This window comes from Dermacentor variabilis, chromosome 9 (genome assembly GCF_050947875.1).
Source record: "Dermacentor variabilis isolate Ectoservices chromosome 9, ASM5094787v1, whole genome shotgun sequence".
NCBI classification, from domain to species: Eukaryota; Metazoa; Arthropoda; class Arachnida; order Ixodida; family Ixodidae; genus Dermacentor; species Dermacentor variabilis.
In genome coordinates this window covers 54,558,833-54,694,400 of record NC_134576.1, presented here as the reverse complement: position 1 = coordinate 54,694,400, position 135,568 = coordinate 54,558,833, and the positions used below count along the sequence as shown (strand labels likewise).

The following is a 135,568-nucleotide window of genomic DNA, read 5'->3' as shown; positions in this document are numbered from 1 at the left end:
CTGACGTACGTGCACTGTTATTAGATACAAGTAATACGCCCACAAGCCTACATGTTATCGCTCGTAACCACCGCAGTTACTCTGGCAATCTATTGTAATGGTCTGACAAATACTTTGTCATTGCATGGTTAACGAGAAGATCAGAAGAGTATTCGCGCACCGCTTCGCTAGCAGCGAAAGTCTTTTAGCAGTATCTTCCATGCAATACCATTAAAGAGCACAAACGGGATGTTGAAGGTCACATATATTTTGCAAGAACGCGCCTTTTTGAGAGTCGGAAAAAAAATTTGGATAATACCTCTTTCATAGGAATCAGTAGAACACGAAAGTGAAACGTGTCTTCACAGAAGCTGTTCCAAATGATTGCTTCGTGAACTCACGGACAGCTGCAGCGAAAGTCGCACGATCTGCGCGTCGGCGACCGCGTTGCAGGTTTGCTTGGAGAGCGGCGTCGAGTCGCTTCGGCGACGGTGCGAGCATTTTCGTCCGACGCTGTCAAAGAGCCCACGATGCGGCGGTTGTGCTCGGCCTACCGGTCCCCACGTGGGAGCGACCCGCAGCTCTGCCCTAGGGCAAAGCTACTCAGGACCTCGTAATTAAAGTGCTTTGTCTGTCTGTCTATCTGTCTGTCTGTCTGTCTGTCTGTCTGTCTGTCTGTCTGTCTGTCTGTCTGTCTGTCTGTCTGTCTGTCTGTCTGTCTGTCCGTCCGTCCGTCCGTCCGCCCGTAGTGTCTTGGACTGTCAGGCGCTCCGCTTCTGGAATGCGAGTGGCAAAGTTCGCAGCATGCGCCGCGAACGCGCGAAGGCCTTCTGCTTCACGCGTGCTTGTATCTCGCCGGACCAAAGCGAGATCTGCCCGTTGACGCTGTTGCCTTTCTGCGCCGCTGCAGAGCGTCAGTTTTCTTTGTTCGTGCCACCGCGAGCGAAGAAGTCGGCGGCGTGTAAGCACTGCTGATGCGTGTTGAAGCTGCCCTCCATAAGCGACGAGGCGCGGCAGGCTAATCCGACGCGAAAGAAAAACCATGCGCGATAAGTGCCAGCACTACAGACTATACTGCGTTGGAGCCTTCACTGCGCTGTAACTACCGAAGTGCTGCCTGCCGGCGCTCGTTAGTGTCACGACGCTGTAGTTCGCTTCACCGCTCCTATCTACATCTCACAAGCTGGTTGCAGCACTGCCGAAGGTACAAGGTGTACGCAAGTAATATCCTTCCGCAGCGGTATATAGTTCGAGGCGTAAGTGGCTGATTATTGAGTTTGCACTAAAGAGTTTTATTTTTGATCACTACATGATACGGCACTGCGATACCTGTCATGTGTGGACGTTTGCGCGTGCACGTTGTATGGCGAGAATTGCTGCCGCAGTTACCGCCGGTAGCCGTAATAGCCACCCCAACCGTGGTCATCTAGAGCAACATGGCAGCGGCCATACAGTGCCGACCACCCACTCCAATCCGGATTCGAGCGTGTCACTGGCTCTCCACCCTGTCAGCAAGAAACAAGCCTCAATATCTGTAATTGATAACTCTACTCTCAAGCTGAGGTCAAATTATTAGGTACGTTTCGTCGTAATCGTTAAAATCGGCTGTTTTCACGCTGCTAGGAGTACAGCCACGGCTCCGAGCCGTAAAACTGGTTTGATTTCAAGTTAGCAGATGGCGGCACAGCATTAGCATTGGTGATGCGTTGACGATGCGGTACGTTATAAAAGCCTAATTGTCCGCTGCATCATTAATTTACTACCCCGCTCTAGCATGGTACGTGATGATTGTAGCGAGCGAACGCCAAGTAGACGCCGAGCAGACGTTGTGGCGCAGCTGGTGAACATGTGTAAGGCCATTCTCCCTTACAACTTGCTAAGGAGGCTGCAAGGTAACTTCAGGGAAAGCGTACAGGTAATGCGAAGCCCTTGTATCGCATGCATGTAAACGCAGCTTACGGTTACGGCGTCAAAACATATTTTGCGTCAATCCAGCAGCCATGGAACATGTAACAGGTTGGCAAGCAGACGCTGAGAAGACGACGCGGCGCGGATGAGCAAATCTCGACGAGCGTTCGGCCTTCCTATTGGCTAAGAATTTGTGTAGCTTCCACAGTGTTGCAACCAGCCAGCTATTTTACTCCTCGGCGCCGACGTCACATCCGTTACAGGAAGTCAAGTGTGGACCCCGGCATAAAACACTTTCGCGTTGAAAACCACAACGACTACGCCGACCCTCATTTGCAAGAAAAATCACATTACGTGAACGTCGCCGTGTACGTGTGATGTTGTGATACTTGCAGTGACCCAAGTTGACGTCAAAAAAGGTTCATGTTTTTTTTTTTTTTGATGAGCGGCAGGTGGTAGGTTGCTTCTGGGGCACATACACACCGAATGGCCCCATCATACATACCCAATGGTATGCATTTTATATATTTTTCATACTTCGTCGGTAATTTTGTTGCGTTCTTCCCCTATTTACGTGATTAAGTACGCGACTATGCTAACGTGCACAGCAAATAACATCTTGAATATGTGTGCTGGTGCTCCACGTGTTAGGTTACAGCGGTGAGCTTGGCTGTTGGCGGCGTGCATTTGCAAGGCAATTTGCACTACTTTTCTGCTTTATATAGTACCTGCTGCCATGAATGTGGCCTGCCTCGTACGAGTGGCGACCTTTCTCAAAAGGAGACGCACGAAAATGCGTTTTCCGGTACGTAAAACCTTAAAACCTGCGAGTCCTATCGCCTGCTTCACATGCCAGTGCTCTGACATGCCAGTGCCATCCGCGGCGCTGTTCACCAGCACGTCGCTGGCGCCTTACTTACCACGGCCACCCGGTGCCTATTCTACGGCCACCTATGTGCTCGGCCCATCGTCTTCTGCCCTCGGCAATATGGCCGCCGGTGGCTTTACTCGCTCCCGCAAGCGGTCGCAGCGACTGCCACTCCAGAAGTTTTAGTATATAATTTCTTTGGTGCTGACACCTGGCCTAGCAAAAGGAAAGCTAAGAGACCACCCAATACTGGGGTGCCTCGATGTGAAGGTGAAGGTTTATTTTGCTTTTGTTTCAGAAACCGGAGCGGGAGCAAAAGGCTACAAAGGCCGGACATATGGCTCCCGCTCATATTATAAGAAGTCAACAAACACTGACACCAAGGACAACATAAGGGAAATTACTTGTGCTTAATAAAAGAAATAAAGAAACGATAAATTAAATGAACTTGCCGCAGTTGGGAACGATCCCACAATTTTCGCGTTGCCGCAGGTGGGATCGTTCCCCACCTGCGCCAAGTTGTTTTTTCATCCACTTTCATTTCCATTAATTTATCGTATCTTTATTTTATTTCTTAAGCACAAGTAATTTCTCCTATGTTGTCTTTGGTGTCTGTGTTTGTTGACTTCTTATGACTAATAAAAATCGGGCCCCTCGGTTAACTCCCCTTTCTTATCGTTTATTCCCGCTCATATTCGGCACAGTGGTACGTAATATGGAATACATTGGTGACATTATAACAAATCAATCTTACTTTTGCTGTACGGAGGTAAACATATCATCCAAATAAAATTGCGGATTAGTAGTGCGAAATATACAAAAGAAATACGTACATTATACAAAAGTAATACAGATTGACTATGAATCTGTAGATACAACTTCCCGAGTCTGGGAAATAAGTAACACGGTAAACATAAATGAATGCTATAATTGAAATCCACACAAAAAACCATACCAATGTGTTACAACGTAAAATGCTAAAATATAATATCTATATATTGCATTTCATGTGCTATAATGTGCATTTTCACGGATTTCTTAGATAATTTACTGTAATCAGGTAAATTTAGGTGATTTAATAATTGAGGGACCTGGTGATTCAAAAGCTGTCTGCCATAAATTCTTGGGGACTTTGGAATTTCCATAGTTTCCTTGCGTAGGCAATAGTCAGATTCTGATTGAGATAATTTTGATGCATACGGTTTGTTAGCTTTTATATGTTGCAATAACCTATTATAGTATATCTGGTTGGCTTTGAGCATAGTGTGTTTAATGAATAGAGTATGAGTTCTCAAATCTTGAGGCTACCATTGTAGTTTTCGAAATATCTAAGGACTCTTTTTTGTAAGACCATCAGTTGTCGATAATTTTGTGAATATGTTGTGCCCCATACTAGTAAACACTATGTAAGTAGTGAATAAAACATGGTGTAATAACCAAAGTGGAATCAGAGTGGAATCAGATCCCCGATTTTGTTAAAACATCCCCTGATTTTGGTAAGTTCGGCAGATACTTTTTCTACGTATGTCTCCCAGGACATATGACCTTTAAACCAGATATCCAGAAACTTACGAGCGTCCGCTCGTTCTATTTGTACATCTCGAAACCACGTTAATAACTTAAATTTCATCGGTTTCTTAATTATTGCAAATATTATATATTTAGTTTTATTGACAATTTGTTGGTCTGTAAATGTGAAAACACAAGATTCAATTAACTACTGAAATGTGCAACCTTTGCAATGACTTGTTGGTGAAAAACACATTTGTTTCATCAGCATACATGACTAAACTTTGAGCATTTGGTATCCAAAAGAAAGACCAAGCGCTGCCACCGAAGAAGTGTGGCCTCCAGGCATCCTATCCAATACTACACACGGCCGCACTGGACTCACTCGCTCCTCTGCAGGGAGCGCGGAGGAGATAGTCGAGTCCCGCCGCGATACTACCATAGAATGCACTGCTTTTCTTCTGTCAATAAAGCCGCACGTCCTGTTCACTCACTTGTGGCTTGTTTGTATGGGCGTCAGTAGAGGCTCTTTAGTCTCCTGGCAATTAAAACGCGGCAGCTGAGGCATGCCGCAACGCCAGCAAGGCGAGCACGGCGCGTACCCAGCGTACGCCACCGGAATAAAGCGGCCATATTGGATATTGCACTAAAAAAAAAAGACATTTCCGCTTCCTGGTTAAGCAGCGCCATCTGTCGGGCCCCGCGCTAAGTTCCATGCGCTGCCGCTTCTTATTTTCGAACCCCTGTGGAAGGTACAGTTTCCCTTCTCTAAAGTTGTTTCTTTATTCTATGAAGCTGCCGCGAAGCGGAGATTGCGGCGAAGCGACGCAGGTACCACGCCATTAAATATTGGACGAACACCAGGTATCGTAGGCGAAACTTCAGAGGGGACTTTCTGGACAGACGTATGTGCGATGTGGCATCAGACTGTGGTTCGAGAGTGATTCGGTGGCGATCGGTAACGTTCGAGACGTCGCGAAGCGCGAACGTAATGCGGTTTTGACAGCTACCCCAGCTCCTGACTTAGCCAGCTGCTCGGTTGGCTGCACTCAGGGACAGCTAATGGTCGTAGCGCGCATCGATCATTTAGTGTGACAGGCGGTGGGAAACGAGCCATCTGCTGCATTTCCGCGCCTGCGTAAAGAACCGAATGGGCAGGTAGTCTGATGCGTGCGCTGGTATGCGGGGGCCGCCTGCAGTGCGTACTGCCGAAGAACAGCTCCGCTGGTAGCCCGTTCACAGAGTCGAATGGCTGCGATTTTTTTCACTAGAGGCAGCTACTGCACTCTCACCATTCGCAAGAAACAAAACAAAATAACAACCACAACAAAAAACTATCATTTTAGGAACGTCTTGGTAACTTACACCGTCGATCGCCGAAGGCGCTTTGTTTCCCGCGAGAAACTTTTCTCGTATGTAGTAGGCACAGTGCAAAGACGGAGTAGCAGCTCAAGGGGACAAACGCAGCGCACGTGAAGGTCACCAACTGGCTGACGTGTGAACCTTGCTGTGACTCTTGTGCGTCTTAAGTTAAAATATCGCCTCTTATCTCAGTGTTTCCGATCCCTTCACTCAGACCCCACGCTGGTGTTCCTATCTTTGTTTGGGAGTGGGTGGGGCGAAGAGGATTCAGCTAAAGCTGACCGACATGCCGGCGTTTTGTTAGGGTTTAAATCGATTATTTTACAAAGAATCGCCTGTGATGGATAGCGCCGTTCCACCTATCTAGGTGACAGATGGTAGAGGTGCATAATATCTGCATAATAAATTTCTCCTTGCTAATTTAAAAATTCTCTTTATTACTTCTTGAATGATTCTCTTAAAATTGTAAAATTGTAAAGTGAAGATGTGCTTGCTTAGAAGCAATTCTTAGTCTAACACCACTTTCGAGATATCCGCTTTAAATTGCGCTACAAAATACTTTGGCGTTGCAGCTAACAGTTTCTCAAAAATTGATCAAACAGCACGGGGCATTTTAGCTGTAACGCCAATCCATTTTTTTGCAGTATTTAGGACGGATATCTCGAAAGTGACGCTAGACTCAAGATTTTTGTTAAACAGACATAATTCCACTACTGTACGGTTTACATTTCGCTAATAGAACATCACCTCTGAATAATAAAAGAAAATTATTTTTAATTAGCCACATGGACATCGCGGTTTCTCACTTAAGTAATGTCCGCCTCATAATATTGACACGTGTACTTATCTTTATCGGGCAACCACGTTTCGCCGCCTAACAAATGTAATCGCACAGCATGGGATGCGCCTGCATGTATCCGAAGGTTCTTGAAAGTTATCGATGCTTCTATCCGCTCTCTGTTGTCGCCGAGACTTATGTTATCTGATTTCATCACCTGACGCGAATGGTGTAGAACTTTGTGGAAGGCACGCGGGTCCGAACGATTAGTCTGGAACATTCGACGACTGCTCTATAAAAGCCGACGCGCTTGACCCGCAGATCAGATTTCCGACGATCGCCGACTCTGTTCGCCGCTTTCGTTGTGCTATAAGTGTAGCCTGTTTTGTGGGCACAGGTTCGCCCAATAAAATCTAGTTTTGCCTTTCACAGTATTGCTACTGTGTTCTTAACGTCACCACCACGTGACATCTGGTGGAGGTGCTTGTGCGTTCATGTACCGAACGCCCCCGCAAAGCCGCGATCCAAGCCCGAAGCCCGAGGACAGAACCAACATCGCCCAAGACCAGCGTGCTAGCCGCAGACTGCAAGGACTGCCCCCAGAGCACGGACTTCTACCTGAGACGACAAAGAAGATCGTGGTCAAGACAACCCCAATGGCTGCCCCAGCGTCCCCCGTTATCCTACAACAACCTCGGGACCCACCAACCTTCCATGGAGCAGCGACTGAAGACCCGGAATCATGGCTGGAGACCTGCGAACGAATCGCAACATTCAACAACTGGGACTCCGACGAGAAGCTGCGGCATGTCAACTTCGCCTTAGAAGACACCGCCAGAACTTGGTTTGAGAACAGGGAATCGACCTCGACAACATGGAACCTGTTCCGTACTGGCTTCCTACGCACCTTTACAAGCGTCGTGCGCAAGGAAAGGGCTGAAGCTATGCTGGACGCCCGAGTGCAGCTGCCAAACGAGAACGTCGCCATCTTTACGGAAGAAATGAGCCGTTTGTTCCGCCACGCCGACCCGGATATGGCCGAGGAGAAGAAAGTCCGCTTACTTATGCGTGGTGTAAAAGAGGAACTTTTCGCCGGGATGGTAAGAAGCCCACCGAAGACCGTCGAAGAGTTTCTTCGTGAGGCGACGAACATTGAGAAGACACTCGAGATCCGGAACCGGCAATTCGATCGCCGCACGAACTATACAAACTACGCCGGGGTTCAATCACTGGCCACCGACGACCTACGCGAAACTATCCGAGCTGTCGTGCGGGAGGAGCTACAAAAGCTGTTCCCATCATCACAGCCTCAAGTGGCTTCGATTGCCGACGCCGTGCGTGAGGAGCTCCAACAACAGCTTGGAGTAGCCCCTGAATCGCCGCAGCCTGAGCCGCAAGCGATGACCTAGGCCGCCGTCGCGCGCCGTCAAGGTCCCCCTCCGCGACCGCGCCAGGGCCCTGTCACGCCGCAATTCCGTCGTTCACCGCCGCCGCCGCCAGCACGCCCACCCGTCGCCCAGCGCACCTACGCGAGGAAGACTGACGTTTGGCGCACCCCCGACCACCGCATGCAGCTGCCGAACGAGAACATCGCAATCTTTGCGGAGGATCATCTCTTCCGCCACGCCGACCCCGACATGTCTGAAGAAAAGAAAGTTCGGTTCTTGATGCGGGGGTGTTAAAGAACGACTATTCGCCGCGTTGATACGCAGCCTGCCCAAGACTGTCGTTGAATTTGTTTCCGTGGCCACAACAATCCCGGAGATGCTTGAAACGCGCACAAGCGAATACAACCGCCGTGCGCTGACAACAAACTGCGCCGAAGCTCAAGCGCTGGGCGCCGATGACCTGCGCGAGACGATAAGAGTGGTCGTACGGGAAGAGCTGCAGAACCACGCCAGGGCCCCGTAACGCCGCAGTTCCGTCGTCCATACCCGCATCCACCAGCACACCCGCCCGTCGCCCAGCACAGCTACCCGAGGAAGACTGACGTTTGGCGCACCCCCGACCACCGCCCGCTTTGCTATCACTGCGGAGAAGCCGGGCACATCTACCGCCGATGCCCATACCGGGAGATGGGACTCCGAGGGTTCGCCGTTAACGCGCCGCGACCACAGATTGGTGAACGACCTCGCGATATCGCCGACTACCTCGCCGCCACACAGTGGAACCCTCGACGACCGTCCCGTTCGCCGTCACCAGGCCGCTACCTGTCACCGCAGCGCCGACCATACACTGGCCCAGCCCGGGGCCGGTCAGCGAGCCCATATCCGGAAAACTAAAAGCAGCAACCGATGGAGGTGCGGTTGCTGTTCGTCGAACTGACGAAGATCCTCCGCCGCCGACGAAGACGACGAAGAGACCATCTCGACGACATAATAACGACACGCCGCCGTCCCGACGAAGTCAGGAAGCCAAGACTACACCGACGAAAGACGACTTGACGACGCGACGTTCCAACTTCAGTTCAACACGACGCAGCCGTGATACAACGCCAAGACCTAACTGCAATGCCAGACAAAGAACAACCGACCTCGACGTGCTTCTCGACGGCCACGCAGTCACTGCCTTAGTCGACACAGGGGCCGATTACTCCGTAATGAGTGGACACATCGCCGCCCAGTTGAAGAAGGTTAAGACTGCATGGGAGGGCCCCCAAATTCGGACCACTGGAGGACACCTCATCACGCCGACTGGGATCTGCACGGCAAGAATAACCATTCATGACCGGACTTACCCTGCCACCTTCGTTATCCTCCAACAGTGTTCACGAGACGTCATTCTCGGTATGGACTTCCTGGACCAACACGGCGCAATCATCAACCTGAAGTCGAAGTCAATAACGCTGTCGGAAGATAAATCAATGCCGCCGGAGAGCCCTCGTAGTCACCACGCCTTGAGTGTGCTCAAAGATCAAGTGAGCATCCCGCCTCGCTGCAGCATTGTTATTTCGGTCAGCACCGAAACACCCGCTGACGTAGAAGGCGTCATCGAAGGCGACCAACGTCTACTGCTAGACCGTGAAATTTGCGTCGCAAGAGGGATCGCTCGACTGCATGGAGGGAAAACTGAAGTGTTGCTGACAAACTTCAGCCAGGAGTTCAAGCACATCAACAAGGGCACGACGATCGCGTACATCGAGGAAATTCTGGAAACAAGTAATGCGTTTGTCTTCTCGGATTCCGCCGCATCTACCCCGACGACCATGGTTCCCGAACCAGACTACGACATTAATCCAAATCTCCCTATGATTAAGCAACAGCAGCTCAGAAGTCTGCTCCAACGATACAAAGGCTGCTTTTCGAAGTCATCGAGGATTCGACAAACACCAGTCGCCAAGCATCGCATAATCACCGAGGAATGCTCTCGACCACTCCGTCAGAGCCCTTACCGAGTTTCGGCGCGAGAACGTGAAGCTATAAGAGAACAAGTCGACGAAATGCTGCGCGACGACATCATCCAGCCGTCGAAAAGTCCGTGGGCATCCCCTGTTGTCTTGGTGAAGAAAAAGGACGGAACCCTACGTTTCTGCGTCGATTATCGTCGTCTGAACAAGATCACGAAGAAGGACGTATACCCCCTCCCACGGATAGACGACGCATTGGATCGGCTCTGCAACGCTAAATACTTCTCGTCCATGGACCTCAAGTCTGGCTATTGGCAAATAGAAGTCGACGAAAGGGATCGCGAAAAGACCGCCTTCATCACCCCAGACGGCCTCTACGAGTTCAAGGTTATGCCATTCGGACTGTGCTCGGCGCCTGCAACGTTCCAGCGCGTGATGGACACGGTTTTAACAGGATTGAAGTGGCAGACCTGTCTCGTATACTTGGATGATGTCGTCGTCTTCGCCGGAAATTTCGACGTTCACCTTAGGCGGCTTGCAACAGTACTAGAGGCCATCAGGTCATCAGGACTTACTCTGAAGCCGGAAAAGTGCCGCTTCGCTTATGAGGCGCTTCTATTTTTAGGCCACGTCATCAGCAAATCTGGAGTCCGCCTCGACCCGCAGAAGACAGCTGCCATAGCAAAGTTCCCACAGCCCATCGACAAGAAGGCAGTGCGTAGATTTCTTGGCATGTGTGCCTACTACAGGCGATTTGTCAAGAACTTTTCACGCATCGCTGAGCCGCTGACACAGCTAACTAAATGTGACGTCGAGTTCAAGTGGGAAACGCCGCAGGCCGACGCATTTCAAGAACTCAAACGACGCATGCAGTCGCCGCCCGTACTTGCGCACTTCGACGAGCACGCCGATACCGAAATCCACACTGACGCCAGTAGCCTAGGCCTTGGTGCCGTCCTAGTCCAGAGAAAAGATGGACATGAACACGTGATAGCTTACGCTAGCCGGTCGTTGTCAAAAGCGGAAGGCAATTATTCTACAACCGAAAAGGAATGCCTCGCCATCGTTTGGGCTACAGTGAAATTTCGCCCTTACCTATATGGCAGGCCATTCAAAGTCGTCAGCGACCATCACGCCTTGTGTTGGCTAGCGAATTTAAAGGATCCCTCAGGACGGCTGGCACGGTGGAGCCTCAGACTACAAGAATACGACATCACTGTAACATACAAGTCCGGACGAAAACACTCAGACGCCGATTGCCTATCACGCGCCCCCATTGACCCGCCGCCGCAAGATGACGAGGATGACGACGCCTTCCTTGGAATAATAAGCGCGGAAGACTTCGCCGAACAACAACGAGCGGACCCGGAGCTTAAAGGCCTCGTCGATTATTTGGAAGGGCACACCGACGTTGTCCCCAGGGCATTTAAGCGCGGATTATCTTCCTTCACGCTTCAAGACAGTCTACTCGTGAAGAAGAACTTCTCACCAGTCCGCGCCAATTACCTTCTTGTTGTCCCGTCAGGACTTCGTCCAGAAGTATTGCACGCCCTACATGACGATCCGACCGCGGAACACCTCGGATTTTCCCGGACACTATCGAGGATATAAGAAAAGTATTATTGGCCGCGCCTGACCGCCGACGTCGCCCGTTATGTCAGAACATGCCGAGACTGTCAGCGACGCAAGACACCGCCGACAAGGCCAGCCGGATTACTACAGCCAATCGAGCCTCCTTGCCGACCATTCCAGCAGGTCGGGATGGACTTGCTGGGACCCTTTCCGACGTCAATAACCGGAAATAAGTGGATCGTCGTGGCGACGGACTACCACACCCGCTTCGCTGAAACAAAAGCACTGCCGAAAGCTAGCGCAGCCGAAGTGGCGAAATTCTTTGTCGAAAACATCCTGCTGCGACATGGCGCCCCAGAAGTCCTCATCACCGACCGAGGAACGGCCTTTACAGCGGAGCTCACCCAAGATATTCTGAAATACAGTCAGACAAGGCACAGGAGGACAACGGCCTACCACCCACAGACGAATGGTCTTACGGAGCGGCTGAATAAGACCCTCGCCGACATGCTAGCGATGTACGTCGACGTCGAACACAAGACCTGGGATGCCGTCCTGCCGTACGTAACATTCGCTTATAACACGGCGGTACAAGAAACAACACATATCACGCCGTTCAAGCTGGTCTACGGCAGGAACCCGACGACGACGCTCGACGCCATGCTGCCGCACGTCACTGACGAGGAGAACCCTGACGTCCGTACCTACCTCTAGCGCGCCGAAGAAGCCCGACAGCTCGCCCGCCTGCGGATCAAGAACCAGCAGAGGACCGACAGCCGACACTACAACCTCCGACGACGCTTCGTGGAGTACCAGCCCGGTGACCGTGTTTGGGTTTGGACCCCTATACGCCGACGAGGACTGAGCGAGAAGCTTTTACGCCGCTATTTCGGACCGTACAAGATCATCCGACGTATTGGCGCACTGGACTATGAGGTCATGCCAGACGGTATTTCGCTATCACAGCGGCGCCGCTCACGACCTGAAATAGTCCACGTTGTGCGACTAAAGCCCTACTACCAGCGTTAATGAACTTTCGGGCTTCGCGTAACTGACCTTTGGACCTTGTTTCTTTTTGTTGTTACTTATGTTTAATAAGTGTCCTTTTGTGTTTCGCTCTCTTATATTTGTAGCATCGGGACGATGCTTTCTAAGAGGGGGGTATTGACACGTGTACTTATCTTTATCGGGCAACCACGTTTCGCCGCCTAACAAATGTAATCGCACAGCATGGGATGCGCCTGCATGTATCCGAAGGTTCTTGAAAGTTATCGATGCTTCTATCCGCTCTCTGTTGTCGCCGAGACTTATGTTATCTGATTTCATCACCTGACGCGAATGGTGTAGAACTTTGTGGAAGGCACGCGGGTCCGAACGATTAGTCTGGAACATTCGACGACTGCTCTATAAAAGCCGACGCGCTTGACCCGCAGATCAGATTTCCGACGATCGCCGACTCTGTTCGCCGCTTTCGTTGTGCTATAAGTGTAGCCTGTTTTGTGGGCACAGGTTCGCCCAATAAAATCTAGTTTTGCCTTTCACAGTATTGCTACTGTGTTCTTAACGTCACCACCACGTGACAATATAATCCACTTGAAGATGTCGAATCGAGCTATATGCTCCCTGGGATTAAAAAAGAAATTGTTCGAACTGAACAATGAAAATCCGAGGACACGTAAGCACTTTGATCAACCGTGAATGCGAAATCAATAACGTCGAAGTGAACGCTAGTGAGCGGTTTTTGTAGTGATGAACTCTTTGGGGAAAGCGGGAGAGAGAGAGAAACCATTTATTAGGACCATCGAGGTCGTTGCTCGTCAGGTCGAGTGGGTGGTGTGCCCACGTGCTAGGCGTGCTAGGCGTCTTTAGGTGTTGAGGTTGGCCCCCGCACCCCCACTAGATGTGAGTGTAAGGCGTGTGTGGCCGCACCAGGGGCAGATGCCGCGATATGTATGTGGGAACATATATTGCGGCAGCATTTATATCGATATGTTGTCTCTGTACCTGTATCTGTGCAGCCTTGGGCCTAAAATCTGAGCCGCCAGCAGTAGGGAAAGCGAGCGCATTGAGACGCTTGGCGCGTTTTTATTTCACTTAACGGAGACGCAGTTAGAACGCAGGCGAGAGCTTGCGCTGATAAGAAACGCGCGGATAACACAGGCTTCCGAAAGCAAAAGCGAAGGTGACGGGGCGTCGCGGCGATGCCCTTTCCCTTCAGGCAGCACCTAGCAGGCTATTGCGGCAGCAGGTTTTCCGTTTCGCATGCTTTGCTCAGTCGAGGCGCGGTCGTGACGTGGCGTCGCACCCAGTGGGGTTTTACCTGTCGATTCACTACTACCGACGACACACACCGGCTTTTTGGCTCAATGGGCCGTTTGACGCTTTCGCATAAACAAAAGACGGCATAGGAAGGTCATTGAGCCCACCAGATGACCCTTCTACCACTCAGAGATGCAGTGACCATTCAGCATGGAAATTAATTTTATGTTTTGCTGCAGTCGTTTATTATTCAACCTAGGTGTCAATGACAGTACCGTTAGGTATAACGAAACAGGCTGATTCGCGGGCGAAAAGGCTGAGCGAGGGCGCGCAGAGGGCCACAGGAACAAGTGAATTATCGCAGTTTGTTCGAAAGTGAAAAATTATGAGCGCTCGAAGTAATGGCGAATGCGGCGTCCAAGACTACGTCCAGTTACTGCACAGAAATGCAAGTACGATGCTTAGATCACTCGGTGGAAATCATGTCCGCAAAGTATCAAGTTGCTTCACGGCGATAAAACAGCTGAAATTTCAAACACAACAACTTTTCCCGCCCTTCCCCTTGAGGCACCTCCGCTTCCAGCCAGATAGTCGATGTCACAGGCACTGACGCCTTTATGTAGGGCGCACTGCCTGCCACATTACCGATTGTATAGCGCATGACCTGGGTAAATCGGCCATTCGAGAACGTGCAATATGCAGTACCATCACTCGGAGTTCGCCGAACATCAACGAGAGAGAGGGAGACAGAATAAACTGTTATTCTGAGCAAGCCCAGTCTGCGCCCCAGGTGGCCGACCTCCTTATTCCAGGTAGCCGCTAGCCATGGCGATATCCCCTGCCCGTTCAATGAGGCTGCTCTGTCTCTTTGGGTCCGGGTCTGATAGCTTGGCCTCCAACTGCTCTTCGGTTAGTGTTTGGGTACAGTGCCATTCTTTTTCGGCACATCCCCATACCATATGGCACAAGGTGTGTGTGACATTACAGTACGTGCAGAAGTATGAACGCTGAGTAAGGTGAGATTCGGTGCAATAGGATACCGTGGACGTGGCTGTTGGTTCGCAATTTCCTGAGGGTTAATTACTACGTCTTTCTTAGTTAGGCTGGGGTGAGGTGGCGGGTAGGTTCTTCTGTATAGCCCGTGGTATTGCAGAATATAGGTGTACTTTTTCGGGACTTCATCCGTTCTCCTGGGCGCTTCCTGTGAGAAAGCCCGGTGAACATGAGCTTGGGCGGAGGCATCGGCTGCTCCACTGTCCAGGAGGGAATCCTGAGGATTTGCAGGACTTGCCTGAAGATTCTCCCTTTCTCAAAATTCCGGCAAGCCCCTTGTGAATCTGTGAATATTATTGCCACTTCCCCACAGGCTCAGATGGCCAAGGCTATGGCTACTTCTGCCGTATCTATCTCTTGTTAAGATGTTAGCTGCCTTTCTCCCTTTACCCTTGCTGTCGACGACGCTGATTGAAAGGCCGGAGTTCCCGTATATTTCGTTGTATCGGTGTATCGTGTATCCGCATTTTGGCCATAGGTTTTTCGGAGAGTCTCAATTCCGGCTTTTCTTCTTCCTTCATGATGGTTTGGATGCATGTTTCTTGGAAGGGGGGCTACAGCGATGTACTGTAGAATTGTCTTTCGGATTATCTTTTTCTCGTCGTGCATTTGCATAGCGTCAGCATATCCGAATCTTCTGAGTGTTGCCCTTCCTGTTTCAGCAAGTTTGAGACGTTCGAGTTAACTTTGTGTCTCTCGACTAGCTCCTCCAAGGTGTTGTGTAAACTTCAGCGGAATAGTCGTGTGGAGAAGCGTTCGGAGATCCCAATGGTAACCTGGATGGCCTTCTGGATGAGGGTGTTCAGTTTTTCGATTTTTGCATTTTAGGTCCAGGTAGGTGATTGTGCTGATGATGAGGGCTTGGATAATTCTGACGGCCTCTTGTATTTTCAAGTCGTATCCTCCGTTTCCTATTCGTCGTACCAAACGTGCTGCTTGCGTGACGGCTTCTTGCAGCTTGGGTAAGGTGGCGGCGTTTGATCCGTCCTTGTGTACATGTAGGCCGAGGATTTTGAGCGACTCTACTTTATTGATTTGCACTTCATTAACACAATGTTCTGGTTCTGGGATTTCACCTTTTGGCAGCCTTCGTCTGGTTCTCGCTTTTACTATGAGAAGCTCCGCTTTTTCCGCTGCGCACGCGAGCCCGCAACCCTTGAGGTAATTTTCTCTACGATGCTCCGCTTCTTGCAGTGCATCCTGTTGCGTTCCTGGGGACCCACCTGTTGTCCACATGGTTATGTCATCAGCGTGGATGGCATGTCTTATCCATATATATATATATATATATATGTCTCTCTATGCCGTTCAATACATTTGGTAGTTTCAGCATGACTATGTTAAAAAGGCGATGCGAGATGGCAGAGCCCTGTGGAATTCCTTTGTTCGCCATCTCAAACTTGTCCGATTTCAGGCTGCCCAAGGCTACTGTCGCTGTTCTGATGGTCAGGAAGTTATGTACGTAGTGGTATGTTCTTCGGCCACAGTGCATTTACTGGAGTTTCTTCAACACTACCTCGTGAGAAACGTTGTCGAAGGCTCTTTTCACATTCATGGCCAGGATTGAGCTCTTGCTATGTTTGACTGGATGGTCGATGACGTCCTCCTTCAATTGTATTAAGACGTCTTAAATCAATAAGTGCGGACAGAATCCATACACGGTGTCGGGCATGTAACCGTTTCCTTCTATCTACGGAGTTAGTCTGTTAAGGACCACATGCTCGTTCAGCTTTCCTGCGCATGATGTCACACTCTTAAAGAAATTACGCGGGTTTGGGGCTTATCTTCTCCCACAACAATAATCGTCGTCTGTCTTGCCCGCATTTCCTTTCTTCAACGCTGCGAGCCCGGTACTTCCAAGTCACGAGCGGCTTGCGCGTTATCAACGTGACATAGCATTCTCGAGAGGAAAGTACCGAACGCCGAGTTTTAAGAAAGGGAACATAAGCAAGGTGGACGACGATTATTGTTGTGGGGCAAGATGAGGCTCAAAGCGTGTAAATTTTGTTCGTTAAGAGAGTGACATCATGGACAGGCAAGCTGTACGAGCATATGGTCCCTAACATACAAGCTGCAGTCCGCTTCCATTCCGCCCTGTGAAAGCGGTTGCAGAACGAAGCTGCTGCCGACGCTAGGCAAGCAGAACCGACGTTAGACGACGTTGCACAAGCACCACCACCATAAGCGTGGTACGTCACGCGCACATCCACGTACGCGCATGTGCAGCATACAGTATTATTATTCTAGCCACTCTGCCAAGCGCAAGTACATTATTGAACTAAATGAAAGTTTAATAACAAATTCCATCAGAAAATGCGCAAGGTACAACTTGCACACTAGCTACAGACATGATAACTTCTGATCTTTATTTAAATATACGAGAAAACGTTCATTCTGTTACGCGGAAACTAAAAACAAAACACTTTCCAGCTGCGATTAGAGATCCGTCGTCACTCTTGTAGGCCCTCCGCCTGGCGCAAGTGTGTTGTTGAGCTAATCTAGTTTCTCAAAGTAAACTGTGCCACAACTTTCGCCACGTACCACTTACACGCAACATGCAGACATGATAGCAACTGATTTGTCATTTGGATAAGCGAGAATACGTAATTCTGTTGCGCGGAAGCTGAAAACAAACCTCTTTTTCAGCCTCCAGTTTTTTGGGTGAGCACGCCACGACAAAATCCCAACTAGAGAGTAACAGCCTCGCTGTAACGAATGAAATGCGTTTGGCGGCGGGACACGAACCTCGACCTCTCAGCGCAGAAGTCCGATGCCCTAACCATTAAGCCTCAACCGCACGTACAGCTCCCTTTTGCTAACTCCAACTAGCCTTTTCCGATGATTGCCACATGTTGATTATGATGATCATTTTCATGCTATGATACATATCCGCAAAGGAAGATTGGCCAAGAAGCGGGCGATGCGCGTGGTGCCGACGCCAACTGGCAAGTTGAGACGATCGCCGTGTGTTGATGGTGATTATGATTTCCGTACTGTGGCATATACCCACAAGAGGGAATCGCCAAGAAGCGGCCCGTACATCTAAAGTAAATATTAAACGGAAAAATGCTAGCCAGTATAAGAGTTGTCCCATTCTGTAGCGTCTGCACGCGAGGGGACATGCGCGTGCGAGATTCCTTTACGTTAAAGACGCAGGAACGAAATGGGCACATTTATAGCATTTCATTAACAGCTTCGAGAAAGCTTTGCTCCATATAGACTTCAAGATGTGCGTTGAGTATGCATAACTTCTTTTCGCTATTGTTGTGAAGAAGCGCTTATTTGGTCGGCGAGAACTCGACCAGTGACCAATGGGCTAGCAAAAAAGAAAAATAATCGTAGGATGGCTGGCAAGAAGGCGCCCCCCCCCCCCAGGGGGCACCAGATCCTAAAGTAACATTAAATGAATTCCACAACCAAAAGCTCAATACATTTCGTATCCTTGGATTAGTCTTCTAGAAGGATGGAGCGGGGCTTGCCACAGTACACCAATTTCAAGAACCGATCACGCAGGCTACACACCTGGTGAACAGGGTCACAAATAAAATATACGGATTAAAGGAACAAGACGCCCTAAATTTCATACAAGCACTGGTCATCGGTAGGATCACCTACGGCACAACATACTTAGGAAGAATAGTGAAAGAGACAAGTCGAACACGCTGATGAGAAAGACATACAAATTGGCAATAGGACTACCACCCACCACGTCAACAGAAAAACTGCTGAAACTGGGAGCACCTAATACCTGCGAAGAATTCGTGGGTGCTCACAAGACGAACCCAATCGAAAGACTAAAACTTAGCACTGCCGGTCGAGCTCTCGTCAGAAGACTTGGATGCCCTGTCGAAGAAAAACACAAGAGTCCACATAGTATAGCTCCGAACCTGAGAGCAAACATATACGTAGCACCCATACCAAGAAATATGCACCCCAAGAAACATGCACCCGGAATACAAGAGAGAATACAAACGAGAGCCACCACGTTACAGAAGATGCCAGATAAGGAAAGCAACAAGGCAGAAACAAGGTACACGGACGCCGCCGGATGCAAAGCCGGCAGGCATATTGCGTAACCAACAACCAGAACGAGGAGATAGCAGCTGCATCAGTAGTTGCTAGGGCCATCGAGGTAGCCGAACAGGTCGTCATAGGCCATACGAACCTGCCGATGTGACGCGCCGGTCATCGCCGTCGCAGGCTCGCAGGCAGCCTGTCGCCATTTTTGGGCAGGAAGATTTAGCAAGAACGCACTCAACATATTTAAGAACTAAGACATCTCTGAAACGCACATTGTATGGACTCCGGGACACGAATCCTTGGTGGGAAACCAAGCTGCTGATGCCACCGCCCGAGAACACATACGCCTGGCAACCACACCAGGAAACTATCTGCCGTTAGACCAAGACGAAATGATACAAAGAAAATACTGCAACATTCTAGAACCTTTCAAGAAAAAAAAAGAGGGAATATCCGCCGCCCCACATCAAGCTTAAGAAAGATGAAGCCGTCATACTAACACGGAATTCAGATGGGCAATTACCTCCACGGCACTCTGCTACATGCAATGTGCGCCTCAACATCTACAAGAGACCGCCAATTCTGGAATACACCTAACGCCCTTTACTACATGGTCTCGGAATGCAAAACGAACCCGCGCACAGCGCGTATCCAAGCAGCTACAGAAGACCAGTGGGAGGCACAGCTGACAAGCCCAAAACCTGAGGACCAACTTCGGCTGGTGAACATACCCAGGCTATCAGCGCAGAGCGATGGCTACCTGGAAAAGGTTGGCTGCCCTCCTTCGGGCATCAACAGCATGGTCTCAGGAATAAAGTTTATTCACTCACTCTCTTATTGGCGCTAGCCTACGCAGGAAGGGACAAAAAGGAATAAAAAGTAGAGGGAGTGGAAGGTGGTCTAGACGACGACGACGACGACGACGACAACAACAACAACAACAACAACAACAACAACCTTTTTATTTCGATTCCCACTATACACTGCAGAGCGAGGGAGATTGGGCTAAATATGTTTCGCGACACCTGACAAAGGCCCAGTCTCCCTTCTGTAGTTCAAGCACATGCAGTTGCAGCATAATATTTAAAAAAATTACTCCGTGTTTACAAAGCGCAATTCAAGCATTTCCCATATTACGCACAATAATAACAGCAAATACAAAAGTAACATGAACAAAGCTAACATACATTTCAGAAATGCAAGTCATTAAGTAACGTGCAAAACATTAGTTTAAAAAATCAGTCTTTGGTATTTGCTAAGCGTTAATTATAGATATAGAAATCATAACAAGGTCACTGAAGAAGAAAACAAGAAAAGGGTGCGATACTGGTTTACATCTCTCGTAATAGCAAACTGTTTAAGAAAGAAGCTTACCGTTGGAATGTTCCTAATTAGAAAATTGATTTCTGGATGAGCGTTTAAGGTACGATGTATAACAACTGAAAGTTTTTCAAGGCCATAATTTGTTCGTGTTGTCTAAATGTTTATGTCGAAAATCGCAGGATGTCTTAACACCTAAACAGTTTTGGTGAAAAGTTTGTTTATGATTTGTGACTAGCTAATGTATATTCATTGATAAATTCTTTAGACATGTTTGTGGAATGTTCAGCAGGCTGTGCTTTAAAAATGAACGTTGCGTTGTTTTACGAAGTGATAGATTTTGAATAGCACGTACAGCTCTTTTTCGGAGTATGGAAAGCTTCATTACGTTAGCTTGCGTAGTCGTTCCCCATAATATATTGGAATAGTAGAAATGATAGTAAACAAGCGAGTAATAGAATAGCAGCTTTACTCGAACGGGAAATGCGTAAAGATATTTATTTATTATGCCAATAGACCGACTTACTTTAACAGATAAATATTGATGTGTTCTAACCGTAAAATATCCTCTTGAAGTACAACACTAAGAAATTTGATTTTTGATTCACGCGCAAGGTAGTTCGCCCGATATTTCAAGGAGAAATCATTGTGCAATATTTTTTTGTTTGGTCCGAACACTGCATACTTTCTTTGTTAACATGTAATTGCAAGTGATTTTCCTTTATCGATATTTCGAGCTCAGGTAATCGTGCATTTCCTATATACTGTGATTCTCGACAACCTTGTGCGGCAAAAAAATACATTCGTGTCATCAGCATAAATCAGAATATCATTAGTAGCTTGTACGTTAATTACGTCGTTGATTTATAGCAAAAATAGGACGGGACATAATATAAAACCTAGAGGTGCGCCTGTTGGAATCATTCCTGTATTCGACTTGATATGATTTACAGTTGTAAATTGTTGGTGATTACTTTCAGATAGATACTGAGTAAGTCTGATGCTACTCCTCTTATACCATAATAACTCAACTTTCTTTTTATTATGTCGTGTGATACCGAATCAAAAGCTTTACGCAGGTCTAGGAACATTACGCCCGGTATTAACTTGCGCTCAAAGTTGTTAAGATTTTTTTTCCTTTATACCAAGTAAGGCGGATTCTGAACTCGTAATCTTTTTCTAAACGCGAATCGTCGATCTACAACCATGTTGTTAACTGAAATATAACTATATAGGCGATTGTTAATTACATATTCAGCAACTCTTGAGAAAACTGACAGCACGGAGATAGGACTGTAGTTATTTAGGCGGCCACCGTTGCAGATCACACTGACTCGAGCTAATTTCATGTCATCAGGAAAACAACCAGAGATGAGCATGACGTTACATGACCTTACGATCTCGTTTACTGTCTGTTGTATATCCGCCAGACACGTGCAGAGCGGCCTTCAGCCCAAGTCGGCACAACTACGTTAGCCGAACGAAACCCGTTTATTAAAGGCGAAAGCCTTGAGTGGCTCGTTGCAATGGCTCAGACCCGCAAAAATGCGGCGTCTAGTCGAGGGGTTCAAAAATATCACCAAGTCGAATGGTTCAAGATAGTTGACGAGTAGTACAAAAATTTCATCATCAGCAATGGCTCATACACGAAACAAATAACATGATCTGGAATGGCTCACACAGCCGTAAGCAAGCAAAAATGCAATGCCTGAATATGAATGAAGGCATATATGAAAGGAGAAAAGAACGGAGGAGAGAAAGAAACGAAACATCAACATCGAGAGTGGCTCATACCCCCGAAACAAGCAAAGATGCAATGGCTGAATATGAAAGAAGAAACGAAAAAAGAAAGAACAGAAAAGAACGAAATAACGAACGAATCAACGAAAGAACACCGAAAGAGAGAAGGAAGAAAGAGTGAAAGAAGGAAAGAAAGAAACGACGCAAAGAAAGAAAGAAGAAAGAACCTTTAGGTAGTGCATTAGGTGCTCGCGTGCGTCTTTGAGGAAAGCGACCTACAGGGCAATACGTTTACTTCACAGTGCAGCTCGTTATGCCACGCAAGAAATCCGACCCCTCCGATCGGATAACTTAATGCATTACCACATGTGCAGTAGGCTTTCGCCTACACGTGTCACAGGAGTGTAACATGCTGCCAATTTTTTTCAATTAGTGGCGGAATATATATATATATATATATATATATATATATATATATATATATATATATATATATATATATATATATATATATATATATATATATATATATATATATATATACACACAACTAAGGGTCACCCGTGGCGCCATCCAGTACCATGCAACATAACTACAACACTGTCTGTGCAGACGCTGATGGAACACCGAAAGCACCGACCTAAGAGCCAGATGGAAGTCACGAGACTTTTGTTCCTTGTGAGAAGGACTTCGCATTTGTAGAACACCTTTGACTGCGTAAGGAGTGTTCGGGATACCTAAATATGGCGTTCAGGAAGACCCTCGACTATGACTGTAGAATAAGAAATGGGAAAGCGGGAGTGCAATAGCAATATTTGTAAAGAGCAACAGGGAAAAGCGTGCTAGACCTTAAATCAGAGGCGCAGAGGCCCGTATCCTAGAGAGGCATGATGGTGAAGAAGCCAGCTAGGGAACTTCATCGAGAGGTAAACCAATCACGAATTCAGAATAAGCTCTTCAGAAAGTATGAGGGAAGTACTTTACGTTGCTCTCGACACTTTGTTTCGGTATACAGCGCCAGAATTTGCTTCACCCGCCCAATATGTCATTTTACATACACAATAGTCAGCACATCGCGGCCATTCCGTCCTTGCAGGAATTCAGGCAACCGGTCGCATTCAGAAGGCGTCGCGTGGCGTTGTATGGAGTCGGTGCTGGTAGCGCCATCTCCTGGCGCGTCGCAATGTAACCGCTGTAAACGGTCAAAAAAAAAAAAGCGCTGCACGTTGCTCGGGCTTCTAACCAGTACAGCGCCTACCCGTCGCTTCGGCATTGCAGCGGTGTCTATCGGCCCGCCTAGCACGGCTAGGGTCTAACCGCCAAACTCATAAGCTGCCTTGCCCTTTGCTCCCAGCTCGGTAACTCTGAAGAGTAGGCCATCCTCGGCCCTAGTGGCGTCCGGGCGAAAACTGGCTGTCGTGACGTAGAGCACGTCGTAGTTCTCGCCTCCGAAGCAGCACGACGTGGTGTACTTGGCAGGAAAGCTTATCTTGGTCAGGATCTTGGCTGCCGAGAAAAAAAAAAGATATGAGTAAGCGTGAGCTGTACAGCGACGTCGAAGAAGGGTTACCGGCACTAGTGTCACCTTGTATATACTTTTGCGACAAGCCTACAACCATATATTGATAGATCTATAGAATGGCTACAGACGATTCCCGCTGACCACTACAGTTCGCAAACTTCCTACAGATTATGAGACTGCTGACCAATGTTTTCGCACTTTCAATCAAACTAACTGGTTGTTCCTGGTGGAAACGTTGGAAAGCTTGCTTCCTTTGTTTGCTACAAAACGTGTGTGTGTCCATCAACGCAAAACACAGGCTATATCGGCAGGAGAAGTGGCCTATATGAAGCTTATGAGCACTGGAAAGACGCAAGCGCGCGATGCCTTAGTAGGAGCCGAGCTACCTCTGGATCTCAAAACACGTAGTCCCTACCGACGTAATCCCAGATATGTATACACTTTTTTTACCTTAGAAGCGGTTTGTGATCAGATCTCCACCGATTTCAGGAACCAGGATGAAACAGAAACGTAATGTACCTACATGGTTGTGCTCTGATACCCCACGTCACGCCAACACGTGGTTGCGTTTACATCGCTGGTGTCTTTCACGGAAAGTGAATGCTGTTTCATATTTTTGCTTGTGTTTATTTCACCTCGAGAGCAAAGTTCAACCCTCGTTTCGGCGGTCTTCTTTAGATTGGCTCTCGATATCCAGGAACGCGCACGTAGTCAATAACGCAGACTAGTCCCTATAGTAACGCTTAGACGGTTCGCCACGTCATTGGCATGGATCGGCATGCATGGAATGGCATGCCTACAAGCAGCATACGCTCTCCTTCCCTCTCAGCATCTCTCATCTTGAAACAATTAAGTCAGAGGGGTAAGCATCGAACGTACGAACGATTCTCGTCTTTTCAGCTTCCGGTCGTTTTTGGGAGCGCAGACACTCAGACGACCTAAACACTCATTTACGTTTAGAAAGGCACGAACGCATAAAAGTGCTTTTAGCGCTGTTTCAGAACAACACGGCACGGACAGTTTGTGAGACAACGCTGCACTGATGGCGAAAGGAGCTTAACGGAGCCAGTGAGGTACCCCGGCCAAAGGAAGAGTCAAACTTCCTTTGTCAAAGAATCAAACAAAGGAAGAGTCAAAAGCTTCCTGGTCCTAGTTTGAATACATAACTGACCACCACACCCAATAAGATAATGGCCTCGAGTACTTTACATAATATTTTGCCAATCTGGGAGTACCGCTAGGATCAATACTAGATCAACCACAGGTCATTTAATGCTGTTTGTAAATGATGTAGGCGAAATTGGTCTCTGCAGATGCTAAAAAAATTAAGCTTTATACGGAGGCCTTTTCTTTCTAGAGAGCCGCAGATGTGTCTGACCAAATATCATTGAAGAATAACCACGACGAAAGCGCCAACTCGTGCCACGGTTGGATCATGATTCTAAATTTCTCAAAATGCAAGCATGTTTCGACTGCAGGTAATTATTTCCAACTGAATCGAATTGAATTCCAAGTACAATCAAGAATTCGCAGACACTAGTGTGTGCCTACCGTGTTGCGCCGTTCACACGAACTTTCGCTGTTCATTTAACAAGGGCCCTCCCCTATTGTATACTTGTATTTTCCGTGCGGCAAATCTCAAGGTGGGCACATGGGCCCCGTAAATTGTGGCGCTCCGCGAAGGAGGAAAGCCCCACCGGTCTCTGGGTCAATCTGGACCACCGCGCTGCCTTCGAAGCACGCCATCCAGATCTTGTCGTTGACGTCGATGGTCATGCCGTCCGGAAGGCCCAGGTCCTCGTAGCCGGACGTCGTGCGGAAGTCGGCCAGCACGCGCCGGTTGCCTGTACGGACACGGGCCAGTTCATTTCTTTTTTTTTTTTTGAAGCGAGAGTCTCGAATTTGCTAGTCTTCATACCAATAGGTATACAACGCGAGAGTTTGCTAGCCCTTTGCTTGCTCTTAGGCTTACGTACCACTACATGAACGACTGTGCTTAGTAGGGCGTTCCTTGTCCGCCAACTAGGCGGCCAACGGCACTAACACCCTCAGGGATAGCGTTGTGAACAAATACGCAAGAAAGAGGTCGGAAGGACAGTCGCCTCTGTAGTTTATTGGTATAAACTTGCACGCACAGTGAGCTAGAGTGCATCGTTTTAAAGCTCGGAGGTTAGGGAACTGGGTAGGAGCCTTGTGCACACTCCGCTAGATGATTGGCGCCCTGAAACCACAAGTTTCGGATATTTTGCTCCTCTAACAAAACGTTTAAGATGTAACACACACACACACGCACACACACACACAAACACACACACACACACACACGCACACACACACACACACACGCACGCACGCACACACACACGCACACGCACGCACACACGCACACGCACACACAAACACACAAACGCACACACAAACACAAACACACACACAAACACACACGCAAACACAAACACACCCACACGCACACGCACAGACACAGACACACACACACACACTAAATGTTAATATTTTCTGGTGCTACGTTTAAGAGGCTCATTCGAACACTATTGCCAGGCATTTGCCACGTATAAGAAAAAGGTTATAACAGAACTATATTCACGGACTATGCAATACAGTTGTGAAGATGCGGTGGAGAACCCGCACAGCTAAAGAACGGTTCTTGTTTCCTATGATGACAAGAATGTATTTTTTATTTACGTTAAGCGTGAGCATTACGAACCGAAAACAACGCAATCGGGAGTACTGCATCTTCAGCCTTGAACTTTTGGTGATATTACGCTTTCTTTTCCTTGTAGCGCAGCGCTACAGCGCTCTAGATAACCGTGTCAGAGGCTTTGCACAGACTGAATTAATTTGTCCGAGCAGTAGTGTCCGGACGAAGATCGTAGGCTGCTGCAAGGTGTTGCTTATGCTGTGTTGTTAAGTTGCGTGCCTTCGGAGTAGTTGTTCATGACTCGCGCACCTGACACGCCAGAACAATTTGGATTTCACGAAGTCGCCGATAACCCGAACCTGTAGTTCCGGCGGAACACACAGAACACGAGGTTGCGTGATGACAGAGCGATAGCCGGGTTCCGAGCCTATAACTACTTGCGCTATCCCTGTTGACTAATTACGTGAGGAAACAACCAAAGCTACCCAAATAGCCTGACTGTAAAAAAAAAAAGAATGCGCCATCAAGCGCATCGTTCCTTTAATAAAGAGAATAGCTTTCTAGAAGCGTTTGGCCATTTGCTTACATTGGCAATCGTCGTGTATGGTTTCTGCACAACTATATAACAATAATTATAAGCGAATTAAGATTAGGTCGTAAGGACTAGTCGACAAAAGCCGGAGGTGGGCGTTACAACTGTTGCGATGTTATCAGTCGGTTTGCGTCCCTGCCTCAAAGACTCAGTTGATCGCACTCGCCAGTGTTTCGCTGAACGACACGAGGTCAACTAATGTCGTTCGTTTGCACAGCCTTTGTTTATTTGCACTTCGCGTAGAGGGAAAACTGAGTGGCTGTGCCTTCGATGCAGCTACAAAGAATTACCTAAACCCATCACAAAACACTAGGTAAGGGTTTACGACTCCGCAGGCGGGCGAATGAGCTGCAGCTTGCAAGCTAAAGATTGGTATTTTGTATTCAAAGTGAAGGGGATATAACTGCGTTAGCACCACTTCCTTCGATACGTAAATGATATGAACTGTATTGTAAGATGCGTGAACTACACGCACTGTATGACGTTTGGGTGTTGTGGGTATTGTCTACTGTGGCGCAGCGTCGAGTAAATGCGTGAGCAATAGTGCAGCATCTGCAGTCTCTGTTCCTAATTCTCCTGTCGTGAATAAATGCGACCGTATCGTGTTTAACCGGAAATTCATCCCTTCAAGTGAATGTAGCTGTACAAGCACTGTACTGTACTTGTGTGACCTTCCTTTTGTGGCCGAAAAAAAAAAAAAACTGGCCAGCACAGATTTCGTGGCCGCCCTTCTATTGCTGTCAGTATTTGTTTTGCGCACGTCGATTGAAAGGCATACTTCCAATGGAACTTCCCCAAAAGGCTGGTACCCACAAGAGTGACAACTGCTTACCTGACACCCCTCACTCTACTTACTTTGGCCTTTCGACAAACGACCTCTCCGTAGTCATACCAACGACGACACTTTAGCAACAGTAAACATCATTACTCTTGGAGGTATTAAATGGATTGATGACACAAGAGATTTTGTATATTACCCCAGCTTATGCTGGCCCAAGTCTTTAGCAAGTGTCTCTCTCATAAGCTGCCATGAAGGGAGCAGATCGCGAGTGGCACGACCAGCACACTCACTGATCTCGCCCGCGGCAACGTCGAAATCGAAGGCGTAGATCAGTCCAGGCACCGAGTCGCCGTAGAACATGACCCTGTTGTCCGTCGTCCACGTGACGCCGTTGGATAAGGTCACCCCGTTCAACTTGTGCTTCAGCGTTCCCTTCGAGTAAGACCAGAAGTTGTTCTTCTCTGGTATCAGGTTCTGCACCCCTGTGGAGGGCATCGACCCTGCAATTGAAAATATTTTAGTTCTGGAGCTTTACGTGCCAAAATGACTATATGATCATGAGCCACGCGCCGTAGTCGGGGGCTCCGGATCTGTTTGGATCAGCCAGGGTTCTTCAACTTGCACCTAAATCTAAGTATAGACAATCGAACTCTTGCATTTCGCCCCGAACGATATGCGGCCGCCTTGGTCCGGGATCGAATGCGCAGCGCCATATCCATTGGGCTGTCACGGCGCATGCGTGGCACGGTGACGTAGATACTGTATCGCGGCGGAGACAGAAGGCGAATCATACGAAAGGCAAACAATGGTATACTGTGCACGCGCGGGGCTGACCATTACGTTTTCAATCGGTCACTGAGGGTAGCCGATTTCAAAAGCTCCAGCAATCCCTGCGCAATGCTACTAGCTGCTACTGCGCCAGCTTCCCCGTGGCTCTAAGGCGAGAACCTAATGCGACTGGTGGAGTGAGCATGACGTTAGGCAGCTAGCCTCGATGAGGAAACCTATGCAGCCCTCTCTACTCCGTTTGTAGCTTACCTGCACTTCGGCTCTTGAGAACTAAACCTTCCAAAGTTCGCGTATCTTTCGAGGCATTGCTTGGTTCGTGGTAGCTTTTAGTGACGCCATAGTCTCGATTGACCTTCGCCACTTCATCACTGTCGCTTCTACTCTCCCGCATAGACTCCGCAATCACAGTGCGCTCGGCGCTATGTTGATGGTGAATGAACGTCAATTGAAACAGTGACCTGTCATTCGAGCTGGGAGAGTCCCTTATTCCAGGAACCTTCTGGCCTGCACGGCCCGCCGGGCCAGGGCATCAAATGGGCGCTGGTCGACCAGGTCCGGCTTGGAGGCCACAGCCAACCAACCAGCGAGACAAATAGCAGCAGACGCAGACTTCCTCGGCACTAGAAATTTAGTCTGCCTATCGCACGGTGTGGGCGTATGTCCTGCGAGCGATTCCTTTATATTATCTTGTGAATAGACTTCAAGACCATCACGCGACGGTCATTCTTAGCCTTGTGTCATCCTCCATGATTGCTAAGGAGAGGAGGCGCAGGAAAAGCGGCGCGCTGAGAAGGCGAGGCAGGGCGAGGCGTACAGGCCTTCGCCGATGCTAGAAGCACATCGAGAACGCGTCGCGGACACATGTGGCAACGAGACACATAACCTGGTTCCAACAAGAGTTGGGTGCACTTGTCAGCTGGTTGGTTATATTAACATGGTGGAGAAAGTGCGCTAAGATAGAATGAGAAGTAGCGCTGTATATACTCTGTGTCCGTTAAAAAATAATTCTGCAATTTTACGTGGGAAACCCCATGATTAAGATGCACGCAGCAATGGGAGGCTACGTATCAATGTCGACCACGTGAGGTACATTACCTTGGGCCTAATGAGCATATTTGCATTTCGGCTCCGTAGGTCACCGCAGGCGGGATTCGAACTCGCGACCTCGTGTCTAGCGCGCAACGCCATAGGCACTAAGCCACCACGGCGGTTGCGGGGGTGGCTTAGCTGGTCATTTCAGGTGGTCATTTCATTATTGCGCTGTTTCTTCAACAGGGGTTGTATTTACGCGATTATTTTAAACCGAAGCTTTCGAGGTTCACTCTCACGGATTTTGCTGGCGGCGAGTTATAAACGGCGGTCATTTGCCTTTGCATCAAAACTTGCATTTTAATCCGTTCCTGTCCTCCCCCCTCTTCCCTACTTTTTTGTCTATTTGGGTATGGGCCCTAATTTTGAAGGCGCGAACAACAACGAAAACCAAGAACTGCGTTTCTGACCTCATAACAGTACAATCACCGTAAATTCTATTTAACGCTCATCAGAACCAAAAGCAACCCGTTGGAAATGACCTGATTAGATGTAGCGAAACGCACAACAGCGTGTCGCGAGCCAACTCAAGGACAGCGATAGCCTTTCCTCACCAGTCCAGAGGCGTCCCATGGCGTCACACTTGCCGTCATTGAGCCGTGACTTCACCGTCGATTTGGGGTCGAGCATTTCGACCAGAAGCTCCCTCTGGTGCGTGTCCAGGTCGAGCCGGTACAGGCCGTGCTCCATGCAGAGCGCCAGCTGGCGGTTGTCTTGCGCGAAAGGGATGACGTTGCCCAGGTCACCTTCTGCGAGACGATGCGGGACGATGCGAGACGCGTGCCGTTCAGAAAGAATCGTCCTTGGTGAGTCGGCGGCTCAGGAGCTTCACTTAATGATCAGGCAGGTTGCGGGTTGGATTACAGGAGGAAAGCGGGATCACGCAAACAGCTCCGACTATGGCGGAAGAAAAATTCCATATTGCCATTTTCTGAAAGCAAAATACGCTAAATAATGCAAATTCAGAGATTTAGAGTAGCAGCGTCAATAGGCTTCACGCTCGCAGCGCCCCTGTGGCCAGACAGTGTACAAGAGCAACAAATTGCAAAACAATACACCCAATTGCCTAATATCCTTGTACGCGTTGCATTCCTTATGAAGTTTTTCAGTTTTAATTGATAGACGAAAATATACGCTGATTAGGACATATTGGCTTCGGGAATGGATACAGTTTCCTAAAGCTTAAAAAAAAACAGCTTTATCCCATGCCATATGTTGAAACGCCTGCGACTAAGAGTTATTTTCGTTCATGAACGCCTACTTATTCCTGATTGCAATGGCAGATAGTGTCAATTGCCACACATGTGGTGTAGAAGAAACGATCAAACATATGTTTAGCGACTGTTTAACATACGAAGATGAGAGGATTGCCCTTCGAGCAGCTTTAGGGCACTCAGACGACAGGCCTTTCACAGAAGAGAAGACCTTGGGACCCTGGCCTCGTGTGTCTGCGATGTACAAAGCCACAAAAGCACTGCTACTTTTCTTCAAATGCACCGGCCTCTTTGACCACTGCGATTGATGCAATGATGAACGCTTGATTGAGTACGTACCAGTGTAAAGCGGGAACTTCTCTCTTCCTGATCATCCTTCAGTCCCCTTCCCCCTCTCCTAGGTGCAGGGTAACCTACCGGCCAGTTTGGGCTGCTTAGCCTTCCTTTCTTTTTCTTTATTTCTTCTTTCTCTCTCTGTGCTGCTATTTCCAAAACGCTTGGCTTTCTGGGCAGCAGTCTAATTACCTCCCCTATTATGCTCTTCCAGGCTGCAACCATCACCCCCAAGGCCAACTCGCCACATTTTTGTGTTCGTTTCCCTTTCATGGCAATGATCTGTGTGCGTCGCTTCCTCACGCACATCTTGGCCAACAATGACGCCTCTGTGCGAAAGCTCATAACGCAATCGAAATTAATTCGCAGGTTATGCCGTGAACGGTGACGCGAGTGACAGCTTTTCAGGGAACACCAAAAGAGAGACAGGGGAGCTATCTGATGTTTTTCTCTCGACCGACGGTGATGACGTAACGTGGCGCTGCTCCTAGTTTTGGTCGCCGCTCGAGCGATCACCTTCAAATTGATCGCGACTGTACGCCACCAAGGCCGGCCGCGTCGGGATGCGGTTAGACGTGTCCATGTCACAAAAACACAAAAAGCATGCGCTGTCGGTGTTTTGCTTCATGACCTTTGTTTATGAGCTGTCGTTCTCAAAATTCTGAGGAATAACTTGGTAAAGGACGTAAGACAAGATATGCGCCACGTGGAGGGCCTGCGCGGCTGCGGTTCAGAGTGATTATTCGCCAAGCGACGCCCGCGGCGTGGACACCGAATTTTCTGCGACACGGGGCCGTTAACGCTATCACTTTAGTAGACGACAAGAGTGTGGCAAAAAGGAAGGACGACCAGAGGAGTTCGTGTCAAGATTTACGCCGCGTCACATCTGCACAATGCCCTCTGGACGCCTAACCAGGCGTGACCCCTCACAAATATTGTGCACAATCTGCCGCCGCTTCGCTCTGTGCTCACCCGTAACAGCAACGACAGTAGAGGGAATAGAGAGAGTGAGGGAGAGAGAGAGAGAAGGCAATTTTGTGATCTACAACGCTACAACCCAGAATGGCGCCGAAGCGTGCACTTCTGTGCCGACGAGACGAAGGCTCGCATAAAGCATCGAGCGGGGCAAGAACAACCACAAGAGCAGCAGGCAAGGTAACATTTCAGATCCCGTCACGACTGTCGTATGCCGTCGATATATCACCGCCAAATAACGTCAACGAACGCAAACAGCAGACAAAGCTTCGCTTACATCGATTCCCACAGGGCGTGGGATGTGCAATTTTTTTTTTCAGTTATTCCAACACGAGATGTGACGTTCGCCAGTAACGAGGAGCAACGCTTTCTGAGCACAGTGCCGTTTTCATCACGCCATGTCAGTGGCATGCTGTCATACGGGTACTCCTTGACTTATATAACCCCGATTTTTATGGTGTCGGTGTACCTTTCAGCTCAGCGCAGCCGGCGTTGGGCTTTCAATCTGATGACGGGGTAGCTGATGGAAAAGCCATGGCGAGCAAACACTGGCGTCTAGCGTGTGCGATAAGATCAGTGTGATCATTATCGCAACTGTTCTCTAACAGTTAATGTATCAGCATTCTTAGGATACTTCACACACTTTCCGGGGGCTATCAATGTATGTATGTATGTATGTATGTATGTATGTATGTATGTATGTATGTATGTATGTATGTATGTATGTATGTATGTATGTATGTATGTATGTATGTATGTATGTATGTATGTATGTATGTATGTATGTATGTATGTAACCGTTTTCCCGCCTACCTAGGTGACGGGGTAGTCCATGGTCACTTGGGCAGCGCAAAGGACTGCCTGTACTGACGTAAGCCAACCATCGCACTGACTTAGGTGGCAAATAAGTGCCGCGCTTGCACGAACCTCTCTCACGCCAACATCGGTCACTGTAGACGCGGGGTTGCGTTGGTACCGCTGTTCTATGAAACCCTCGGTTGCAAATTTAGAGTACAGGTTACGTGCCGCTTGGTCTGTGCTGCTCTGAAATGCACCACTTTTGATGCCAACTTTGGTCACTGAATATGTGCAAGTATGTTTGTGCCGTTCTTCAATGCACATCTTTGACGCCAACTTGCGTAACTAGGTATGTGTCACTCGGGAACGTGCCACTCTACAATCACTAAAAAGATGCCTTAAATTTATCCGATAGCGAGCAGAATCGAACAGACTTCACGTGGCTTCCTCGAGGACAGCAACACGACGCATTATCAGGCTGCGTCACAGACGCCCTGGGTATCTCCCGCTTTTTAATGAACGCCTTTCACGCCAGCGCTTCAGTGAGCTTGCCTATGAATATATTAAGTACGTGGCGCTCTTCAATGAACCTCTCGGCAAGATGGATTACTGAGTGTGCGGTAGGCGAGAGAAAAATTCGCAGGTTTCGGAAGCACCAGCGGGCCTGACTTCTCGTCTCCGAGGCCATGCGCAGACTTCGCGGCAATGCCACTAGATCGCGCAACATGTCCAAAAATTAACGTGAGAGCCAGGTTGCCACATGGTGCGTTTCTCAGCGTTCGCACGCACCGGCGTGCCATGAATTTCGGAGGCCACATGCAGGCTTCGCGACGGTGGCGCGAGATGATGCCGAGTGTTCTTAGGGAAGCCCGAAAGAGAAATCCCGCTGCCCCCTACCTGCCCCAGTTCACGCTTTATACATCCCTCGTTTCGACGGTACGTTGTTTCCCTAGATATATCCAATGCTCACGCATTACCATCGACTGTTACCGTGAGATGGCTTCTGCCGCATTTTTTTCCCCGCGAGCTGCCGCAGTCCCCGACAAAAGATGGATGCCCCATAGAAGCCCTGAAAGTTCTGGTTTATAGGCCAGATGGTGTGCACAGTGCGACTTAGACAAAGAACGAAAAAAGCAAAGGACAAAAGACGCACTGTGCACCTCCCCATGTATTACAAAAGCCTTGTCGCACACCTTGTTTCAGTACAGACCAGAATTTGCAGCGCTTCTGAGGGACAGCCATCTTTTTCGCTCACCGTCGCTCTGTAGGCAGCTGCCCCATCATCAAATTTACAGAGTAGCGCGGGCTGTGCCGTCAGCTGAAGACTGGTGAAACCCTTACATTGACTGAAGTGACGAGAGTGGGTCGAGACGGCTTGCCGGGCTTGAATCGGCCTGTCGAGTTCAAGTAAAGGCTGGAGCCAGTCGAGCTGAGTCAGCCCGACAGTATGTGGCGGGTTTACCCAGCGTGACCCGTTTGTAACGTGCAAGTAAATGTGGACAGGTAGGACCAGCAGCACTAAGACTTGCACAGGAACACTTTGACGTCGCGATTTATTCCAAGTCAGCGGGAAGTGGTGTCAGGAAAAGGTAAGACAAGCACTGTCCAATGCCACGTCACCGTAACGATCATCATCATCATCATCAGCCTGGTTACGCCACTGCAGGGCAAAGGCCTCTCCCATACTTCTCCAACAACCCCGGTCATGTACTAATTGTGGCCATGCCATGCCTGCAAACTTCTTAATCTCACCCGCCCACCTAACTTTCTGCCGCCCCCTGCTACGCTTCCCTTCCCTTGGGATCCAGACCGTAACCCTTAATGACCATCGGTTATCTTCCCTCCTCATTACATGTCCTGCCCATGCCCATTTCTTTTTCTTGATTTCAACTAAGATGTCATTAACTCGCGTTTGTTCCCTCACCCAATCTGCTCTTTTCTTATCCCTTAACGTTACACCTATCATTCTTCTTTCCATAGCTCGTTGCGTCGTCCTCAATTTGAGTAGAACCCTTTTCGTAAGCCTCCAGGTTTCTGCCCCGTAGGTGATTACTGGTAAGACACAGCTATTATATACTTTTCTTTTGAGGGATAATGGCAACCTGCTGTTCATGATCTGAGAATGCCTGCCAAACGCACCCCAGCCCATTCTTATTCTTCTGATTATTTCAGTCTCATGTTCCGGATCCGTGGTCACTACCTGTCCTAAGTAGATATATTCCCTTACCACTTCCAGTGCCTCGCTACCTATCGTAAACTGCTGTTCTCTTCTGAGACTGTTAAACATTACTTTAGTTATCTGCAGATTAATAATTAGACCCACCCTTCTGCTTTGCCTCCCCAGGTCAGTGAGCATGCATGGTAATTGGTCCCCTGAGTTACTAAGCAAGGTAATATCATCAGCGAATCGCAAGTTACTAAGGTATTCTTCATTGACTCTTATTTGCAATTCTTCTCAATCCAGGTCTCTAGATATCTCCTGTAAACACGCTGTGAATAGCATTGGAGACATCGTATCTCCCTGCCTGACGCATTTCTTTATTGGGATTTTGTTGCTTGCTCTATGGAGGACTACGGTGGCTGTGGAGCCGCTATAGATATCTTTCAGTATTTTTACATACGGCTCGTCTACACCCTGATTCCGTAATGCCTCTATGACTGCTGAGGTTCCGACAGAATCAAACGCTTTCTCGTAATCAATGAAAGCTATATATAAGGGTTGGTTATATTCCGCACATTTCTCTATCACCTGATTGATAGTGTGAATATGATCTATTGTTGAGTAGCCTTTACGGAATCCTGCCTGGTCCTTTGCTTGACAGAAGTCTAAGGTGTTCCTGATTCTATTTGCGATTACCTTAGTAAATAGTTTGTAGGCAACGGACAGTAAGCTGATCGGTCTATAATTTTTCAAGTCTTTTGCGTCCCCTTTCTTATGAATTAGGATTATGTTAGCGTTCTTCCAAGATTCCGGTACGCTCGAGGTCATGAGGCATTGCGTATACAGGGTGGCCAGTTTCTCTAGAACAATCTATCCACCATCCTTCAACAAATCTGTTGTTACCTGATCCTCCCCAGCTGCCTTCCCCCTTTGCATATCTCCCAAGGCTTTTTTTACTTCTTCCGGCGTTACCTTTGGGATTTCGAATTCCTCTGGACTAATTTCTCTTCCATTATCGTCGAGGGTGCCACTGGTACTGTATAAATCTCTATAGAAATCCTCAGCCACTTGAACTATCTCATCCATATTAGTAATGATATTGCCGGCTTTGTCTTTTAAGGCATACATCTGATTCTTGCCAATTCCTAGTTTCTTCTTCACTGTTTTTAGGCTTCCTCCGTTCCTGAGAGCATGTTCAATTCTATCCATATTATACTTCCTTATGTCAGCTGTCTTATGCTTGTTGATTAACTTCGAAAGTTCTGCCAGTTCTGTTCTAGCTGTTGGGTTAGATGCTTTCATACATTGGCGTTTCTTGATCAGATCTTTCGTCTCCTGCGATAGTTTGCTGGTACCAGCAAACTACCAGCAAACCGTAACGATGAAACCCATGAAATTAAGCTATTTGCAGGCGGCTACGGGAACTGGAAGCCCAGTTCTAACGCGCTGATGTCTTGGCTCGACGCTGCGTGCTATCTTTGTTCGGACTCGTCAGAAGCGAGTTGATGTAAATGCGATCACGTGGGGCTCAGTCAGTCCGATATCTGACTCGACCCGCTCGTGTCCGGTTTGCGTAAATGTAGCCAATGTTCACATGAAGTTATATCTAAATTCCCTAAAATCTATACACTTACTTCCCATTGATCAAGTCAGTGAGAGCCTTCCGTTTGCTGTGCAGATTTCACTTCCATTCCCACGAGGCACGTTCATCAGCATACTGGTGGAATCGCCAAAGATGTCCAGATTGAAAAGCATGCGCAGTGTCATGTGAGCGAACAATCTATCGGTTTAAGCAGCAGTTAGCTTTTCTAGATAACGCCAAGCTACACGCTTCCCATGTGACCGCTGAATTAGTCATCCCTTCTTTTGAATGTTATCTAGTTTCTTTTTTGATTCTTTATATTTCATCGGCTCATGTTTGCAATAAATAAAGAAGGAGAGCGCTGGTGTGCCATGCGCGTTTATTAAAGCGGAAGCCTTCGATGGCTGATGGGTCGGAAAATACGTTGTCAGGCGTTATGGCACCAACATTCAATTTGCAAGTTGGCTCCAAGCTCCAAGACATGGGCGAACCCGCTATGTCCTCATGTTGGATTCCAATCAACATCGCGCAGGTCGAGAGTGAAACCCACGACCTTTGATGGCAGTCAGTCGAAACTCCGATATTTGCCGTTAATTAGGGCGAAGTTAATCAAGGCACTCGAATACACGAGCCGACATGCAGGTGTGGGCGAACCAGCCATATCTCCAAGTTGGATTCCCCGTTGACATCGTGAAGGTCGAGAGTCAAACCCACTACCTTTGGTTTAATTAAGACGATGTTAATTGAGACACAGTTAATTAGGATATCGATAATTAACGCACTCAAACGTACGACATTTGGTGTTAATTAGGACGATGTTAATTAAATTAGAGTTAATTAGGACACTTGCCCCGACCTTTCGTGGGAAAAAAAACAGTTACAGGAAGTATCAACGCATTCGAATGAAAATAATTCGTGAGCACGCGGGGTTTCGCCTTCATGATCTTTAGCGTATGTTAAAGAGATCGTTGTCTATTTGCAGATATCCCAATGCGTTCTATTTTCTCCATGTTTTGAAATGTATTGTTGCAATTCATTTTCTTATGGTTCATATCCACGACCATACAAACACTCCGACATTCTCTTCTTTTTCTTTTTTGTACGAATTTAGGCTGCTACTTATGTTCCCGTTTTGTAGGCTTGTTTCCGTTGTTAAATTTTTTGTACTTATCAGAGGAATGTCCCATTACTCAATGTGAGGACCGGTAAGGAGTTAAGCTGCAGCAAGGGGGCTTCTATATAAATACATGTGAAAAGAGAAATAGCTTTACGGCGAAGCTTTTATCCTCTCATTGGTCGGTATTTTTCCTGTCCATGCCCGTGGGCAAAAAATGTGAGCCGATGCCGGAGGTAGCTCAATACCGGGCCGAACCGTTGCAGAAGTGAAGCAGGGCTCAAGCACTCACCAAAGTGAAGAAAAAATTGCATGCATTCTTTGGAATCCCGCGTACAACACGCACAACAGCATTTGCCTCAATGAAGAACAAGCACGAAAGAAGCATCCGGACTACACAATTGATGGTAAGGCGCTGCTGATATCAATGCGAAGCACGTAGCGCTCCCCGCCTGCGTTGAACTGTAAAAATTACGCTTGCGCAAGCTGCGGAATGTCGTCACTATAGGCTTTCGTGTATAAAGGAAGCAGCCTAGCAACCGATTTAATGGTTGTTGCCGAACCGCTACGGGTGGGCAACGCACGGTTAGAACTCCCGAGGAGCAACGCAAACACGAACAGCAGCAAAGAGAAAAAGAAAGGACAAGACGATCAGCGGCGGCGTGCTGGCAAAGTTACCATTGCTCTTAATACTACAATTACACTAAATTGCCATTACTACCATTACTCCAAAGCAATAAGGCCTTGTATACAATCATTTTATTCATTTTATTGCGATAGCGATTATGTGGGCACTCCCAGCGCATTTCGACCATCGGCGTCGCCGTGAGGTTCCACAATAAGTCCAAGGGCCACAATATCATCGCCGCGCGCCGTATACTGTGCGTGAGAGTGAAAACATGTGAGCGTGAGCCGGCGATCGCGGCTAAATCTCGCACACACAACGTAGCAAAGCGGGCAGGAACAGCGCCGCCTTCCGTCGCGCTCAAAGTTTCGGGAGAAAGTTCTATCTAGGGAGGGGTGGCGCGTTCTACTCCGAGCGGCCCGAGCCGCTGTATGTTAGAAGCCATTTGCGACGGGTACAGAGTCCGCGCTGCGCTGTGTTTTCGTGGCGAAGTTCGCGTTGGGGGGGGGGGGGGATGCGGGCGGCAGCACGAAGGTCCATTCGCTCGCTGCCGCTACCGCGTTTCCTCACTGCAGCGCTCTGACTGCGAGCTTCCGCGGTCATCGAGTGATATGTGTTGAGGTTTTCTTGTGCGCGCCTGACACCGCGATTGTGAATTTAGTTATGCCTATGCTCACAAGTTTACGCGGCCGATAAAACTACTAACCTCACTTCGTATAGCTGTCCACTAATTTGCTATCGTTAATGACGCTTCACCTTCCGGGCGGAACTGCGACTTTTTTTCAAGGCTCACCAGTTTCACAGACTATATTTGAAAAAAAAAATTAGTTCTAAATCAAACTTCTGTTTCACTGAGTGACTAGCATTTGACTTTCTCTCTAAAAGACAGCAAATGGCATTGAATTTGGTCCAGCCTTCGACAGATGAAAGCATTTTGGCGTTTAACACGCATTTGAATCGGGAGATCGGTGTCCGTTTCGAGCCAAAGCGTGCTCTTGCGCTCAGCATTTGGTGCTTACACTTTGCGCCTGCGTTCTATCTGTCCTTATCTGGAGCCTCCTAACAAGAATAACAAAAAACGAAGAAAATAAAAATAAAGGTGCGTTGGTCGGGATTCAGGCGAAGGTCCCCCACCGCAATTTCCGGATGTTCGACTTATATATTTAGGCCGCAAGTGGGGGCATGCCTGCAATGAGAGAACAACGGGTAAGCACACGCGTCGGAGCTTTTCTCCCGAGCTAACTGGGTCGTAGTAGCGCGACATGTGAAGCTGCAAATGGCGCGGCTTTCATGCAGCAGCAGGATTTCATGCGTGAGCAGTCGCGACTGCGCTACAGACGCATTCACCTTGGCGCAAATTCTCCTCCTACGTGCACGGCAGATTAGTCGTACCATATTCCACGTTATCCCTACTATGCATTTCGGCGTCGCTTCTGCTATCCTAGTGCAATTTTTTATCGCGTTGCTTACATTGGTGTGTGAGAGTCACTGGTTGGGATATTCCTGCAAACGACGAGCTCGGGAGAGAAGTTGGGGAAATGAAAGCAAAATTCAGCGAGGACATTTGATCGCTTGGATCACGAAGCCTTCTGCAAGGTTTTGTTAAGGATGCAGTCCTCAGGAATTGACGTTAAGGAATAAAGAAAAAGAGGTTGAGAATTTAAAACAGGGTACGAAAATCGAGTGGTGTTATCGAAACACTACGCTCTGAAAAATGCTGTGCTCGCCGCCAACAAAAAAAGCAATAAAAAATAAACTTAAAAGTGACAACTGCGCACTCTCAAAGAAGCGTGGATAACCTGAGGAGTACTCGAGAATGAGTAACGTAGGAATCAAGGGCATTTCCAGCACACGGGACTAGGGAGGGGGGGAGGGGGGAGGGGACTGTATAGCAGTGTTGCAAGAAGACGGAGAAAAAAATTTGGTGGCCCTCTTACGCAAGCCGAACTTCACACTGTACCTCGCGTTTCGATGAGAATAGTTGGCATCAAGAACGTCATTTCTCGCGTTCACAGAAAAATGAATTCATTGGTAAGACGCGTGAAACTAAGCTTTGTCTTGGCGATATTGGCATCACAGCCGCAAGCAGCAACCCAGTCTACGTGACTGACTACTTGACGCCGCAATACGAGCAGCTATTCACCAAGGTTTTGGCCCTAGAAAAAGCCAGGAAATGGAAGTTCCTGTTCACTGGAAAATTGTCCAATCAAGGCCAGCAAAACTACCGATAGCCACGTCTACCGCATTTCCAGCGAATCCGAACTCGCTTTAATTATCTGTACACGAGTCTTTTTCTTCGTTTGTTACTGCTTTTTAAGCAGTACGTCCTCGCACCTAACAACTGGTTTAGAACGATTTATTTCCAAGAGCTCACGGCCGCTTATTCATTTCAATGCAAATAGTACGCGAAAACCATTTTTATAATATTCAGAATCTTCTTTCTACGACCACCAAATCATTTTTATCATTTGTGTCATAGAAACGTGGTTCTATGACGATGACAAAGATCTATACTGCTTCCCCAATCACACATCAGAATACACACATAAACAATCAAGTAACCCTGGTATCAATGGTTCGGTTCAGACGACGACACGATCTCGTACTAAACTAAACTAATCTAACTGCGAAACCGTCTGGGTAGAATTCGACCATTTGTTCCTTAAAACTGAGTGCAAAAACACTATTTTGGACAACGCTCATCCTTCACCTTCCACTTCATTCAGTGATCTCTGTAGTGCCTTAGATGATATGTTAGAATCATTATCATCTGGAAACAAGAACGTGATGTTTATGGGCGACATGAACGTAAATTTAATTGACACAACGCCCCTTAACTGCACGCCCAATTGCAGTTGTTAACGTAGTTTCGGGTATGAATGCTTAATTACTCAACCAACACGATACTCTCACGATGGTGGAAGCTAATTGTTTGATCACACATTGTCTAACATTTTAGTATTGCTCAAAGCGCGAATTCTTACCGTGACATCACAGATAATTATCTAATCTTGCGAAAAGTTAACTCGATTCCTTTTTCTCTCACCGTATTCTACTACAAAATTGTTCTTGATGAATATTTTTTTCGAAGCTAAAACTAATGCAGACTGGATTACAGTAAAAGAAACTAACGACCCTCAACATGCTTTCTCGCGCTTTTTGTCTATACTATTACAAAACTTCCCTTTCCATTCCCACAAGAAAAAAATTCAAGAAAGTACTATAGCGTCACCGCCAAATTCTCCGCTTAATGATAGATTACGCAAGGCAATGCGCAGACGTGAGAATCTTTATATAAAACAACAACAAATAAAATATCCATTAACTGTTACACTGTTAGCCGGGTGCAAGAAAAACTGCAAGTACCTATGCGCGCAGCAAAGGAAGAAGAAGCTCCTTTGAACAGAAAATATTGGAGTGTGGCATCAACACTGATAAAAAACGAAAAAAATTGTAAATCTTTCCTAAATAGAAACAACCAGGAAGTCGTAACTGGAAAAGCCACAATGGCAATGAATATTCAAACTCTCGTGACATTGCATACGTCTTCAGTGACTTGTTTTTCTCTATCGACTTGGTTTTGGACAAGCTTCGTGATCGCCAATTGACACGCCTCCCACATCCGTTTTACATGTTTGCTACTACTCCTGATGAAGCGATCTCGCTGATTAATATTCTGAAAATCACAAGTGCCGGCCTCGACGATATTAAGGCATGCCATATAATATAATTGTGTGTTAATTCCTTATTCTTGCGGATATTAATAACTTTTTTTGAAACGGGAATGTTTTCTCGAGAACTGAAGTGTGCCAAAGTTACCCGTTTCTAAAAAGGGAGATCAGTCATTACTGACGAACTACCGATGCATCTGTGTCCTACCATACTTAGTAATATAATCCAGAAATTAACTGAGAAACGCCTAAAAAATACTTCAGAAAATTTAATATTACTACGCGTTATGAGTTGGGTTTTCTATCAGGATATTATCATATGATCTCGCTGTAGTATTTCTCACAGATTACTTAAAGAAAAGAAAAAAAAAAGCTATTGATGATGGTAGGTTTTCCGGCTCTATTTTTGGCGACCAAATTAAAGCCTTAGACGCTAACTAAGCAACAGATGCACTTTCTAAAACCAAAAGGCATGGGAATACCTGGTCCTACCTTGCTACTACTGTGAAGTTACCGCCATAATAAAAACCAAGTTAGCGTCCAAGGCAGGTGGTAAAACTCAACGTCCCGTTCTAGCGTCGTGCGTTTGGGGCAGACAGCGCAGTGTTTCCCGAAGCCATTTATCTTGCAAGAAGGGTGACCGCCCGTATTCTAGATGATAAGTCCGCAACCCTTCTTTACCATGTGCGCCCTGCTCGAAGAATTTCTCATGGATGTCCAGCGAAGCTTGCCGGCGTGCTAGAACTATTAGTTACAAGCGCAATAAGCGCTCTTCGAATGTGCACGTTGATGTCGTGCATTGCTTGTGCTAACTTCCGCCGCATCTTGGTTGTCCGTGGTTCGGGTGGCGCCCAAGATGTCTCGCCGTCGGCACCACGTGCAGACACGTATTACGCCACGCAACTTGGAACCGGACGACCGCTCACCCAAGCAGTTCGGCGCAAGCCCGCGTGTCTCAGACCACTGCGCACTTACGGCGCACTTACCCGTGCGGATGACCCGAGTCTCCGTGCCACAGGCGGGATCGTAGCGCGCCACCTCGCGCCCGAGACAGTCGACGAAGAGCAGCGTCGAGCTCCGCTCGTCCCAGTGCGGCCCTTCGCCCAGGAGGTGTCTGCGCGTGCTAGCTGCCTCCACTTTCATCTTGGCGATCTGGAGAGAGAGAGAGAGAGAACGAAAGAGGGAAGAACAAAAGCCGCAGCCTTCAGTGATGCTCCATTGTCTTGGCTCAGCTACAACGGACCGCAGTTATGAGCCCCCGCTACGCTTCGGCAGATATTTAGCGGCTCTAACATCGATGATAACGATGGCACTAAAATGGTTTACCATACCATATACATGACGTCGAAAGAGCCGTAATAAAAAGCTGACAAAGAGATCCACAGCTTGAGAGGAGCACAAAAGAACGAACATGATAGGACACTGCGCAGCGCTCGGAAATGTTGCGGTAGCATAAGTAATAAACAAACATATGCGCAATTACACAAGAATTCACCATCTCTTACTAATTCTGAAAAGAAGAAGCTGGGAAGCAAAAAAGTGCACCTCCCAGTGTCCTCAAAAAACAGAGCCTTTCAGCGTGGCCTGAAGGACCCCTTGAAAGCTGGGGTAAACACTAAAATGATTTTTTACTGTATCCCATATACACGCTGTTATTCATGGCACCAGAAATCTTGCACACCCTAAACGTTTTCTGGTATGGCGAGACAATTCAACCCGAGGGCGACCTAAGTGTTGCACTACGGTACATGGATGAGGTCGGCGACTGGAACAGCGGGCTGCGACAGGGTCATCCTGGACTCGCTGTTGGCTTTCGCCGAGGACACGATGCTCCAAGGATGCCTCCGAGTACGTCGCAAATTTCCCAAGCCCCTCTACAGGCCTTCGAGCTAATCTTTAAAAACATCATCATCTTACGTTCAATTGCGTACAGAACCATAGCGTGGGGATCTGAACAATCGGCTCAAAACTGTAATTGTTTGCCCGATTTCAGGCACACTCGCTTGGATATCTAGTTTTGGATTACAGGCGGCGCTTGAGCCAAGGAACGGCAAACTAACGCAGTATGGTGTTTCCGAGTCTACATAGTTGCTGTTCGCGGTAGAATACAATAGCTGGTAACAATAGCTTCCGATTCGCCTAACCAAAGCTGTAGGAAATGGGCTCGTATGCTTCGATCGAGGATGTTCCTCTTTTTAAAGCAAGCAAAACTGGAGAACGACGACTTGCGCGTGAGACCTGAAACATAAAACTAGTAATTAGTAGTACATAATTAGTACATAAATTAGTAATTATTAGTAAGACCTTCCTAAGATCTTACGAATAAAATTTGAAACTTTGGTACACCGGCTGCGTCTCGGTACTGCATTTACGAAACACTTCTTGTACAGAATAAAGCGTGTCTCTTGTCAGCAGTGTTCTTGTGGCCATCCAGACGAAGATGTGCATCAGCTTCTTCTCGAGTGCTCGAAATACGTTACACAAAGAACGGCACTGCAAGCTAATTTGTTTATATTAGACAGAAGACAATTCACTCTAAAAAAGATACTTAGCCCATGGCCAACTGCGAGCCTTCAAAAAAGAGCGCTTCTTGCTCTGAAAAAGTTTTTAGAGGACACCAACATTTTGGGAAAAAATTAAGTATTGGATGATCCGAATACGCTAAATGAGTTACATAAACGTTGTTCGTGTTTCATAGTTGGTTTATGTGGTGATCGCAACTTTTACTCAATATGTATGATTCTGTCCTGTACTTGGAGTGTATTACAAGTGTTGTGTGTTTTGGCTGTTCAAAGCATCGGACTTTATATATGCGTACGTGGACTGAACTAATGCACAGAACTTTGCGACTCATGTACTGTTGGACTGTATATTTTTTATTGATCCAGTGTTCTACTGAGTGTTATATTTAGTGTTGCTATTCTCCCTTTTTGCGCAAATTTGTTTCGTCTGCCAAGTGACAACGAGTAGCCGGTGCCACCACATAAATGCGCCAACCTCTCCTAACATTCACTTCAATAAAAAAAATGACCATGTCGTGAACGCGAGGTGCATACGTAGAACCTCCGATAAAGATTTAGAAGCAACTTCCCTTATTCTTTCCTTGGCTTTGTTACCTCTTGGCAAAGCATGGCTGTGATTAAATAAAATCCGGTCTATATATATATATATATATATATATATATATATATATATATATATATATATATATATATATATATATATATATATATGTGTGTGTGTGTGTGTGTGTGTGTGTGTGTGTGTGTGTGTGTGTGTGTGTGTGTGTGTGTGTGTGTGTGTGTGTGTGTGTGTGTGTGTGTGTGTGTGTGTGTGTGTAAGTATCGGTGGACTAATATTCGAACTTTCGAATACGAATCGCCTATTACTCACAAATTATTCATATTCATATTGTAAGGTGACCTACTTCAAAACTAACCAATTATTTCGCAGCAACCGACAGTTCGTCAGGTTACTGTTCTACGTATTACTGAATAAAATATCGAAAATTATCTGAAGAGATACGACAGAAGTTTTAGAAAGAATGTAGAAATGAAATGGGTCATGCGAGCTTTGTTTTCGCTTTAGCGGTGGAAGTCTACATGACAACCTGTGACTTTCGCTTCTAGTCTGTAATTTAGTGTTCTTTGCAGCCTATTAGCGTAGCAACTCGGTGTTTTACGCTGAAACCACTGATGTTTTCGATTCGACGTGTCCTCGTTCATATGCCTACGGCACACAAGTCCATTCAACAGCATTATAGTTTCTTTTACTTTTTTTCTCAACAACTTCTGATTGTTTCTTCAACAACAATTTAGTTAGCGTATTGGAAAGCTAGTAATATAGCAGCCGTTCATTCTTGCAAAGCGTGTTTATAACCAGGCTTCAAAGATGTTGAGACGGCATTCGTGAAATTAATGACAGATAGTGATCTTTTGTTTGCAATTGATACTAATTGTCCATGATAGTTGGCCATCTTGTTCGCCTAGGCAATCTACGTGTGGCAGCTGATTGTACCGAAATAACTATGGCTGCTGTAAATATGTGCGTCTGCATTTGGCTATTCGATATTCGATTCGTATTCAAAGAACTTTATAGCAGTCGCATATTTGCTGTAATATCTGCAGCAGCAGGAGGTGAGCAACCGCAGTTCGAACTTTTCGCGACTGTGATCGGGAAAACTTTACGATAAAGAAAAGCGTCATAAATTGAAATAAGCACACGCTTCCTGCCAATAAGAGCTCCTCAGCCGCTGTGGACTTTTTTTTTCAGCCAAAAGAAGAAAGTTATGTTGGGGAATGCGGGTATAAAAATTGCAAGCAAACGGATGTCGTTGAGGAATGTCAGCGTGAATTACGCGACGACAAATTTTAACGGACAGTGAAAAAATGGAAAAAAATTGAGGCCGTCGAAGAATGAGGCCACCTGAAAGCCAAAAACCGCTGCATAGTTCATACAAAACGCACGGGAATAAAAGCGTGAAGCCACGCCAGATGATGCGCAAGCCCACGAAGATCTGTTCACATCCAGAATCCTACGCAACTACGCCACAAACAATAGCTTATCAGACGCCAGATAGAAGGATCCCGCATGTTTCCTGGATTGCAGTGGCTGTCCTATGGACTGGATCACAGGATAAATTTCTTTCCGTTCACCAAACCCCGATACAAGCCTCAAACTCATCCCGTGAACCACACCCAGAGCCCTTATAGTAAGTTCTTGTAAAAACCAACCTGCCGCTCATATTTCGTGGCAATGTGACACAATAAAAGAGCGTCTTTAAAGTCAACGAAACCGTGTTCAATATTTCCAGGCCCGGTACAAAGGCAGTGTCTATTGGCGCAAGGAAAACAATTTTTTTTTTCAAAACCATGTTCGAACTGGCAAGTTCACAACGCGCAATATGTTAGAGAAAGTTTGTGTGGTAGGGTGCACTGGTATTTTGCGCACAGAATGGACACACGAAAGGCATGTTTGCAGTGCCTCTGCGGCTTTGGCCATAGTTTTGTGTCGTCTGCCCACTCGCTCCTCACCGTGGTGGCCTAAATAGCGGCTGTCTGCAGCCGCCGTGTCCACCGTGAACAAGTGAGCAGACTCCGAGCAGACGCCGATCAGAAGACGCTCAATGGCGGGCGCTATCACATGACCAAATATAGCGGCGCCCATCTCTGTGGCGCTCTAAGCGGCATATATGCGTTGCCAGTCCGGCCTGTACCGCCTAGATTGATGGACAAACTGGAACGGGCTGCCATCCGAGTTGTGCGCGGCTTATCTCGTGAAACGCAGTCTGCTTCGCAAGTTACTGAAGCACATCAGTTTCCACTGAGGCTGCAAGCAGACCAGAGCATCACATCGTCACATCGAGCATCCACAACGCGTATCGAATGGCGAAAGGCTTCTTAGTCGGCTTATTCAGCGTCCATTCTCTCGCGCAGGGCTTTGTTTAAAACTATTGCAAGCAACTCTGAACGTGTAACTTCGGTTAAACCAGAGAAACTGTTCAAGAAATGTGTATTCCCAATTTATCTTTCAATTCCTCGAATACACAAAAAAGTATGAACTGCGCCTGCTCCGGCGATATACCAATTGGCCCAGTCACACTTATTCAAAACGTTGGGAGATTCGCTCAAGGTATTCACGAAAGCATGTGTACATAACGACGGTCCAGGAACTTGTGCGTCTTTACAGAAATGCAACGGGCGTTTCTCATACCGCTTTCGGCCTCATCCACAACTGCGGAGCTGGCAGCGATTAGTGTTGCTGCGAAGTATGTCCAAGAAGAGCCAAGCACATCGCAGGTTATAATTTTGACGGACTCCGCGGTGCCCTGAGCAGACTACGGACAAGTGACGATGATCGCATGGTTGTGCGTAGCATCACTGAGTCTGTCAAGCATAATTATGTCTCGTGGGGCATCGCTCGTTTGGCAATGGATGTCTTCGCGCGTGGGTGCTGCAGGAAATGAAGAGGCCGGTCGACCCGCTACCATTCGGGCTCACAGCGAATTCTGACGGACCGGAAATTTGGCGAATGCCTGACGATGCACGTCCGTTAATTCGTCGACGCCTCCTCAAGCAGCACCCGGACCAGCGTGCAGCAAATGGATCCTTTACCCCCCCCCCCCCATTCGTGGTCGAGGCGGCCCTCGTCGCTTAAAGCACCACCGCTTGAAGGGACACTAAAGAGAAAAATGATTTCTTCTGCATCAGTAAATTACCTTTCTACGACGCCAAAAAACACCATTCTTACCCCGACAAGACGCTTGGTAAGCCAGAGAAAGCGCAAGAACGAAAGACGGGTTGCGACGGCTCCTTAAAGTTACCGCACCTGCTCGATTTGACGTCATGGATTTTGATGGCACCTTCCAGGGCCTATTTAATTATATGACGTTACAGACTGACTACATTGTGTTCTAGAGGAATCGAATGTTAAACATGGCAAGTTTCCGGAACCTTTACCTTGGGATACTTTGGGATCCTGACGTCAAACATACTTTGGGATCCCTGACGTCAGACTGACGTGCCGGCATCGGGGTTTCGGCGCGAAATTCAAATACTGATACTTCAACCTTCATTTTCTCATCTAATAGTCAAACTATCTTCTTGAAATGACTGCCTGAATGGTTCTCAAACAAAGCTTTATTAGCCTAAACTAATTTATCGTTTCGCTTTAACGTCCCTTTAAGTGTACGGGTTGGCCCTGTACTGGGTGTTCTAACGTTTATACCGGTAAGGATGAGTGGACAGTCCGTCGTGTGCGTTTTGTGGCACCTGCGAGACACTTCGGCGCCTTATGTTAAAGTGTCCCGTCTTCCTTGCACTGCGCACGTCGCTACTAGTGGACTATAGCTTACGCGGCCTGCAGTTTACTACCCTCGATCATTGCCTGTATCCGAGTAATTGTGCTTGTCGATGCGCCCAGGGTCAACGCGCGCTCTTTAGTTCTCTACAAGAAACTGGCTTGGCTTCGCGTTTGTGAGGGACTGTGCGAGAGACGAAACTTTTTTTTTGCAATTTTGGTGCTGAATTTTTTTACGTGCTTTCGTAATTAGTGCGACCGCGTGTCTTCCTTTTTTTTTTAACTGTTAGAGCGTGCTTGTTTTCTTCCTACTGGCAAACTATAATATTTGTCGTTTCATTACGTTATAGCATTTGTGGCGTGTCATCTTGCGGTGTAGTTTCTGTTTATATTTCTTACCCTTATCGTCAACCCACCTTTATGTGCCACCATTCCTAAACAGTAGACAGGCTTTGTGCCGCTCTCGTTTGAAGTTTGCAGCAGACTCTCTCCCTATATCCCTCTCTGTCCGTTGTATATATATGTATGCTTTTATGCGAAATAATAATAGTAATTATTATTATTATTATTATTATTATTATTATTATTATTATTATTATTATTATTATTGCCACAAAATACAAAAAACAACACAAGCAGGCTGGTCTAAGCCTCAGTTGGCTTGTAGGACCGTGCCTATGAATATAATAGACAAGGCAAAAAAATTTAAAAGAACAAGATAACATTTGGTAATCTACTTACAACAACAACAAGAACAACAACAACAACAACAATTAAGTGTGTTTGAAAGTGCCCAGGAAGAACCTCGAGAGTCCTGGTGCTCTCGCACTCGTCAAAACAGTGCATAGGAAGAACAATACACACACACACACACACACACACACACACACACACACACACACACACACACACACACACACACACACACACACACACACACACGTGCGCACATAAAAAAGAATAAAAATTTCGTGAATACAGATTTTAACAGCGCATAAGATGTGTACACGAAGAGAATACAAAGCAAAAGTGGAGAAACCGAAGAAAGGATTCCAGAATGACGGAACGCACAACAGATGTGCGAGTTCTTGTTCAGTTACTGAAATTCCTCTGCGACTCCTTTCAGGAAAATATTAAAATTAGGCATGAAGATATCCAGGCACTCTGAATGGGCGTTATATGTCGCCTGCACTCTAGACAGAAGGTCACAAAAATCTGAAGGCTGATCGGCGCGCTGTTTCCTTGTGCCTTTCTGCGGAATGTAAAAGCGCACATTAGAAAGCAAGTACGAGCAGTAGATCTTTCCACGCATTAATTCGTGAAGAGAAAGAACATCCGATTTATTTCGTCTACAGGTAAGAGTAGGTAACTTGAGTGTCTGTGTTAGCAATATGGAGATGGAAGGCTTTTGACAGAATCGGTGTTTAAATATAGATGTGAATTTTTCTTGCACATCTTCTGGAAGTTCACAATTTGAACTACAAGGGCAAACCACGGAGGCGTACTCAAGAACTGGAAGGCATCTGCTCTTATATAAAGTTACAAATGGCCCAGGTTGTTTGAAGCCTCTCGTCAGCCGACATGCTGTGCCGAGCGTTCAAAGTGCGCGCTGCCTCGCCTGTTGAGCGCGGGGCGAGAAGCCCAGAGAGCTATCGAAGTACACTCCGAGGTGCTTCGTTCCCTGAGCGCTTGGCAGGAGAACGTCTTTAACGCTATAGGGAAATAAAGTCCTGTTAGTCATACGCGTAAAGTTTACCACTTTCGTTTTTGATTTATTTATGACGAGCTTGTTTTCAGCGCGCCATGACGCAATATTTGCAATTTCCTTCTGAAGAGCGGCGCAATCATTAACATCTAATATCGCTTTGAAAGGTGTCGCGTCATCAGCATATAACAAAATTGAAGAGTTTTGAATGACTGTCGAAATGTCGTTAATAAATAGCGAGAAAAAAAAGGAGGGCCCAAGACAGACCCTTGAGGAACTCCACTTGTAACCGCATAAGGTTCTGACGATTGACCACTTACGCTAAGGTAGCAGTACCAGTCGCGTAGGTAGCTCCTTATGAGCGCTGTGACAGAGTGCTGCAGATCAAGTTGTGTCAACTTTTGGAGGAGTATATTGTGGCATACGAGCTCAAACGCCTTACTGTAGTCCAAATCAATGACGTCAAGTTGTCCTGTCTTATGCACTGCTTGAGAGGCGTGCATCACGAAGCTAACGAGCTTGGTAGTTGTGGAGCGTCCCGATATGAATCCATGCTGCTGAGGAATGGTAGCATTGTTAACAGAGGCTGAAATCACTGAGCGCAGAGTTGCCTCGAATAATTTAGATGCTGCGCATAGGAGAGAAATAGGCCTGTAGTTAGTCGCAGCAGCTTCTACCTCTGATTTAAAGACGGAAACGACCCGCGCTGTTTTCCAAGCCTTTGGGAATGTGCTCGTCTTCAAAGCAGAATTAAAACTACAAGTGAGCTCTGGAACAAGCAAGGACCCGTACGTCTTAATCAAAGCAGTAAGAATCTCATCAGGACCACACCAAAAAGACGGTTTTAAGCGTTTGATGCTCTTAAAGACAAGATCATCTGAGACCGATAGACTTGCATCCAGGGAACGGTGTTTGGAAAGCTAACTCCGTCACTGTACCCTTCACCGTACACAGACCCGAAGTGTAGGGCGAAGGCGCCCGCGACATCTGGGACAGGTTGGCCGCCGCCACTAAGTAGAGAGATATCTTGTTTCGTATTGTTTGATGTCTGTTCCCGAACGTGCCTCGAAAAAGACTTTGAATTTTTGGAAGTACTAGCTTCCCCATGTGCTATATACGGATGGAATGATCAAACTTGTAAAGACGCTTAGAGAGTGACCAGTACATATTAAAATCTACATTCCAGTGTTCCTGATTTGTACGCTGTACCTTCCTGCGAGCACGGTCTTTTGGCTTCATAGTTGTTTTCAGTGCAGCGGGAAACCAGTGGGGAAATTTAGAGCATTTAGCACGTTTTAGTGGTATAAAGTTCTTCATTCCATCGTGAATAATATTCGTGAATACCGTGACTTGGCCATTAACATCTCTTAGTTCTGCTACTGAATACCAGTCAGCATTATTAAGATAGCGGTGAAGACCCACGTAATCTCCGCTTGGAAAATTAAAAGACCGAGGTGTTGCTGCATGCTTTAATCTCCTGCTACTAGGTATCGTAAATTGTAATGAAATATGAAGCGGGGGATGATACTAATCTGGCTTAACAAGGGGAAAGTCATCACAGGACACATTCACGGCTTCTGCGTTACTACGGCATAGTTCTATCACATTGCCACAAGAGTTCAGAATATTGTTAAATTGACGCCGATATCTAAAAGATATAAGATCAAGTAACGAGCTGCACTTGGCAGATAACTAAAAAGAATAGGTTGAAATTTCACCAGTTTCACCAGATGCCAAGCGTATTAAAATCACCACTTATGAGTATATTATGGTTAGCATGGGCCGATATAACATTTTCAATAGTGGCTAAAGTAGTCATGTACATCTCTATAATGACATCAGGCGCAACTTAAAACTTCCCTAATAATATCCTATTACTACCAGCATCATAAGTTTCCGCCCAGATACATTCCGTAGCGCATTCTAAATCAGGGTGCCGAACGGATCTGAAAGATTAATTGATCGCAATCGAGACCCCACCGCCCTTTAATGTCGGTGAAAAAGGATCGCGGTCTAATAAATATAATATTAAGAATAACAATAATAATTACAATAATCTCTTGCGCTATTAAGACACACTTGCATGCCTGCAAACTCGTCCAAATTTAAGGTCTTAATTTTTTTTTCTCTGTCAAGTGAATGTTCATGTAGAAGAAAGAAAATGTTGAAAGCACTGCGCCTTAATGATAACGTCGGTACGAACGCTTTACACTGACAGCAGTTTATTACGGTGCGGTAGGCCACTGGAGTGTTAGCTCTCTGTATTATCCGGTTAAACACTGATGTCGTCCGCTAGCAACGCTGCAGACGCCGTACAGCTCCCCAGTCTCGTGGTATTCGTTCACGACAAATACGTTCACGGATAACTCAAGCTATCCTATCAGTCTAAAACCAACGTGGCGGATACTGAGCCCACCGCGCCGCCAGCACTCACGAGTAGGCAGAACCTCACCTAAGCGATGTGCGATGTACGACTCCACGAATGAAGCCCGACGCTGGCAGCTCGTTAGCTAACAAACGTGGCACCGCGTGCGTCCTGGGACTCGACTGTCGAGGTGCGAACCTCGAGTTGGTTGCTGGTGGATCACGACGCACGGCTGCAGCAGCTGTGTACGCGCCCGACTGTCGTCGCTGCCCTGCTCAGACCGGATGCTGATCGCAGAGCATCGCCCAACACAGTTTGGCACAGGGCTGCATGGAGCAAAAAAATAAAAAAAAGAAAGACACCTTTATTGCTCATAGCCCGCTTGACGCGATCAGGAGAAAAAAACATTTTACGTTCATCCGTGTGCAAGCAGAAACCCAAACATGTATGTATAAAAATTACCACAAGACGAGAAGAAAGGAAAAGCAGGGGTCAGAGTTTCGTTAAGTCGCGACCAATGTGAAGCCCACACACAACGAAGCCAAGGAAAGCGCAGGGGAAGTTAACTAGGTGCTTGACCAGCCGTGGTTGCATAGTGGCCTTGGTGTTGCGCTGCTAAGCACGAAGTCTCGGGATCAAATCGTGGCCACGGCTGCTGCATTTTGATGGTAGCGAAATGCGAAAACGCCCATGTACTTAGATTTAGGCGTCACGTTAAAGAACCCCAGTGGTCAAAATTAATCCGCAGTCCCCCACTATGGCGTGAGAAGCGTAGTGAGAAGGCGTGAGAAGCGTGAGAACAGCGTAGTGCCGCGCAAGACGGATTCTGCGGCAACGACGGCCACGAGATGGCGCCAGAGTAGCACGAGTCGTCTGTTCAAAGATGACGCCACCGATACCATATATGGAAACAAAGGGCTGCATGAGCGGAGGTTTGTCGGTGCCGGTATTCCCACGCGTCACCCACGCGCTGCCTCTCGCGATCTCGCGATTAGCGAGGCAGTCGCGCCACACTTCGCTCCCTTTGCAACGTGCCGCACGAGACAGATTGTCCGCGCGAGCCAATGCATCGCGAAACAAAAACACGTATAGAGCTGTGTTCAAATGTCGCATTAGGGAGTATCGTAATCGTCGCTGAATTTTTTTCGAAGCCAAGAAAAAGGAGGTGTCGCATAAACGTGCATGGCACGCAGCGAATGGTGTTTGCGAACACTGTGTCCGGGCACCACGCAGCCAGGGAAGACAGCGCGGATACACAGCCTTCAACAGTGTCTCGATGGCAGTCGTCGCAGCGAGCAGTTCCGATAAACGGCGTGTTTGTCGTAACCCCGACTCGTCTTACTCAATAGATATAGTAACAGCACGCGGCAATGACTACGTGCCGCCATCATCATCATCATCACCATCATACCTTTAAGTCCACTGCAGGACGAATGCCTCTCCCGCCTATCTCCAATGATCCGCTGCCATGTGATAGCTGACTCCGAGTAGCGCTTGCAAATTTCATCCCCCCACCCAATTTTCTGCCGACCTCTATTTGCACTTCTCTTCCCTTGGCACCCATTCTGTAACTCTAATGGTCCACCGGTTGCCTGCCCTACGCATTACGCGGCCTGCCCAGCTCGATTTTTTTCTCTTAATTTCAACTAGAATATCTAACCTTACACCTAACATTATTCCTTCCATATCGCTCCTTTCGCGGCCCTTAACTTGTTCTGGAGCTTTTTTGAGGCTCCATGTTTCTGCCCCACATTTCAGCATCGGTAGAATACAATGATTGTACATTTTTCATTTTCACGATTGTGGTATGCTTCCCGTGATGATATAGCAATGCCTCGTGCACGTGTGTGCACTCAGTATCACTTCTATTCCGTAAATTTTCTTTTCATAACCAGAGTCATCTGTTAGTAATTGGCCCACATGAAAGTACTCCTTCACAGACTCACGAGGCTGACTGGCGATCATGGAACCTTGTTCCCTTGCCAAGATACATAACATTGTCTGAAAATTGTCCACGCTCGAAACGATGTCAACCACAGACGGCCCTGTTTAAAACCATCCGCCGTGGCTGTGGGAGGCAAGTGCTACCTATCACAGAGCTGACTTCCGATAAAATAGGTACCAGCGCCGTCCCGGACTGGTACTCGGTCATATCCTCCCGAGTTTCGGCTATGGGGCATTTGTCCCAAAATATTAGACATCAAATACTCCACCACTACCCAGTCCGCAGCACGTTTAAGCCCATAAAACCGAATTGTCCAATATTTTAGACACCTACTAGCGCCACCTGTGAAGTTTTGTGGAAAATGCATTAGCAGTTTCGCCAGCAGGGGTGTTTGCAATGGCAGCGTTCAGCAGCGCGGCTTTCTACGGCGACCGCCGAAAAAGGAAGGTATATTTCTCATACTTTATCGGTCTTTCTTTTTTCTGTGTAGAAATTTTGAATAATAAACACGCTTTGCACTTTTCAAGCCATTTTTAATATTAAATTTGCCCTTTGCTACTGCATACCCACTACCCCAAAAAATGACGGGGTAGAGTTCCGGTGTCCAATATATTGGACGTCATGCTGCGCTAAAACAGCCGATAATTGTGAAATACTAAAATTCAGTTTTCGTCTTTGTAACGTAAACATCAATTTCTGAAAAGCTCACAAAAATCTGTCAACTTTAATACACCTAGGAACTCAGGAGGATATGAGACCTCAACGCTTGGAAAAGGACGTTTGTCTTTAACCCGAAGGCGTCCCCACCTCAATATGTGTATTTGGGCGCAACATGGGAAATGACCGCCACAGAAGCGACCCAAACATCACATTTTTGTTGTGCTCACGAAGCTTTTGACGGCAATTCAGGGCGCAGGCTCCTTTCCCAAGCGTGACAATCCTGAAGAAGTCGAACGCCAGACCCGGTGTACACTCGTGCCCATTTGAACCAGTGGGTGCCTGGCGGCGGTGGGCATCGAACCCATTACCTCCCGTAGCCGAGGTGCCCCCTCTATACTTTTAATTTTCAACCCTACTCTTATACTTTCTCGGTCAACATTTGCTGCAATTCGTGTCAATTGTTGCTGAATAGGGCAATGCCATCTGAAAAGTGAAGGTTCCCGAAATATTCAACGTTGACCCTCACTCCTAAGACGTCCCAATACAATAGCTTGAATAATTCTAATCATACAGTGGATAGCATTGATGTGATTGTGTCTCCTCGCCTGACTCCTTTCTTGATAGGCAACTTTCTGCTTTCTCTTGTGTAGGACCAACGTAGCTGAGGAGTCTTTGTAGGTGTTTTCCAAGATATTCATGCACACCTTCTGCACTCTTTGATTACGCAATGCTTTCATCACTGCTAGTGTGTCTTCTAAATGAAATGCCTTTTCATAGCCTATGAAAGGCATATAGGGAGGTTGATTTTACATGGATGCGATCCATTGTTGAATATCCCTTCCTGAGGCAGTCCTGTTCTCTTAGTTGATTAAAGTGAAGTGTTGCCTTTATTAAATTTGAAATTATCTTGGTAAATATATTATACAGTACCAAAAGACAGGTAACGGGCCTATAATAATCGAATTCTTTAACATCTGCCTTCTTAATGATTAGTATAATGTTCTAATTCTTCGAGCTCTCTGGTACAATTTAAGTCGTGAGGTATTGCGTATGAAGAGACTACATATACTAGAGCCAAATATAAAATTTTTGGCTCAAACTTAAGCGTGCCCGCAAGACGCGCCGGATTAGGTTGAGCATCTCAGTTCCAAAATGAAAGACAACAAGCATAGATCGCTACATGCCCATGCGGCATTTTTTCTCCGGGTTCATGAACGACGCCTTCTCACACCCGAACACGAGCGAAAAGCCACTGCTGTGACGAAGCGGTACATTGCACAGGCGTTCACCATCCGGCTCCCCGCAAAGCACGTAGCAGAAGAATGAGAAGAAGAGCTCGTCGTCCGCGAGGAAGCCGGCACTGGCACCTTGAGTTCCGATGGCCAAGCCGGAGGAGGATTTCGCCACCCCCACAGTTTTCAGAGCAGACCAGGCCACCTCGACGGAAGCGACGGCACCATGCATTTCCAGGTCCGACGATCCACCACCAGTTCCGGGGAAAAGGCACTCCTGGTTCTCGGCGTAGACATTCGCGGGGTCACGTGAGTTGATCATCCCGACGTGATCGTAAAAAAGCGCCGCCGCCAGGCGCGCTCCGACTCCTGCCATGAGCACCGCTGCGCTGACGTTGGCCGCGTAGAAGGGCTCCTCCATATGCGCCAGACCCACGCGGAAGTGGCGAAACCTGCCGGTGGCGCGTCCGATGTCTTCGTTCAAGGACTCCCGGAGTGACGCCCCCGTTGGCGACTTGCCGCCAGCAGAGGCGAAGGCAGCGTGCTTCATCCAGTTGTGTAGACCGCTGTCCGTCTCGCGGGGATAACGGTCATAGGAACCGGCGGACGTGCTCGTTTTCACGCCGTTCAAGGTAGACAGGGCCAATTCAAAGTTCTTGTGCCTGCCAGATGGTGCCGAGGAGTCGTTGGTGGCTGCATCTGGAGCGATGGCGCCGAGCGTCACGTCGCCGCGCCGAAGCGTCCCGGAGAAGGCCTCGTGGATAAGCGTGGCCACTTGCCGGATGTCCGCAACTTCGCGGCTCAGTGGCTGGTGGAAATAGGCGTCTATGGCGGTGCCGTAGAACCTGTAGGCGTCCGAGAAGCACCTGTCGTAGATGGACTCGGTGGCGAGTTCTTGACTTCCTCCGAGCAGGCTTGCCAGAAGGTCGGCGCTCATGTAGTCGACGAGTGCCTGCACGCAGAGGCCTCCGACGATGTCGTTGGTAACGTGCTCGCCGTGCTTAGCGTGTACCTCGAATAGGGCAGAGAAAACGTCGATGCTCTGGATGGCCACGCCGCCTCGGAGACTGTCTTGGTCGTCCACGAGCGAGATGTTCAAGTACCGCTTCGTCAGTGCGTCCCAGCGAACCTTCGACACCGAGGGCGTGTACTGGAGAAAGAAAGAAGCGTTGGCGTTCCTGGTGACGTAATCAGACGCCCTCTGGTAGCGTTCAAAAAAGTCGTCGAAATAACCGAAGTGACTGGCGAGTTCTTTCAGCCTGGTTTCGTTGACCGCTAAGTCTAGCGTCTCGTAGGTTAGGTGCAGGTGGTCGAGGAGCCTGCCCGACTGTCGAAGTCTCGCCAGCGCCCTCGCATGACCGAGGAAACGCGAGGGCAGGCCGAAGAAGAGGGTTGGGGCCCTAGATATGGATGTCACAAGTTGATCCGTCTCCAGGATCGCGACATCAAAAGCGACGGGGATGAACACCCGTCTCGCCATGTAGAACAGCACTCCGAGGAAGTCTGGACGTTCGTTGCGCCTTGGCCAAGTGATGTTGCCCCTTTTGAGGACCTCCTTGATCTCGGGCGCCCTCGGCACTTTGATAATGTCCAAGCAGGTCTGCATTTCGCAGGTTGAGCGTGAAATTTAGACTAAGGAAGACGTATCTGGAACGTTAAGCATGGTAAAGTAAAACAACAGAAACAACCGGCCTTTATGAATTGTATACGTCATGAAAAAAGTTATTGCTAAATAGATTCTAATTAAGTCAACGGAATACCCAGGTAAATTTAATATCCGCTCCTTATGCAAGATCTCATTTCGACGCGGATGTGCGACAGAGCTGCCATTCATTCATGTTGTTCACCATCTTAGTGATTAAAGAAAATGGCAGTTGCTTAGAGAAGGCGAATCTTTGACGGCGATTGGAAGCCTTTAGCGTTGCGCTGGGACTCCTCCACCGGTATTCAAGATTTACGAGGGTGCGACATATTAAGGGTGCGACTACAGGAGATATTTAGAGACCTGGATTGGGAAGAATTGGGGATACGAGTTAACGGGGAATACCTTAGTAACTTGCAATTCGCTGATGATATTACCTTGCTTAGTAACTCAGGGGACCAATTACCATGCATGCTCACTGACCTGGGGAGGCAAAGCAGAAGGGTGGGTCTAAATATTAATCTGCAGATAACTAAAGTAATGTTTAACAGTCTCAGAAGAGAGCAGCAGTTTACGATAGGTAGCGAGGCACTGGAAGTGGTAAGGGAATATATCTACTTAGGACAGGTAGTGACCACGGATCCGGAACATGAGACTGAAATAATCAGAAGAATAAGAATGGACTAGAGTGTGTTTGGCAGGCATTCTCAGATCATGAACAGCAGGTTGCCATTATCCCTCAAGAGAAGAGTGTATAACAGCTGTGTCTTACCAGTACTCAAGTACGGGGCAGAAACCTGGAGGCTTACGAAAAGGGTTCTACTTAAATTGAGGACGACGCAACGATCTATGGAAAGAATGATAGGTGTAACGTTAAGGGATAAGAAAAGAGCAGATTGGGTGAGGGGAACAAAGGCGAGTTAATGACATAGTTGAAATTAAGAAAAAGAAATGGGAATGGGCAGGACATGTAATGAGGAGGGAAGATAACCGATGGTCATTAAGGGTTACGGACTGGATTCCAAGGGAAGGGAAGTGTAGCAGGGAGCGGAAGAAAGTTAGGTGGGCGGATGAGATTAAGAAGTTTGCAGGGACAACATGGCCACAATTAGCACATGACCGGGGTAGTTGGAGAAGTACGGGAGAGGCCTTTGCCGTACAGTGGGCGTAGCCAGGCTGCTTCTGACGATGATAACATGTTAAAAAATTTGAGTACTGGATCATGACGATAAGTAAGCATCATGCAAGTGCTTTCTAGAACGTGGCAGCGCGTGTCGCGAAGGGGTTTTCGTCAATGTGAGTGCTCGCGTAGGTAAACGTGCGTAAGCCTGCAGCGCCATTTATAAGATAAAAAATATAAGCACTTAGACGTTCTGAGCTCTGCGTGCGCATTTCATCTTTTTCATCTGCGCATACTCATCGTCACGTTGTCTACGGTCAAGCCAAGCAAATCCAAACGTGCTACATGGATCCCTAGCCGGATTACGGCACAAGAGCCGCCATTTCGCGAAAACAAAGAGTGTCGCGCTGTCACGAACAAACGAGAACGACGAGATCAGCACTCGACCACCCGTCCTTGCCCCCGTAGCGCTAACATCAGTTTTAAAGAATGCGTACGCGGCGGCCTCGTGTGCATCACGTACCGTTTGTGCTGCGTTCTGCACATGCGCACTATACAGAACGCGGCGTATGCAACGTACGCAGTAGGAAAACTGTCTATTGGAGCGACGCAACACGCAAGGCCAATACTGCTGGGTAGAAGGAAGAGCGCCCTGGCAGCTACGAAGCGTCTCACGACACTGGCGTAATAAAGAGCGTCGTCAGTGGCGAAGCAGCCATCGCACCTCAATGATGCATGTGATCAGACCGACGGTAAACAGTCGACGTTGGGAAGGGCATTGCATGATAGCACGCGGTAAATTCTTATGGGTATGCTATTCCTCTCACTGAGGTAATCGTCCGTGGCCTAATCGTTGGATTATCGGGCTTCAGTGCTGGATGTTCTCTGTCGGAATCCGTCCATTAGAGAACTTTATTATCAATTATACGGACACTGCAGGAATATTTTTGCCCTCGCCATGATGTTCCATATGGAGTCCAGGTGCGATAACACCGTCGCCACGCGCCGCATGCTCTAGCTGGATTTGAATGCACGCGAGGGAAGCGGACGATCGCGGCTCAATCTGGCGCACGCAAGGGAGGAAAGCACCGACTTCCGTCGTGCGAAAGGTCCCGGGAGACCCGGGAGGAGGGAGGGGGGTAGCGTTGTACTCCGGCAGCAACTGCGTATTACGCAACCGCGCCCGAGGGGCACCCCACGATCGCGGCTCCATCTCGCGCGTGAAAGAAAGAAAGTGGGGAGGAAACACGCCGTCTTCCGTCGCGAGCACGGCGCCGGGGGAATGTGGGGGAGGGGCGGCGACGCTGTGCTCCGGAAGCAACTGCGCATTGCACGACAGCGCGCGCCCTATGTTGAAAGCGATCTGCGCCCGGGGCTGTGTCTAGGTCTCCAGGTGCGACGGCGGCTCATACTTTTGTGCGTGCTCGCCGCTCAATTTGCGTTGAAGCCGATACACGGCACGAAGGTCACTCCGCTCGCTGCCGCGCTTCTGCCACGCCAGCGCCAAGGTCGATTCAAATAGGTCGCAAAGCTTTGGGCGAAAAGCGGTTCAGTACAGATTGTCACCGACATCAGCATGGGGGGTTATGGGAGCAGCGATTGAAGCGCGACTATGTTTGGAGGGAACAAACATTGGGAAAGAAAAACGCGTTTTTTAATTCAAACGAGACACAGTTAGATTCATTCAACGAAAATAATATTGCTAGTCAATTTTATATATTCGTGGCGAGTTAAGAAAATTAGGTTTATTTGATTTTATTATTAATAAACGCATTTCGTTTCAGCGCCCATCGCTACAGGGGGCGTTGACGCCACTATCACTCGCAATGCAATGCACGTCTTGAAATGGGCCGAAAAGCGCACTCGTAAAGTTCACCTGTTGAAATACGCCCCCCTCACAGTTTGTGCTTTCTTGCTTGTCGAAGTTTGTCTGAAGTTGGTGACGCGGGTAGCTTCATCGCTTCTTAATTTGTTTAGTCAAGAGTAGTGAGGTACGACCGTCAGGTAATCCGCCTCTTTCACGGCGCGACGGCGCATGCGCCCTGCCCTAGCGGATTAGTCGCAACACGTTTTGGAAGGGACGCGCGCGCGCGGCCGCGCGGCTAGATATCGGGGGGAAAGTACCCCGGAAAAAAAAAGCGCTTGGAGGCGCGCTGTCGCAAACGCTCGTGCCATGTACCTCGTTGAAACTCTACTGGTAGCTCGACGTCGGTGCGGTGCCGAAAACGTGCGTAAGTCTGCAACTCCACTTTGAAACAGAAAAGGCCCAGGGCTTGGTCCGAACTGCACCGTGGACCACGTAGTTGCCGCCTTGCATTGACGGCTGTCAAATTTATCGATAACCCACTGCGTTACACTTGGGTGACACTGCAAAAACACGTTGCTGACGCAGTCTTCTTGCAGCGTCGGCCCACTGTTGCAGGTGGTGGCAGCGCGTGCCTGACTTCATGTACTGTTTTAAGGCGTGGTAACATTGGGTCGATACGAGACCGACAAGACGCTGACGTCGACGATTGGCCGACTATTCAGCACTGTGCCACTGAGACCATTTCATCGTAATAGGCCGACAACGACGCAACCGATGGGTGCGAGTTGTCATATAGCGCGACGGGCTTTCGTGTCGAAAGCACCGACAAAATCAGCGTGCCGACCGTGATAGCGCTTGATTGAACCCTGCGTGATCAGCCGTCGAACCGGCAACGCGATAGCTGCAGCTCATTCACTTGTACATATAATTATTCGCGCTCAAAATTGGTCGACATGTCTTCGAAGTTGAAATGCACGAGCCTCAGTCCTCTCAAGCCGTGCGCGTGAAGTTTGAGTCAATGTTGATCCTGTTTAGCGAAGTTTGGGTTAGGCCTGACCCCGTCTAATTCGTGCACGCGCTACCGATGGAGCTGGACTTAAAATAAGCAGTTCCTTTCGTAAAGAAACCGCCCTTATAGTTAGGTTGCGGCCCTATTGCGATTTGATATCTACTCTTCATTTCGCACAGTACACAGTAAGCGGCAAGCGCCGACACAGCGCTGTGCCAACATATTGTACTTTGGTCACCGTTCCCGAACGCTGCCGGTTGCATTCCCGTAAATGGCGGCTCTGTGTGTGTTGTTATGCTGACATTTCTTAATTCTAAAGAAGCATTGTTTACCTCTGCGTCAAACAGGAAAGAAGAGACAGTGCATTCGATACAGCAGCATAAACTCGCTCAGTTGCCAACGGTGTCAGCGATGGCATCCGCCTTTTCACAAGAGAACTGCACGGCATATAAGTGTGTGTGTGGGGGGGGGGGGGGGGGGGGGGGGCTTATGCCGAGCACAGTTGTCTCTAATAATACTTCATAGCACGCGCAAACTGCAAGTATGGTGAAGTTAAACAAAACCGAGAATCAGTAGTAACAGCCCGTAATATATATGTGTATTGATCAAAGTTGCAGTTGTTTAAGGTACTCGGCCGCTCATACTGACTCGTCTGTATGTTTTGCTACGTTTTGAGATTATTTCACATCAGCGATGCGCCGTTTCTACAATAACCGAAGCTAACAGCGATATGAAGCTGTAGATGTAAACAAATTCACCGCTTTAGCAAATCCACGTGTAAGGCTGCGCTCGAAGGTTTCTTGAATATGCGAAATGTTTATTGAATGGGTAAAAGGAATACAAAAAGCGATGTGCAATCGCAGGCATCAGCTACAACGAACTAAAGGCAGCCGTGTCGGCAGACGGAACTCAGCGTGCCTTTATCGGCAGCGCTGTTACCACAACAGCGCACTTGGGCTTGTTCACCTACTATACTCGAGGGGTGAACGACAGGCTGCCCCGGAGAAACCAATAATAATTAATCGCGATTTACGAACCGCACAACCGACGCACACTCAACATGGGCGCAGGTACACAAATCAACAGGCGAAATCTCCGACACCCTTCCAAAACGTTTCCAGCGGCGTGCGTCAGAGGGCAGCACAGGAACATGAAAGAGGCGGATTATGTAGTTGTTTTCGTGCGACTGCGCTGGCTGACGAGCAAGGCATCCGACAATAGGATCAGCACTCTACACCTAAAGCTCTCGTCGGCCTCCAAAGAAAGTATGTTCTGTGCAGGGATGAGAATACAGCAACCGTACGGCTGGCCTTTCCCTACATCGCTTTCCACGCTGAAATCTCGAAACGCCCATCAAGTCGAATGGCGGAGCATTTGAATATATAGCTCCAAATGCGGGACAACAAAACAAATTTCGCGCCTTCGACAACAAAATTACGTCACTTCTGCTTTTAACGGACATGGCGTCACATTATTTTTTCTTCCGCCGGAAGTGTTCCCACCACATGCAGATGGCGCTAAGCCCCATGAACCGCCGATGGACCGCCATGTTTTGAACGTATGGGCTCCTACGGAAGCTTCGCTACCAGGCATATTTACCTTGCCAGCGCTGTGACAGCGTGTGTCCGCGGTCATCGAATGTGATGTGTTCAGGTTTGCCTGTGCTCGCTGCAATCGTGCTTGTTAATTTAGATAGTAAGTGAATGTTTGCACGTTCGTACCGCTGATGAAATTGCCAGTTTTACTTTGTATAGCTGTGCACGCATTTGCTACCGCAATCGATGGTTCGCCGTGTAGGCGAAACTGCGACTTCCTAATTGTTTATTATACATATATATATATATATATATATATATATATATATATATATATATATATATATATATATATATATATATATATATATATTGCTACGGCATGAGCCGGGCGAGGAGAAGAGGAAGAAGAGGTTAGCTGGTGCAGCCTCGGGACGCCATCTTGACTTCACCATCAATCTTGTCTCTTAAATGTAGCCGGTTTAACGTTAACCGTAACAGTTTTGGTTGGAGGTGCGGGGTACTTCAACCAAGACGACGGAGCTGCTGCAGCAAGTGCCACGCCGGAGCCGACGCCTCGCTCGACTGCCTCCAACACCGCTTGAGATCCCGATGTCCCACAGCGGCGACCAACAGCCTTCTCTGGCTGCTCCAGTGCGAACAACCGGCGCCTGGATGCATCAGATGGAGCCCCGGCCTTTCTCAGGAAAATTCGGTGAGGACGTGGAGGAATGGCTCACCCACTACAAGCGTGTGAGCAAGTACAACGGCTGGAACTCCACGGCTCAGCTCGACAATGTGGTTCTGTTCCTCACAGACACTGCGCTAGTGTGGTTCGAGAACCATGAAGATACCTGCACAACGTGGGACAGCTTCGTTACTCATTTCACAAAGTGCTTTGGTGATTCCACCACGAGAAGGAAGCGGGCGGAGCAGACATTGCTTCAGCGCGCTCAAGTACCAGGTGAGACCTGTACTACGTACATAGACGCACTCCTGAAGCTTTGCAGAACGGTCAATCCTCGAATGACCGAAGAGGACAAGGTTGGACACCTTCTCAAAGGCATAGCCGAGGATGTTTATAATTATTTAATCGGAAAGGAGAGTCTCGCCTCGGTCGCCGACGTCATCAAGCATTGCCGCACATTTGAGGCCTTGAAGCTGCGCCGTATCACGCCAAAGTTCGGCAGGTTAGCAAATGTCACAACTGTTGCAAGCGTTGACGAAAGCGACAACTACGGTTTTCAATTTGACCTTGCGGCAACTATAAGGCAAATTGTCTGTGAAGAACTTGAACGACACACCAAAGGGGCGGATGTCGAACAGCTTGGTTGCGCTTCCAACCAACCTCAAGAACATGCATCTGCTGTGTCCGCATTGTCTGCCATGCCAGGCGTTGCAGACTATCGAGTCGATCAGCTGCGAAAGCACCGACGTACCTTTCCCAACAACATGACGCACGATCAACGAACTGGTCGAGCTACCACCACGAATCGGAATTCGGAAGATCGTGTTTATTATTCGCAGCGTCCCAGAGTTGACCCCCAGGCTTACAACGTCGGTCGCACATCGCCTGTTTGTTACAGCTGCCGCGCCTCAGGACACATTGCTCGTTCTTGTAGCCGGCGCCGACAGACAACAACCTATGGCCCACCACCAACTTGGCCTAATTTTGAACGTGACAGTTATGACGACCTTTGGCCGACAGACCCTGCAAACACCACAGGCGCGCCACCCCGGAATACCTTCCGTCAGTATAGTAGAAGGAGTGGCTCGCCAGCTTCAGACCGCAGCCTGACGCCCCAACCAGTCGCCAACGCCGCTCACAGTCACCACGACGACGTGCTACGTCTCCACCGCCGTCGGGAAACTAGCCGGCGCGGCCGATGGAGGTAAGGTCGCCGGACAGTCTGCGTCTCTGCGAAATACTCCTCTGCCTATTATGATGGTGAAGAACAAAGTGCGTGTGTTAATTGATAGTATACCTGCAACAGCATTAGTGGATATTGGTGCTACCGTTTCCGCCATGAGTGTGACTTTCAAAGAGAGGCTGGGTCGGAAAGTCATGTTCCCATGAAATGATGGTGTGACGTTTCGTGGTGTCAGTGGAGAGTGCCTAGTCCCCCTTGGTATTTGTGTTGCGAGTGTTTTATTCGGAGGAGAAGATCTTAAAACAGAATTTCTCGTACTACCGCGGTGTACTCATGATGTGATTCTCGGGATTGACTTTCTTCAGGATTGTGGTGCATCCGTTAACTGTGGCACAGGCGAAATTACTTTGAATGGCGCGCTTGTCACCACCCTTGCGGACACATCCTTACCAGTGAAAAACTATTGTGTTGTTTCGAACGATTTGCTGCTACCGCCTTGGTCGCTGTCACGTATCCCGGTCAATTTCGCCGCTGCCGACCTTTCATCGTTTGACGCGCAAGCCCAGCCGCTTACATCGAGCTGCTCAAAGAAAGATGTACTTGTACCACGCTCTGTCGTGAGAGTAGTGAATGGCGCCTCAAATTTGTGGGCTTTCAATTGTTCTTGCGTCCCTGCTGTTCTCCCGCGCGATGTGAAGCTCGCTGAATTCGACGAGATTACTTACAGCTCCATTACAGTTCTAAGCGAGGAGGAGCATTCTCATACTAGCGATCCCCACCGAAGCACTTCTGAAGAGCAGATCCTACGGATGATCAACAAAGCGCTACCCTAACATGAGCGTCACGCTCTCGCACAAGTTTTGTGGGCACACCTTTCTGTGTTCGATTTCACACAAGGCGACAAGCAGGCTTCGCTCCCGCGTTCTCGTGCTCACCATAGAATTGACACCGGATCTGCGCACCCCATTCGGCAAAAGCCTTACCGCGTTTCTTCAACAGAGAGGACAGTCATTGCTGAACAGGTGAAAGACATGCTGCGGAAAAGTGTTGTTCAAGAGTCCTCTAGTCCGTGGGCAGCACCAGTAATCTTAGGAAAGAAGAAGGATGGATCGTGGCGGTTTTGCGTTGATTACAGGAAACTGAATGCGGTCACCAAAAAGGATGTGTATCTGTTTCCTAGAATTGATGATGTCATCGATTGTCTACATTCCGCTGCCTACTTTTCATCACTGGATTTGCGATCAGGGTATTGGCAGATACCCATGCACCCAGACGATAAGGAGAAAACGGCCTTCGTGACACCAGACGGTCTTTATGAATTTAACGTTATGCCGTTCGGCCTTTGTAACGCGCCAGCAACATTCGAACGATTCATGGATACTATCCTCCGAGGACTTAAATGGGAAATTTGTTTGTGCTACCTCGATGACGTGGTTATTTTTGGCAGCACATTGAGTGAGCATAACAGCCGTCTCAGCCTCGTTCTGGATTGTGTCAAACAAGCCGGCTTGATCCTAAATTCCAAGAAATGTCGTTTCGGGGAAACCGAGACGTTAGTACTTGAGCATCTGGTCGACAAAAACGGCGTGAGGCCAGATCCACGGAAGATTGAGGCAGTCAGCTCCTTCGAAGCACCGAAGTCAGTGCGGGAGTTAAGGAGCTTCTTGGGCCTGTGCTCGTATTTCCGTCGCTTCGCCCCAACATTCGCCGACGTGGTGTACCCCTAACATGTCTTCTCCAAAAAGCCGTCCCTTTCAACTGGACATCGGCTTGCGACGACGCGTTCCGCCAGCTAAAATTTCTACTCACGCCAGGGCCCATATTGCGTCACTTCGATGCATCCGCACCTACGGAAGTGCACGCTGATGCCAGTGGCATCGGCATCGGCATCGGTGCTGTACTAGTGCAACGTCATCAAGGAACTGAACACGTTGTGGCTTATGCTAGTCGCTCTTTGACCAAGGCGGAACGCAATTACACTGTGACCGAGCAAGAATGCTTGGCAGCTGTTTTCGCTGTCCGCAAATTTCGGCCTTATATCTACGGACGCCCGTTCACTATCGTTACTGACCACCACGCGTTATGCTGGTTGGTGAATCTCCGTGACCTGAGTGGAAGACTGGCACGTTGGGCTCTTCGACTGCAGGAGTACGACTTAGTTATTTCATAGAAGTCCGGGCGTCGCCACACAGATGCGGGCTGTCTCTCCCGCCTTCCTCTGACGACGACGGAATGTGACGAAGACAATTTTGATGACTGTTTCGCTCCCATTTCTTCTACATTCCCAGACTCAATTACTTTCAAAGCAGAGCAGGAAAATGATATTAGTTTGGAACCTCTATTTGTAGCCGCATCGCGTCCTGGAGCCACTGGTCGATTTTGTGTCCGTGACGGCCTGCTTTACAAGACCAATTATTCGGCTAAAAGCGCACGCTTCCTTCTGGTGGTGCCGCAGAGTCTGCGAACGGACATACTGAGAGCCATGCACGACGATGTGACCTCTGGCCATCTAGGATTCATCAGAACTTTGAACCGGACACAGGAGCGTTTTTACTGGCCCAGAATTCGGGACACAGTCAAGAACTACGTCGCCAGTTGCGAACAATATCAACGCTACAAGCGCCCTACGACCGCTCCGCCAGGTCTTCTCCAACCTCTGCCCCCGCCTCGCCTGCCATTTGAACAAGTGGGTATCGATCTTCTGGGCCCATTTCCCCGAACATCTAACGACAACCCATGGGTGATCGTATGTGTCGACCATCTGACCCGTTACGCGGAAACGGCGGCCGTACCATCTTCAACAGCTGCGTGCGTTGCACCGTTTTTGCTTCGATTCATTATTCTTCAACATGGTCCCCCCCGTGTCATCATTAGCGATCGCGGTCGTCAGTTCGTTGCGGACGCCGTAGAAGAAATGCTTCGTCTCTGCAGTTCGCAGTTCCGTCATTCAACGCTTTATCACCCTCAGACAAATGGGCTTGTAGAACGTACGAACAGAACTCTAACGAACATGCTGGCCATGTACGTATCTTCCGATCACAAGGACTGGGATGACGTACTCCCCTTCATCACCTATGCTTATAATACTGCAAAGCATGAGACGACCGATTACAGTCCTTTTTATCTCCTTTACGCACGTTCACCGCTAAACTGCATTGACACTATACTACCATTTGACTTTCACAGCGAGTACTCTGTTGCTAAGACGCTTTGTCTTGCCGAAGAAGCCCGGCGTATCGCTCGTCTTCGTACTGTGGCATCGCAACACCGATCGAAAGAGCGCTATGACAGCCGACACCAGTCCGTCTCGTACGCTAAAGGAGACTTTGTGTGGTTGTGGACTCCGGGACGTAAACGTGGCTTATGTGAAAAGTTTTTACCCCGGTACACGGGCCTATTCGTCACTGTAGATCGCTTGAGTGACTTGACGTACGTGGTGGCACACTTGACGTCCGCTGGTCGTCGGTCTAGCCGGACCCAGTTAGTACATGTTGCCCGTCTTAAGCGGTTTCACCCTACGCTTTCCGAGTGATTTGGACTTGCCCAGCGGGCTTCGTCTGGCAACCGGGGATTGCTACGGCATGAGCCGGGCGAGGAGAAGAGAAAGAAGAGGTTAGTTGGTGCAGCCTCGGGACGCCATCTTGACTTCACCATCAATTTCGTCCCTTAAATAAAGCCGGTTTAACGTTAACCGCAACAATATATATATATATATATATATATATATATATATATATATATATATATATATATATATATCCTGAACATCACGGTAACGATGGCGGCGAAAATTCGGTTGCAGCCTCCGTATCATTCAAGAGAAAGTAAATGAATAAAAAATCATTTGCATGGCAACTTTTATTAAACTAACAAAGAAATCCGATAGCACACATTATAATATCTATTTCACTATGCTCGAGGAAAATCGTCATATGTGTTCCAGTGTTTTCGCTACTAATAAACGGCGCCCGTTGCTTCCATTTCTAATGTTTACATCCTGCACAAGACCTCAAATATTGGAGCGCCTCAGGGCTCTGTCCGGGGGCTAGTTGTGTTTTTGGTACAATAGGAATAATTTGCCTAATTAATTGGTGTAATGCCAGCGTGTTACCGAAGAGTGCCCCCAAAACTAAACTTGCAGTCTCTTCACATGAACGAAATTTAGAATCCATGGGAACTATATTCTCTGCCCATTTTCTTTCGCCAAGTTTGTTCTACATTTCCTTGGGCCTTAACTGGGCTCTATCATGATGATTCCATTGCTGACATAAATACGAAAATGGCGTAACAACTGCAGCACTCCTCAAATACAAATGACTACCTAAAAAAACTAATCTATTTTATTATAGATTTTTGAGGAATATCTTGTGAAGAACGCTGATCACAACCTTACGATCTACACTACAACTAGAATTGCGCTGAATGGCTTTTATTTTTTTGACAGTCCAAACTAACTACCGTAAAGTAACTGCAAATAAATCGAGCTAAAGATGCTCAACATAACAGCACCTGAAAAAAGGAAAGACAAGGGTGCTGACCTTTTCTCACGTCCGGTTATATTGCGCTCTTTTCGCTCAAGTCTTGCAGCCCAAAGGCGTAAGCTTCAGATGTACAATTCATTTCCATATCAATGTGAAGAACACTACAACTCAATGAAAATCGTAGGATCGTTTGAAATTTAAAACAGGGTTAAATACACGTACATAATACGGATAGAATACGACATAGTTCATTGTGCCCGTTTTTATTTTCATTCAGTAGGGTGCTCTTGGATAAATTACAGGACATTTTTCCTTGTGTTTGTAGGCAATTCATTTCCCTTATGCTGTGATCGATTTTATACTATTCTGCGATAAGATAAAATATTGTGATACTTTACAACTTCGTCTTCATTTTAATTTATTTACACTTACTTACCATTGTTCTTGTTCACTACAATATTACACATTTACATTTAAACATTTACCAGGTCATTTACTTTAACGTTAAGAAACGTTTTTAAAAATTAGCTGTGGCATTTAGCACGCGAAGAGGTGTACATGATATATACACTGCCAATTGACATGCGGAATCGGCTAATTCACGAAACTTCACTAATTACCTTTTCAAATAATTACTGTAGCGAACTGCAGCAATACAAGAAGTGAAGCCAGGGATCTTACAACATATATCCACTTGGAATGAATTTTGAAACTACCACCAATTTTGAGATATGCGCAATCAAACTTGCCGTAAAAATGCACTGTTGTTACACTTACATTTAACAAAACGACATTTAATGCAGTGAAGCTCAAAAGTTACTGGAACACCAATGGATTTCGTCGCAAAATTCAGGAACGCATTTCTCGAAACTGGTGTCATCCTCAGAATTCGTTCTGAATTGATATGACATTGAAATTCACCCACTACACTTCGGAAATTGCGATGTGCTGAGTGCAGTAAATAGCTTAATATTTAATAAGAAAAAATGCGTTAATTATTGGAACATTCACAGTCATTTCTTTGTGCAAACAATGTCTGCGTCTGAGAGTAATCTAGCTGAATAAGTAGAATTGTAGTACATGTGACAGGTTAGATTTAAAAATTCTGTTAACGAGAAAGAAAACACCTCATATAATGCTCAAATTGTATCTGTCCAAGAAGTTCACAACCAAATCATCAGAATTCTTACGCCGTCTATGATTCGCTAACGCCAAGACCCTACTACACGCCAACAATACTGGCACGTTTAGCGCAGGGTGAGGAACCAGACAGTAAAAGAACTGAAAATCACGGGTTTAAATCTTTGAATTCTGGGCTTTTACACGCCAAAATAAAGACTTCATAAAGAGGTACACCGTAGTGGAGGACTGTGGAATAATTTTTGTCACCAGGGGATCTTTTAACGTGCCCCCAATGCACGGGACAGCGGAGTTTTTGCACTTAGTCCCCGTCGAAATGCGCCCGCCACGCCGGGATCTGATCCCGCGACCTCGTGCTTAGCAGCGCAACACCATAGCCGCTATGCCACCACGGCAGGCGAATTTAATTATTTAGTGGGCGAACTTGTGCCCCCCCCCCCTCCACTCACCCACCCTCCCATAGAAAAAAATTTCACGGGCGATTACGAAACTCCCTAAGCGATATTTGAGCGCAGCTCTATGCGTGCGTTCATTTCGTGTGTCAATATTTTGTATTACAATTATTTACATAGGTACACGGTTTATATTAGGGAGAGAACACTGTGAGTAGCGTAGCTATCGCGGATAATCCATCTCGTGCGGCGAATCGCAAACTGACCCGCCGTGGTTGCTCAGTGGCTATGGTGTTAGGCTGCTGAGCACGAGGTCGCGGGATCGAATCCCGGCCACGGCGGCCGCATTTCGATGGGGGCGAAATGTGAAAACACCCGTGTGCTTAGATTTAGGTGCACGTTAAAGAACCCCAGGTGGTCAAAATTTCCGGAGTCCTCCACTACGGCGTGCCTCATAATCAGAAAGTGGTTTTGGCACGTAAAACCCCAAATATTATTAATTGCAAACTGAACGAAATGTGGCGCGACTGCCTCGCTAATCAGGAGGTCGCGAGACAGCACGTGGGTGACGCACGGGCGCGATTCACAGAAGCCGCCGCAGACAGACCTCCGCTCACGCAGCGCTTTGTTTCCATCCAGACGGCGTGCGCTACTGTGGCGCTATATCGTAGCCATCGTCATCGCGAAGCCAACCTTTCATGGCACTACGCTTTTCTTCTCACGTGTTCGTTCCACCAAGGACGAGGGCGGCCATTCGTCGCGGATGAGACGTGGACCCAGTGTTAACGGAGACAGCATCTAAGGGAGCGTCACAGCCGCTCGCCATCGCCCCTTGCAGGAGCTGTGATCCCCTTCACACACGCCGGTACCGCACATTGGCCTCAGTAGCTGACGCCCCGGACGAACGTAGCCCTCCCCACCTCCCCTCGGAAGCGCAGACCAGATCGCCCACCAGGCTGCAGATGCCGTCGCCGCAGGGAACGAATTTCAACAAGAGGGAACACTCGGCGAAAACTGAAAACAGGAAATACGTCACGCCAGTGTTAATCTCGGCCGTTGGCTGCCGCGAGCGTCGGGGAAAAAAATTTTTTTAAAGGAATTTACCAGACACCGTTTTATTTTATTTTTTATTCTTTCCCGGCAAAACTAACTATATGTGCGCATAAATTAAGCTATATTTTGCGACTTACTTTCCCTACGTTACCTAGCGACAGGCGAATGACGCGCCAGGTGCATGCGTCATGCGTCAGACACGCCGTCGACGCGAGCGAGGCCGGCTGCGCATGTGAGCGTTGACCTGTTCGGCGACCCGTCTGCCTTTCTTTCCTTTTTTCTTATTTAGCCTCGTTTTTTGGGGGGGCTCCCGGCGTATTCTTGCCTTCCTTCTGCACTTCGACACGGCACCACTGCACAATTCGACTACGGCAAGGCGAGAAATTTTGTTTGACAGTCTGCGACGCATTTCGAGAAATTTAGGCTTACCGCACGGAACATATGACTTATGACGCAGTTACCGAAAAAAAGCTCAGCCGTGCTGCGGCAGTTAATTTGAGTTAATGACTCCAACTGGGAGACGGCTGCGATGCTTTCTGTGAATCGCACAATATTCTCGCTAATTTCGGTAGTTTTTAGGCATGGCTCGGCGTGCCTTGTGTTGTGACGAAGTTAGCGAAAAGCAGCTCGGCCGTGGTGCCGCATTCATTTTGGCGCGTATTGAATCTTAGTGAGACAAGTTCGCAACGCATTTTGTGGCCTTGCAACAACATACACCTTCTTTCGGCACTCACGCTTGTCGAAAACACGACGCGCCATTGTCAAGAGTGATAACACGGGATTGTGTTGCTTGCGCCGGCAGGACGCGCAAAAGATAACGCCGATGAGCTCAAACACAAGGAACTTGTAACTCGAAAATCCTGTCTTCTGAGCGACTGAAAACAGGCATTGCACCCAAACATTTGTCTTGAGTGCGAGTAGAAGGAATTCTGCGAGCGTTCAGCATGGTCTGTTTGAGAGCCTGTGTTGTGGCCACCTCTGTGCATAGGTAGCGTACTATCGCGTCTGTTGAACCCAAGTTCTTTCGGAAACGCGCAGTCGCCCGTTTATTTGTGCTCGTAAAGGGCAGGAAATGAGGCCCGGGAATGGCGGAATGCTTAGAAATCGGATGTTCTCGTGATATGTGCGGTATTGTCTGTGATGAGTCGGGTATTTCCTACGCCATGTATGTAAAAGCGCATTGCTCTTGTTTGTAATGCCACCCATTCACCACTTTCACACGTTTCTCCTCTGTACGCACTATTCCTATAATATGTTAATACCAAAATGAAACATGCTTGTAATGTAATTTTTCTTCAGCTGACGTCGTCCGGTGGAGCTTCGTACGCGAACTATAGCTGCTTACCTCGTGGCACAACGTTGTATGAATGCACAAAAAACCCGGTACGAGCATTTATATAGAGTAAAATAAATATGTCCTCGTTACACAAGGCGTCTTGCATCTTCTCTATGAAGTTACACGGTGCACATTCGATGGAGGCTTGTAAAGATCGTCTGCAAAGTTTTACTTAATGAAATGATTCCGCACCAAGACCGCGCGGTGGTGAGCGGTAGAAGGAACAAAAATGCCGCTACGATCAGCGCAGCTAGCTGGCGTAACGCGTTTCAGCTAGCGTTCAATACGTGCGCGCCAACACCGTAACCGGAAGTGTGGTTCAGTTATTGCTCGGTGCGCTGCGGTCAATTCTGCCGCTGGGCTCTACGGGAGTGCCCGCTCTTGTGGAATCCTTTCTATATGGCGTGGCCGCCGGCTGCTCAGCGCATGCGCAGGCCGTTTCTCCTCCGTTCCTCCTCCGCTTTCCGCCTCATGATTTCACTGTAGCCGCTTCCTCCACTTTCATCGTCACCCTCTCTCATCTCCCGCTGCGCTCCACGTTCACTTTCATCTTTCGCTGTGCTCGTTCGATGGGTTACGAGCTACGACGCCGGAGCACGCCGACGCTCAACGCAGGAAGGGGCGCCTAAAGCACAGACCACACGCACGATAGCGGACGCGCGCAAGCTCGCGTCTACGCGCCTGCCGCGCCTCGCGAGGAATGTTGGTTTGCATTTACAAATACGCGCTTCTATGCGCGCGACAGCACGCGTTCGCTGGGGTAACTTACAGACGCTTTGGAAGACGCCACTTCGTACTTTGTTATTGACAGTGTTTCAAAATGGTTCGATATCTGTAAACGTAATTCTTATATCGTTATAGCTATTATGTCAGCACACAAAGCAAAGATTAAGCACTTTCTTGCATGAACTAAATCCGCTTCATCGACAGTTGAATGTCGTGCGCCGAAGCTGCGTAGCCACGTGAGCTGACGAGATGCACTCCAAGCGCGCGATAACAGACAGCAGCTGTTAATTCACCGAGATCGCGCTGGGTTTCGACGCGTAGGAGCCGCGCCGCACGGTCTGCGCATGCGTGGGCACGCGTTGGCAAGCGTACGTGTGGTGAGGGCTTGAGAGCTGCGCTATGAAACACGTGAATCTTGAAGCACAACAAAAATTGGAGGACGCTTAAACCTCGCCTTCAAAAGTGAAACGCGATAGCGTTTCCGTCGACCCGCCAAAGGGTGTAAGACAATGGGCTACGGTGCAGCGATCCCTTACGAGGCGCCCCGCATCGGACGCGGTGAGCGTCGAGCAACGCAGCGTTCAGCGCGGCAACGAAACGTGCGCCTGAGCAAGCGGAACGAACCAAAGAACTCGGTGTCTCGGAGGGGGAAACGATGCACGCCAGCCAAACGTCGTGATCGGCACGGGCAGAGAGATAAGTGATCTAAAGAAAGGAAGGACGCTTGATTCTGCAACCCATGAAGGAGCAAGGCGAAGCGTCGTCAGGGGAGAGGGAGTCCGGGCCGCGACGCGCCTCGCACCGGTCCCCGCACAGCCCCAATGCGCGCGTGGCGCACCACCTGTCGGGGCAGCGCCGTACATTGAGAGGAGGGGGTCTTCTGTGCTTGCCGCAAGATGGCTCTGTGTGTGCGGAAAGCGCAGAAGAAATGTAGCGGAAACGCACTTCGCTACTCGTGTAACTGCGACTTCTGTAAGTTACATGTTCATAATTACTGATATACGCCGTAGTATAACTTTCGACGGCTCGTTTCTAAGGCAAGACCGCATTTCCTAGAGGCGCTTTTGTACCGCTTTGAAGCATCGAACTCGTGGCTGAGTGGTGGCGTGTCCGTCTCACACTCCGGAGACCCTGGTTCGATTCCCACCCAGCCCATCTTGCAAGTTGTCTTTTATTCATGAAGTGCCTGCCGGGATTTATCCCTCACGGCCAACGCCACCGACGCCGACGACACCGGCTTTTCTGCGACACGAGCTCCTTAACGCTGTCGCGTTAATAGTTTGAGAGTACAGACGCCCGTCGTCGAAATCTGATCAACGGGTCAGATGCCTCGGCTATTTATACATGGCTCATCGTAGATTGCAACGTAATCGCTGGGCGTCGCGTGAGTTCCAAAATTTGAAACCCTAATCACGCCGAGCATGCAGTCTCATTAGAAAATTTTCTCCTCGTTATATATTTGAGCGACAATGTTCGAGAGAGTTCCAATAGATAATTAGGATGTGCCTTACGCCAAACAATTTGTAACATTTTTAGACCGTGAAAAACTGTCACCTGAAGAGTATAAGCAGTATGAATGCTTTGACGTAAGCTAATCATTGCAGGACTGATAAATGCAACTCACGTATGTATGTATGCATGTATGTATGTATGTATGTACGCATAAGACACGACTTTCTTTTCATTGAGAGAGTGTAGCACCAAGAGGTAACTTCATTTCTGCAGCCAGAGTATTTCTCACTTGAAGAGAATATGTGCCCGTCTGGCGACTTTCCTGGTTGTTTCCTGCGTACTGCGACGATGCGTGTTTCAGCCTTAGTGAAGCAGTGTGGTGACGTCATGCCTCTTTCCTCCAAGAAAGTGAGCGCGCTTTGTCGCTTCGAGGGCGAGGTACCAAGTTATTTCTACAGCAGATAAATAATGATCATCCTCCCCTTCAGAGTGCTTTCTCAGTTTCCGCAAAGTGGCAATGTTAGAGGGGAGGCGCGAAAGGGTCCAGGGGGTGTGAGTGAAGAGATAAAGCCTGTGGATGATGACACCTGGTTCTGTTGTCAATCTTTTTTGCCTATGAATACGTGCTCTGCAAGCGTGGCGCGGCATATTTGTTCTCGCTGCTCAACAAATCCCAGCGCCGTACTCTACGTGCACGCGCTAGTTGCGACGATTTCTCAAAGCGACGAAGGACGGATATCAGGTGTGCATGACGCGCGTTTGTCAGGATGCTCTCCTACGTACTTTGTGTATCGTGTCTCGTGGTCTCTGACGCTGCTAACACGGGGCACAAATGCACAATTTTGCCGGATGAGCTCCTGAATTCTTAGGTTGCGTGTCACCTCAGAAGCCTACTAAACGACATCGATCGTCATTAGACACGCTGCTTAAGGCGTAACGAAGAATTCTCGAGGAGCCCTTCTCGGCATTCTTGCATGTATCGCTTTCTCCCTCATTTTTGCCAGTTTAGACAGAGCCACAGTAGCACGGTCTGAGTGATGCACCGTGGTTCTTACGTATATGAAGCGCGAGGCCCTCTGCACCGGCTCCGGCTTGCCCGCGGTGCCCGGGACATCGCCGAGCCGCGATGCTGCTCTCCTGGCCAGCCGCCGCCAGGAGTCGGCGAGGACGCTGCTGTCGCCCTTCTTCGAGTGAGATGCGTCCCACCTTTGTCGTACAGAAGCAGAGGACGCAAAATGACGCGGCTTAAGTCTCCCTGTATTTTGTGTGTTGTGCTTTTTATGACATAAATAAATAAACCGGTGTATGTTACTTTTCCTCGAATAACTCTCATTTGCAAGATAAAAGCAGTACCAACGACTGCGTGGTGAACTTTAGCAAGTCTAACTAGTGACGGCAGCCGTACAACATCGACACGATATATAGTTCTCAACGTACCGCTCTGCATTTAAGCAGTCTGTGTATTGTACAATATCTGAATGACATTGAATTGAATTCTGGGCTTCTGCGTGCCAAAAGCACGATTCGCTTATGAGGCACGGCGTAGTAGGGGGCTACGGTCTAATTTTGGCCACCAGGGGATCTTTAGCGTGCATACCAATGCACGCGACACGGACGTTTTTGCATTTCTGAGTTATATCATGCACCGCATTCGGATACACATAATAATCGGGCTTAAGTTGCAAACTAGCAATAGTATCAATGTTATTAGGAAAACTGAGATGCACAGGAATAAGCAGAACAGTATTTGCAGCCTAAGAGATCCAGCATCATCTGTCGATACCACTGAATTCCCTATCATTAGAAATGGGAAGGCCCTAAACCGTTTTGAAATATATTCCCAAAATATTTCTAAAGAATTCTTGAACCAATTCAAAGGAGCGCTTAAAGATATTACCTGGCACAACGATTTTGCGTGCAGATGATACATATTGGAGAGAGATGTCTCGAAAGTAGTAGTACTATTACGATTTCTGCTAATACCATGAGTAGGGCTTCCTCGTTTTCAGGCTTCATTTCTGCATTGAAAACATGAGTGTTAAAATCAAAGCTTAAAGAGTTTTTTTGTTAACAGCCTGCTGAGCAATGCGAAATTTTTGTGTAGGCATGCCCACCTATTCTGGTATGCAAAATGAAAAGGTTGAACTGCTTCTTCGTGTGACACATGTAAGAATGAACATTGCGTACTTCAAGATCAACCCACGAAAACATTTACACAGTCACAAGAAAATCCCAGGTATTTCCAACAGAAACGTGAAAACTGCAAAACAAATAGGGCCCAATTCACGCTGTGAATATGGTCGGCCAGCGAAGCTGTGGTATCACCGGATCCGATAGACCAGTGTGACGTAGCCTTGAAGTGGGTCCTGCCGAGCCTGAGCACGACACCTCTGTGCATATTGACGTTGCTGTTCCTTCCGCCGCTCATCGTGTTCCCGCTGTACTTCGGAAGTCCTAACTATGCTTGGCCTTTCCATAGCGGTATCACAACCCAAATGAAATCAGTTACTAGGCGCGTTCTTCTTTTACGTATGTAAGTGTAGCTACGACCATTCCCTGCTTCGTATGCTACAATTGTCGGTTCCCAGCAACTGCAGCTTATGCAACCGTAATCTTTACCGGGAAGCGCTTGCGGCGAAAACTATGCGCGAAGGCGAGCATCCTGCATGTTTTATTTCTTTCTCCCGCGCAGCTGGCGCCTCTGTTGCCGCGGAAGCGCGGAGCCGAGCGACATCTGGTGGTGCTACCAGAAACCCAGTGCTATGATTGGTTGATCTTTTGACCACAGTCACGGCAAGTGCATTGGGGATAGATGTATATGGCTTCAGCTTAAAAAAAATATAGAAGTTGGAAAGTCGAATTGACTCGGTGCCAAGTAAAGCCAGCTTTCACACCCTGTAAGAAAGCCTCACTTTCCACTTATACACTCAGAAGGCGCTCAAGGAACCGAGCTTCGCATCACGTGGCCGTGTTCGACACTGTCTTTGGTGGTAGCGCGCGCAGTGTCGCCGAGCTGCGGGGCCGTCAAGTGGCGAGAAATTTAAGTGCAGAGTGGTTCGAATTATTCTAGTACACGCAAGTTCTAGCAAACCGGCGTGTACTTCTAGCGTGGCTACTAGTTCGTGCGCTACCAGATCGTGCAAGCAAATGTGGTCATTCCCATAAACGGCTTTTGTGTGTGTGCGTGTGTTACTCCCATCCCTTCTGCAATGCCTCCACTTAAGGAAATAAAGCGAAAGTTGTGACAAATTGTGTGTTCCTTCTCATTGTCGTCGCCAACGTGCGTACCTGCTGCAGACGTACGCGTAGAAGTTGTCGCACGCAGGCTCGCTCAGGTTCGCGGCGCCGGCGAACAGTTGCGCGTAGCGACGGCACTGTTGGGACTCGCAGACGCCAGCCGCGCGGGGTGCTCGAGGCGCCCTCTGCCGCCGAAGAGGAGCGGCGATCAGCAACTGCAGCAGGATCACCACCACGAGTACCACGATGGTCGCGGGCAGGGGCCAGTACTCCAGCAGTCCGGTGTTCGTGGTGGCGGTCGGCTGAGGACTGTCGCGGGGCTCCGAGACGATTAACCTTTGCTCCTCGCCTGCGCGCGCGGCCGCCTTAGGCACCCCGACCGCCGCTGGAGGCTCCTGCCGGCCGTCACCATGCGAGAGAACGCAACCACCACAAACCTAGGCCGAAAGCTCGTGCCCTTGTGTGTCTATCTTAAGCAGGAGACGCGTCTTAGCACGAGGCGTCTCATACGACGGGCAATCAAGCGTCCTTTTGAGTCACATGTCTAGGAAACGTTGTTGGGACCAGTTCGAAACTTGCCGAGCGTTTCTTTTTTTCTTCGTGGGACGATTCGTCGATGAAAATGTGCGCAGCGAAAGAACACACACAGCGAAGGCGCACGAAGACAAGCCGTATGCTTACAGCTGTTTAACAGCGCAAGAGCTTTCGTAAATTATGAGCATGTTGTCACACCTGCTCACAAAAGCTCTATACACCACTGTCGTAGAAAGAACATGTGTAAAGCAAAGGCAGCTACTTCAACCGAGCTTTATCCAGATGGCACGCTTTTTTTTGCGCTCGTTTTAACGGGATAGCGTTAAGGAGCTCGTGTCGCAGAAAAGCTGGTGTCGTCGGTGTCGGCGTCGGCGTCCGCGGCGTTGGCCGTGAGCGATAAATTACGGCAGGCACTTCATAAATAGAAAGCAACTTCCAAGATGGGCTGGGTGGGAATCGAACCAGGGTCTCCGGAGTGTGAGACGGAGACGTTACCACTGAGCCACGAGTTCGATGCTTCAAAGCGGTAGAAAAGCGCCTCTAGTGAACGCGGTGTTGCCTTAGAAACGAGCTGTTTCTAAGGCTCAGGCGTGCGTCGCTTGCTCAGGCGCACATTTCGTTGTCGCGCCGAACGCTGGGTTGCTCGACGCTCACCGCGTCCGATGCGGGGCGCGTAGTCGCTGCGCCGTAGCCCATTGTCTTACATCCCTTGTCGGGTCGACGGGAACGCTGTCGCGTTCCACTCTTGAAGGCGAAGCTTAAGCGTCCTCCAGTTTTTTAAATAACGTCTGGTGGCGCAATAATTTGTTGAATAGTGAAGTCGGGAGCGAAGATTCTCTTGTGTGCAGTAACACCCAGCTTCGCCGCTGTGTAAAAAAGCTTCTTCTCAGTTAACTTCGCCTTTCTGACAGAAATTATTTGCATGATGTTCCTTTACATGATTACCGTAATCGTTTGCACATCATGTTGGGAGCATCCGCTTACCTTTGTTAAGTGACGCCAGTTTTGTTAATGTGTAAAAATTTCTTTTCCTGGTAAAATTCATATTACTGAGAAACTTTTCATGTGGTCTTCCTTTAAGTTACCAGTAAGTTAATTTGCACACTGAAAAATTCCGCCTTGGCAATTAAAAATTACTTAACACCCTTAAATGGTTAATCGTAGAGTTTCATAGCTATGTCTACCAGTTATCTAAATAAAGAAATACATCTATGCCTGAATTCACGTCACCATTTGCACGAAATCAGTGTCTGAAGCCAGGTATAGAACAAAGCCGGAACCGAAGGGGGTACCCGAACCAGAATTCCAGCCGGAACTGAAACTGAACCCGAACAAGTATTCGTGAAACGTGCTTAAACCCGGACAGAAACGTAAACGAAACGTAATAATCGTTACCGGTTCGGCACGAAACAGTTCAAACATACAGGACAACAGGTACTCCGCAGATTCAGACTCAGTGGACAACAGGCATTCAGCAAATGGAGTTTTTCGACTCCGTAAATGCTTTGAAGGTGAACACTTTAAAATGTTTACGTCCTTTGGGACACGTATTTTTGCCACACCAATAATCGTCATTCGTTTTGCTTCCGTTTACTTTGTTAGAAACTCAGTGCTCGCTACTTTCTTGTTAAGAATGACACTTCACTTTGACGGACAATTTTAGAATTGCGTTTGCAACCCAGCGTAAAAGCATTGCGCAGGTAAAGAAATAGCGTTGTCCTCCCTGCGCATACTCCGAACGTTGTTGGGTTTGTGCTGCTTACGTGCGCTAAGATAACGTACCTTATTTGGAGAGCTTAACTTTCGTAATGTTCACGCGCGCTAAGAAATAGCGCTGTAGAACATGGCGGCACCCATGGTTCCCGTTTTAGCGTGAATTCTAGTGGTTACAAAAATTAAGTTATGGGGTTTTACGTGCCAAAACCGCTTTCTGATTATGAGGCATGCCGTAGTGGAGGATTCCGGAAATTTCGACCACCTGGGGTTCGTTAACGTGCACCTAAATCTAAGTACACCGGTGTTTTCGCATTTCGCCCCCATCGAAATGCGACCGCCGTGGCCGGGATTCGATCCCGCGACCTCGTGCTCAGCAGCCCAACACCATAGCCTCTGAGTAACCACCGCGGGTGTGAATTCTCGTGGTGGCTACTCCCTCATTCTCGTTGATCGCCACAAACTATTGAAATGAGCTTTCGCTTCCTCTAAAGCCAACTGAAACCTTAGCTATGAGCGCATAGCACGTCCAATTTCTGAGATCATTCGGCGATTCCGGCGTCCTTAGGCCTAACGAGACGCGCCCGCATAGCAACGCCAACGCCAAGCTGGTTGTTAATGGATTGCCTTGACTTGAATACCTGCGGCATAAGCCACCGGACGGCGCCCTGTCTTCCAACGTCACCCTTACGTTTGCGTTACCGTACGCTGAACTAAAAGTCTTGAAGCGACGCGCACCGTAAGGTATTGCAAAGGTGCTTGCGTTAAACTTACACGTAAGGCGACAAACAATATTCTAAACCTGCCCGATAGCACGCATGCTGTTCGTAGCCTTGAAGTATCACGGGCGGGCAGCGTTAAAGAAAGCATATCCACGCTATAGGTACACGACGATTATTGCTACGGGACAAAGAATATTCCCACAGCATGAAAACTGTCTTAAATTCGAATGTTTTGTTCGCCTAGCCAGAGCCGAGCGGTAAGAGCAGGGTCGCGCTCAAGCAGACGGTGATCTCGTCTCCGAAAAAAAACGTGGGCCGATCCCGCAGCGTGAGCGACCTCATGGGATGCGCGCCCCAATATACGGCGCCTAAGGATTCAGAGCTCACACGTGCGCTGGATGCCGAGAGGGGCGGACGTACTTGAAAGACTCCCTCGGGCGTTTTAGGCGGGTGCACGCGACGAAACTGTACTCCTCGAAAGAGCCGAGACTCCCCACGATGGTCGTGGGTAGGTTTCCGCGTTGACCTCTCGGACCGTGGCGAAATTGGTGGTTCCCCGGTTACGCGGGGGAGTGTTGGGCGCCACACTAAACGCCAAGAACACTACCCACGCGACGTGGCGGTGTCATCGTGACCACGCGTTCAGGAGAGGGTCAATCTGTATTCTCTTGCGAGTACATCTCGCACTTCAGTATGCGCAGGCCACGACTATCTATAACGGGCGGTAGCATTGATACGGCTGAAGAAGCGTCAAAGAAAATAAAATAGCAAAAAGGAACTGAAAAAAAAAGCCTTGCCCAGACATTTGCATCTTCTATACCTTTCAGAAATGCTTCGGATGATATAGATAATAGTCAAAGATGACTTTTGGCTTTCCTTTTTTTTTTAGAGAGAGAGCAGGCTGAAACCTATCGTTTCAGGCGGGGAAAGTAGACTGTGTGACCCCAACTGTCAAACCGCAAGGAATGCGCCACCGTTGCAACTCACCGGCGGCTGAGGCGACAGCGTCTTGTCCGAAGACAGCGACGTCGGCAGGGTCGTGCCCGAAGCTGCTTGTGTCACGCTGCGGCAGGAGAGAGATCGCCAATTAAAAATTTATTTATGGGGTTTTACGTGCCAAAACCACTTTCTGATTATGAGGCACGCTGTAGTGAGGGACTCCGGAATTTCGACCTCCTGGGGTTCTTTAACGTGCACCTAAAGCTAAGTACAGGGGTGTTTTCGGCCCCATCGAAATGCGACCGCCGTGGCCGGGATTCGATCCCGCGACCTCGTGCTCAGCAGCCCAACACCATAGCCACTGAGCAACCATGGCGGGTCGATCGCCAATGAGCGTGAAGGTCCATCACGCAACAAAGAGCGTTTTCTTATCGTATACGCTGATATTCAGTGACGCATATACGTAAGTGCGACACAGTGTCTAACGAAAATGCACTGAAAACTTCCTTGCGGTAGGAAAAGCTTTTGTACAAATTAATTTAGCCGACACGGCTTTCGCGTTGGTACACATTTGCAGACGCAGCCAGGAGGCACTATCGTACTACACCTTCTTGCAGCAGAAGGCAACACTGGAGGCGCTGACAGACAGCGTCTGTAATACAGACTGAGAGTTGCTGGGCATTGGGGAGGCGAAATGCTTACGAGTAGAAGCAGATACCTCGCGAGGAATGCAGCTGGCGAGGCGGCGAGCGGCATTCGCGACCGATGTCAACGGCCATCGTCGATGCGTCGGCCATAAGGAGCGCCACGAGCGTAGTCTTCCTGTGGCCCACATTTCGCAGCAAAAAGCTTTGTCTGCCTCTTTTCCCCATTATCGTGGTTGGAACCATTGCAAGGACATGCTGTCTTGCTACTGTGTTCAATCGAAAAGAAAAACTGATATTTTATATCCTTCTTAGTTCGGAGCCATAGAGGTTTAGGAACAAGTTGGGAAGTGCAGAGGATGCATAAATGCGAAGTAGGCCGCCGCCATCTTACTGAAGATATCTGTTACCGTTAGCATGTGGCGGTGAACAGGAAGAGTTACCGTCTCACTTTCCACCGCTTTAATACGGCCATTTCTGCCGTGTAGATATTGCTCGATGGGTCTCTTTGTGTCACTGGTGTTGACGAATTGCATTTCAGATCACGACGTCATTACTCAGCCGTTGGTAATATTTCACACAGAAATAACTACCTTCTATTTTCAAATTACCTAGAAGAGCGAGAGCAACTTGTCGGTGTTCGGACAGCACCTAGTGCGGCATCCTTTCAAGGGTGGAGAAGAGGCAAGAGCTCGTTTCATCTATGAGGGTAAAAATGTACGGGGGCGGCGACTCCAGAATTTTATTGCGACGGAATTCACATGGCCACTCCGGGCCAATTTTCACCATCGGCGCTGCTGTGGAGTTCCACATGTGCTTAGGTATATACATGCCATATGTTTAAGCACGACGTATAGTAAAGGTACATGCTATACCATTCAACCGCCAAAGTGGGTCGAATAAGGTTTTACGTTCTTGACTAAATTATTCCGCAGAATTTTCGAGCATGCAGCCGACAAAGATATTTCATTGAACATATAACTATGAAAGCAGTTGACTTTTATCCTAAATCTTCGGAGACTATTAAATACTGCAAGTGCAACACAACGTCAGTGCTCAAACATCAAAGTACTGTGGCGCGGTTCTTTACCTGCAGCGTAGTGGCCCCTGTGCAGTGAGATTACAGGTAAAAATGGGGGTGGTGTTAAATCATTTAAGGACGCCAAAAATTATGGTGCGCCCGCGTGTGTGGCGTCCGCGATAGTCGGACTCGCGTATAGTTGGAACACTGTCCGAGGAGTTGGAGCGCAACACCAAACTTTGCCATCGCCGTCAGTGCTTCGGGCGAAACTGCCAGAATTTTATTTTTTTTAAACCTCCATAGATTGACACCGCCCATGGCAAAGGACACGCACTTTCGATCAGGCCGAGCGCGCCGTGAACCGTGCCGCGTGCGGGTTCGTCGCCGAGTTCTCTGAAACGCACGTGCGGTCACATCAGGGTTCCGTGGCGTCTGAACACCCACGGTGGAGCGTTCGGGCAGGACGGCCCTCATATCCTCCTGCCACCCTTCCCCACGAGGAAACTGTGGGAGAACGCTCCGTCAGATGAAGATGGCAGTCGCCTTCCACTACTGCATTCGCACCGCTGAAGACAATGCACATGAATCGGTTTGTATGTATATGCTACCACCACTGATTAACAGCTCTGTTCTCTACGGATTTACGCTGCGATAAAAGTGCGGTCTCAGTATCCTTGCGGCAGGAAGTAGAAGCTTACGAGCGTAGCATTATTTTGATGAAGCGAATAGCTTTCTAGCAGCGCTCGGGTATTCGCTTACATTGACAATCGTTGTCGATAAATTTTTTCACGGCTTTTCCAGTCACAGACAGTTCAATAACTGTCAAGGCTCTCTTTGACGTCGCGACGTCATCGCCTTTTGGCTGGAGGCAATGTCGTTTCACCAGTCACAATTGCGCTAGAACGCGAGAACAGTGCTTAAGCTCCAGTGTGGCCGTGGCCATTGGTGCTGTTCCACACCGATGTGATTTGGAATGACCTTAGACCATCTCGGCGATCGCGGCAAACAATGAAAGCTACGATCATCCAACTACCTTGATACCTCTCACGTTGATTGGCCCGGTGCGCGGGAAGTGGCCCACAGCGCCACGATGGTCTGAGCATTTGAAGATTCGAAAAGTATTTCCATTCCATTATTCTTGCGTTGCCGAAGAGATTGGTCAGAATTTTGGTGGCACCAGGCTACCATGCACACGTAGCTTGTATACCTTAGATGGTTGGGCCACCGGCGTAGTCGAAAGTTGGAATTTCGCCCGAAAGGCGAAGCATCGATTGCTATAGAAAATTACTATACATCTATACGAAGTAAGGATACGAGTTTTATCAGCCGTATAACCACCTAGTAAATATTCGCTTACTAAATGAATTAACCAACAACGGGTAACGCGCGCACACGCAAACATGAACACACACCACTCGATGACCGTGGAAAATTACTGTCAAGACGGTGGAGTGAGAAATCGCGGCAGCAGAAGCGAACGAATTGATTCATGCAGCCTCTCGCTTCAAAGCGAACCATATTAAGCGGCGATAACGCCGTAAACTCTGTCTCCATCGCGGATCGCTTTCAAGATAGGGCCCGCGCGGTCGCGTCATACGCACCAGCCGCCAGAGTAAAACGCCCCCTCCTCCCTCCCCTGTCCCCTCCCCCCCCCCCGGTGCCTTGCGCACGACGGAAGACGGTGCGCTTCCTGCCCGCTTCCCTTCCTCGCGCGCGAGATTCAGCCGCCATCGTCAGCTCACCCCCGTCCACTTTGACTCGCACATACAGCATGCGGCGCGTGGCAACGTTATCGCTCCTGGTCTTTATACGGCACATCACGACGACGACGTCGGTGATGGCAGAATGTGCCTGGGGTTTCCGTGTAGTTGCTATCGCAGAAAGTGTATTAAGTAGTGCTTTAAGTTGATGTTTCCTGGACGCCACCCAGAAAGGGCGGCGCTGCTGTGCGCTTTCACTGGGGTCAATGGAGTCGATATTCGGAATCCTAAGAGTGTGGAGGCCGACCTTCAGGAGTCGTAGAGGGCATGAAATCCTGAGGTCGTACCAGAAGTCGATGCATCGCAGGATAAGGTTTTCAGTCCGCGGACCCTGGGTTCATATAAAAATTCATATAAGTAGCCAGAGGAGGTAGCAATCGAGAAGGGAAGTTAGCTCCTCTCCTGCTGAGCGGTGGCGCTTCAATTAGTTATGGCACGAAGGGGGCAGAGTAACCGAAGCCGGGCTGTAACAGCTGTATGAGATGGCACATTAAAGACAGAATAGCTCTGGCGTTACGTTCATAGTCAGCGACAGAGACTTCGTCTGTCCCGCCATCTCTTCACTGCGCGCCCTGGGCATGTCGTTGATGTTCTTCACCCTGGCCATGCATGCAGCACGCATAGCGCCGGCGCGTTGAACCGATTTGCTACAATGAGCTGACTTGTTTCGTTTCGCAGACGCGTGTGCAGGTCGTAGTGCGGTTCTGTTGCCCTTGAGCCACTCCATCCTCGTTGCTGCCGAAGCCGTTTCCTGGTTGTGTCGGTTAGACCGCATACTACCAGGCTTTCCGGCACCAGGAAACGTCAACGCGTATATTCGAGGTAGGAAAGCGGTTCTCAACTTCGTGGAAAAAATAGCATAAAAGGACTTTTCTGGTATGTCCGATATGGCTGTTAACACCAGTCGTGCATACCAGGATAAACTAGTTCACCTTCATAGATTTCAACGGTCATCATGAACACATCAGAAGAGTGCGCTGGGCAATGGACACATTTGTCATACGTTCTCGCAAAGACTCATGTTTTTACTCCACACCATAATTGTGAAAAATGCTCAAGTTCCTACGTCTTACAGTTCACATCAATCGCGTACAAGCTAAGGCTCACGGAACCACACTGTTGCAATTTCCCGCTTTTCGTCATTAAGTAGGGTACGTTTATAATTTATGTCAATAGATGTACATATTTTAATAGCGTGTATCCACACACCTAGACATTTACTAATGCTCTGGCAACTTCATTGAAATTCTAGTACTTCTATTTTGAACAACCGATGCCACACAAACACCGGATAAAAGAAACAGACTTAAATGCATCTACAACCGCTGACACAGTTATTGAGAAAGAGGTCGCCATCGGCTACGAGGCTGCAGGCGGCCCGTACCCTCTACGTCACAGATTCAGCCCTTAGTTATTGGTCAAGAATAGGTGGCGACACCCGTCACCGACGGCTTACCCCTCCGGGCCAGTAACCTGCTGCTGTGACTGATGCGGCTGTGACTGGTCGATGTCCGATGCCAGCGCTTTCTCTTGGTGTTTCTTTCCGCCTTTGCGTTGATGCTTGGAGCTGCGTCGGCGGGTAGAGCTGCCCCCGCCGCCGGTGGTCGATATCTCCGCGACATGTCCTTCCGTGGGCGGAGAAAGTGCAGCCTCACTTGGGGCACTGGTAGGTGCGGTGGCGGCGGTGGTAGGGGAAACGGCGGCGTCCAAGGCAGCGGCTGAAGCGACGGGTGTGGAGGCGGTGTGCTCTTCCTCCATGGCTGTATGCAGAGCACCTGTGCGCAGAAAGGGTTAACACTCACGTTCAACGGCCGGCGATGAGCGCGTGGCCGGCTGATTCCTAATGCCGATACTGATTCCAAACTTTGGCCTGTACCCACAACTAGGCATTGGCCAAGAGGCGGGAGGCAGAGCAAGAAATTAGGGTAGGTAGTGATGATCCACTACAGTGGCCACATATGAAGAATAGAGAACTGATCTAGAAGCGGACAGTAGAAATATTAGAAGTAGTAGCTGGTGTTTCTTCTTGAAACATGATTTATGGTTTGGTTTCCGTAGCAGGGTTGGTATTAGGAGTCAGAGACGTCTCCGAGAGCAGCAAGGAAGAAATGGCAGTACGTACGGAGCGCACACATATATTCAAGTACAAAACGACAATTACAAGAACAGAAAGCATTGGACATGAGAAAAGGACACGGTGCGTCCCTACACAGTATTTGAACGGGCACACCACGCTCACGATTTTTCTTGTCATGAAGTCCACGTGGCGGCGTCGCTCGAAGGCTAGTTCGGACTGTTGTGCGTCTGCTGGCTGATGGGAGCGGGCGATGCGACACCTTGAGGTCCCCTCGGGCTGTTGGCGCGCCGCCGTATGCCTCCCACAGTTCTTGGCCTTCCGAGTGCTGACGCCCGACCAAGCCGACGCGTCTTCCGTGCTCCCCTTCTCAGCTCCGTTTGTCTTTGTCCACGTGGACTATTTTGCTCCTTTGCGGCATTTGCGATACCGGCCACCTCCTGCTTCCACGTTCGGGTGAGTGCGCTACCACACGCAAGGTTCGCTCCCACGGGCACAGTGGGGTCACGTGGTCCACTTTGTGGCGTCGGATTGGTGGGAATGCATCGTGCGGAAGAGTCCACTTCATCACAGTAGCCCCCGTCACAAAAAGGGTTTTAGCGAAAACGCTTTACCAGAACTCGGCAACATTCATAGCATGCATATCTATTCGCAATTACTGTTACTTTAAATACCCTATATTCGGTGTTCGAAATGCAAACCTTAAACGAGCACTCTCAATAAAAAAAAGCTGCGTGAGGATAACAGCATGCCTCCTCAAGGCCACACGCAAAGCAAAGCTAGAAATGATATCACGGGCGACATCGTTGCGAACTATTTATGTGACTAATATTCGCCGTGTTGAAGCAACACAAAACAATGCTGGCAAGTCTATTTTGTCGACACACACAAACTCATATTATAGTTCTTGGGGCAACCCCTGTTTTGCGGATATTGCAATACGACCCTTTATTAGCATTCTTCAAGTAATATTTATCGTGTGTGGTTTGTTCAAAATGTCGTAAGCTTCCTGCCTGCACTACCAAACCAGGCATGTAGCAATGAGCCCCCTCTTCCGTGCTGTACTTCTCCTTCTGAAAAAGGTGTCATCCATTTCACCAATGTTTAGCCAACGCGATGGCCTTGTGTTCTTTGGCCCTTGGCATCTCAGCAATTTCCTCCTCGATTTCGTTTTATGCTTCCGTGTATACTTCTGCGCTTACATCTCTCTATCAAGGGTGTCATAGAGCAAGCCGTTCTCCGTCCGCATTTTGTGAGTTCTGAGATGACCGTATCTTGTTTTTTCTTGCGCTCTGAACACAGATAGCACAGTCATAATTGATCTCAACAGACAAGGGGTCAGGTGCTACAGCAACGTTTCCCTGACCTTCATGCTGTGCTCGGTGCTCTAACACGCTTCTTTCAATAAGCCGTCATTTTTTTGCATATTTTGTGCATATTTATTCAAGAAACAATTCTTTGTTGCGTACTGAGGTAACTTCACCTATTCGGTTAGGAGCTGGATGAGGCTTTCGTGCTTCCACAAGCATATCCACACCTTTGTCCACGTTATGTGGTAGCTACTAGGCTTCTTCACTATCATATGGTTTGTCAACAGATTGGTTTTTGTAACTATTCTCATGCCTGATGCGGCCGAAATCCACTACTGCTGGAAGACATGAATGATATACAGCGTTGCCGTTGCTTGCGGCATGGTTTATGACGACTTATACATCGGTGGTGACACGCTATCAGAAAAAAATTATGGCACTCGCGTAATCGAGCGTAGACGCAAGCATGAAATGGCTACCAGCAAAGCAGACTGGTTAGAGATGACACTAGCCACAATCTTAAAATAGGTATAGTGCATGTTCGCAACGGCGCAGCGCAGCACACCAAACCACACCACACCACAGCACACGAACGAGTTTTGAAGTGAAACCATGGAGGAAGGAAAAAAAACTGAGGAGAGGCCCTACCTCCTCCGCGCGCAAGGAGAAAGTGTGGAAAAAGCTACATTGTATTCTCTCTTTGTTTCTCTTTTTTTCCCTTTCTTTTGCTGTAGCGGCCATGTTCCTGGCCCACAATGACACCGTTGTTATGGTAGTGTGCGCTCACGCGTGTTGCACCGTGGCTTTAGTACTGTGGCAAAGGCGTCGGGTGTGCAGGATTGTGTTAGTATCCATGTTTTTGTTCCGCCACCTTATCTAGACTGTGTTCCTCGCTGCTGTTGTTGTGGCCAGATGGGACTGGAAGAAATAAAAAAATCGTGAAACGAGTGCGTATGCAACGCCGTACACCATACCACGGAGGAAGGACAACGTGGGGATATTTTGCCGTCTTCGGTGGATTTATGCCAACGTGTCATCCCAGATGGAAACTGCTGTGCTTCAGATTATGTGCAATAAACACCTTGCACGTCAGTGACAGCCCTTCAGTGTTCCTGCCTTTAACAGCGGATGATTCATTTGCGGCACGTAAAACAGCCATGTGGAAGAATGGGAAAGAAGCGGCCGGTGAGAGTTACAAAGGGACGAACCCCCTTTACTGCAGTAATCTTATGTGTGTGCTCGAGGGGCGCAGGGAAGTGAAGGTTGGCGTATGCGGTGCAAGAGTGAACAAGACTTGGCAGAAGAACGTACGCCTGCACGTAAGCAGGCCTGGTCAACGCTCCGCATGCATACGCGCTTACTGTTTTGCACCGCAGAACTTTGTTTCCGCGAACCGTGAGAACAATATACCTCAGGTTGCGGTCAGTGTATTTAAACACGCAGTGATGTTCTCCTCTGCAGGACTGTTCGACGGTCCGCTATGGCTCGTCACATCTCCGGTGGGAGTGGCTGCCCGAAACGTGTTCAATAAAGTGAAACGATTCGAATGAAGCCACGACCAGCATGCGTCTTTGTTCTCATAAACTGCAGATGGGCTTGCCATAGGTTGTATCGCGATGGAATACACCATGATTAGACCGTTGTTCAGATTGCTAAGGCGCGCAGCACGGCGTGGTTGCGCCGGTGGTAGCGCGCCGAAGGCGAGAAATGTAAACAAGAGAGAAGAATCTGGCCCGGCACGATGACGGAGTGACGCCGACTTCCGGCGTCTGCGGAAATAAGCGTTACTCCGACTGCCGCGGACGACCATCCGCGGAAATCCTCGGCGCGCAGGACGCTGCCGGCTTAAAACCCCTTAAACTTCGAAAAGTAGCGACACTTCCCTCCTCCGCCTTCACGCTTCCTCGTTTCTCCTCTCTTTCACGATACCTCCTCGACTGTGGCCCCGCCTACACCGCTCGAGCGTAGCAACGGCACCAACATGCGCTCCTCGCCACTCCGTAGACGTTTCTCCAGCAAAAATGGCGCTGAAGCACGGCGCGATGGCCCACGTGATGCTATTAGGCCAATAGCGACGCTGCGTCGGCCTCGACCAGAACGCTCGAGTATGAGGCGGGATTCTTCAAAGCGTGGCGCTACTTTACGAAGTTTAAGGGGCTTTATGCCGGCTTGGTCATGCAGCATGTCACCATCGCTCGAGCCGGCGACAACTTGTGACACTGCGAGCGTGGAGTGTCGTTGTGTGCTCGTCGCGGGATTAATGAGCGCTAATTCTGCGTCCAAGGGCTGCTCCGGACTGTCTTTTGTACTCCAAGACTGACTATTACACCCACAAGTGTGTATCAACTTACGAATTAGTGCTCGCGACGAGGCCTTAGAGCCCCATCGGCGTGTTAGGCCTAAGTCGACTACGGAGCGTCCATAGCCCTCGGGAGAGGGGCGAACAAGTGCGTGCCGGCCGCGCGCCTATCACCGACTCTGGACGCGAGGAGCGACATTGGCAGACCACACCGCGTCAAGTCTAAGATGATGACCACGAACGACGAGCCAGTGGTTCAGTGCGGGGGCTGCGACAGCTTGTTCTTCGTGGAGGGCTCCCAAATCTGCTTCATGGAGGAGGCCCAGGGTAAGAGCTTCACGTGCAAGTTCTACATGAAGATCTCTACACCTCATGCGATAATAGCGCAACAAGAAAGAAAGGTGAAGGCCGAGTGTAGCCTCCACATCGAAACATTGAGTAGGAAAACACAGTGGGAAAAACCGGAGATCGAGGGCAAAACAGAACGACAAGAAATACTACAGTTGCTAAAAGCCGAATGCGAACAACCCGAAGGGCTGTCAGAGGAGGTGACAGCGCTTCGAGCCAAGCTCGAAAGGATCACCAAGAGAGAAAGTACCCCACGAATGAAAAACTGTGAAACTCTTGAAAAAAAAACAAAAAATGCTATTAGAAAAACAGGACCCCCCCCCCCCTCACCCAGTCATAGGAGCTACGAAACACAATATGAAAACCAAGAAAACGCAAAAAAAAGGAAGAACCAGAAACAAGTGCAGACCCATGGACCAAAGTGGGTAAGAAAAAGAACGGAAAAATGGAGAGAATACAGCCCAACAGCACCTTCCTTTAACCAAAAAAAGACCCGCAACCACTCAGAAAAGCAACTCAGCAAGAGCCCACGCCAGCGTTACCAGGCGGTGATTCTTGGCGACTCAAATGCTCATCAATTGAAAACACATTTTACGAGAAAATCAATACCCTGAGGCTCCGCAGAACCACGAAATCGGGAGCAACTACGCACGAAACACTCTTCGAACTGAAGGAGAAATTGCGGGCGCAGACTCTTCTAACACCAGACTCCAACTAGTAATACACGTTGGTACTGTTAATGCACTACGTGACACAGGAGTTGAAAGGTCCATCGAACAGCTCACAGAGAAATTAACATCCTGGAGCAAAAAGACACCCCAACACCACTTCATCATAGTTTCCATTCCAGAACTGAAGTCACGAGGCCACCAAACAGAAGCAGCTTGTTGCAAAGGGAACCAACAAATCAATAACGTATGTCCCACACTCGGTCCCAGAGTAGAATTTCTCGCCACAGGGGATCACCTCAACGAAGACAGCCTCAACGACATCCACTATATTGAAGCAGCAGGAGACCACGTGAGCTCCATACTAGCCCAAAAATTAGCTCCTTTTTTGGAAACCACTCCCGCAAACACACAACCACATCACAAAACCGCAGACGCCCCAACGGTACAGACCTGAGGGCAGTGAGGACACTATTGAAGGCAATGTCAACAGCACTAGGCCAATTAGGCCAAACAATACGCCACTGGTAAAATGACTCATTAAAGCAAAACAACAAAAATTCTTGCCACTAGTGTCACAGATACAAAAGGACAACAGAACACAGCCAACAGGCTACTCAAGGTGAAGACATGAAGACAGCAACGCTCGGCTGAACATGAAGTCACCTGTAAATAAGACAGAAAAGGATCGAGTTAGGCAGGACAACACGCAGAATCACAATCCCCCGACAATATCCAAACACCCACTGTACCCAAAAGAAAACACAAAATAAAACTGGCAGACAAACAAAAGATCATATCCCTCTGCCTACTAAACATGCAAGGTGGCAGCAGACTGAAATGGGATGAAGTCCAACGTCAAATCAGCCCGCAGAAAATTGATTTATACGCGCTAACTGAAACAACTTAGAGATGATGAGGAACCCTATAAACACAACGGTCTCGAATGGTATGGCCAAAATAAAAAAAGGGGCACCAAACGTGGAGGAGGAGTTGGAGTTCTTGCACACGTCACCCAGAAAATCTATACTGGAGAGTATCCTGCCAAGAACACATGTGGGTAAAACTAGAAATAGAGAAACGCAGCGTATATCTATGCGTGATATACATGGCTACAGCCCCTGAAGAAGAGGAATGGAATAGAAAAATATTTGAATGCATCACTAAGGATATCCAACAAAAATACAGTGGACACACTGTTTTCCTCTTGGGCTACTTCAGCTGCCATATAACAGAGCTTGAAGGCAGAGAAAAGGATGCAATGGGCTCCGTAAATTAGTGGAAGAATGCCACCTGTCCGTAGCGAACCTAGACGAAATCTGCCGAGGCGCCTACACGTGGGCACGACACACTCAAAAATGAGCCATTGACTATGTGGTTTACAACAACTACGCCACCACACAACACACACAAATAAAATCAATGCACGTCGACGAAGACAAAACAGACAGTTGTGGTAGCGACCACAATAGAACTAAAATACTTCTAGGTACCACTACACCTCGCACACAAAACAAAAAGACAACACACACAGCAAGACACTGTAAGATGAGAGACAAAGACTAATTGTAAGAGTTCGCATCACAGCTAAAAGAAAAAAATGGAACACCCTGCCCTATGAAGAGTACATAGAACAATGTCTACAAGTGGCAGATAAAACTCTGGGCAAGACAAAAGGGATGACCCGAACACCACCAGCACCCTGGTTCGACAAGGAAGTTAAAAAGAAATATCAAAACGCAAAAGACTATCCAGACTACACCGCCACACAAATAAAAAGGAAACCACTGAGAAATCCAATGCTTGGCAAGCCTATACTTAAACCAGAAGCGAAAGGTTAAACACTTGGTAGCCAAAAAAGTCGACGCCACCTTCAAGCAACAAGAAAGCCACATAATAAGGAAACAAAAACATTATACAGTCAAAGGTTCTGGATGTATATCGACTCCCTGCAACCAAAAGAGACCACAACGAAAACAACTGCTTTAGACACTACCTCTGGGCTTGTCTTGAAAACACAGGAAGAGATGGAAACATACCTGGCATCACACTTCAAAACACTCCAAGACAATCCACAAGATCGCACACTACAACAATCAAACACAGCGACTGATAAGATGAACAACACAAAGAGTGAACATAGCATACTGAACCCAATATCCACAACAGAAGTGAAACGAAGCATCAGTGACCTTAAAAACCAAAAAGCAGTAGGCCCCAATGATATCCCCAACGAATTCCTAGAAACACTAAAGACAAAAGCAAGAGAGGGACTTGAACACTACTTCCACAGCATTCTTGATTCGGGTCAAATCCCACCAGCACGTAAAGGGGCAAAAGTGACCCTTATAAACAACGACAAAAGAAAACCACTTGAACAACTAAATTCCTACCGTCCGATGTCTTGCTGAGCAATGTACAAAAGCTCTTCAGCGCAATCCTCAACCGACGACTACAAAAGTTCTGTGACTCAAATAACATATTCACCGTCTCAAAACGGCTTGATACCAAACTGCAAGACAAGTGATCATATATTCACTCTCACCCAAGCTATGGAGATGAAAATTAAGGAAATATCGAAGCTGTATTTGGCTTTCCTTGATATAGAAAGAGCCTATGACGGTGTTCTCCACTCGAGGCTTTGGCAAAAGTTACTGAACATTGTACAAGATTGTAAAAGTGTAGACCTGCTCAAGAACTTATACACAGATGACACAACAGTGCATACACTACAACTAAGGCCGAAGAAAGTCGAGCAAAAGATAGGACTAAAACAAGGATGCCCGTTGTCCCCAACATTATTTAAAATATACATTACAAAACTCCTCCAAAGATTAGGTAATGAGGGACTAGGCCTCCACCTGTCCACGATAACGACTGAGAAGCAAGAATACACCAAAATTTCATGTCTGGCATTCGCTTACGCTATTGTGCTGCTCGCAGAATCCGCAGCTGACCTCCAACACCAGCTCGACATCTGCTGCCAAGTTGCAGGAAACGAACAGCTAAGGTTCAACACTGACAAAACACAGTGGATGGAAACAACAGCAATGCCAAACTGAGCATGCCCGACGAAAGTATGGTTGGAGCCTGTTTCTACTACTGCAATATACTAAGCAACCGTTTGTGATCAGTCAGAACGGCAAATTTTCTTCTAGACAAGTACTGATCAAAATGACGAACGCCGAAGTCAATGGCTGGCGCCTCGCTATCTATTTGAGCGTAATTTCCTTCCGTATTTGTTAGCGTTTTAGATGCATACGCCACGGGTTGCTCTTTGTCATCAATGTTCTGTTGCGCTAATACTGCTCCGACTCCCACCGCATGGTGATGCATTGCACGATAGTACTAAGGGTGCGATCTGGTTAAACTGCACTAGCAGGGATTCTGACGTTAGTAACTGCTTTAAGCTCGCGAAAGCTCAGGAGTGCTCTTGGCTCAAGTCTCATGCGGTGCTGTTGTCAAGTAAACGATACAAAACTTTCGCCACTTCTGAGCGACGCTTAAATAAACGACTGTGAAACTTCACGGTAGGTATTCTCTAAGAGTCCACCAAGTGGACATGTCCATTTCGTGTGCTGCGGAAGTGCTAATTGGCGGTGGCGTCTCGCTGCTGCGGAAGGGCATCCCAGCCCAGCCAATCAACCTAGGTGGACTCGCACAGAATATCTCTCCTGCTTGCCCAAAAAGGCCTGGAATTCGTGCTTGTTTGTCTGAGCATGAATTAGATAGACAACAGTGACCTTCATCTTCGATGGGTAGATGCTGTGTTCGTCGGCCCTGTGCCCAAAGTTCTCCGGGCTTTCCTTGAAGAATTTGCATTTGGAACCTTGATCACGGAGCCAAGCTCTTGAAAATCATCTCAAGACTTCTGTGAGCATGCCGTGATGCTCTTTGGGAGTTTCACTTGCCGCGAAAGTTTCATCCAGATATAGGGCCACCTGCGATAATCCTTCGAGAAGTGTGCGAACTGTGTTTATAGTCAAAATGTCCACTGAATCATGAAGCGAAAGTTGTTGGTAGCTTTCGCTAAGTCGAGCTTAGCAAAAAATTAGACCATTGTCTAATTTTGCGGACAGTTCTTAGCTTGTGAGTAAGGGGAAAATGCTGCTCTTTATCGCTTGATTGACCATGCTTCGGTAGTCGCCACTGATTCGAAGTGACCTGTTCTTACGGATGATGTAATAACCGATGTGGACGCAGCAGAGGCTTTTGCAAGATTTATTTCACACAAAAGAAGGGTTTATGTAGGCATGGTGTATCTCTTATCGGCGCACGTCGGATGGGTTTAAACACGGAAGACCTGCGCGCCAGATAGCCTATTCAGTCACATCACTCTGTTATCACATCCCTTCCCACCTAGTAGTCAATGCCATAACGAAGCACTGGTCGACGTACAACAGTAGACCTACGCCATGCTTGCGGAGCTTCTGGCATAGGCGATCTCTGCACTGCAGTTTGCGTAGCTGTAATCTTGAAGGAGTGCTAAGCGTGATAGACTATCGGTACAGCATCCCATGCTCTCCGCCCGTGGTTGCGATCACGTCGGTGTACTGAATCATCCGAAATTTGTACTTTGTACATGACGTGGCCCAAGTGACGCAGTATTGGTGCAGCCAGCCACTTCGGATCACGAGAGAAGTTCCGCATATAAAAGGGGTCACCATATACAAACGCCCTCGAGGATGGCGGCTTGGTACATCCAGGGCCTTTCACGTCATGGTGTAGTCTCGACAAGACAGAGCGGAATCTCCGGCCCAGCAAGAGTTCTGCTGGCGTCCTCCCGGCTTGCGAGTGGGGCGTGGAGTGCTGCTTGAATGAAAAACGAGAAACATTACACGCTACTCTTCCCTGCCTCTGCTTTCGGAGCGCACACTTTAGCTTGCGAACCATGCGCTCAGCCCTTCCGTTGCTTGCGAGATTGTATGGTGCAGTGTACATGTAGCAGATGCCATTTTTGTTCAAGAAAGATTGCATTTCTTCGCTCGAGAAGGCTGTGCCATTATCAGAAATAACTCCGGCAATTCACACGAAGCAAACATTCTTCGCAGGGTTTCGATCACAGCTGAGGAGTGAAGCAATGGCATTATCTCGATCTCTACCCAGTTTGATAGCACGTCCACGAGAACAAGAAAGAAAGCGCCCTTAACGGGCCCTGCGAAATCTATGTGAATTCTGCTCCATTGACTTCCGAGTTTTGTTCAGGAATGCACGGGCGTTTTAGGTTCGCCTTGCCTGTTCTCTTGGCAGAGTTTGCAATGACGCACGAAATCGTCAATTTGAGCATCGATCTTCGGCCACCACATATATGACCTTGGCAGAGCTTTCATGACCATTATGCCAAGATGATTTGCATGCACAATGGCGAGCACATTTTCTCTCAGTTCTTCTGGCAGTATGACCCTGTTACCCCACAGAAGGCAGTCACGGTGAAGAGACAACTCTTCGCGCCTCACTTGATAGGCAGCATATTCTGGGGGTACACCTTGTTCTGGACAGCCAGTTGCGACCCATTGCTTCACACGCGACAGGCAAGGATCACGCCGAATGGCTGATGAGATGTCGGCTGCGCTCACAGCAGGGTATTCCACAGCTTCCAACAAAAGGACGTCGCCAGGAGGCTCGATGTCCCGCCGGTCACTGGGTATCGGTAGCCTGCTTAAACAGTCAGCATTTGCGTGATCTTGCGTCCTTCTATACTGCAGTTAGTATTCGGAAGCAGATAACAAAGACCATCGCAACACGCGCGGTGACAAAACAATGGGAACCTGCTTGCCTCGTTGAATAATACCAAGTAGTGGCTTATGATCTGTCAAGATGCGGAATTCTCGCCCACAGAGGTACTGGTGAAATTTACGGACGCCATAGACAGTCGCTAGAGCCTTGCGGTCAATCTGGGCGTAATTATGTTCCGCCTTAGTAAGTGTTCTTGGCGCATAAGCAACAGGTTGCTCGCGTCTTTGAGCATCGCTGTGAGCTAATACAGCTCCCACACCCACGGGCGATGAGTCAGAAGACAAAATTAAGGGTACATCAGGATTGAAGTTCTCTAAAAGTGACTTGGACGTCAGCAGCGTCTTTAGTCTTTCGAAAGCTAGTTGCTGCTCTTCACCCCAGTTTCATGTACTGTCGCTGTCTAGTAGGCGGTAGAGCACTTCGGGAACTTCGGACCGAGCCTTCAGGAAATGATTGTAAAAATTCACCATACCTAGAGAAGCTTGGAGCTCCTTCTTATTTGGTGCAGGTGCTCTGCGAATCGCCTAGACTTTAGCCTTTGATGGGTAGATACCACGTAGATGCCATGTGCATCTATCCGTTGTCCCAAGTACTCGAGGCTCTCTTTGAAGAACTGGCACTTGGCGCCTTGTATATACGCAGTGCCGCTTTTGATTGTTGGTTGAGAACCTCCATGAGAACTTCGTGGTGTTTCTCTGCCGTTTCGCTGACCACAAGTATGCCGTCGAGGTATGCCGCTACCTGGCATAGACCTGCAAGCACTGTATCAATTGTTCTTTGAAATAATCCGGGTGCCACCGACACTCCGAATGGCAAGTGCCACATTTTATACAGGCCCTTTACTGTGTTTATCGTGAGCCCTTCTGCTGAAGCGTCATCAACCGCAAGTTGCTGGTACGCTTGCGTCAAGTCAATTTTAGGAGAAATACGGCCTTTCTCCAACTTTGCGAAAGGTTCCTTGGTATTAGGTAAAGGATAAACGTTGTTCCTTGCCGCTTGGTTGAATGTACTTCGATAATCGCCGCATATTCTTACTGACCCATCCTTCTTACGGACTATGACCACAGGGGTGGCCAATCCGGAGTACTGCGTCTGTTGCAGGACACCATGACGCTCGTGTTTGTCCAGTTCTGTGAAGACGTCATCCTTGAGTGCGAACGGAATGCTGCGGCATTTTATAAACTTGGGCCTGGCGTCCTGCTTAAGCTCGATGTGTAGCGGTGGCAGAGCGGCGCCTGGAAATGTTTCGCCAGAAACATCCGGAAACTTTTTCATAAGGGTTTCTGCGTTTTGTTCGATGCTGTGCCGCCAAGTGACATAATGTTCAGAACCTTGCACCAACCACCGCTAAAAAGCGTGCGAACTTCGTTTCTTACAGCGAGTATCGGCAGCTTGAAGTCTTGTCCTTTGAATTTGACCAGAAGTGTGGCTTTTCCAACGACGTCCAATCCTTCCTTAGTCCAAGTTAAAAGCTTCGTGTCTGCTTCTTCAAGCTTAATGTGCCTTGCCACTTTAACTTTGCTGAAGGTATTTTGACTGATAATCGAGTCGGCTGCTCTCGAGTCGACTTCCAGGGGCACTATTTCACCGCCTATGCATAGGTCACCATAAACACGAGGCAACTGCTAGACACGTGACTGATATTTAGCATGTCATCATACTCAGTTTGCATAGAATTTGGAATATTTTCCAACTGGTAGTTAACCTCACCTCTTTGTTTCTTGCGACACGCTTTGGCCAAGTGTCCTTTCCCGGACCCACTTGAAGCATACTGTGGTTATAAACCTGCCACGCTATGCAGCGTGGTTGCCCAAGCACCGGAAACACTGCCGTTCCAAATGCTCGCGTGTAGTTTTTTCATCTTGCCCAATCTCATGCTGCTTCATGCGTTGTCTGTCCACTTTGGCTGTCAAATCTGGGACCTGCTGCCGCAGGCCACCCGTAACACTTTGATGTTTTGCAGCAGCCTCTGCTCTGACTGGAAGACTGTAGGCCGCCTTAAAGTTCAGGTCTTCCTCGGCCAACAAACGTTGCCGCACACACTGCTCTCGGCTAGCTTACGTAAATCTGTAACGTTGTCTGCGACAGATTCGCCGTCGTGCTAATCACGCTTCGGGAACACGTACCTTGAATACATCTCGGATGGCTTCGGGTTGATGTGGTCCTTCACGGCGTTTACGATGGACTGGTAGTCAACGTTTGGTGGTTGGAGAAGCTTTAAGAGGGTAGCTATCAGGGAGTATGTGTCCTCCCCACAGAAGCTCAGCAATACTGCCCTCTTGTCGGCGTCTTCCGTGAGCTTGTTAGCAGCGCAGCCTAGCTCTATACGCTCGACGTAATCATCCCATGATGAGTTACCATTTAGGTGAAATTCGCCGATATAAAAGCCATCTTGCCGGCAACGCCCTCCCCGCACTGGCACAGCCTTGCCTCGTCGCCACTGTAATAACCGATGTGGAAGCAGCCGCAGCTTTTACAAGATTTGTTTATCGCACACAAAACAAGGGTTTATGTAGGCACGGTGCATCGCTTATCGGCACACGTGCGATGGGTTTAAACACGCAAGACGTGCGCAACAGATAGCCAACTCAGTGACATCACTCTGTTATCATAGATGACAAAAGATAGGAGTAGCCCACTCTGAGTACTGAGTTGGTTCCAGAATTCTCTGAAGTTCCAGCTTGTTCAACTCCGCAATGACATCGTCCTTTATTACGAAAGGAACGCTGTGACACTTCGAAAATTGCAGCTGTGCCTCTCGCTTGAGTTCAATGTGAACCGACGGAAATTGCAGCACTCGGAAGAGACTCGCCAAACACTTTAGCAAATCTTGCCGTGGCAGCTTCTGGGTTCTCGCTTACGTTGTGAAGACCCGTTAGCTCACTCTTCACTGGTCTGAACGAGTCACGGCTGAGCAGAGCGCTGCCGCTATTTCTAACTACTCATAGGGGCTGTTGAAAAATTTCCCCATTGAATATGACTGGCACCATCGCTTTCGCAATTACGCTTAGCGCTTCTACTGTGCAGGTTACCAGTTTTGCATCAGGCTCTTTCAGTGTGCTGCTCTTTGCTTCTTTCAGTTCCTGAAAGTCTTTGTGGCTTATGATAGACCTGGATGGCTCCTGAAGCTACTCCCATGGGTACGTTTTGACCATCAATGATCATGGTGATAACAAACTTAGGACAACAAGCGGCAACTTGACTGATAACAAATGATTACAAGTAAGTCGTCATACTCACTATGCACCAGGCAGTTGGAATCGTCGACCTGATGCGGAGCTTGGTCGCTTTTTTGCCTACAGCACCACTTTAGCAAGGTGCCCTTTTCTCGAACAGCTAAAACATTTCGTTCTAGAAATCACAGCGATATGCAGCATATTCCCCGAGGCATCGAAAACAACGCCGTTCTACACGAGTACTTGATGCACCTTCACCTTGATTTCATTTTGGGTTTTTCTTAGGTTGTATGTAGACTTTCGCCATCATGACGGGAACTTCATGTCGACGCTTGCCTATTGCTAGTTCTCTTGCAGTTGCTTCCGGTGTCTGTGCCAACTCGTAGGCCACCATGAACGTCGTCAAATTGTTCTTTCTTCAAACAGTCGTTGCTCCACGACGTTGTGGAGCAAGCCAAAAACCAATCTATCACGTGGTATCTCTCCATATAACGTCTTTCATCAAAGCTGCAGTTCTCGGCCAGCTTGCGCAAGGTAGTGACGAAGTCAGTGACAGATTAGCCATTTCTTTGGTCTCTCTTTGAGAATAGGTACTTGAAATATAGTTCCGATGTCTTCGGATTGACGTGCTTCTACACGGCGTCAATGATGACGTTACAGTCCACGTTCGGTGGTCATCGAGGCTTGACGAGGCTTACTAACAGGGAATGTTCTTTCCCCACAGCAGCTAAGCAGTGCTGCCCTTTTGCCGGTGTCCTCCTTCAGCATGTCCGTTGCGCAGCATAGCTCGATCCCCTTCACGTATTCTTCCCATGAAAAGTCACCTGTCAGGTTAAAAATTAAATTCGGTGGTTTTCAGTGCCGAAACCGCTATCTGATTAGGAGGCACGCCGTAATGTGGGACAGCGGAATAATTTCGACCACCTGGGGTTCATTAGTGTGCACAGAATGCACGGTCAACAGGCACGTACCCAGGGGGGGGGGGGCCCGGGGGGGCTCCGGCCCCTCCTTCGAAATTAAACGACACACCCCTCCCCCCCGCCCCCTATCCGACCCCACCACCACCCTCACACACATTCATAAAGCGCCGACAAATCAATCTACTCGGTGGTCGACATTTTGCTGCCTTTTACAGCGAAAGCTGTGTATGACTAACTTCCGTAGGTTCTTTTCGGCGTCTCTTAACAGAAAAAAATCATCATGTGGGCCGATTCTGGTGATAGTGCAAAAAGGGTCCAAGATCAATGGCACACACCCCTGTGGACTCGGGAACCTATAACGCGGCCTTCGGAATGTTCGGGATGGGCCCACGTATGAGGAGCGCATAACGCCTGCTTCACCTCCGGCGCCGGTGGGCCCGGTATTGCAATATCTCTTCGTGATCGGCCTACGGATGGGGAGTTAATGCCTGCTTCACCTCCGCCGGGGGTCGGCCCGGTGTTGCACTATCTTCGGGAGCGGCCCACGTATGGGCAGTGCTTAACGCCTGCTTCACCTTTGCCACAGGTCGGCCCGATATTGCGCTATCCTCAGGCCGACCCGCAGCGGATGTGAAACACTTTGCTTTTCGTTTGAGAGCTTTGACTGTCAGCTTTCGCTGCCATTTCATCTTCACAGAGTAGAATAGTTGTCAATTTTGTCACTCCTTCTGGATGGCGGTAGTTATCGGCATCTTCTGGGGTGTGGAGGCCATTTTCTCACCGATTCGGTGCACGCGCGATTAACTCAAGATCAATTCAGTTGTCACCATCTATTGCAGCAGGCAGGGCGTAGTTTATTGTTTTAATTATAGTATATTATTTATAATGCCCAACACAATTTTTATTTCACCATCTATTCAACTATCACGCGCAACGATGTTGCTTCGTTAGTTCAACCTTCTTTGTTTAGACTGATCCAGGGGCCAGGAAAGTGATTCGCTTCATAGTCAGCTGGTCTGTATGCGTGTGGAACGAGTTGTGGCTGGAGAAAACAATTGCGTTTAACTTTTCCTTTTGCTGCATTATTTCCTCGAGTGACGGCTCGCCGCGACGCTGGCATCATATATATATATATATATATATATATATATATATATATATATATATATATATATATATATACCCGCGATATCTGTTAGATAAGGTGGAAAATAAAATATTGTGAAACAGTGTCCAACTTCAGACATTGCAATCACAGTTCAAACCATAAGCAATATTACTGTCACCCGTTACCTCGTCTGGTTTTTCCCTAATTGTACAGCACTTTTCGAGCAAAATTGGCAACTGGAAACAAGAGTCGCAAGGAGATGAGAAATTAAGCAATCTAATAAGGGAGAAAGCCAAGGTGACAGCCAAACAGAGAGGAAAAGCGAAAACTGTTTGTAAAAATATTTATTAATCAACACCTTTTTATTTAAAAAGAAAGCAGGAAAAACGCCGCCGGATGTGGAGAATAATTCCGTGTGTTTTGAATGACGCTTCTACAGCTATCAATCGAGCCGCCTGACGTAGCCACTTCCCTGTTGTGTTAATGGGGGTGTTTTTCTAACCTTCCGTTGTGGGCGCAGTATGTCTAGAACCGCAGCGTCCTGCTCTCTACGCGGTTTTACGGGACTCGTGACCACGCATCGTTACGTAACTTCCCAAATAGCAACACGAGTCGGTTTTTGCACTTGGTAGAGCAGTAAACGAGGGATCCAAAAGAACTGTGATTATTGCAAAAAATTCATTTCTCTGTAATTTTTCGAGAGCTAATTCAAAAAACGCTACTAGAAATCTTTATTTTCCGCTTTCGCTTGTTAACTTGTTCTTGGCAAGGTTCTTCCTGTCCATCTTTCATGCGCGAGTCCATTTGATGTGGTTCGCTGTTTGCCATGTAAAGAAGAGGCGTATCTCACAGGCGTACCTGTGAGATGCGCGTTATTTCAATTCTCTTTTGCGGGTTTACTGGTATTTATGGCGAATCGTGGGATTATTCACATTTGTACTACTAAAAGCACCCTCCCCCTCATTCGCATAAAAAGTTACCTTGGGTTGATCCCCCCCCCCCCGAAAAAAAATCCGGCGTACGTGCCTGACGGTAAATGGGCGTTTTCGCACTTCACCCCCCATCTCGATGCGGCCGACAAGGTCGGAATTTGACCCCGCGATCTCGGACTTCATACATTAACACCAAAGCCACTAATACGGCCGAGAAGAGTCTGTTTCTGAATTACTGCGGACAAATGGCTTTCACACCCTTCAAACGAGGCGAAAAATAATACGCCTGCAGTTCCTCTACTCCTTGATAAACCGTAAACTTTCTTTAGATCCTAGTCCATACATAACACTTTCCGCATCCAGGCAAACCCGTCATTCCCACCCCCTCGCTCTCTCCCCCTACGTTGCCAGGACAAACCTCTTTGAATTTTCATTCTTTCCTCGAACCATAGAAGAATGGAACCTCATCCCTTTCCATCATCTGAACTCACCTGAATCAATTCAAACTCATATTATTAGTATTTCCTAACTAACATTGCTGTTTCGTGTTGTATTGTTTCATTTCTTGAATTTTATATTTTTTGCAATTCTGCCTTTTATACATGTACTTTTATTTGTTACCATGTCCCTCCTGCTTGGGCCACACGGCCTGCAGTATGCTGTAAATAAATAAATAAATAATGAATCACGGCGGGTCACCGGTGAGGTTTAGAATTCGCCGGTGAAGCCGTGAACAGGCCTCGTGTCGCTGCCATTCCGTGCCGAAGCGCGGGTTTGACCATGTAGCCACCGCTGTGTGTTATGCGGGCGAAATCAACTACTGCTGCAAAACTGGTTTATTTGGTGAAATACATGAGAACATATACAGGGGTGCCGTTGGCTATCGTCACGGTTTATGACGAGTCATGCACTAGTGGTGACGCGCTATCAGAAACGGAATCGGGCTAAGTACAGCACGGGTTATCGCAATTACTTTGTGTTGAAGTAGTCTAGTGATCAAGCCGACCAGAACAATTTGTGACCGTTGCGCTGTCAGGCCCAAAAAAGGTAAAAATCACCTTTAGAAAATTAGGTATCTTCATCCCAACAATGAAGCTTCCCGCCCGTATGTCGCATCTTGCGATTTATAGTTAAGGGGCATACGTTATCTTTGCCTTTAACCTAAATAATTTCCTCCTTCGCGGGAAAGCTAGCCAAAAGACTTGTTCTCATTCATGAACACCACGGGCCACTCAAAGTCCTTCCTCGTTCTCATATGTTCCATGTGAACGCGTGCGAGAACAAGTTGCGTGTTCTCCAAGTGCGTCTCGCACTACACATCGCGCCATCACCACAGACATCTGGTTTCAGCCCCGGAAACTAATCTCGCGAGAATTTCTTTCCAACGCATCTCACGGTTCAAGGAAACAAGCTCTAACTCGAGCCTGCACGTTGCAGCCGATCACATGCATAACGTTCCGATACGAGCCTTCGTGTTTCAATGTGACGCGCTTTCCGTTGGGCATCAAGCGCCTTGCGTTGAACTTCGCGTGCTCGCGCTTTTTTCTTTCACGTGTTTTTCTTGCTTTTCAACTGTCCATGCTTTAGGCTCCGCGCCTTCAAACCAAGCTTCTAAACGGCTTTGACGAACCGTCCCGATCTCCATTACCATCTTCTGTGCAGCCCCTCAGCTACAATCGCTGACCGCGCAGCTTCGACCTCCTATTTAAAGCAGAGCGAAAGTCTCCGTCGTGGACACCACTGTTATAATTTAGTTCGGAGAGCACGCTTAGTGGTGGGAGTCAGCGAACGCTCAGGCGGCAGCAAGGAAGCAACGGCGACAAGCACGGCACACAAACGTATATTGAAAGACAATCACAAGAACACAAAGCATTGGCCATGCGAAAGGAATACGATGCGTCCCCACACAGCGTTTGTACGAGGGCAGCACGCTCACTATTTTGCGCTCCGCGAAGCCCACGTGGCGGCGTCACTCGAAGGCTTGTTCGAGAATAGACGGCAGGCGAGGTCTCGCAGACTGTTGTGCGTCTGCTGGCTGACGTGAGCGGGCGACGTGTCACGTCGAGGGCCCCTCGGGCGTTGGCGCTCGACCGGGTCCCTGCCGCAGTTGCTCGCCGTCCGAGTGTTGACGTCCGACCAAGCCAACGCGCTCTTCCCTGCTCCTCTTCTCAGTTCCGTTTGCCTCTGCCGACGTGCACTCTTCTCCTTCTCCACTGCACATGCGATGTCGGCCACCACGTGCTTCTACGCTAGGACGCCTGCGCTACTACGCGCAAGGTTAGCTCCCTCGGGCGACGTTACTAGAACCAACTCAATTTTACAGCTCCGCCAGAAAACCTGTCCCGCGCGGTGGTCGCTGGAACTAGCGGCGCTGCAGTCACAACTTTATTGACAGAGGAGTGTCGTCTGCTACGCAGAGAGCGAGCGGTGCTGTTTAGCTGCCGCGCCGTTCTATTGAGCACTGAAAGTGCAGTTATACACGATGTGATTCATATAGAATATATTGACATCCTTCTAAAGGGCATGGCACGCGGGCGCTCTCAGGCGTCATATACGTGCCATGAAATTACGAAATGGGCGCTCCTTCCAAGTTCTAACGAATTAGGGTTATCTGCGTTTGCACGCATGTAAATAACTATTTGGGAGCAAACGCAACTATCTTTTAATGCAGTTGCGTTTGATACAAAGCATTGTTGACTTGACGGGCATTTAGTTATAGAGAGAGTTTTAGAAAGTTATATAGAGGTAACGAACGATGACGCCAGTTTGCGCCATCCAAGCGATGAATGAATGGAAGTCACGATAACGGCACTGTGTCAAAAGGCTGATGTAGCTCAGCTCACAATTAGTTGCTCAAGCATTGCACTGGGCCAATCTAACAAGGTTGCGCTGAGCTGCACGGTGCGGCCAAGCGTTTAGTGGATCTCAAGAAGTGCTCGAAAACGTATTTCATATCTGTTTTGCGGTGTTCTGATCAGGGTGTCCAACCGAACTGAACCGAACCGTTATTTTCCGCCATCATGGAACTAAACCCGAACCGGAACATTGGTAAGGAACCGTTCCCAATTTATTAGGCAAATACTTCAGAAGACCCTGTGAACTCACTCCTAAGGCGGGTGAGAGGGAAATGTTGGGCACAGGCTCAAAGCCTCTTGCAGTCGGCAGGCTATTCCTATACTGCAAGCAAGACTTGAATATCTTCGATTAAGCTCAACTCAGTTACGATAGCTTTTAGGTTGTTAACCTTTAACAACGCTTCCCTCTATGCGATTAAAAATGTGGACGCTTAACCCCTGCTCGCACGTATTGCTGCAGCAAAGGGGCAAGAACCATTCCATTCCCCTGCCTGTTTTATTTCAAACCATTAAGGCCGCAGAAAAATTTCCAGGTTTCATTAATTCTCGTGAATGTCATGAATCTTACGAATTTCATGATCTTGAAATTTGACGAGTTTCTTTATTACTTCAAAAGCTGAAATGCAGCACGTTATAAGGTAAGCTGGGCCTTTACGTGAGAAAAACCTTATCGAGGTCCCCGAATGGATGGTTGTTGTATTTCGCAATTTCTTAAAAGAAAGCGCTTACAACGAACTGTGAAACCGAACTTGATGGAGGTCTATACAGCTTCCTCACCGCAAACTCACTATTTTAGTAGTGGTTAATTTTTGAGAGGACGGGCGCCACGAGCTATGGAAAGAAGAATGATGGGTGTGACGTTAAGGGATAAGAAAAGTGCAGATTGGGTGAGGGAACAAATGCAAGTTATTGACACCTTGGTTGAAACAAAAAAAAAAGAAATGGGCATGGGCAGGACGTGTAATGAGGAGGGAAGATAACCGATGGTCATTAAGGGTTACGGAGTGGATTCCAAGAGAAGGGAAACGTAGCAGGGGGCGACAGAAAGTTAGGTGGGCAGATGAGATTAAGAAGGTTGCAGGGACAACATGGCGACAATTAGCACATGACCGGGGTAGTTGGAGAAATATGGGAGATGCCTTTGCCCTGCAGTGGGCGTAGCCAGGCTGATGATGATGATGATGATGCTTCTACCGTATAGGTTGGCATGGTACATCACTTGGTCAAGTAAAGAGGAAGTGTTTAGGTGCTGCTTTCGGAGATGCACACTGTATTCATAAATATATTTGATACAGATAAAGACGCTATAGTTCATGATGGATGCAAGCATAAAAGGCTAAGAAATTCCGCATTTCATTCACAGGAGACAGAAACATTCAACTTTATTAGTGGTCCGTCCTTCAATGCCAGTCAACTCCTTGCATTGCAATTCTGTTGCGTGCTTCGATAGGCGATCTGTAAAAACTGGCTGTCTCGTAATCCAGAGTAGATGTAAGCGTGAAATGGCAACCGGCAAAGCAGATTGGTTAGAGATGACACTAGCCACATTTTCAAACGGGTGTAGTGCATGTCCGCAATGGCGCACCCCACCCCACCATACCGCACCACACCGCACCACACCGCACCGAACCACACCGCACCACGCCATACTGTGTACTGGTTCATAGGGACGCTGCCCAGCTAGAAGAAAAGCCCTTGAAGGAGCAGCCACGCAGCGTGGCTACACCTTCAGGGGTTTCAGGGCGTCCTCTCTCGGGGCGACGCAACAACCGCGCCGCGGAACTCACGGACCATTGGCATTAAAAAGAGCACAGGCAACTCCGTCTATGCGCCAAAAAATTACAATGAAGCTTACGGTGCCCGGTATCTGGCTTTTGAACATCGCTATTGGAAATGATAAATTCGGTGAACGAGAAGTTACAGATTGAGTGATAATGTGAACAAACATTAGGAAGAACTCTGAAGCAATATTTTTTGTAACTAGGCAGTAACTAGCGTACGCCATGCGGTCATGCACAAAGGGTTGGCAGCCAGAAACCGCATTTCCTTAAGTTTCGAATGGTTGCTTGGATGATCCCGGTTTGTTCTCGCAACTTGCTCGGATGTTCTCGTTTGAGTGCCCGAATAACGGCTGTGGCTTTGGTTCAATGTCACTTGAAGGTCGCCGACGACAGGAGCTAAAAGAATTTCATTCTTAAAACAGGCACACTAAACTGCAGTTGACATCTACGCAAAGCGAAGCATTCTGGTTCTGATTGGATCATGAACTATGTGAGCCTGCGTATGAAGTGTCGTTTCCGATTCATGAATATTAGCAAAAAATAGCCACATGTAATTTCGATGGGGGCGAAATGCGAAAACACCCGTGTGCTTAGATTTAGGTGCACGTTAAAGAACCCCAGGTGGTCAAAATTTCCGGAGTCCTCCACTACGGCGTGCCTCATAATCAGAAAGTGGTTTTGGCACGTAAAACCCCAAATATTATTATTATTATTATCCCAAGTAGGTAACAGTAATTTTGACGTTTTGACGTCACGCCAGCCTTGTCAATGCAGATTTCAGGCCAAGTAGCGTGACGTCATGGATCGGAGTAAACAAGCTTTGTGCTATATACTATAGGTGGTGGTGGCTAACCGCGCATCTCTCTTTCTCTTCTTTTTTGCGCATGCGCATGAGGTTGCGCTCAAGGTGTTTTCAGTGTGCAAGCGACCGACAGACGGACGGAGGACGCACTATTCGGCTAGACATATGGAGCTATGCTGTTAAAGTATAGATCGGTTCGAAATTTAAGGGCAATGAAGACAGATAAAGTGCAATAAACAAAGCCACCAGAACGCTTAAATCCACAAGTGCGAAGAGCATACAAATCCGTGCAGCTTCCCCTGGTAGCTGAACGGTCGCAGCGCGAGAGTTTTCTGTTGTATTGTATGACACTCTCTGCTTCGTACCAATTAAGGGGCGTCCTGGCATTCTCCTGGTCCTTTTTTTTTTATTTTCCGCCTCCACTACCGCGGACGCGTAGGGTGCCTCGACGTGAGCGCCGCTTCGCGTCATTCAGGGAGGCGACACCTGTTGATCAAGGCTGCGCCACAACTCACTCACAGTGCGACGGAGCTGTTGACGTGGACGCAGATGTTTGTACATATGTCAGCGTGGCACGGCCGCGTTTCCTGGTGTAATTCCCGCAATGCTGGCACGTGTTCGCTAAGTTGACTTTTCGGGCTGGCGATGCCGGTTAAAAGGCCGCGTGACACTTTTATCGCCAGAAATACTCCGTCATGCCCGTTTCCTGTACACCTTTGTGCACCAGCTCAACTGAAAAAAATTTCACCTATGTCTCAGATTTGCACGCGACCCAGAACGCAAAAGAAAGTCGACAAAAAGTTCGTTCATCTAAGCTCCGATGCTCAAAGATGGGTCTTCGCGTGAAACAGTCTTCAGATGAAATTTTCCGGCGCAGTAGGCGTTTGCCGTCTAAGTCATTTTATCAAGGTGATGAGAAGCCAGCTCAATACCAATGTATCATTTACTAGGATCGCATGCGCCGAGCATTGAAATGTTAGGAAAATGTCCTTGGGGAGTATTGTCTTGTTGCGGCTCGGCATTTATTCTTGCACTGATTGTACCAGCCAAATATGTAATGGGCGGTATGGAATGTGGAAGTAAAACCAGTGAGGCTCCAAGCTTGGGCTGATATGTTTTCATGTTTATAAGAATAATCTAACTTGAACTTTGCTTTGTCAAAACTCTCACGTTTATGTGCATGGCCTCCTGTGGCTCTATGCAGGTGAAGCTGTTGGTGAGCTACCTTGAACTAAATCGCGGTTTCCAGGCTGTCTTCCTCTGGTTTTTATCAAGTGACAGCAATATATTCTACCAATAAACCTTCCGTTTCTTTAGGCGAGATGTGTCACTACGCTTTTCTTCAACTGCTGCGCTCGTCTATGGGTCATTGTATAACACAACGTGATTAAGGCAAATGTCTTCTCCAGGAAAACATTCGGGCACCATGCTTATACAGGCTGGAAATAGAATACTCCAGGCAGAAAATTTACGGTAAGTCGACCGCATGGGCCTATACGTTAAACTAGATGGCTGCAACGACAGTGTTCATTGACAATTGTTTCAAAGGTGTATATTGTGCCTTGCTATTGCTTTTCTCTTATTTGAAAATTAATTTGTGTGGTTTTACTTGTCAAAACCATGATCTGATTATTAGGCGTAGTGAAGGACTTCGAAATAATTATGACCGCCTGGGTTGTTTTCACGTGCCCCTAAACCTAAGTACGCGTGCATTTTTGCACTTTGCCCTCTTTAAATTTTGACAGCCGCGGCCGTGATCGAAACCGCGACCTCGAGCTAGCTTTGCCGCTCGCAGTGCATGTTGCGAGCGGCAAAGTCTTGCACCTTGCAGGACTATTTATAACCACGTACTCGTCATTCTTACCGTTGACAAACACTACTCGTGTCTCAATGACTACAGTACCTTCATTTAACGGTAGCGCTGCCGCATTCACGTAGTTTTGTGCTTTGTACTGTCAAGGCATTACACAGCTATAGTATTACGGTGAGAAGTTGCGTCAGCCTTCTTGAAGGACAGCCTCGAAAACCTACAGTGCATATGCGTCAGCCTTGTCTTTGAAACAAATTTTTTGTCGTAAGCGAAAGCACGCCAAGAACAGTTAGTTATCTGCTGGACTCGAAACTTATTCTAGCATTGCATTACTGTAAGCGTTCCAGCTTCGTTTGAAAGGCGAGGTGTGAATATTGAAATGCACGTAATCGCACAACCTTCGAAAATAATTTTTTACAAAGGCAGCGAGTGCAGAACCTAAACTCCTGCAGCCGTCATAGCGCGCCTTAGGAAGAGAAGGAAGAAAAGGAAGAAGGAAAGCACGGTGAAGGAGAGGTAAGGAGTTCAACCAGACGCAGGTCCGGTTTGCTACCATACGGGGGAAGGAGTTTAAGGGAATAAAATAAAGAAAGGAGAGGGACGGAAAGAGGCACTATCAGTGCGAATATGTGCGGTTGTCTGCCACTTTATGCCTATAATCGGTCACTGAAGCCAGTCGATTTCATGGAAAGTAGCGGTGCCTTTATTTGTGCCTGCAGGCACAAATAAAGTTGGCTCCAATCCAATCCACTCCAGTGCCCGCGTGGCTTTGTAAGCCTGCAACGCGTGGGGCCATGTTCCGAGAATCTTATGGTATCTTCAACTGGTCGCTTGTATGCCCCGAAGCAGAGTCGGGTAGATCGGGCGTTTCCCGAGCTCCAAGGTAGAGGACAAGCGCGCAAGGCGAACGTGCGACTCGCTCTCGGAGGAGGAAATTGCAGATGCGAAACCACGTGACTACTGCCAACGTTCGATGATTCGCCTATCCAAAGCTCCCGGTGCTGCCGGAAAAACCGGTGGACGTGCCGGCGGGACGAGCGTTCGTCGAGATGCCAGCATGCAGTGGCCTAGGTTGCCAAGGTTACGGTGGGCCGTCGCCAACAGCAGCGACGCGGCGCTGCGATGACGTTTCAATCTCGATGACTGCTCCGACGACAGGCTCGGAGCGCCTCAGAGCGCTCCAAGATGGAGGAGAGCAATCGAGAAGAACCAGCCGAACGCAGGGCGCGCACCCTCTTTCAACCAGCCGAAGACAACGCCGCTCGCGAGAGCGCTCCAGAGCGCTCAGAAACGACCAGCCGAAGATAGCATTAATCTCTGAAAATGGTCTGCTATCTAATCGGTTTAACACCCTCTGAAGAACGTCGCGTTGGATGTCATAGAGCTTATAAAGGGCAGGAAAGTGTTGCGACACAATATGGGGGCGCAGCCGAAGGTGTCACAACCCTGTACGCAGAAGCGTGGCGTCGAGGCACCCTAGGATGCGCGGAGGAGAGCGCAACCTAGTGGTGGTGAAAGGAACCCAGCGACGATGCCGTCGGGCGCACGCGTCCTCCGCTGTGATTGGTTGACTCATTCGGCTGCAGAACAGCCACACCGCAGCACCCACCGTTACTTAAAAGCGGCGAAGTTGGCAAAAAAAAAGCTTTAAAAAATTGTGCCGCTTACCATTAGTCGAGTCCTTCAACACTTTTTTCTGGGACCTAAATCTCCGCTTAAGTTTGCCTTGGAGACAGCAGACGCCGCTCAGGGCGCTCAAGCGCTTATCGTCGGGAGCCGAATTGGACAGTGAGCCAGTTGAAAAGCGCTAGAGCACATCAACTACGGAGCGCGTTAAAAATATGTGATCAACGTTAAAATAAGGCGCCTCACTGCGTCGTCTCATGAGATGCAGCCTTATAAAATTTACCACCGTCTACTACTTGCTAAATTGGAATTGCATGAGAGATTACTAAGCATTGCATCCACTCAGACCAGAATATTCGGAGCCACATTCGTATACCAGAGATTCCCAGCGTTCGCCATTCGGATTAGTTAGAGACTCGCCTCCAACGCAACCAGCATACACACAAGAGTGAAGGACGCACGCAAATACCAACTGAAGCCCTACTGTTCTTCGTTCTTTCATTGTCCTTAGTAGCGTTGCTCGCACTGGAGTCGAAGCCCTCCGACTGAGCGTTACCAAAGGATAATCTTGGCTGCGTATGAAATCAGTAACTGGCCGACATCTCGTCTAACCGGGTGGTATAGATTCATGTTGGGAACACGGTAAACAGAACGCCGACCAAAATGGTGTTGTCGAAAAGCTTGCAGTTTCCTTGTGAAAGCCGAAACGTCTCACCTCTTCAAAGCAGCATTTTAATAGGTGGTCCCTTTTTCCTGTTTTTAATCACTACATATATTAGCCCAGTTAGCTCCAAAACGACTTCCGAGCACCTTAATATTTAGGCTCGAAGGTAAGCTTGCAAACGCTAGACTTGCGCGCCTCCTAAGTCGAGCATCTCGCGAACACAGTCACAGACAACTCGCATCGATCGCTACACGCCCATGCGGCATTTTTTCTCCGGGTTCATGAACGAGGCTTTCCCACACCCAAACACGCGCGCAAAGACACTGCTGTGACGGAGCGGCACATTGCACAGGCTTTCGCCATCCGGCTCCCCGCAGAGCAGATAGCAGAAGAAGGAGAAGAAGAGCGGTTCAACGGCGAGGAATCCGGCACTGGCGTCCCCAGGGCCGATGGACGTTCCGGAGGAAGATCTCGCCGAGCCCGCAGATTTCATTGCCGCCCAAGCAACCTCGATGGAGGCCACGGCACCCTGAATCTCCAGGTCCGACGTCCCCCCACTGGTCCCAGGAGCTAAGCACTCCTGGTTCTCAGTGTACACTTTCGCAGGGTCATCCTGGCTGCTGGTGGCCACGTAGTCGTAAAAGAGCGCCGCCGCAAAGCGCGCACCGACTCCTGCCATCAGCACTGCGGCGCTGGCGTTGACCGCATAGAAGGGGTCTTCCATGTGCGCCAGGCGCAGGCGGAAATTTAGAAACCTGACTGCTGCACGTGCAATGTCTTCGTTCAGAGAGTCCCACAGCGACACCCCTGTAGGCGACTTGCCGCCGGCAGAGGCGAACGCCGCGTGCCGCATCCAGTTGTACAGGGCGCTGTCAGTCGCCGGCGGATAGCGCTCGTACGGGTCAGCGAACCCCTTTTTGTTGAGACCGTACAAGCTAGACAGGGCCATGTCGAAGTTCACGTGCCTGCCAGAGAGCGCCGACTCATTGGTCGCCGCATCCGAAGCGACGGCGCCGGGCGTTGTCTCGTCGTGGCGGAGTGTGTCGGAGAATGTCTGGTGGACAAGCGTAGCCACTCGCCGGAGATCCACGACCTCGCGGCTCAGCGGCTGGTGGAAGTAGGCGTCGATGGCGGCGCCGTAGAACCTGTAGGCGTCCGAGAAACACCTATAGTAGACGGATTCGGTGGCGAGCTCTCGACTTCCTCCGAGCAGGCTTGCCAGAAGGTCGGAGTTCGTGTAGTCGACGAGCGCTTGCGCGCAGAGGCCTCCGACTACGTCGTCGGTCACGTGCTCACCATGCTTAGCGTGTACCTCGAATACTGCAGAGAAAACGTCGGCGCCCTGGATGACCACGCCGCCTCGGAAATTGTTTGGGTCGTCGACGAGCGAAACGTTGAAGTATCGCTTCGTCAGGGCATCCCACCGAACCTTCGACACGGAGGGCGTGTACTGGAGAAAGAAGGACGCGTTGGCGCTCCTAGTGAGGTAGTCAGACGCCCCCTCGTAGCGTGCAAAGAAGTCGCCCAAGTATCCGAAGTGGCTGGATAGTTCTTTCAGCCTAGTTTCATTGACGCCTAAGTCGAATGTCTGGTAGGTTAGGCGCAGGTGGTCGAGGAATCTGCCCGATCGTCGAAGCCTTGACAGCGCCCTAGCGTGACCGAGGAAACGCGTGGGCAGGCCGAAAAACAGTGTTTGGGTCCTTGATGTCGATGTCGCTCTTTCGTCCGTCTCCAGGATCGCGACATCAAAAGCGACGGGGATGAACACCTGTCTCGCCATGTAGAACAGCGCGCCGAGGAAGTCCGGATGCTCACTACGCTTTGGCCAAGTGATGTTGCCATTCTCGAGGACCTCCTTGATCTCCGGCGCCCTCGGCACTTTGATTATGTCCAAGCACGTCTGCATTTAGTCGGTTGAGTGCAGAATGGACAGGTTAAGGTAACCATACATTCCAAAATTTAAGAACACTGGTAAATGCCAACCTTTGTGCATCCTACCCTTCAAAAAATTATCAAGGAATAATTTGAGTACGACTAAAAAACTACCGCTGTAAGTTTAACTGCTTGCTTGATGCCAGTTTGTGTTTCGTGGCAAATATTCTACAGAGCTGAAATTCATTCACCTTGCTGACAAACGGCCTAATGAAAACAATAAATCTATGAAGGAAAGATTTCAGAGCAATTCTTGTTTACCTACCGCAGGTAAACAATAATATTCTTGTCTTCAATTAGTGCAACTAAGTTCGAGTATGAAGGAAAAGTACAGGTGGCGGGATGAGCGCTAATTTCCTACTGGTTTTATTTCATGACCCTATTGCATATTATATGAGCCGCTCATAGCACACGTGACAAAAAGCAATCGAAACAATCGAAGCACACGAGTGCAATTCACTAATCATGTGCCGACCGCCTTAGAAATTCAAGTTACTTGCCTGATAAACATAAGGAGGGTCTACTCACGCACACCTCACCGCATTTGGTAATATAATAAGCCTCAGCAAGCTCACGCGTCAGTTAGTTGTGACTGCGTCCTATGACGACGCATTTTGGAAAAACAAAACTGGCTTCCATCCACAAGTCTTGCAATGCATGGCAAGGAGAACACTTGACGAATTTTTGTTGTTAACATTGTAATTATGCTCGTGCAAGCGATCTGTGATACACCTTCCGGTCTCTCCAATGCAGACACCGTTACACGATAAGGGAAACTTGTATACCACAGCTCGAGTGCAATCGCTATGCTTGTTCATGTGTATTTATTCACACACTGGTCGCATTTCCTTCTTAGGGTTCAGGAAGTGTGCAGAGCCTGGCCAGCTTATCAGGAGCAAAGAAAACGACTCACGGGTTCGATCTTTCAGCAACCTTTGACCAACTGATGGGAAACGTTGTGAATATACGGAATCGCACTTGTTTTCCTGCCAGCGGCCGCTGCACCGCTCTCCTGCCATTTGCGCTTCCAAGAACCTTTCAGCAAACACTGTGCCACTTACACCTGCACTAGTATCGGATATCCTGCCTTGGACAGCCGCTTGCTTTGCCTTTCGAAACTAGCGAGCATAGCATGATGACACAACTTTATCAGGACATTTTTAACGCGAAGTTTGGCTAACCCTCTTTTTATCAGCTTGGAATGCGCTGGATTGTACGGTAGGAGAGGCTTGCCAGAGCGCGGTTCATAGCTCCAGCGAGTGTGCCCTGCTGAACAAGACAGACGAAGGTCGAGCAACCGGCTGGTACCTTCTTGTGGGTTTTCATAGGTCATAAAATAAGGTTTGAGAATGACGCTCTGATGTCCAGTGGCCATTTTCTAGAGCTTTTAAGGTTTTATCTCATATCAGTTTTCATCGTCTGCGACAACGCGATTTACCTAGAGAAAAAAAGAATCTGCATATGCTCTTGCACGGCTCCCAGACTCACCAATATGTTTTTATCCAAGCTCGACGTAAACCTATTTGACAGACTTTTGCAGACCAAAGTACTAAAAACCGCCCGCTATGCTGATGATCGTTTATTTGTTATTGATTGCTCTTCAGATGAAGCGGAAGGTCAGGTTTCCACTATTCTCTCAACTATTAAGCAGTATCTAGCTCCCCTTGAAATCAGCTATGAATCCCACAAAAAGGTATCACCCGTTTTCGCGACCTTCGTTTGTCTTGTTCAGGAGGGCACACTTTTTCTGTATTCATGTAACTTAAAAGCCCTTTGACATGCATTACCTTGGGGGACTACATAACATTACATAGCATAACGTGTCACGGTGAATAATAATAAAAAATAGAAGCGAAACGACCGCCATTTGCTGAGAACATAACTTCGTAAAATATGCTGAAATATACAGTGCAAACACTGAGAACATGCTGGTAAAAGCTGAACTACAATGGTGGTAACAAAAATAGAGAATAATACAATTCTGGAGCTATGAACCGCGGTCTAGTAAGCCTCTCCTCCCGTACAATTCGGAACAGTAAAACAGACCCTCATTTTACACTTATTTTGCCACATGTTTGTTTACTCCCATATCGAATGGGTTATGATATGTTGGGGAAAAACTTAAAATGGTCACCTTGCCTCTCTCCCGATGGTTCAAAACGAAGGCAGCTGAATTCTTATGTTCAGACGTTCATGCTTCACTAATTCCAAACCTCTACTATAGAAAGTGAGAGAGGCATAATGGAGAGATGCCTCGACCTGCACCACTACTACACGCGAACAGCACCCTAACCACTGCAGGCCCCACCAAATACAAGTTGGATACTTTCTTCTACAGATTTGTGAATAATGAGTTACCGCCAATCACATTTTCTTTGTCTAACCTCATTGCATACAGGATAACAAGACAAGACAAAGAAAGATGTTCACCGACCAAGCAAAACTTAATAAAAGACAAGACGTCTCGGCTTCCATACGGAAGCCTTGTTCAAAATCTCTTTTAATAAGTTTTACTTGGTTGGTGTACCTCTTTCCTTGTAATGTCTCATCCCGACCAGTGGGGCATCCGTCAAACTCTCCATTACATCACAGGATAACAAGATTTGTCTGGAAGAACAATTTCACTTTACTGGCCGTTTGTCCTTGTTTACTTTCTTTGCTTATGTACGTATTCTTCGCGTAGGCTATAACATGGCATCTAAGCGCGAGCTTTCACTACAAGCTTAGCGTGATCTTCGTAGTTTGAAGCATTGTAGCTATCCATCGCTTACATGCGCATCTCTGCAAGTGGCGTTAACACGGCGGTACTGAATTGCGCAGGTGAATGTTTCCTGGCAACCTGTCATGGTATGATTCGCCGAAGGTTTTCACAGAAGAGCATCGAGCACTTTAATCCTAGGAGCTGTGCTGCCTTCAACCCGGCGGTGTTAATTGAACAGCTGAGTGGAGGAACGCTTAGAAATACGAAGGTGGGACCGAAAGAGGCCGTCGAAAGCCGCTTCACAAACGTCTTCGGACACCGGTCAGGTTTCGTCATGTAGCGCACGTGTACAACACGGCGCAAACAACTTAGGCACCCAGGCGACTCCTCTAGAAATAATCCAACGCTTGCGGAGCATCATATGGTGTAAGATCCTAACGTTCGGGCTTGATTCACAGAAAAGAATATGCTACGTGCATTGCTGCAGCGCCTGCACTGGAAAACAGTCCCATTGATGAAGGCAGGCGGTCAGACACAGGTCCCTAAAAAGTGAGAAGGGAGAGCTCGCACGAGATGACGTCTGGTCCTGTTGTGAATATTTTAGGTATTAACGTGCTTGTGCTGCAAGCGTGAACGCGCAAGTTCACCGGTGAACGAACCAGCGGCACCTTTCGACGCTAGCGCGAGTATTCTCAGAAAGCAACATATGGCGAGGATATCAGATGTGCATAGCACGCGTTTTTGAGGATCGACTCCCGCGTACTTTTGCGTCTCGTGTCTCGTCGTCCCTCGCGCTGCTCATACGAGGAACAATGGATGTTTACGCCGGTTTAGCCTTTCCAGAATTCTTAGGTCGCCTATGGCTACAAAAGCACACTCGACGACATCGTCAGCAGACACGCCTGCTTAAGGCGTAACGAAGGATTCTCAAAGAGCCCGCCTCGGCATTCTCGGATTGCTCTCTCTCTCTCTCTGTAATTTTCCAGTTTAAACAGAGTCATAGCAGCACGCTCTCAGTGACATGCCGTGGTCCTTACGTATATGAAGTGCGAGGCCCTCTGCACCGGCCCCGGCTTGCCCATGGTGCCCGGGACCATACTGAGCCGCGATGCTGCTCTCCTGGCCAGCCGTCGCCAGGATTCGGCGAGGACGCTGCTGTCGCCCTTCTTCGAGTGAGATGCATCCCACCTTTGTCGTACAGAAGAAGAAGACGCATGATTACGTGGCCTCCGTCTAGCGGTCTTTCGCGTGTTGTGCATTTTATAACATAAATAAAGAGAGAAAGCAACTGAGGCTTGCAAGATAAAAGTAGTTCCAATGACTGCTTTACAAGTCTCCCCAAACCCAGCTAGCAACGTTGGCAATACGGTATCATTAAAAGAAAATGCTAAATTTTAAAAAAAGTACCGGCACTTTTCGCGTGCTTTTGCGGGCCTTCTGTAATGGTTGAAATAACTTTTATACAGTACGCATTCAGCAACAGAAAGATGGATGGGGAAATTCTCATGATGGCCTACGGTTTTCTGCTTAACAATCTTTATTTTATTATCCTATTCGAGAATTCCATTACTTAATAATAAATAATTATGCAATTAGGCAAAATACAGAACAAGAATGGAGGACGCTTGAGCTTCGCCTTTGAAATTAGAACGCGATAGCATTCAGAGATCTCTGACTGCTTCTCACGCTTCCCGGCAACTGCAGCGTTTGCAACCGTAATGTTCATGGGGCAACGCTCGCGGCAAACGCTATATACGAAGGCGGGCTTTCCGGTAGAAACGCGGCCTCTTGCGAGGGCCGTGATGCGGCGGAGGCGAGCGCCATCTGGAAGTTTTTCAAGGAAAGCGACGTGCCCCTCCGTGAACTCCTGAGATATTCGTGCGCAGTCGAGCGCATATGGCGGACGTCGTGGCCAGCCTATGGATTGGTAGAAACGCTGGAAGAGGGGTTTGCGTTTTCGCGTAACAAAATTATGTTTTCTCCTATATTCAAATTGCAATCCGAGAGTGTCGGTTGCGGGTAAGTCGCACTTTACGATTTTTCTACGTATTTTAGCATGAGAAATACAATTAGTTCGGCAAATTCTTTGCGCCACTTGGAGAGCTGAGGCATGGGCGGTTCGAGAATCTTCCTTGTCAGAATGACGTACGACGCCGGACGCCCGATTTTCTGCGATATAGGGCTCTTAGCGTTACCGCGTTAAACGTCTGATTTGCTCCAAGTGACGGCAAACATTATCCTCGCTCTGTGCCGCTACGTGGCACTGGCATATCTTTTTTAATTTTGACAGAAATTGCACATGGGCACCCTGCGTGCAGCCCAGCTGCACTTAAGAGTTTCAGCGTCGTTTATCGATAACCCCACCTTCGTCTCTTCACTCTGATCAGAAATGACTTATCAATATTATTTAAATATATGCTCGTAAAGACATACCAAAAATGAATCAACGATGACATTAGCCCCTCTCACTCGACATTTTGCAGGTATCCCCGTCTATTCCGGTGAGTCACCTGAAGAGATCGAATTGATTCATGTGAGGCTTGTGATAATTAAATATTTTGTTCGAAGAAAAAGAAACCGTTTTCAGAGGCAGGAGAGTGAAATCCATGTATCGCCGAGTAAAGCCAGCTCTGACACCGCCTCAAAAGCCATCGCCTTTCAAAACTCGTGTGGTGTTCAAGAGAACCGACCTCCGCGTCACGTGACCGTGTTCAACACTGTCATTGGTGGAAGCGTGTGCCTAGCGTCGCCGAGCCGCTGAGCTTTCAGGAGGAGAGAAAATGAGACCAAGAATGGTTCGCACTATTCAAGTACACTCATCCAGTTCTCACTAAAATGAATGTCCTCTGGACATCATCACCAACGCACGTACTTGCCGCAGACGCGCGCGTAGAAGTTGTCGCACGCAGGAGCACTCAGGTTCATGGCCCCGGCGAACAGTTGAGCGTAGTGTCGGCACTGCTCGGACTCGCAGACGTCAGCCGCGTGTTGTGTTTGAGGCGCCCTCTGCAGCCGAAGAGGAGCGGCGATCAGCAGCTGCAGCAAGATCACCACCACGAGCGCCACGATGGTCGCGGCCAGGGGCCAGTACTCCAGAAGCCCGGTGTTCGTGGTGGCGGTCGGCTGCGGACTGTCGCGGGGCTCCGAGACGATTAACCTTTGCTCCTCGCCTGCGCACGCGGCCACCTTCGGCGCCTCGACCACCGCTCGGGGCTCCTGGCGGCCGTCACCATGCGCGAGAATGTAACCACCGCAAAAACCTTCGCCGCATGTTCATGCAGAAGTATTTTGTTCATTCGTTTCATGCATGATTCTATCAATTCCTTACAGGACTACGATCGGAGAAGGATGCAGATCGTCTAGGTGCGCTGACTGCAAGAAAACCGTCTGTCGCAACACACGCAAGCAAAATAACCATAAGTAGACTTAACGCAGTCTTAACGCAGACTTAACACGCGGACACACACGTCGTCTCGTATAACCTTATATACGTGCCTGTGGAATATCTAGGAGGCACTGTTGCGACCACTTCGAAACATGCTCAATGTTTGAGAGTGCTTACGACAGGTCGTAGGTCAGATTGCATGGGGTAGAAGCGCGCGTGTCCTGCTTTAAGCGCGGAAGCATTTTGGGGTCGAGTGTTGTACAGTAATTTGCGCAGGTCAAAATGCCCGACGCGGAACTAGCTTTGACTACGTCAGCTGTGAAAGGCAATCACGCAGTTTCTGGAACCCGTGCGCGGGGTAAAGGAGACGCTTCGTTGGCGGAGATTTCTTGCTGTATACCCGTGCGTCATTGGTTTTCGCATATCGTATTGACCACTATTAAGGACGAAGACAAGGGAAGAGAATGCAAAACGACCACACGGGTGGTGACTTCCCACTGATTTATTCACGGCAACGCGTAGCCATATATAGACAAATATGGTATGCGCAGAACGCAGACACAACGCTACTCCTCAGCCTAGTGGGGCAACCACTTGGCAAAATATCTATCTCCGATTCAAACGTAATGGAGGTACCACTAACACAGTGCTAGCTTTTTTTTTCTCAATAAATATGCCTCCCTCAGTTCGCGTGCAGTGTGGTCCTGTCTTCTCCCAACATTTTTATCTCCTTGAAACGTGGTCTACAGGGACAGGCATTGTAGTTCGCTGGCAAGTGCCCCAATTCCTCTTTATTTAACTTTGGTTCATGTTCCCTGACTCAACCCGCCGTGGTTGCTCAGTGGCTAAGGTGTTAGGCTGCTGAGCACGACGTCACGGGATCGAATCCCGGCCACGGCGGCCGCATTTCGATGGGGGCGAAATGTGAAAACACCCGTGTACTTAGATTTAGGTGCACGTTAAAGAACCCCAGGTGGTCGAAATTTCCGGAGTCCTCCACTACGGCGTGCCTCATAATCAGAAAGTGGTTTTGGCACGTAAAACCCCAAATATTATGTTCCCTGACTCGACAATTCAGGCACCGTCCCGTCTGCTCTATGTAGGACTTGCCACACGCTAAGGGGATTTCATACACAACCCCTACAGTGCATTTGGCATACGGCTTGGAATGCTTCTTGCAACAGCCTTGCATCTTTTTAGGATTACCGGAGGACCTAAGGCAAAGCCGCGCCAGCTTAAAAGGGGCTGATAAGATGAAGGGGACTCCAAACCGGCATGCCACTTTCGTTAGAATGTGATGCACCCTGTGAACCCTGTGTTCGCTGCCCCTGTTTTCGTCTTTATTAGCGGTCAATATAATATGCAGTAGACCTCAATAAGACCAAACTCAAGTTCTTTTGAATCATTTTTTTTCGTCGTTATCATCTCTAAAAGAAGGTTAACTGGCGTGCTTCCCCATTTCACAGGGACGGGTACAGGTTGTAATCCTAGTGTAGTAGTATAGCATTGGAATATTACTAACGTGTTCAAAGCCTCAGTAGAGGCGTCGTGATACCTTTCGACAGTTTAGATAACATCATTTGGTACAAGTAGGCAAAATACAAAGGCCTATTGACACATGGTACACTATTTCAAGCATGAGTGTCTTCCTTCCATTTGCTCGACAGCGGCTGAGCGCATTTGAGTTTTTCTGGTTCACAAACACAGTACACGAAGACATGTGCACAAGCAGCGGGGATGGCTGCGATAATGCTGAGTCACGTCAGCTTGACAGTTCCCACCTCCTCCTCTGAATCCGCACTATCAGAGTGATAATTCACAAGCACAAAACACGACTACAAACAATATGAACGTGCCTTTTGTAGCACGGACAATACGCAGAATTTTGTACAATAACACACACAAAAAAGAATACAGTAAAGGATTGCATTGCCGTTTGGTGGGTTAAATGTTGACGTGTTAGCAGATTACGATTTGCCCAGACAGCTCGCGCAGACTTTATTTCATTGGCTGGTATCCAGGGTGATGAGCATTTAATGGCAGCATTTTATAAGTGTGTCTTCCAGGTATTCTCACGAAGCCAAGCATCTGTGCCGGAATTGACGTCACTGATTGCATGAAATCATTGCCTGAGACAGGCTATTGAACCGAACAGGAACCGCCATATCCTCCTAAGACCACTTGTACAATAATACATTTCACAATGTCTTCAATTTTTTTATTCTCGAAATTCGCTCGCAAGTGATTACGTAAAACATTCATTTTCGGTATGAAGTACGGTGAATGTATAACTGTAAAAAAGAGGTTTACTCGTAATCATCCGCTTTCGAGAAATTTGACAGGCTATTGATCTAAACCTATGTGTGGTTCCAGATGGCCGAAATCAACCTCAAGGTGCGCTGCAAATTTGCAGCGCACCTTGAGGTTGATTTCGGCCATCACTGAGATTGCGTGAGAATACCGGACCCACCGACAGCAGCATTGCAATTTACCACAGTTACCATCTTCATGTTTGCGTTTAGGTACTGGCGGATGCTGATCCCGAATCGACCACATAATCATGGATCGTCCGTCAACTCGGACAGCATCTGAATCAAAATAAATGTAAAGGGTTACCAGCATTGCGCGGAACGCTTGAAGCGTAGAGATTGAAAACGACTGTTGAGTGATTTCTCTATTCTTCGAAATAACTATTTCTTCGGTCAGTGCAAGTATCCCATTGGCTGACCATTATAACTCACGAATGGGCTGTGCGCGGGAACGGCGTACACAATACACATAAGTGGCGGTCATTACGACCAGGTTAGAAGAGACGCTTGTATTCTCGAACTAGGTCGCGCCAGTTATGTTCCCGAAACGTTGTTTCAGGGGGCTTCAGACAATCAATATTTCTCTTGAATTTCATTTTGCCCTACCTGTCGATACAGGTTAATTGTGTCGCTAAAAGACGCCCTGCAGAACGATTTGTGTCAAAGCAACAATTCCTAAGACGGAAAATTACGGTTATGTAGCTTAAGTAATGCGTACAGGCTGTTTCTATGTTCAGTGGAGCCACACAATGTATGCACACAATTGTATTCATTTTAACGATTTTGTGCAATATAACTCAAACTTCCAATTGTATGCATTTTCATGGGTAAATTTGCACCAGCACTTTCTTGTAGCAAATTGTCTACGCATTCAGCAGATTCAACTTCAAAAATCACGTTATTTGGTGTAACAATGTGCTAGTTTGCGGTAATCACATTATGCAATAGTTCTTTTGTATTCAAACGCTGAAACTGCGTCTCCATAGTCGCGTGCATTGTATAACATTGACCAGTGCTGAAAAGGCCAAATGGAACATGTTTAAAAAGGCCTGCACTTATGTCTGCTTGCTCAGGCTTTCAAGTATTTTGGTGACCTGTTCATGTGCAGATGTCCAATGAATGCGTACTCAGACATCAGTTACGTTTCACTGCATTAAAAGAAAGCACCTAAACAATGTCATTTTTTTTCTTGTTTCCATCCCTCAGTGCTTCCAGCCAGCGAGTTAACCACGTGCCACTCGAATCGCTCATTTTACATCCAGAAAATACATTCTTTGTTGGAAGGCATGCCTGAGTGCGTATGTGCAACATGGAGTATCTGCAGAGAGGCATGTAAGCCTAATATGAAAACCGACCTATCATTAATGCGCTCTGCTGTAACTCGTTCTGGATTAGATTTTTTAAAGATACAGACAAATTTCAATAAACGACCACATGTGTGTTCTTCCTTTTATTTAACACAGTGAGCGGTGTGTTACCTTCTGAGATTTTCCGCTCGCACATGGTAGAGGGGTGTGGCCGTCATTGAATTCCTTCAAGCTTCTACGTTAATTGTGCTTGTTGTGCCTGGAAAATTTCTCAATATACGTTTCAGATAAACGTGAATTCTTGGAAAACGTGGTACACGTATTCCTGTATTTGTCTTAGGACAGTTCGTCTGAAAAGCAGCTTTTATAGTTTCAATAACTCATTCATTGTGGCCGCTTCAGCTGGCTCTTTCTAAGTTTGACCGTCAATTTCATTGCGGAGCTTTCGATAACTCTAATACTGAGCGTTTATACTGCTTATTTTCAGATATTTTCACACAATGCGAGTCTACGTTCCCGAAACTTAAATAGACAGGCCACATTGTTAAGACAGGGATCTGAGCACCAAGAAAAAATGCGATAAGGCAGCAAGAACAAGTTCTCACAAGTGAACGCTTATTCTCACAGAGATGCAAGAATATCATAGCCCATCGAGGGGATGCACGGAAACCAGATAACAGCAACAAGAAACAAAGCCTAGTCATATGTCACAGCCATTTAATCAAAAATGATATTTAACTCCAGTCTATGCATAGTGAAGCCTTAGCTATTGTGCCATTTTACTAGCACTACTGCCCAGTACTGCTGCGTTTCTGAATGGCGGCTCACATTTGCAGGCAGCAATAGGCGTATAGCTGCATTCATCATTCATGCATCGCTCATTCAGGGCAATACACACCTTGTTGGAAGGAAAAGAAGCTACAATATAGCTTTCTAACGGTTCTGGGTAATTAATTTGAGAGAGGCGTCTTGAACCACACCAGACCAGACTAGCATTGCCTTGCATCATGTCCGTCAGTGGCTTAGCCAGGGGGGCGCACCGGACAGGTAATCCCTTGCCCCCGAAACCCAAAATTTCTGCGTATCTGGCATAAAACTACGTGAAGACAATGCTCGCCTGCACCCCCCACCCCTCCCCCAAGGTGAAATTATTGCCACACGCACACACACACACACACACCAAAATATTCCTCGCTACCGCATTGGAGCCCGTTAAATTAGATAGAAGTACAGATCCTCGATATCAATATTCACAAGCCCGGAACAGCATCAGATTGGCTGAGCAAAATAAAGAAGACACCAATGGCGAGCCTCCATCTGATATGAAGGATTCCTCCTAAATATGGAGGAACATGTACAGAGGTAGCTGGTAACAGTATTTGGTCTGTACTCTAACCACGGATTATTCATCAGGCTCAGTTTTACTGCCTCTCACTGAAGCAGTGGGATCAGACTAAGATCCCTATTGAGAACGCGATGAGGACAATAGCTGCTCTCCCTCACATTATCCCTCAGTTCACTGAAGAACCCACCCCGCTGAGCACCATAGCAGCATTGGCAATCCAAGTTACTTGTGAACCCTTTCACTATTTCCCGAACACATCACTACTGTGCTGGCTGGATTACCTGCCCCTTGCAAGTGCACTTGCATGACCGATATGAAATCGTTTGGCTGCAATAAGACACTTAAGACTATGGTACTCCTGTACACTGATGTTCCTTTGGACTAATGTATTATGTAATGACGCCGCTATTTCAGAAGATGACAGCATGGTATGGGTCAGCCTTACACAGATGAAAGTAACGAATATATGGGATGCCTGCAACTCGACTTGAGCTCCATACCATACATGACAAGAAGTCCAAAAATAAGAAGGGGCTGACAGATCGAAACGTTCGCCAGCCTTTCTGAGGCACTTTATCCCTGTTTACAAACTTTATACCACAGCATACATGACAAGAGTGTGTTTACAGGGCTGGTAGATGGTACAGCCGTACATGACGCCCATGAGGCAGCTTCATTTTTATCAAAGATAGCCCAAATACAGACGTACACCAGTTCCTTAAGTGCCTACAAACAGCTAAATGAAGTCAATACAGCCACATTGCTTTGTCAAAAGGTACACGAGCTTTACAATAACTCATTTTTAATGCTTGCCTGCAATGTGTACTGGGACGCAACTTTGGCCCTTTCGATTCCATGGCAGATAAAAAAAGCACACAATATCATGAACATGTATACACCCACTTCTTTTGTGCCAGACTCACTTATCATTTTCCTACTCCACAAAAAATTCGCTCTCACGCGACACGCATGCTTTTACGCTCAAATTTGGCAACCCTAGCTGCATCAGTTTTGCTAGCACTGTCAGGGACACATCATCCTTAACTGCAATTTACCGTAGGAAATAAATAATTTTAACACTGTGAACAACTCATTGACTATAAATGAAAAGAAATGTCACTGCTGCTTGAACGAACAGAGCAATCTTTTGCAGTTGTAGTGAGTCAGTGTAGCTTCATGTAGTACTGTTTCACAGCAGGTCTGCACAAAGGATCATTATGGGTAGGAAATTATAGGCCTAATTGTGCTATTCATTTCCACTGAATGTGACCTTCAATAAAGCATTGTGTGTAAAAAGAGCAAATGTCCTTTCAGATGAAGCATCTTCCAGCTGATAGCATTTTTCCTTTTGACATTTTTTAGCATCCATGGTAGAGAGATTGAATTGCTAGTGTTTCTATATAAGGTTTGCTTCTGAAGGTGCACATGGTATTGAAGGAGCTGAATTCCAGAAACCAATGACGTTTTAAGGAAACACAAATGTATTATTGAAAAATATGGTACAGTGTTACTCCACTGTTAGAAAGGTTATTCGGAAGTGCTATGTAACACCATTGGCTAATTTATTAACAGTTCTCACCGATTGCAATGATTGATCCCCCAGTGACTACTTTAAGTAACTCTGGTGCTGTTAGTCTCCTGCTTACTGTCAGTGATATAGCTCAAATTTCAATAGCCAAGGGACATGCAATGGGCGACATAACCATGTAATTTTTAAACAGATGGTTTTTTCACAATAACGGTGTAAGAAGAAGCATGTCACGATCAGTGCAGCTGTAAAAAAATTGGTAGTGTCGGTGTCATGGTCTCCAAAATGCCTGGCCAGTGGCATTTTTCGTTAAGCACACCATTCAGGCCTCCCTATCGACTAAATCGTCGACACCACAAGTATCCCCTCCATGCAAGGCTACCAGTTTATTAGCCTTTCTTCTTCAGACAAAGTAGTAGTTTTCTATTTTTTTCTATTTTTGTTGCTGTAACTCTGACGCCCTGTCTATTTCAAAGGCCATATTTTTTGGAATAAAATGGCCTCCAGTGTCTAACATAACTTGACTTGTAATATTTGTTATATAATCCAAATGGCTACACGCAAAACTGGATTTGGACTAATGTACGTGCACTGACTTGAGCAGTCGCCTGTGGAGGTTTAAAATTGGATTGCTCAATGGATTGAATAATATCAGTTGGAAAGTAGCACTGACTGCGTTTGAATGCCTCTCGCTCATCCCGCATATGTAAATGTATGTTGCCTAACCGGCTCATTTTCCCATTTTAGTGCAATAGTTTCTTTGTCAAGTCTAGTGCTTTTTTATTTAAGACTGCGAATAGAACCATTATTCAAATAAGCCAGCTAGGGACAATTAATGCAGTGTTTAACTTGTGACGAGTGCGGCATGACTTTACGAAAGAGGAGAATTCATGCTCGTCTCAATGTTTAGACCTATGACTTTCATACTGGAAATGTGAAACATGTCGGGTGATGGGACAAGGGGCGGATGCTGAAATTGAGCCGCAAACGCCGCACAAAGACATAGCTGTTCGACTTCTAGCAATCGAAACCAAGCTAGATACCCTTTTGGTTCTGCCAATCGAACGAGTGGAACTGGAATCGTCTGTTCAACATATTTCTGATAAATTCGATGAATTTCATACGAGGCTGCAGGCTCAGGAAAAGTTACCACGTAACTATCAAACAGAGTTGATCAACTTGAACAGGTAGATTCGAGCAGTGAATTGTCCCAAAGCAAACGGGATCTCGATAATCTTGAATGTCATAGCCGTAGGTTAAATATTGAAATACACGGTATTACTGAAAGCGAGAACGAAGGACTAATGATGAAGGTAAACGAAGTAGCGAGGCAAATTATGCTTCCACTATTGAACAAGAGTGGTGATGTTATGGCTATACACAGACTTCCCGCTAAACCAGGCAAAACTTGGGGGATCATTATCCGTTTTGTTCACCAGGAACTTCGCGATTCCTGAATTGCAAACAAGAAGCAACTAAAGGACCATGGGCACGTGTTTTTCTGTGAAAATATGACACGGCTATCATGTGCTATTTTATCAAAAACGAAGAAATGGGCCCAGACCTCAGGATACGCATACGTCTGGCACTCAAACGGTAAAGTTTTGGTGCAAAAAAGGAGCGGCGACGGAGCTGTTGTCATACGCGGCGAGGAGGATCTGGTCAGTCTTACAGCCTCGAAGTGATGGCGTGATAGCAATACATGCGTTACGTTTACTAAACCACAATGGCGACCTTGGAATTCCAATTTTCTCGTGATGTCGCGTCATTAAAGAACCAGTGTCTACTTTCAATATTTCATTTTAATGTGCGAAGTTTGAGAAATAAGTTTCACGAAGTCACTTTGTATCTGTCTGAACTGCAGCACTGCTTCGACTTGCTTTCTTTTAGTGAAACGTGGTTTACATCAGAGGATGAATGCGCTTCTATTTCTGGATATGACTGTATCTCTGTTTATCGAACGGGAAAACGAGGAGGCGGAACTGCTATTTATGTCCGTTCTGGTTTGTCGTACAGTATAATTCCCGAGCTCAAGAATGTTAACGAATGCTATGAATGTATTGGTCTTCAGTGCATGAACACTCTGATTTCGCTCGTGTACCGCCCGACATCTGAATCCATGTGCAAGTTTTTAGAATTTACAGAAAAATTATTAGAACTCAGCATTGAACTTAAACTCAAAACAATTTTAATGGGCGATGTTAATATAGATGCTTGCCCAGACAACCTAGAATACACACGTTTTCAGGAAACTTTTGAATCATATGGGTGTTCAAATGTCATCAACGTTCCTACTCGCATCACACCTACAAGCCAGACAACACTTGACCCCTGTGCGACGAATTTTTCTGTTGAATATGTAAGAGCAGGAGTCCTGATGTGCGATCTTATTGATCACTTCCCTATATACTGTCTACTACCTCATAAACAGCCATCCACTATATGCCGCGAAAGCTTAAAAAGAATTTATTCAGAATAAAATGTCAAAAAATTTGTTGAATTTATCTCTGGTTATCGGTGGGACGAAGTGACTGCGAAAATTGATGAAAACAAAGCTTACGATGTTTTTATATCTACCTTCGCGTTCTTATACAACGGATGTTTTCCATTTAAGATGTTTAAAAAACACAACAAAGCTAGAAAGCCTTGGATAACTCGTGGCCTCTATAACAGAATAAAATGTCGTAACAAGCTCTTCCAAATTTTTCTGAGTAGCAGAAGCGAAGATGACTTTCGGTCTTCCAAATCTGGGCGTAACAAATTAAATTCTGATATTAAACGCTCTAAACAAGAACGTTACGCAAACAAGTTTTTTGCTATCATGGAAAATTCAAACCTCATGTGGAAAGCGATCAATGGGGTGATGAACAAAGGCTCTATCGCAAAAAAAGTTGAATTTCAGTATAGTGAATTCTCAGATATTGAGGTTGCAAATACTTTCAATTCTCATTGTATTGATGCTGGTGCGTGCTCGCAAAATGATACACCGGTCTCTTGCACGGAATATATATTAAATCGATGTTCTTCTACAGTGTTCTTGGCACCTACTGAGCAGCACGAGATACAGACCATAATCTTATCGTTGAAAGACAGTTGTGCTTCAGGTGAAGATGACATAAAAGTGGAGCCGTTGAAAGCCGTCAGTGAAATTTTAAGCAAGCCTCTTGCACATATCTGTAACTTAATTCTTTCTAACGGTGTGTTTCCAGATAAGATGAAGCTAGCCCGGGTGAGTGACACTCATAAAAGTGGCCCAGTTAACGACATGAATAACAACAGGCCAATATCCGTTCTTTCTGTCTTCGCGAAAATTGCTGAGCGTGTAATTAATAGAATAGCTTGTGATTTGCTAAAAACGTATAAAATAATAGCTCAGGAGCAATATGGTTTCTGCAAGACTAAATCTTCAGAAACCGCTTTACTTCATATAAAAGAACAAATCCTTGATAAAATAAAAAACTTAATGTTAACTCTAGGTATCTTTCCAAAATGTAGGAAGGCCTTTGATTGCGTGTAGCATGATGTCCTTTTGAAAAAGCTACCTCTTTATAGAATTCGTCGCATTATCCTTAATAAAAAGCTATCTCACCTCTAGAACACAGTGCACAAGAATAAATGGAGTTAGTTCCGAAATTCAGAACATTAAGTACGGCGTGCCGCAAGGATCCGTCTTAGGGCCTGTTTTATTTTTACTCTATATTAATGATACTGTCAATATTCAAGGCTGTTCCAATATTATATTATACGCGGATGATACTAACGTGTTCTTCTCAGGAAGAGAAATAGGAAATCTTTTTGAGCAAGCTAACATCTAATTACAGCACCTAAGCTTGTGGCTAAATGCAAATAAACTCCAATTAAACATAACTAAAACTAAGTATCTAGTGTTTAAATCGAAAGGAACAATAATACGCCCTCAGCTTACACTCCAATTTCAGAAGGTCAACATCGAACAGGCACCAACAGCCAGATTTTTAGAAATTACATTCCATGAAAATATGTCCTGGTCACCGCACGTAGATGCTCTCAGAAAAAAATATTGCTCGTGCTGTCGGTGTGCTACACAGGTTGCGATATTTGCTACCGATAAATGTGAAGCGCAATATTTACAACGCGCTTATACATACTCGATTAACTTATTGTTTTTTAGTTTGGTCAACCACTACACAAACTAACTTAAGATTAATTCAGACACTCCAGAACCACGCACTGCGCGCGGTAGGTAACTTAGAACGTACTGATACCACTCAATCATACTACAACAAATATAATATATTAACATCATCAAAACTTCACACTTACAAATTATTCGTCAATATTTCACGGCAATTCTGGGAAGACAAATGTTCCTTCCAAAGCAAATACCATGGCAGAATGACAAGCTATAACGTCAGAAAAACTTTGATAGAAAAACCCCGTTGCCGAACAAAATACGGAGATCAAAAACTAGCAGTTCAACTTCCTAACCTTCTAAACGACTACCCCTTGGTGTTGGACCTGCTAAATTCTAGAATTTCAAAGCAAAGCTTTAGGAAAACGGTAAAAGAATTGCTACCATCCGAAGAATAATAGAAATGTTCAACTACAGGTATAAAACATTTCTCGTACATGTTTTTTGCGTTGTTGTTGTGCATCCAGTGCTTAGAAAACTGTGCAAACTTTAACCTTTTTTCTTTCTTTTTACGGGAATTGTGTACACAAGTGTTGGAAAATGTGTATTACTTTAATTTCATGCGTGACCTCCTTAAAGCCTGCCACTGTCATTTTGCTGCCAATGTACGGGTGGCACGGCCTAGTAAGGCAAATGTTTGCCTTTAGCCGTGTCCCCTAAGACAATCTGTGTATTGTCCTAAATAAATCAATAAAGAAAGAAAGAAAGATTTACCTCTCAGTCGCTCTGAAGATAAAGAGCAGGACATGACGTGGGAGCATTGCTAATCACATTTGTACTGGAAACATCAATGGATTCCGAACAGAGTCACCTCCTGTCCCTTACGTATACGTTTTGCTATTGTCAGAAATGTTCCTGTTAGTATTCAAGCATGCTCACCAATTAATTACAATGGATTATACGTTTTCTAGTCTTTTGTCAGGTGCCGCCTGCCCTCTCTTAATCGTGGTATGAAAGGTAGATCTTGCTGGTCGGATGCAGCTATTTTAATGAAAATATAATTTGCACGTTTCTTCCCTTGCCCACTGAAGTGCGCCATCCAAACAGAACGTGAACGCTTTCCTTCTTAGGTGCACTCTTGAAAACAAAGGTTTGTAGACACATGATATTGATTTTCGTACACGCTTGTGCTTGACCCATTAGCCAGTGAGGCTTGCAGATGTATCGTTCGGCAACCATGCTTTCTATGAGATGTCATAAGCGTGTTCAAGTACAAGACACATTATGCTATTTGCAGTGAAAGCTAGCCAGATCTAGCTAATTAAGGCTGCGTCTTTAGTGCATAGAGGCTGTATTCAAGCTTATATTGTTTTGTTAATTAAGGCATGTTACGAAATTTGCTCGCATCTCGTAGCTGTTTGTGACTCTAGAATGTGGCAGCTCCGTTGTAAATGCTGTAGGAGGAATTCCTACTGGCTATGTTTGTTCATTTGAAAAGAAGATTTTATTCAGTTGGTCATCAGACAAGAGATTTGGTTGTTGTGTCTTGAATGCCTAATTCCCACATTGCATATTATTCTACACACTAAATGTGAGAACAGGCCACATATTTGAGCGTTAAAGTAACAAAATGGTAATGCCATGTGCACACAATAATTCCATTTATTGTTCCCATTAAGGCGACTATGATGGCACCCTAAAGACCGCGCTCATCATTCGTATACATTATTTAGAGTTCCGTGCGACAAAAAAACGGTAAGCAATACTTCTGCTGAACGTCGTCTGGCGAGCATCTCACGTGGGTGCTGCTATATAGAATCTCTTCTATAGTGCCAGTTCGACCGATACATACAGTGCGATTCGACAAACATAAACCTATTTACAGGGCCCGCATGTCGCAAGGATTACTTTGTAGAGGTTAAATTTCTTCTTTTTTTTTGTTTTCGTGTTATTCATCGTTCAAAAACGACCTATTTGCGATAGCGTACGCGCAGTACGGCTATGAAAAGACCTTATAGCGAATACGGCACTTCCGGACTGCCTCTGACCGCCGCCGACGTCACCAGAAAGGAGAAATATTTTCTTTAAGTGTAACCACCGAAATACAGTGATCGCAATCACACCTACAGTTAAATTTTAAAACAAATATGCCAAGAAGCGAAAGACAACAAGAGCTGCGATACGGAAGCGACCAGCGTCGCCATCATAATTTCACCGTGAACACGGAAATTTGTCGACGAAACGTGCTTCTTACGACTAGCGCTGGCCAGACAGAAAGCGTTGTCGGCCGCACATGCCAAACTCGCTCCGAGCGCTATCGAACATCCATTAGCATCAGCCGGGAAGTCGACGAGTCGCTGAAAGTCTGCCGCTCGAGCGAAAA

At 47.7% G+C, this 135,568-nt stretch overlaps 1 protein-coding gene across 1 annotated transcript; it reads right to left on the bottom strand.

Annotated features, from left to right (window-relative positions):
• Window positions 1–22,285: 22,285 nt before the first annotated feature.
• LOC142558009 (regucalcin-like) lies at window positions 22,286–107,019 on the bottom strand. Its single transcript, XM_075670177.1, has 8 exons — window positions 106,966–107,019; window positions 83,082–83,157; window positions 52,575–52,813; window positions 42,606–42,771; window positions 29,701–29,895; window positions 27,559–27,768; window positions 24,934–25,080; window positions 22,286–23,220 (listed from the first exon to the last, which is right to left on the bottom strand). The coding sequence occupies exons 4-8, from the start codon at window positions 42,760–42,762 to the stop codon at window positions 23,027–23,029; spliced, it is 903 nt and encodes a 300-aa protein (XP_075526292.1). The 5' UTR covers window positions 42,763–42,771; window positions 52,575–52,813; window positions 83,082–83,157; window positions 106,966–107,019; the 3' UTR covers window positions 22,286–23,026.
• Window positions 107,020–135,568: the final 28,549 nt, after the last annotated feature.

Excerpts from the sequence above, each read along its gene's own strand:
- LOC142558009 (XM_075670177.1), bottom strand. The coding sequence starts at position 42,762 with ATGAAAGTGGAGGCAGCTAGCACGCGCAGACACCTCCTGGGCGAAGGG. Across the intron at positions 29,896-42,605 it reads GACTCGGGTCATCCGCACGG|AAGGTGACCTGGGCAACGTC; the intron begins GTAAGTGCGCCG and ends ATCGTCTCGCAG. Across the intron at positions 27,769-29,700 it reads CATGGGACGCCTCTGGACTG|GGTCGATGCCCTCCACAGGG; the intron begins GTGAGGAAAGGC and ends TTTCAATTGCAG.